Source organism: Brienomyrus brachyistius, chromosome 17 (assembly GCF_023856365.1).
Source record: "Brienomyrus brachyistius isolate T26 chromosome 17, BBRACH_0.4, whole genome shotgun sequence".
Taxonomy (NCBI): domain Eukaryota; kingdom Metazoa; phylum Chordata; class Actinopteri; order Osteoglossiformes; family Mormyridae; genus Brienomyrus; species Brienomyrus brachyistius.
This window is the reverse complement of record NC_064549.1, coordinates 21,967,295-22,092,795: the sequence shown is the minus strand read 5'-3', so window position 1 is coordinate 22,092,795 and position 125,501 is coordinate 21,967,295. Positions and strand designations below refer to the sequence as shown.

At 45.0% G+C, this 125,501-nt stretch overlaps 8 protein-coding genes, 1 long non-coding RNA gene and 5 other non-coding genes across 21 annotated transcripts; 8 read left to right on the top strand and 6 right to left on the bottom strand.

Moving 5' to 3' along the window:
* Positions 1–14,097: 14,097 nt before the first annotated feature.
* On the bottom strand, positions 14,098–24,305 carry LOC125711382 (galactose-3-O-sulfotransferase 2-like). The gene is made up of 4 exons (XM_048980214.1): positions 24,025–24,305; positions 17,788–17,898; positions 17,157–17,577; positions 14,098–15,417 (listed from the first exon to the last, which is right to left on the bottom strand). The coding sequence occupies exons 1-4, from the start codon at positions 24,096–24,098 to the stop codon at positions 14,629–14,631; spliced, it is 1,395 nt and encodes a 464-aa protein (XP_048836171.1). The 5' UTR covers positions 24,099–24,305; the 3' UTR covers positions 14,098–14,628.
* A 6,166-nt stretch (positions 24,306–30,471) lies between these two features.
* On the bottom strand, positions 30,472–45,160 carry LOC125711380 (galactose-3-O-sulfotransferase 2-like). The gene is made up of 4 exons (XM_048980213.1): positions 44,646–45,160; positions 33,402–33,512; positions 32,554–33,190; positions 30,472–32,396 (listed from the first exon to the last, which is right to left on the bottom strand). The coding sequence occupies exons 1-4, from the start codon at positions 44,717–44,719 to the stop codon at positions 31,416–31,418; spliced, it is 1,803 nt and encodes a 600-aa protein (XP_048836170.1). The 5' UTR covers positions 44,720–45,160; the 3' UTR covers positions 30,472–31,415.
* A 24,968-nt stretch (positions 45,161–70,128) lies between these two features.
* LOC125711393 (uncharacterized) lies at positions 70,129–71,538 on the top strand. The gene is made up of 4 exons (XR_007383006.1): positions 70,129–70,174; positions 70,401–70,480; positions 70,953–70,994; positions 71,215–71,538. It is a non-coding gene; the product is annotated as an uncharacterized LOC125711393 (long non-coding RNA).
* Positions 71,539–72,407: 869 nt separating this feature from the next.
* LOC125711390 (single-pass membrane and coiled-coil domain-containing protein 1-like) lies at positions 72,408–73,865 on the top strand. 2 transcript variants are annotated; one of them, XM_048980233.1, is made up of 4 exons: positions 72,408–72,528; positions 72,613–72,643; positions 73,024–73,173; positions 73,278–73,865. In XM_048980233.1, exons 1-4 carry the CDS (start codon positions 72,510–72,512, stop codon positions 73,690–73,692), a joined length of 615 nt encoding a protein of 204 aa, XP_048836190.1. In that variant the 5' UTR covers positions 72,408–72,509; the 3' UTR covers positions 73,693–73,865. The 2 variants fall into 2 exon arrangements, with proteins under 2 accessions (XP_048836190.1, XP_048836191.1); XM_048980234.1 differs by lacking the exon at positions 72,408–72,528 and having other exon boundaries at positions 72,594–72,643.
* A 52-nt stretch (positions 73,866–73,917) lies between these two features.
* Positions 73,918–73,991, top strand: trnai-aau (transfer RNA isoleucine (anticodon AAU)). The gene has a single exon. It is a non-coding gene; the product is annotated as a tRNA-Ile (tRNA).
* A 172-nt stretch (positions 73,992–74,163) lies between these two features.
* Positions 74,164–74,235, bottom strand: trnap-ugg (transfer RNA proline (anticodon UGG)). Its single transcript has one exon. It is a non-coding gene; the product is annotated as a tRNA-Pro (tRNA).
* Positions 74,236–74,445: 210 nt separating this feature from the next.
* Positions 74,446–74,517, top strand: trnaw-cca (transfer RNA tryptophan (anticodon CCA)). The gene has a single exon. It is a non-coding gene; the product is annotated as a tRNA-Trp (tRNA).
* A 485-nt stretch (positions 74,518–75,002) lies between these two features.
* Positions 75,003–75,074, bottom strand: trnap-agg (transfer RNA proline (anticodon AGG)). Its single transcript has one exon. It is a non-coding gene; the product is annotated as a tRNA-Pro (tRNA).
* Positions 75,075–75,290: 216 nt separating this feature from the next.
* trnag-ucc (transfer RNA glycine (anticodon UCC)) lies at positions 75,291–75,362 on the top strand. The gene has a single exon. It is a non-coding gene; the product is annotated as a tRNA-Gly (tRNA).
* A 301-nt stretch (positions 75,363–75,663) lies between these two features.
* On the top strand, positions 75,664–81,536 carry efhd1 (EF-hand domain family, member D1). The gene is made up of 4 exons (XM_048980232.1): positions 75,664–76,093; positions 79,569–79,716; positions 80,265–80,399; positions 80,795–81,536. The coding sequence occupies exons 1-4, from the start codon at positions 75,789–75,791 to the stop codon at positions 80,927–80,929; spliced, it is 723 nt and encodes a 240-aa protein (XP_048836189.1). The 5' UTR covers positions 75,664–75,788; the 3' UTR covers positions 80,930–81,536.
* Positions 81,537–82,044: 508 nt separating this feature from the next.
* Positions 82,045–104,357, top strand: gigyf2 (GRB10 interacting GYF protein 2). 4 transcript variants are annotated; one of them, XM_048980225.1, is made up of 29 exons: positions 82,045–82,175; positions 84,399–84,447; positions 84,788–84,917; positions 85,089–85,184; positions 86,151–86,259; positions 86,543–86,651; positions 86,974–87,014; positions 88,522–88,554; positions 93,548–93,649; positions 94,617–94,828; positions 95,211–95,358; positions 95,450–95,698; positions 95,913–96,070; positions 96,365–96,521; positions 97,078–97,244; positions 97,581–97,675; positions 98,915–99,055; positions 99,211–99,332; positions 99,522–99,622; positions 99,807–99,902; positions 100,058–100,192; positions 100,276–100,632; positions 100,860–100,982; positions 101,099–101,332; positions 102,082–102,269; positions 102,426–102,577; positions 102,986–103,158; positions 103,310–103,457; positions 103,586–104,357. In XM_048980225.1, the coding sequence occupies exons 2-29, from the start codon at positions 84,410–84,412 to the stop codon at positions 103,651–103,653; spliced, it is 3,882 nt and encodes a 1,293-aa protein (XP_048836182.1). In that variant the 5' UTR covers positions 82,045–82,175; positions 84,399–84,409; the 3' UTR covers positions 103,654–104,357. The 4 variants fall into 4 exon arrangements, with proteins under 4 accessions (XP_048836182.1, XP_048836181.1, XP_048836180.1 ...); XM_048980224.1 differs by having other exon boundaries at positions 94,617–94,867; XM_048980223.1 differs by having other exon boundaries at positions 93,548–93,724.
* On the bottom strand, positions 88,499–92,231 carry kcnj13 (potassium inwardly rectifying channel subfamily J member 13). Of its 3 annotated transcripts, none has more exons than XM_048980229.1 (4): positions 92,135–92,231; positions 91,563–91,702; positions 90,143–91,014; positions 88,499–89,368 (listed from the first exon to the last, which is right to left on the bottom strand). In XM_048980229.1, exons 3-4 carry the CDS (start codon positions 90,681–90,683, stop codon positions 88,779–88,781), a joined length of 1,131 nt encoding a protein of 376 aa, XP_048836186.1. In that variant the 5' UTR covers positions 90,684–91,014; positions 91,563–91,702; positions 92,135–92,231; the 3' UTR covers positions 88,499–88,778. The 3 variants fall into 3 exon arrangements, with proteins under 3 accessions (XP_048836186.1, XP_048836188.1, XP_048836187.1); XM_048980231.1 differs by lacking the exon at positions 92,135–92,231 and having other exon boundaries at positions 90,143–90,626; positions 90,897–91,014; positions 91,563–91,694; XM_048980230.1 differs by lacking the exons at positions 91,563–91,702; positions 92,135–92,231 and having other exon boundaries at positions 90,143–91,212.
* Positions 104,358–104,576: 219 nt separating the features above from the next.
* snorc (secondary ossification center associated regulator of chondrocyte maturation) lies at positions 104,577–110,777 on the top strand. The gene is made up of 3 exons (XM_048980235.1): positions 104,577–106,020; positions 109,454–109,624; positions 109,970–110,777. The coding sequence occupies exons 1-3, from the start codon at positions 105,948–105,950 to the stop codon at positions 110,077–110,079; spliced, it is 354 nt and encodes a 117-aa protein (XP_048836192.1). The 5' UTR covers positions 104,577–105,947; the 3' UTR covers positions 110,080–110,777.
* Positions 110,778–111,395: 618 nt separating this feature from the next.
* On the bottom strand, positions 111,396–123,507 carry ngef (neuronal guanine nucleotide exchange factor). 2 transcript variants are annotated; one of them, XM_048980228.1, is made up of 16 exons: positions 123,452–123,507; positions 122,796–123,116; positions 119,980–120,082; positions 118,955–119,284; positions 118,204–118,289; positions 117,255–117,502; positions 116,667–116,827; positions 116,295–116,447; positions 115,155–115,284; positions 114,915–114,989; positions 114,702–114,791; positions 114,117–114,280; positions 113,744–113,902; positions 113,552–113,631; positions 112,287–112,391; positions 111,396–112,164 (listed from the first exon to the last, which is right to left on the bottom strand). In XM_048980228.1, the coding sequence occupies exons 2-16, from the start codon at positions 123,037–123,039 to the stop codon at positions 111,932–111,934; spliced, it is 2,361 nt and encodes a 786-aa protein (XP_048836185.1). In that variant the 5' UTR covers positions 123,040–123,116; positions 123,452–123,507; the 3' UTR covers positions 111,396–111,931. The 2 variants fall into 2 exon arrangements, with proteins under 2 accessions (XP_048836185.1, XP_048836183.1); XM_048980226.1 differs by lacking the exon at positions 123,452–123,507 and adding an exon at positions 123,239–123,339.
* Between the last annotated feature and the right edge of the window lie 1,994 nt (positions 123,508–125,501).

The window sequence follows — 125,501 nt, the reverse complement described above, 5'->3', positions numbered from 1 at the left end:
AGGTCCAGAAAGTAAACATCCAGACCAGGATTTTGTTTCAACCATCTAGTTGAGCATAAAGAGTCACAGTCACAGAGACTCAACTGGCTGGTTGAAAGAAAATCCTGGTCTGGATTTTTACTTTCTGGACTGGAAATATCTGCCTCTGGAAACAGTCTCTGTTACCTGAGAGGCTGTTCTATATATGCTGGGATGATATGATGCAAACCAATGCCCTCTATTATTGTGAATAATTAACCATGTCACTGGCTCACTGGGCATTAGCTGAGACTGCAGAGAGATGCTGTTTGGTAGCTCTGCATTTCCTGCCCCGCTCCGGTAGTTCAGGAGCGACATCGAAATCCCAGCCACCTTGAATCCGTGTCTTTGACCCACTGCAGGCACTTGGCTGAGCAGAGAAATGAGGGTGAGGTGACAGGCGAGGGGTCATGCACACACTGGGGCCAGGACGATGCACAGAGTAGCTTGTAATTACATGTCTGATTTCTGATGAGATCTCATGATGATGATTGCAGATGGGGGGGGGGGGGGTGTCTTTCATTACAGCTGCATTTCATGCAGAAATGCAGAACCAAACAAATCGAATTTAATCAGCCTAAACCACTGAAATGTGACATGCATTCAGACAAGACAGGAAAATAAGAGCATTTTGAAGCAAGAGCTTCAACTATAAATCTTCAGTAAAGAGCCATAGAGTAAATAACCATGAAACCTGAATGTAGGATCACTGTCACATCAGATCACCATGAAACCTGAATGCAGGATCACTGTCACATCAGATCACCATGAAACCTGAATGCAGGATCACTGTCACATCAGATCATCATGAAACCTGAATGTAGGATCACTGTCACATCAGATCACCATGAAACCTGAATGCAGGATCACTGTCAGATCAGATCACCATGAAACCTGAATGCAGGATCACTGTCACATCAGATCACAATGAAACCTGAATGCAGGATCACTGTCACATCAGATCACCATGAAATCTGAATGCAGGATCACTGTCAGATCAGATCACAATGAAACCTGAATGCAGGATCACTGTCAGATCAGATCACCATGAAACCTGAATGCAGGATCACTGTCAGATCAGATCACCATGAAACCAGAATGCAGGATCACTGTCAGATCAGATCACCATGAAACCAGAATGCAGGATCACTGTCACATCAGATCACAATGAAACCAGAATGCAGGATCACTGTCACATCAGATCACAATGAAACCTGAATGCAGGATCACTGTCAGATCAGATCACCATGAAACCTGAATGCAGGATCACTGTCAATTCAGATCACCATGAAACCAGAATGCAGGACCACTGTCACATCAGATCACCATGAAACCTGAATGCAGGATCACTGTCACATCAGATCACCATGAAAACAGAATGCAGGATCACTGTCACATCAGATCACCATGAAACCAGAATGCAGGACCACTGTCACATCAGATCACCATGAAACCTGAATGCAGGATCACTGTCAGATCATATCACCATGAAACCTGAATGCAGGATCACTGTCAGATCAGATCACCATGAAACCAGAATGCAGGACCACTGTCACATCAGATCACCATGAAACCAGAATGCAGTACCACTGTCACATCAGATCACCATGAAACCTGAATGCAGGACCACTGTCACATCAGATCACAATGAAACCTGAATGCAGGATCACTGTCACATCAGATCACAATGAAACCTGAATGCAGGATCACTGTCACATCAGATCACCATGAAACCAGAATGCAGGATCACTGTCACATCAGATCACCATGAATCCAGAATGCAGGATCACTGTCACATCAGATCACCATGAAATCTGAATGCAGGATCACTGTCACATCAGATCACCATGAAATCTGAACGCAGGATCACTGTCACATCAGATCACCATGAAACCTGAATGCAGGATCACTGTCACATCAGATCACCATGAAACCTGAAAGCAGGATCACTGTCACATCAGATCACCATGAAACCTGAATGCAGGATCACTGTCACATCAGATCACCATGAAATCTGAACGCAGGATCACTGTCATATCAGATGATCACAAAACCTGAATCCAGGATCAGTGCCACAGCAGATCACCATGAAACCAGAATGCAGGATCACTGTCGCAGCAGATCACTACAAAACCTGAATGCAGGATCACTGTCAGAGCAGATGATCACAAAACCTGAATGCAGGATCAGTGCTACAACAGTTCACCATGAAACCTGAATGCAGGATCACTGTCACATCAGATCACCATGAAAACAGAATGCAGGATCACTGTCACATCAGATCACCATGAAACCAGAATGCAGGACCACTGTCACATCAGATCACCATGAAACCTGAATGCAGGATCACTGTCAGATCATATCACCATGAAACCTGAATGCAGGATCACTGTCAGATCAGATCACCATGAAACCAGAATGCAGGACCACTGTCACATCAGATCACCATGAAACCAGAATGCAGTACCACTGTCACATCAGATCACCATGAAACCTGAATGCAGGACCACTGTCACATCAGATCACAATGAAACCTGAATGCAGGATCACTGTCACATCAGATCACAATGAAACCTGAATGCAGGATCACTGTCACATCAGATCACCATGAAACCAGAATGCAGGATCACTGTCACATCAGATCACCATGAATCCAGAATGCAGGATCACTGTCACATCAGATCACCATGAAATCTGAATGCAGGATCACTGTCACATCAGATCACCATGAAATCTGAACGCAGGATCACTGTCACATCAGATCACCATGAAACCTGAATGCAGGATCACTGTCACATCAGATCACCATGAAACCTGAAAGCAGGATCACTGTCACATCAGATCACCATGAAACCTGAATGCAGGATCACTGTCACATCAGATCACCATGAAATCTGAACGCAGGATCACTGTCATATCAGATGATCACAAAACCTGAATCCAGGATCAGTGCCACAGCAGATCACCATGAAACCAGAATGCAGGATCACTGTCGCAGCAGATCACTACAAAACCTGAATGCAGGATCACTGTCAGAGCAGATGATCACAAAACCTGAATGCAGGATCAGTGCTACAACAGTTCACCATGAAACCTGAATGCAGGATCACTGTTGCACTTGATCACCTTGAAACCTGAATGTAGGGACAATATATAGAGTCATTAGTCGATAATCACTTTTTCGATTTGACTTGGCTTTCTCCTGTTACCGTCATGTTCTCATTAGCAGATCTGTCAGCATTTTGTGACAATTATAAAGTTAAAAGGGCAATGCCTGCTTAAAATTTCAACTGCAGATGTGGTGGAGAGAACAGGATCATGTCCCTTAGAGAACACAGGAGCGTTTCGCAAGTCCCACGCAATCCGAGTGTATGGTGTCACTGTATCGAGCTTTTTATGGCAAAAATATCATTCTCATGTGTAGCTTAAGGCTGCTTTATTTAGAGGCAGACACCCGTAGCATGAAAACAGAGAATGTATAAATAAAGGCAACACACGCTGCAAGGCATACGCAGTATGACATCTGCATGCATAGGAGAATATGCGGTTGCATGTTTAACAATCACGACTGTCAGTCCGTGTTCTTGGCGCCGTCTGTCTCAGGGAAGGTACGAGCAGTGAGCAGTAGGACGGCTGCGAGGTTCAACCCATGAAGGCAGATTCCGCCACAGTCTATGGGAAACCTCTCTGCAGGCCTCACAAAGAACGCCTCTGTAGAAGCTTCCAGAAATCCTGTACTGCAGTTGATGAATTGCTTTCAGAAGAGATTCTGTTAGCTCCCCATTAACGGCCCTGACACCTGTACTCCTAAGGGCATTTTTCTTCAGTCCTGCCTGTGAAATTCACTGAATTGAGCATGAGGGATCACCGGCAGAAGACGAAAGTGCAGCTCGGATTCCACCCAAGCAGCCCAGTGTAATACAGTAGGCAGAATCAGTGTCGACAGTCCAGGTCAAAAATCGGAGAGAATGCAAACAGGATCCAAATCAGTGGGTAGAAGGAGAAAGCGAGGGATGGTCGAGACCAGGGGAGGTGTGTCGGCGATCAGAAGAGCAAGGCTAATGCTGCCATGGTATAAGGACTGAAGAGGATTGGGGACAGGATCAGGGTCTTGCCCCCACAGGACAGCCATCATCCAGATCCTACCAGACTTCCATTTCTCCTTCAATTTATTTGGTTGTGTGCTGATGGGGCGATTGGCCTCTTTTCCTCCTTCTGCTGGCTTTCTTATCTGTTAGTCACAGATGCTTTGGATTTCCCAAGCTGAGCTGCTGAAGCTTCCTGATGCACATGCCCTGCAGTCCGATGCGGGGTTAATGCCAGAGGCTGCAGTGAAAGGCCAGTGGAGTGACCAAGGTTCAGTGGGTAAGGCCTCTGTGCTGGAAATCGGAAGCTCACCAGTCTGAATCCTGAGGCTGGCAGACTGATGCTGCTGTTGGGCCCTTGAGCAAGATCCTTAACCTCCCGAAAAATGCTCAGCTGACACTGTGCTCAGACCCCAAGCTTCACTTTCACCTGTTTATGTGGCTCATGGGACTTTTAATTACACAAAAATGTTTTGAGGGCAGAACAAAAAAAACTTACGGGTCCTGAGAGATAACCAATCAGATTGTAGAGGAGGTAGGTCCAAAGAAATAGATGAGGTGGAACCAACCAATCAGATGATTTGGTTCTGCCTCCTCTGGTTCCTTGGACCTACCTCCTCTGCAATCTGATTGGTTATGTCTCTGAACTAGGGCTGCTCTGATTAGTTGACATAGTCGATGACGTTGACGTTGAAAGTGCATCAGCAACAATATTTTAAATCGACACATCGTTTTTTGAAATTATTGCAATAAACTTTACTTGTCAAAATAAAATTAAAACTTAAATGAAATGGTCACTTATATTTCCAGGAAGAAAATTTACATTTACATTTACATTTACAGGATTTGGCAGACGCCCTTAGCCAGAGCGACTTACATAAGTGCTTTGAGACTCTGCAATGAATTTCCGATGCTAGCTCAATAAGGACCCAAGCTATGAATACTATCTCTGAGAACTCCATTGAGTAGTGCAGAATTTTTATTTTTATTTTTTATTTTTTTTAAAAGAAAGAAAGAATATAGAAGAAAAATGAATCATTTAGATTAATCGATGAATCGATTAAATAGTCCATAGATTAACTGATAGAAAAATAGTTGTTAGTGGCTGCAGGTTGTGAAGAAGAAAGATGTCTATTAGTTTCCGGGAGCAGAGTCAAGCAGCACAGCTGATCTGTTCTGTTTCTACATGGAAGTAAAACAGATGTATGATTTTCTTCCTTTACAAACAGTGGTGGGTCATTTCAGTCATGTCCTTATAGTTCACATCTGAAAGAAATGGTTTTTAAAATACAGATCCGACGGTCTTTTATCAAAAATGTTTACGTGCATTAAACTGTGGAAATGGCACTGTGAGATCAGACGACTCTGCATGGGGAGTGCTTGATTCTCCGGTAAGCGGGCTCTCTAAAGGAACTAGAAGATTGTCTCCATCTCAGCTCCTTTGCTGTGTTTGTTGTCAGCGTGGAGTTCCACCAGCACCATGTGACATCCTGCACCTTGGCCATCCTTGTGGGGTCAGTGCGTGGCTCCGTGGCTTAGGACACTATGCCCATGATCAGAAAGTCGCTTCTTCACATTCCCCGATCAGTAGACAGATTTCACGGTTGGCACTCTGAGCAAAGCCCTTAGGCTCCACTGCTCTCGGGACTAACTTCCTGCTCTCTCAAAAAATGTGCCTCGCTTTGGGTAAAAACGTCTGCTAAATGAATTAATGTGAAATGTAAAGGATGTGCATTTGCGTGCTGTATCTGTGTGTGTCTCAGAATGGCCTCTGGCAGGCCTGCAGCTGTTTCACAGGCAATAAGCTGCTTCACCGCCGCATTCAGGCATCTGCTTACCTGTCAAGGTGCCCTGTCTCCCTCTGGTCTCCCTCTGGTCTCCCTCTGGTCTCTCTCTGCTCTCTGGTCCAGCTCATCAAATAAACTGCATTTTCCCTACAAGGTCCATAAATGCCCTATTTCAACAGCATAATTAAAAATGTAAATCTAGTCTGGTTCAAACAGTAGGCACCGCTGAATAAAAACATTAGATTGGGTTGTATTTCGCAAACTGGGTCAAAATTCTATACATCAAAAGCAGTGATTAACACAAAGCACCAAAAATAATGAATTCCATCTAATTAGGGCTGTTTATTTTGTAATTTATCCTTGATCTACATAATGCAACAAAGAAAGCAGTCACACATTTTATATGAATAATAATCCTTGTGAAGACAATAAGCCTCCCTTTGAAAAATGATATTAAACAAAGTATTAGATATTAAAGGATTCTCCCCACACACCAGTGCAGCCCTGGATAACCTTCTCTTCAGTGCTTAGAGGGCAAAACCAGCACAGCCTGGCAGAGAGATGTGTAGCGCCTGGGTCATCCCCGGATAGCCAAACACTGCGGAAACATGCGGTTTACATTTTATTTTGACAGCGGGCCTAGGGTAAACAGACAGAGAACATCTCTGTGATGTGAGGAGCGAGAGTGAGCAGCAGCACCAGGGCTGTTTTCCGACACCGTGAGCTCGTTCGTATTCCACACGCATCAGCTCTAAGTTCATCTGTGATTCTCTCATCTGGCAACAGGTTAGAGAGAAACTGGAGTCATTTCTGTTCGCGGTTGAGCTTTGGCCCATTCGGGGTTGGCCAAGGCCCCTCGCGTCATTGTCTATGTTCTTCTGAAGTGAAGATGATAGTCCTCGGAGTAACACTACGGTTGCTGCTGTCCCAGAACATTTCGGAATATTTTTCAGAGACACCCTGCGCGCCAGCCGCGTGCGATTCTTTGAACGGTGAGCGGTGAGGAAATGCTAATTGATTTCTGCCATTGATCTCGTCAGACATCGGAGGCGGAGGAAGATGTGAGGCCGCGTTTGTGGGATTGTGGTCCCCTCCTGGAGCTTAGGGAAGGTTTCTTTACTGGATCAGTGCACTTCTGGAGCCCAGAGCCGTTAAAAAGGGGGGACTCTTGTGGTGCTGTTGGTGAGCTTAGTGCAGAACATCTACTCTGCAGAGGAAGTGGTGAAATTACTAGCAGGCAAATACTCTTAGGATGCCTGTTATTGGCTACTGACCACGATACTACAAAGATACTCAAAGATAATGCTGTTATATTAATACTGTTAAGTTCCATTATCTGGAGGAGACAGGGCTAACTAATAGACACGTTACACTAATTATGGCAGAGTTTAAAACCGATTTTCATTGTGTTTTGAGACATAATAAATGGCATGTATTTGTTTTAACAGAAACCTTATCATTTAATGTGCCCAAACAGAGGATTACTCCTTTCACTGACAGCAAATGCTGTCGAACAGAAGACTGTCTGCTTTTAATCTTTTTTCTGAGAGAATGTAATTAAAATGGAAAGCCACGCTCCTCTCATGTCATCAAGCCTCATAAGGGGAAATTAGGCTCTTTAATGAAGCACTTTGTCAGGCTGAAGAGCTACAAACCAGCCGTCCGGCCAAGATGGAGACACACACACACACACACACACAGAAAACATCGAGTCACATAGACACATATTAAAGTATCCCAGACTGTAACAGGTGCACCTCTAATTATTTCATGAATAATGAGCTTTTTGTGGTGAACGTCCATGTGGGCATAAAGGAGGCCAAGGTTATAGCCCAGTAATTTAAAGCTCTGCCCATTATATCAGTTCCAGTCGAAGGAGTTGTTGTGGATTTCCCATAATGCACCACTTTCCCATTTATGACACTGCAGCTATTCAATAATTAAAGGAATTTACCTTTACTCAGAAGTGTTAAAGTAACGCAATCTGAGGGGCTGTGGAGGGAGGCGGGAACCGTCTGGATCAGGGATGTGTGGTTTGGGATCGCTTTTCCCAGCAGCCATTTTTCCACAGTGGCTAGAATCACAAAAATAAAAGATGAGAGCTGAATTTCTGCCTGCACTTGAAGCGAGAAGAGAGCATCAGAAGGAGATGAGAGATGCTACGAATCCCAGGCCAGCGCCACGCGGCGTGCCCAAGCTCCAACGCATGGTCTGAAGAGCCAGCTGCACAGTCATTAAAGGCCACTGCACTTCTGTAAAAGCACTCCAGGGGGCAATCATGAGGTGAGTGATTATGAGGCGCATGGTCAGGGCTGGAGGGGGCAAAGCAACACGACGAGTTACCTGAGGTCGCACGCGTACAGAGAAATCACCCCAGCAGAAAAACTGGATCCTTTTTGCTAGATGTCACTCAAAGCAATAATCCATCCTGGGGGGTCCTCAGCCCTCAGATCTCCCTGTCACCCCGCTGAGGACCCCTCCCGCTGGTGGGGGCTGGCAAAGCACACCTCGGTTAATCCACAATCCAAAACAAGAGGAGGAGAGTGCTGTCATATCAGCCGCATACAGACCGCACTACCCATCCTGCGTCGAGGGATCCAGACCAGATGTGTGGCTCTTCAAAACAGCTGGACTGGTTTGGACTGAATAAAAACACACAAGGATGCACGAGACTGAACAAATTGCTAAAGCAGACTTTCATTGCTAATTAATTATTTCTTAGATAATAAAATGGGTGTTTTTTGTATTATCTCGCATGAGTGAGTGGGATTTATTGCTTTGCCATGTAAAGCGGCACCTGCTTCGCGTCTCTGCGACTGCAGATGTCACAGTGACGTTCACCACGATTTTACCACTTCTCTGGCAGTGGGAACATGTAACGCTCACTTGAAACACTGGGAAATGACAGCCACTTCATAAAACGTCGGTAATTAAAGGAGCAGAGATGACCGGGTGGCGTGGAGAGCTCATGCTTGCCTTAGCGATGTGCGCGTTCGTTGGGGTTGTAAGGGACATGGACAGAGCGAAGGAGAGAGAGATAAAGTGCACAGATGCTCTCGCTTATGTATGTTGAGGCTGCAGGTGCCAACAGTAGACTGCATGGAAGATTTGAAAAAAAAACAACATTCACGGCATGGTTTGTTTTCCAGTACAGCAGTCAATCTCTAACCTCCATCCAAGGTAATTTGTCTTCAAGTTCGATCGCACTTATAACGAGTCAATGGCCCATGAAATCCGACACCCCCGACTGGATGCCCCCCAGCCAGAGACAATCCTCTGCTTAATGCCCAAAGCTGCCCAGGGATTTCTTCAACAACCTTATTTACCCTTATTTACTTTATAATGCATAACCTTGGATAAAAAGGTTAGGAATTTGCTCCATTTTACGGAATGGCGGATCGCTCTGCCAATATAAATAATGAGCCGTAACATGCACTAAACGTGTTAATGGGCTCACTGGTGCACTAAGCGCAGAGCACACATTTACGGCCAACGTTTTGGCAGACGTCACTGCTGAGACTATAGGGGGACCCGGAATGCCCAGGCAGTCACCGCAGATCGCCCACACTGCTCCGCCAGATGAGAATTTCTGGGGTGCGCTTTGCTGGAGGCTACTGCTGATTAATTAACTGGTAACTGGTAGAGACAGGCTCCAGTTCACATTTCAGGGCCCATCTTCCAATGCTTGTGCCAAATGCAGACATCCCAGCTCTCACGGAAGCTCAGGGAGTCGCCCGCAACTTCACAGCAGCATCCCTGACACTGATGTGCAATGTCCCAGAAAGCTGTCCACATAGAATTAAAAACGATCCAACGCACTCATCTGCCCATTCAACCGATCACCATCCTCCCCGATCGGCAACTTTTGACATGCATAAGGTGGGATCTCTGGTTATTAATATAACGTCGGCTTCGGAAATCACCTAAAGATATTATGTTCATCAAGAGTTAAAGTCTAATTTAGCAGGTGGGAGAACCTTAAGGTTCCGGTTTCCCCCTACAGTCCAAAGACATGCTAAGGATGATTGAAGTTACTAAATTTCCCAAAGGAGTGAATGGTGTGTGAATGTGCCCTGCGATGGGCTGGCCCCCCATCCTGGGTTGTTCCCTGCCTCGTGCCCGTAGCTTCCAGGATAGGCTCCGGACCCCCTGTGACCCAGAAGGATAAGCGGTTTGGAAAATGAATGGATGGATGGAGAGCCTTAAGTTCCGGTTTTGTGATGCAGTGGGGGAAAATATCTAACCTCAAAATAACTCCCAAATTTTCTCAGGCCACGTCTGCAGCACCAACCTTTTCATGTAAAGAAAACAATCTCCATCTACACATCGTTCACAAAAGTATTTCCATACACACAATGAAACAGCAGACACGCTGTGTGCCCTATTTAGCTACATACTGGTCAGCAACAGAGAAGGCACATCTGAAAGCAGCTGCTAGAGCTAAAAATAACTAAAACTGAAAAATAAAAAAATAAAAGGAATAAAAAAAAACTTATTTGTCCAGGTGCTTTTAGTGGCTTTGCCAGTGTCTGTACAGACAATTAAAAGTAATCAGATGATTTATGCAAAAATAAAATCATGCAAATACATGAGATGGGCCATAACTTTCAATGACTGGTGAGGGTGCAGGTCTCTGTTTTCAGTAATCCACACTGCAGCTGGAAAACGCAGTTTTCTGAAATACATGGCTGGGACAACATTTTAAAAAGTCTCAGTTTTTTGGGGGCTGAAATCTCCGGTGTCGTGTGGATGCAATGCTAAAAATGGAGACTAAAGTCCATCCATCCATCTTCTGTAACCACTTATCCTATTCAGGGTTGAGGGGGGGCTGGACCCTATCTCGGATACTATAGACGCAAAGTGGGGAACAACCCAGGATGGGGTACCAATCCATCGCAGGGCACACTCACACACACTGTTCACTGACACATGCACACCTAGGGGCAATTTGGTAACCCCAATTTGCCTCAGCATATTTTTGAACTGTGGGGGAAGCCGAAGTAGCTGAAAGAATCCCCACAATGATTCAGGGAGAACATGTTAAATCCATGCACATAGAACCCTGGCAGAGTCTGGAACCCAAGTCCAAGAAGTGTGAGGCAACAGTGCTAATCACTGCACCACCGTGCTGCCCCGGAGACTAAAGTCTGCATTTAAAATGAAAATGTAGCAGTGGTGGAACTAAAATCACCCCTCACCCCCCAACTGCAATGACGGTTAGGGTCGGCAGACAGACCGGAGGGGGAGGACCCTTGTAGGCCAATCCGGGCAGTCATCATCAGCAGTCGCACCCCTCAACTGCGCTAATCCTGCTTCTGAGCGAGAACTAACGGCATGCTAGCTAAGCTAGGTCTTGCAGTCCTTTTGGGTACTGTTTCTTCATCATAACCGGGGGTCCGCGATGATTCCTAACCACAACGTGCAAAGTTTACTGAAGTGAATATTTATTTTAAATTTGTGACATTAATTTAATTTATTTAGTGAACACATTTGTCCAGAATATTGTAAAGGTGAAGATCAGAGAGCAGGGTTACACAGTAAGGGCCTTGCCCAAGGGCCCAGCAGTGATATGATTACTCTGGACTGGGGGGGGGGGGCATAGACGGGGGGGGGGTGGTATACACTAAACTGCAACTCACCCCTTAATATGCTGCTAATATTATGTATGATTTGTTTAAAAAAATTATTCTTACAGAAAGGCCCTGAAAACAAAAAATGTTTCCAAATATTGTTTGAAATCTTCAATTGAATCGAGCAACTGGCTCCTTGAAATTAATAAGTATCAACTCAATTGGATTTACAATCCTGAGATTAAAACACCACATTACCATAAGTGGCAAAATTTGTTGAGATTACATGCTCACATTACTGGCAAATGCGTTCAGAGTTTACAGTAGCGCTTAGCTGCCAGAAATATTAAACTTTTTTGTTATTCATATTAACCATTTGTTAATATGGGTAATAAATTTAATTAATTTGGGTAAATTGCATGTTTCGCTCATTACCACAGTTGTCTTAGCACTGGACTCTGTTTCTATAACAAAATATTATATTTAATGATAAACCTCTTTAGCGCTGATTCAGTTATTTATTTTACAATGCTCCAGGCGTGCAGTCTGGCTTCAGACATGGACACTTGACTGAGACTGCCCTCCTCACTGTGACAGATACTCTGAAAGCCGCAGGAGCTGCAGGATCAGGATCTAGGTCTAGCAGGATCCTGCTGGACCAAAACCTCTCAGCGTGTCAAATCCTCCTGGCCGCACTTTCTCAACTTAGCATCACGCTGGTTTGACTCACACCTATCAGACAGATGATTCTAAGTGGCTTGGGGTGCACAGGTGTCAAAAACATCAGGTAACAACCAGTGTTCTGCGTATAAGGCTCAGTCCTTGGTCCTCTCCTCTTCTCTCTTTACATAACCTCTCTAGGTCAGATCGCCCAGTCGCACGTCTTCTCCTACCGCTATTACTCCAGTGACATCCAGAGCTGCTTGACCTTCTTTCCAGACCACAGACAACACCACAGTCTCTGCTGGGATCTCTGCAAGCCTGGATGAGGGACCATCAACTCCAACATAAAATCTCCAAGACTGAGCTACTTTTCTTCATTGCCAGACCTACCATCCAACGTCACACCATTGTTCGATTTGAATAATTCACACTGTTTGCATCAAGGTCTTCTAGGGTCCTAGGAGTAAATTTAGAAGACCAGCTATCCTTTGCTGAGTGTGCCCAACAGGCTTGCCCATCCTGAAGTCTGTGTGGATTCCAGTGGCGTAGGGCAGTGATGGGTACACTGTGCTGTAAAAATGGTGCCATCCTTCAGGGTCATAAAAGACCCCTGGCCACCTTCGAAAGAGCAGGGGTGGTACCCCAATATCCTAGCTAGATTGCCCATTGTTGCCCTTTAAAATCTGGCCTCCTAATCATCCCCAGTATCTAACTGATGAATTTTGCTCTGCCCCTTCACCACCTTAACTACTGTATGGTGGAGAATGGCTGCCATTGCATCATACAGGTGGGGGGCTACACAGTGGTGGTGGTGGTTGAGGTGGCCCCCCATTGATTCTGTGAAGCACTGTGGGCGTCCTGAAAAGCGATATATAAATGCAACATTCATTCAATCATTCTTTCACATAACAACGGACTTCACCTGGTAAAACATCAAGAAGATCAGGCATTTTCTGAGTATGCAGCTCAGCTCGTCTTACCTCATGATTAGACTATTGCAGCTCCTTACTAGCAGGTTCTCCAGCTTCTGCCATCAGACCACTGCAGATGATTCAAAATGCGGCAGCATGTCTGATATTTAATCAGCCAAAACATTATCATGTCACTCCCCTCCTAGTCTGTCTTCACTAGTTCCTGATGGTGGGCCGAGCTGACAAACCACGTCTGGTCATCATGCTCCCTCTCCACTTTCAAGAAACACCTGAAGACCCATCTGTTCCCTGAATGTCTCTACTAGTCAAGCCAAGTCAGAAGTCAAAATTAATCTACAAAGCGCTGTAAAATCAAATAAGACCGTAACAATAAAACAAACAAAGAATTCAGCTCTCTTACCGAGTTAAAGGCCAAGGAATAAAAATGCGTCATAAGATGGGATGTGAAAACCTGGAGTCCTGGCTACCACCAACGCAAATGGCATTACATGGTCAAGTCGGGCTGAGACAAAAGCATGCATGCCCCTTTCAAAATCATTACATGATAAAAAGGGCTTAAACTTAGATAAAAGGTCACTCAGTTGAAAAAAGCCAGCTTTGATTACTGAGGTTTTTTTGCTTAAGATTTACAATCACTGTTCATTCTGACCCCCATGTTTTTCACAGTGGGTTTTGGTTCCAGGGAGCACGAGTACAGCCAAGGAGCGCTTCACTTTTTGGTTTGTAACGCAGGTTTCTTCCACTAGGTGGCAGATTTGGTTCGCTTTGCGGAGTGATCAACGAAACGTGCGGACTGTCAATCACACACATGCATTCAGAAGCCATACATACGATAAAAAATGCACAAAAGAGGTTTTTTTAAAAATACATATTTTAATAGAAATTTAATTTCTAGTGACAGTAGCTTTATGATTTATGATGTGTACCAAAAATTCCAAGGTGGAAAAAAACTTCACATTGCATGATGTTGTTATTCACAGTATACTGTATTACCTTGTAATCACGGAGAAGGTATGATGCGATGGTCATGATCTACGCTGAGTTCACTGACTGTGACTGATATGTAAGTGGAGCAGCAATTGTTGCATGATTAAAATAAACTTTTCACTATAAACCAGGCCCTTTCAGATTATCATGACAACTGAAACACAAGACGAGGAAACACTACACCATGAATTTTAACCCATATTTTAAAATAGTGTGCTCTTCTATATACCAGACGGTTAAAAAAATATTGAGACAGTCACTTCTGAAACATCTAAGTGCATCCAACCCAGGGGACAGGGAATCACCGCTATTTAATGTTTTTTTTCTCCAAAGCTATGAGATTAACTTGATTACCAGACTATGGCATGGAGTTTGGCACAGCCAAATGCACACCACCATGGACATCCCTTCAGCCTAGGGTCACTTTTCAAGGCACACTTTGTAGGCCTCTCGTGGGCGGCACTTTGGGGAAGATGTTTTGGAGGATGCTGGGATCCTGTCGCTGCAGACCCCCTTGAGTCAATTTGTCTCTCTGTGTTCACCTTGGGGCTCAGTCTCTTGGAACAACTTTAATGTGAAACCGGCATCACAATGTAAGATTTCCATTTGAAGGAAAACTGGGGAACTGTTTTTCATAAAGGGCTGCTGTGTACTGAAGTTCAGGCATGATCAGGTCCAGGCACTGCTTCCTCATCGGTCCCTCCAGTTCAGACTTGAGGTTATAACCCTGGATAACAGCAGCACCATATTGGAAGGGTGTCATGTCTTGTTCCTTCACATGAGAGGGGTCCACAGCCCCCCCCTCCAGCAGGCAGGTTTTCATGAGCTCCTCTCTTTTCTGCTTTAGCATGGCTACCTCTTGTTTCATCCTTTCTCGTCCTCCCATCATGTCCACCTTCCTCCAGAAGGTGGCGTTGAAGTGAAGGTAGATCTTCCAGTCCAATGAATTCCACACCTTGATCTTGTCTATGGTGTCTGGAGACAGCAGCTTCCTGGAATCATTATTTCTGCTGTTTATCTTGAAGGAGACCACATCCTCTAGTGTCCAACAAAGGTCATTCTTCAGCAGGATCATGGACTCGTCAAAGTAATCCGACAGAAGAATGAGGTTGAAGTTTTTCTCAATCATGCTGATGGCAAGTTGGGCCTGCGTCGTCTCATTGAAGCCAAAGTCAAAGGCAAGGAGGTTCTTCGCATAGTAGCTGCTGGACAGTGATGTGTTATAGAACTTCCATGGATCAGCCAGGAACTCATCTAGGCTGTTGACCGTCTGAAATATTTCAGCTTTGTAGTACATGAAAATGGACTCCATCATTGATACTGGATTTCGCAAGATGGAGAAATAGAATGTGTCCGCTGGCATGACCTTCTTCACCTGTTCAGAAAAAAAAGACATTTAAAAAGACGAAAATAAGAATAATTTATTTTTATGCAGTTTTACAAAGGACATAAATATAGAACACTGGACGGGAGAAATGTGTGCTACAAATAAACGTTGTTTTTGTTATCATTGTTTTTGTTAATGAGGGACATTAAAATAAATTTTCCTTAGAAAACGGTAGCGATGGCAAAAACACTTCATAAATCATTTGCGGTATTTTTAGAGCCCAATAGATGGTGATGTCTTCAAAAAAGGGGTCAAAGCTTCATATCCCCAACGTTCATAAGGCGTTTCGGCCATCTCTAGAAAATAGACCGTTATAGTTATAGTTAGAGCATGTGCAACTGTGCAGTAGCTCGCTTGCATCCAATAAACCAAGTATATTGGAATGGAGATGCAGTCAGTCCTGCTACAATGCGAGTAATGCGCTCCTGAAAAATCTCACCTTTGCTAAAATCACGTACTAAAATATACATATCCAATGAGCAAAATAGGGTTAGGGGAATGAAACTCCATAACTTGGTAAAATTTACATCAAATGAAATAAATTAAACAACAAAACAGTTATACCACTGGCCAATAATGTCATTGAATACATTTTAAAGGAGAAATAATAATAATACATTAATTATTTATATTATAAACATCTCCTATGGGGCTTATGAGTCTCATGAGAATTGCCTAGCAACCATTTCAACTGAATGTGCCAAATTAACTAACTTCTTGATTGTACGGAGTCAGAAATGATGGCCAAAACGATGCTTCGTGAACCATTTCCTGTATTTCCTGACTCCACTAGATGGCACTCTTGGCTTACTTTGGGGCATGGCTTTGAGCCCTTTTCAGAACACAGAGCACCTTCAGGAAAGACAGCAAATGGTTCATGAAGCATCATTATTTAGGGGTAGTGAGCCACAGCCTCCCATGCAGCTGGGCATGCACACAGTTCACATATAATATTACGATATGAGAAGGGGCACTGAAGGCAACATGGTTACAGACTGTCTACCACACGGGTCTCCAACTCCGGTCCTGGAGAGCTACCGTACAGTTGGTTTTCTATCCTACCCGGTTCCTGATGAGTCACACCTGCTCTCAGGTAAATACCAGGAACAGGTGTGGCTCATCAGAAGCCAAGTGGGATAGAAAACCTACTGGATAGTAGCTCTCCAGGACCAGAGTTGGAGACCCCTGGTCTACCAAATGTAAGTGAATAAAAAAAAAAAACAATCTATCTATCTTCACTGAGAAGAACTGGTTGAAAAGAACATCACTATCCTTGACGGGGATCTTGTCATATCGGACCTGGATACTAATATATCAATCATGTTAGAACGGATTTGTGGTGTGATATCACACATTGTAGCAGGACTGACCATAAAGGGGGCTTCATGCTGGCTGAGGAAGCAGAAAAATACAAATCTCCTCACTATTATGAAGATTCCCAGTGGGCTGCGCACTACAGTGCAATACATGCTTGTAACTGCCATAGCAAATACTTGTCTATGTGCTACCATACTGTAAGTACACAATGCATGGTTAGTTTTAGTAAAATACTCATTTTTAGTATAACATCCATACCACACTTCATAAGAGTGTGACTTAAGATCAGCTTTGCTCTACAGCGCCACCCATGGCCTGGCATAAAAGTGCATGGTTGTCGGGCACTATGGCACAAGCCGTGTCACGTTCACGTCTGCAGTAAGAGTGAATCGGCCCTAGGAAGTACTCACCTCGTGTGGCATGAACCTCAGGTGGTTACACATAATGTGATACTCGGGGACAGAACGGAGACCCTGAACGAAATTAGCCGAGAACATTTCGGGGTAGCCCAACTGGTTCTGCTTGTTAGAAGGCAGAGCAAATGTCAGGTTCCTGCTGTCCCCATAGCGATAGAGGATGTTCTGAATGGTGCTGCTGGCGGTCTTGTGCGTCTTCAGAAAGAAGATGTGACTCTTCGGCTGGCAGGAGGCCCACCACTCCATTGCTGGTCTGGTGGCAAGTCGTGTGCTAGCCTCACCATTCACGGTTCCACTCTGTCCCGCGACCAGTGCACCGTCAGACCAATTCAGTGAAAAGGGGAACTTTTTATTAAAGGGGAACTTCATGTTGAAGAAATTCTTATTGAAAAACTCGTTCAGAGTTATGCTGTTCCTAAAAAGAAAAAAAATAATTGGAGAACCATGACTATGACAGTGTAGGAGCTCCGTGGTTAGGTCCATAGCCTCTCACCTCGAAGGTTACAAGTTTATTTCTAACCCCTGGTTGTGTGTGTGGAGTTTGTATACTCTCCAAGTGTGTCTCAAAGTCACAAAGCACAAACGGTGGTCTTCAAATCCCTGAAGCATCGGTACTGCCACTTACCTGGACTGACTGACCACACCCAGGAACTGAAAGGTCACGCAGAAGAGCGTCAGGAACATGAGACCCAACCACACAAAGCGCAGGCGAGTCCACAGCCTTCCCTTCAGCCACCTACAGGGGGCAGAAATGATCCAAAAGGTTTTTCCCTTGTTAAACCCAAATCATGCACCTTGTATGTTGTAACTGTTGTGTCTGTGTGTGTTTGTTTGCAGGTTAATCTAATTTTAAACAATCTAATTTTTACGTGGTGATAGTTACATAAATCAAAAGCAGGAAAAGACTCGATAGTTAAGCAGATATTATAAAGTTACTCTAAGCCATTAATTTGTTTGTGCATGTGTGCATGTACGTAAGCGTAATAACATGTAATCATAGCACTTTATCTTGTGGCTACAAACAGCACAAAGTTTTCAATCTTTACATCTGCTTGTAAAAAACTCCAAAATCATGGAATCTTGTTTGTGTTTGTCATGAGTAATCATTGGTTTTTTGTCTTTAGTGCTTAGGCACTGCTGATTACATTAATGTGAGAGTCTCACACAAAAATGCATCAAGTGAAACTTCACTACACCTCCTATGAAGCTGGTGAGTCCCTGGCAATTAAAGAACACTGACTTTTTGGGTCTGTTCATTGGTCGCTCAAATTAGCAGACCTGTTCGACCCTGTCCACTAAAGGGAGACGTTCTCAGCCTTAATCCACCGTTAGCTTGCATAGCTTGGGCAGCTCTGCCCAAAAACAGACTTTCAGAGCAGCAGAATGTGTAATGCTATCCCAGGCATGGAGAGCATCAGCAAGTTTTTTATCGCAATATGCAGATTTCATGGGTTTTTATAGAACAGGGAGTGAAGTTTGCAGTCCTTTTCTCTGAGAGACCAGTGTGTGAACCCACATGCGTGTACTTATGTGTTCATGCAGTATGTTTGGTGATGTTTGAATGTACAGAGCACAGGTTTGTGTGTGTGTGTGTGTGTGTGTGTGTGTGGATTAGGTTTATATTACATTGTAGGGACCAAACATTCCCCACAATGTAATAAAAACCTATTATTTTGATTTTATGGGGACCGTTGTCAGGTTGTCATTCCAACCTGGTTCTCTTCCTGTCAACCGTAACTTTTCCTTTTATTTGACATTTGCTATGTTGCCAATCTACTGGATTCCACATGTTGAAAGGAACTAGAGAGGCAAGCTTCAAAACAAGTTGTCCCGGCTATTAAATCTAAGCGGTTTGCGTGTGTGTGTGTATTATGTTTACATAACACAATGTGATAAAAACCTGTTATTTTGATGTCGTGGGGACTATTTTTCAGGTCCCCACAAAGATCAGTGAATGCAATCAAAAAACTACAAATGGCAGATTATGGGCTAGAGATTTCATTATAGAAATGAATGGACAGTCCCCACGAAGATATAATTACAAACCTCTGTGTGTGTGTGTGTGTGTGTGTGTGTGTGTGTGTGTGTGTGTGTGTGTGTGTGTGTGTGTGTGTGTGTGTGTGAGCAAGTATATCTATCCTTATAGGGGCACAATGTCCCCACAACGTTATAAATATCCATTTTTTTTTCCCTTATGGGGACCGGTATCTGGTGGTCATAGTTAGCGTTAGCATTTTTCCCATAGAAGTGAATGAGCAGGTTCCATAAGGATAGGTATACCCTACAGGACAGCAAGAGCAAGTGTTTCTGTCAGTAGGTGCTGCTTTCTAGGACTCCACCCACAAGGGGGAGCCAGAGGGAGTGCTCTGATGTCATAATACCGTCACCTCACAGAAGTGACTTTTGATGCGTTTCATGGAGGGTGGTCACACCCTCTACACAGCAGCAATTACACTGAGCATGTGCAGTGCAATTACTAATTCATGCAGCCCCACAACACAGGCACCTGTAAGACTATGCTAGTAAACAAGTGCAAATCACAGTAAGTCAAATTAAGAGCAAAAGGCATAAATGGCTGATTTGAAAGACACCAAACCATTTTTTTTGCCAGAGCAATTGTCCAGGCCTAAGGTATAAACTTAACTGGTTACACTGATAAAATAGATATAATGGATTTGATTCATGCAAATGATTTTATTATTGATCATTAGCTATCTGACTACATGCACCCCCTGTGTACCCCTGCCAAGTGTGAACAAGAGTGAACGCAGCCTGAACCCAAGGAGTTTCATTGAGTTTGTAAAGACTGATCGTGTTCCACTGTTTACACTGCAGCCAGGCCCCCTTTGCCGTCCACCTTACTCAGAGTACTGACATCTGTACCTTATTTTCCTAACTGACTAGGCTGCTTAACTGGTCTAGCTGGCTTTGCACCAACAAGTCTAGGCTTCCAATTTCAATGTATCTTGCACACTGACAATAAAGACATTCATTCACTTATGTATTTTAGTATAAATTTCATTGTTAATCAAAAGTAAGTTAAACAACGTCAAGAAATTGTATATGTATTGTGCATATGAAATTTATGCTTTGCAGATATATTTTCATTTATGTGACACGGTACGTGGGAAGTGTATGAAATAAGATTTTTCCTATATTTTAGATCATTCATCTTAAAGAAGCTACAGCGAAGGCAAAGTCACACTGCTGGTCTCCTCTCTGGAATTAGAAATCATGACAGATGGGTTATTAGCGTAATAGTGCACTAGGTGAGATACAAGAACAGAAGAAAACATTTGTGCAGGGATTCTAGTGGAAATATACATGCTTATTTCTGCAAATAGCAAGTGCTTTTGGAGGTGGTGGGGGGGGGGCAGTCTCCAGGACTTGAGCATTGAGAGCCATCTTATATATGGGGCTTGAGCATTTGTGGATTTTGCTATCCTGTGTGTGGGGTCCTAACGCCAATCCCCGACGGATACGAAAAACAGCTGCTCATGTGAAAATGACGACACTGAATTTATTGTAAAATAATGCAGAAAAATAGATCTTTTGGCTTCTCAACCTTTGCTCCCACTCCTGACTACAGTTCTTGCCTCACGTTTTGCTTTCCTGCTTGCTCTGCATGTGGATCCCCTGTTCCAAAGGTATCTCTTTACAGAGTCTGACTGAAGCAGGTGCAGTTAGGGCTGGTCCCGGCCCAGAATGTTCTGGGATCATCCTGGAATTTTCAAGTTTGAAAAAGTAATTCAAGAATTGACATCAAGAATTTCTAGATGTGAAGTTATTAATGAACTATAAACTGCCTCTAGCTAGTCTTTTAAATAATTTATTACAAACAAAGACAGGTTTTATGGGTATAGATCACACCCTCTACATGTTGACAGCTACCTCAGGTAGGTGCAGGATGATTACTAAATTATGCCATCCTGTTTTACCATTACTTCAACAATTACGTTGGTAAACAAGCTCTAGCCTCAATGAAAATGCATAGAAAAAAAGAAGATGGCAAAATGAACAACAAATTCTGCCCGCAGCGCCTAAACATTTAACCCTAAACTACCCGTTGCAACTAACAGAAGTTGCCTCAAGCTGTAGATCCTCCTGTGTGCAGTTTGACATGAAGAGAGGATTCACTCTCGTGCAGCTCAGAGTCCGCTCCACCTTTTCAGAGGCCCAGTAACCAAGGGGGAGTGGCATGCAGTGTTCTTTCAGGGGATTGAGCCCCATGAGCGTCAAATCCTATAATTGCCCTAGCCAACCCAAGTTAACATATAATAGCAGACAGAGAGTACTGAAACATAAAATATTTAAAATATTACCCAGTTTCCATGTTTTGCTGTGTAAATACTGACTTTTTAATAAAAAAAATTCAGCTCCTATCCAACATTTTATTTGCTTTTATTAAACAAGGGACCACTTTCTTGTACTTTTAGAACAGTCTGCGTCTATCATCTGTAAAAATTCAGCACTTAGATCTGATAGGACCTGTAACGTTGTCGTCTTATCGTCGTGGAAAAGCTTTAGAAATTGTCAGAAATTCTCGAATGACTGTGAAATGCCCAAACATTTAATTTTACCAACTTCACTGGCCTGCACAGAGCCCTGACCTTCCTTCCTTCACAGACAAGTTTGAAGGTATTGTAGCTGTGAAGGTTGGACCAACTCCATATTAAAGCCTATGTATTAAGAATGGGATCTCCTTAGAGTTCATGTGTGTGTAAAGGCAGGTTGTCCCAACTCTTTTGGCAATATTGTGTATTTTTGTGTTTTCTGTTTTTCACAGAATTGAAAATAAACGTTGTGTGGTTATTAAATTCTCTTTGTTGATTTTATCAATTTACACTTCATAGTAAAATAAAGGTAATAAATGTTACCATGCGGGGGGGCATGGAGCCTAGAATCCCGGAGACTGTAGAATCTGCATATAATTGACAATGAGCCAGGCACATAGCCAGGTACCAGGGTCTTGAGGGGGGGGGCGGGCATGGCTGACTCTACTGAAGTGGACTTTTGCCGAACACTCAACAAAATTTATTTGACTGCGAAGATCCTCCTGATCTTTCCACTATACGTCTTAACATGAGCCAAGTGTTCCTGTCCCACCCCAGACTGCATTAGGCCCAATAAGAACTCAAAACATTTTTCCATGATAAAACAGAATAATTCACTTCTGGTCTGCAAACCTGTGATGACTGAAGCTCTTGGTTTCATGTCATGGTGACATTAGACCAGATCGTGTGAACAACAGAGTTCTCTCTAATACTGTGCAGTGTGACTGGGAATCGTCAAAAGCGAAGTTAGCCGCGTGTATGCAGGGGCGAAAGTTAGGGGGGTTCCAAAGCCCCCTGAGTAACTGGGGCCCTAAAAACTATGGAATATAACTGGATTGGTCTGGGTTGGGGACCCAGTACGATGAGCTGTCATAGGACCCCAAATCTCTAACGGCCCCCTGTGGCTGTGGTTCACGAGATTTGGAATCATTTGCAGATCTGCCAGAAACCCTTCAGAGATGGTAGCCGTTTGTCAAAAAGCCATCGATAAGGCAGACAAAACCCTCAGCCCACCCTGTGCTAAAACAGCTCTTCTGCAAACAGAACCTACTTCATGCCTGTGCTTCCTGGACAGGGGCCAGGCTACAGCTCACCTGCACTGGATAAGCAGTTCGAAGTCGGGCTGATGGAAAATGCAATAATACATATATGCAGAGCACACAGGGCGAGATAAGGGGGGATTTGCTGACCTGCTGTGAAGGGAACATTTATTTCCTGTTTATTAATTCAGTAACATTTATTATTTCAAGCTTTGGTTGCAAAAAGCTCATTCAGTCACAAAGTCCCAGCTACAGAAAACCACTCGGTCGCATCTACTGAGTTCAGCTTTCGAAATGTCAAGCACATTTTTAAGACAATAAAAAATGTTGATTATGGATGTGGGTGGTGGAAAGATGCTGGTTCTGTCATTGTCACGTGATCCCATTGTCCCAAACATGCCTACAATCAGTTTAGCCTGTTATGTACTGTGTTTCTTATCCACATAGGCAAGCAGTAACATTACAGATTTGAACCCCCCCCCCCCCCAAATTTGTTTGCTCCCAACCAGACAAGTGACAAGTAGCTTGGTAGTAAAATAATGAGTTTCAACCCGCACCCACCCCACCCCCCGTTTGCAGATGCCTCCTTCAAATTTTTCACCTGTAAAATCTCAAATGCAGATTTCAGAATCACACAACTTTGGTTTTATCCAAAGTGATTTACATTTTAGAAAGCGGGGTCAGCCAGGCCCCAGAACAGTTGAGGTTAAGGGTCTTGCTCAAGGGGCCAACAGTGACGCCACTCTGTTAGCCAGAAGATCTGAATCAGTGTATTTTGTTCAATTTCATCACTGTAGTACCCAAAATCACATTACAATATTATAAAATGTTACATAAGTTCATTATAATTAGCCAATAATGATGCATATAAATTACGTGTTACTGTATTCAAGTAAATGGTTCTTTTATAAATTATGACACTACTGTAAAACACTCAGTTCCAGGGTACAGGTGCTCTATACCTGATTGGTGCAGCATTTACGGGTAACAGACAGATTTCTATACTGTCTGTTTTAATCTAAAATTATTTTAAATGTCTCATGATAATATACATACTTAGCTCGCTTTAGTCATCTAATTGGTGTAATTTGACAAAAAACACGTTTTTTGCTAATTTCATTGTAAATGTATAGGAGCACGTTAAAGAACATGCCTTTAAAAATAGTCCCGGTTAGTTACACATATTTGCTGCTTCTTTGTCCCTAGTGTGTAAATCACAGTAAAAATTTGACTTTACATTAAAAAGTAAAAACACTTCAATATACGTGCCTGATTAAAGGCGGGATTGAGCTCCAGAAGAAGACTCCTTGTACTTTATCCGGTTTTCTTTTAGAAGAGACCATGGTGCCCAGAGGAGTCCGGAAACCGCTCAGAAATGTAGGCTCACGTCGCCTCGGAAGTCAGATCATACTAAGCTGCTCCGCGATCTTCACACCAGGGTCATGCACCATCAGAAGTCTCCTCCCCGCACAAGATTCTCTCCCTTCGTCACCGCTGAAAGGCAGAGATGTGTGCAGGCACAGACACGCAGCGGTGCGTAATACCGTCTCCACATAAAGGAAGCAGGGCTGTTTTCTCATTAAGCGTAAACTGGCACTGCACCTGTTTTTACGTCTTTGTAGAAGCAGTGAAGATGTGACGCAAGGGCAAGTATCACAAGGGAACATATTGAGCAAAGCTATTCTTACTGGATGGAAAGGTATGACAAATAGATCAGCACATTAACTGGCATACAAACTGCTTTTATTCAAAACAAATGAAGGCCAGCCATGAGATAAAATAGGCTTATGATCATTTATCACCAATTTTATTATTCATATTTCTAGTTTAAATTACATCTGTAGGGGTGGGAATTGAGGTGACAGTTGAAACAAAAATCAGTTTAATTAATTCCAAATAAAAACTACTTTAATGTGTCTATTAACATGTGATTTCTCTATATAGACATATAAGTTAAGAGCTTGAGTCCAAATATCCATCCATCCACTTTCTGAAACTGCTTCTCTTGTTTAGGGTCACAGACACCAAATATGTTTTAAATTTAAATGTAAAATCCGAAGTTTTGGTCAGTTTATTATTAATAGACACTACGATGAAAAATTTGGGGTTATTGAGAAATTTCCGTGCTTTTGAAATAGAGCAAGTTTTTTGTCCATTACAATAACATATATTATAATGCTTTCTACACCTTTTTAATGTTGTAAATTACTATCATAGCTAGAAACAGCTTTTATGTAATGAAATATCTACATAGGTGTACAGAGGCAACAGTTAGTCCTGTGTTCCAGTGTGTTTGCTGATGCAAGTGTGTCGTTGTAAAAGGTTAATTGATCATTAGAAAACCATTTTGCAATTATGTTTGCACAGATGAAAATTGCTGCGTTCATTAAAGAAGCAATATAATTGGTCTTCTTTGGTCTATTTGGAGCATCAGCAATTGTGGGTTCAAATACAAGCTCACAATGGTCAGAAACAAGGAACTTTCTCCTGAAACTCATCAGTGTTCTGAGTAATGAAGGCAATACCATGCAAGAAATTGGCAGGAAACTGAAGATGATCCAAATTATGCAAGAACTATTTAGGGAAGAAGCAGTCAGCTGGAATTCTGTGTATAATGGAGCGAGCAGCACATAGTGGTACATAGGAGGTGCCCATCAAACCTATCCAGCTTGTGGGAGATGCTTCAGGAAGCACGAGGTGAAATCTCATCAGATTCCCTTCAACAAACTGACGTTTAGAATGACCAAGGTCTACAAAGCTGTACAGGTAATTGTCGCAAATGGACGAGTCATTGACAAACGCAAAGTTTGAAGAACACAATTATTTTAATTTCAAAAATGATTATTTAGCTATATTTCCTATTTAAACTCATTTCATGTGTGTTTTCATGGAAAACATGGAAATTTCTAAGTGACCTCAAACTTTTGAACAACTTGGGCAAGTCTGGCTCATAATATACGGCTCTAGTAAATTTTCAGATTTTATTTTGTTCCTCTCGAATGAAGCAGTAAATTTGAGTTCTCTCCCCATGCCTGGTGTGTAATGCAACCCGCACCTTAGAAGATCGACCAGTAGTTCTTGGTTTTCCAAAACAGAAATCTTTTCTTCTCTCTGGTGGAGCAGGAGGTATGAGGTACCACAGTCCTTGGTTCTCCTCTTAATTGAATGATATTCCTAGCTGAGCTCTCTTATTTGACCTCAGGTTACAGTGCTGAAAACATCGATGACACCGATCAGAGCAAAAAAGATGCATAATCAGGGGCCACTTACAATCAAACACTGGCCTGGAGCCTCTGCAGGGCTGATTTCCCTGCATACGTCAAAGACGATGTGTGGGAAAGGTTCAAAAAGACTGTCAGTATTATTATGTGTGTGTGTGTATGTGTGTGTGTGTGTGTGTGTGTGTGTGCGTGTGTGTGTGTGTATCTGAATATTTCAGTTGGAGTGATTTAAAATTATTCAAATTCTCTACGGTTGAGGGAGCTGTTTGCACTGACTGAGAACATTGAGAGCCGATTCCCAAACACCAGCAGTTTGTCTGTCTTCAGTGTGGTCTCTCCCTGCCGGATTCTGACAAACTCTGCAGAGTACGAGGATGCTGAGATGAGCCAGTTCCCTAGACGGAAGGAGTCAGACCTGGTGTCTGACTGGGATTCCAACAGGCTGAGAGGGAGAAGTCCTGATCTGAAAGTATTTTACCAGTTATATTAACTGCACCACCACAGTCTATTGGTTTTAAAGAGTAGTTCTATCTTTGTTCTCACTTTGCTGTACTTTAGACCAAATCCCTAGAGGAGGAGCTTCTGTGGATTGTAATCGCCCACACAGCCCCTGTCTGGACTGCGGATATGAAGCGGCTATTTCTGTCATGTCCTGCATGCCCGATGTTCCCGTCCCCACCGTAATGTGGCCCTTAGTTCTTGTTTTGTCTCGTCAACCCCAGTCCAGTCATTAACATCCTGTTGCCTGTACCCTTCCCTGTACTAATCCTTACTGTTTTGACTCCTCACAGTCCTGTCTCTTCCTGCTTTTGTAGTTTTCAATATATCCACTTTTTTGTTTTCCTGATGCCTTCCCTCAAGTCCTTTAGCTTCCATACATGACAATTTCTTGCAGTCAGCATTGTAATATATGGTTGAAAACACTATCACTATTTATACATGTATCCAAATAATTCGAAGTTTTGTTAATGCACCCCAGCCCATAGTGCTGGGTGATATGGCAAAAAATTTTGTGATTTTTTTTCTTGTGAAAACATATTGATAGTTATCGCAATGTAAGTATTACTATTATTTCAGTCACTGCTCCTTTCTTACTTAATGTTCCTATAAAACGTCCCATGAGCAAATTAAGAACATGAAAAAGGTGATGAAATTGAATAGATTGCAAAATGAAATGTAGTTTTAATAAATACCTGTAAATCAGGCGAAAATAAACTTTTTTTTGGGCAGAGTAATAGTAGAACAAGCCTTTAATGTGTTTTGTTTCTTTTGTCTTGAGCTGCCTCACTGTTTGTTCCAGGGAACTGGTTTGACTATGGTTGGGCAATAAGCTCTATAGATAATATTACCTTTTAGTCAGACTTCATTGTGCATTCCCAGCAAGAGGTGTTGTTGTGGGTCTTTTAACGGTCAAAGAACTTGTATTTATTGTGTGGAACTATTGTCAAACATACACTGTGGATTCACTCTCAGTTCAGTTCAAACGTCATGCATTACCCTTTCTTTGCCTATAAGCTTTTTGGGTAACATAAGAGACTCAATCTAACACTGATTTAGATTCAGATGAAAAAGGGGGATTTATTGTTCATGTATCCTCATCTTTTTTTAGTTTGATTAATTCATTGTTTTATTTTTGTGTTAAAAAAAAATCTTGTTTTGGTTAATGTACATGCATTTTGTACAATGGGGATCTTTGTTGGTGCAGCACTGTACACAGCATCTTAGTGTGCTTGTGTTAGTAGGAGGAGTCCTGTATTTCCATCTCTTACAATGTTCACAGTTTTTCGAGCGTGGGTGGGATGTAGGACGGTGTGGAATATCATGTCCGTGTCACTTTCTTAATACAACAAACAACAAACAAATTTATTTTTGCATAGTGCATTATCACAACATTACATCGTCTCAGAGCACTTTACAGCATCCGCACCCAAAGCCCCCAGTGAGTAAACCATAGGCTGGAACACCGTTAAGGTCACTATTGTTACCCAGATCACTATTGCTGCCTTCAGTTTGCTGGTGTATTTCTGCAATATCGAAGCAGCGTACTACAATTGCATAACACTGCCAAACTACGATGTTTTCTTGCTATTCAAGAGAGAAACTATTTCATTCTTTTGTATATAGTAGGCTAGACTACCTTAATGCTGTATTACCTGGGAGTACACACTGCACATTAAACAACCTACAATGTATTCAATACGCAGCAGCTTGCATTGTTACCGGGAGCAACGTACAAACGCTTAATCCCTGCTCTTATTTCCCTGCATTGACTTCCACCTCAGGACTGACTTCAAAGGTCTGCTTGCATATGAGGCACTCAAAGGTCTAGCCCCTGCACACCCAGCAGGTCTGATTCGACTTGGGGGTGCAGACTCATGCCACAGCTGTTGCACACATATTTCTATCCTTCAGCTGCAATATATACAGCTGTTACTGTGCATTTTGTCTTATAAAAAAAACATATTTTCTAGTTGTATTGTTATTTTGGTAAATTCTCATTCTGTAACATTAATCCATATTCTATATCATCTTAGTCCTCTGCAGGGTCACAGGGAGCAGAGGCTATTTTTTAAACTTTGGGTGGAAACTGGTGAACCTGGAGGAAACCCCACATGGAACAAACGTACCCCCACACACATAGACCTGGAGCAGAGACTCCGACCCAGATAGGGTTAGGTTATTCACTGCACTTCGCTGCCCCAATCTGTAACATGTTATCTGTAATAAAACAGGCATGTATCATACAGTATTAATGTTCAAGTAATGATAGAATACAATGAGAGACTGAAGTACCTCCCAATCAGAAAACAGGAAGCTTTCCAAAACCTGGCAGTGAACTGCAGATCCCTGTCAGATACAAAATGTCGAAGATGAGTTGGGCCGCCTCCTTACAGGATGGGAGTTTGGGTGGGGGTACAAAATGGGTTGTCCTAGACAAATGATCGCCGATGGTCAAAACCAGCGTGTTACCGTCAAAATCTAGAAAGCCAGTAACAAAATCCAGGACAAGTTTGAGCCATGGTCTCTTGGGAACTGGGAGATGATCGAGAAGACCTGCTGGTGATCTGTTGCTGCTCTTGTATGGAGAACAAGAGAAGTACCTGACATCTGTGAGGATGGATGACCACCAAAAACACCAACTGATGAAGGTGAAGCAGCTACAGTACCAGGATGACAGGACAGCGTGGATAAACAGATGCTTTTTCTTCCCAATAAAGCTGTATGTATTCTAATGCGTATTCCATTTGAACCGGGAATTTGGAATTTCCAAGTTCCTATTCACAAATTTCAACTGGAATGCTCTCCTGTATGTCGCAGGAACCTCTACAACCCAGACCTCAGAATTTAATATGGCTGCGCCTGTCATAAGCAGAAGTAAAAGCTGTGGTTATGCACTCTTTATTAGCACTTACGTCTTATTTGTGTCTGGTTGAATCGGCTGTGCACCCAGTACTGCTATCTGAGGGCATGTTGCTAGTGTTGCATACCATGTAATACATTGTTATCAACTGGTATTGCTAACAATGACTAACAATGAACCTGCTATTGCAAAATGGCTTTCCAACTTGTTGTACTGGAATATTGTTACCTAGGAAGTAAAATCAATCCCAGCTCTGACCTCTGACCTAAGTGTAACACAACATAAGTCCGCCAGTTACATACATATCTGCATATTAATCAAGACGTTTTGCTGCAAAACTGATATGAACCTATACGTACAATATGTCCCATCATAAATAACCTTGAACAAATGAAAGTAAATATAGACTTGTACTATATACTGCAACTACATTTAAATTCAAGAACTGTAAAACATTCAGGGTAATGCTTTAACACAGTGTTACAAGGAGACATTTAGCTTCTACGCTATTACAATAAATCTAGTGCTAACGCATCCAACATATGATGATGTATCAGGTCTGTGTTTTTTGTGCATCTTGTCTCCACAATATGATACAAACCTATTATTTTGCCCTTCTTTGGACATTTTTCTACTCTTCACAATGCAGTTTTATGAGAATTTGTATTCAAAAAACTAAAAATGCCAGAAATCTCGTATTTTCTTTGGTTACTTATGGTTAAGGTTAGGGCTGGGTAGGGGTTAAGGTCATCATGTTGGGATTAGAGTTCTGCCCATAGAAATAAATGGACTGTCCTCTCAAAGATATGAATACAAACATGTGTTTGTGTGTTTGTGTGTGTGTGTGTGTGTGTGTGTGTGTGTGTGTGTGTGTGCACGCGCATGTTGGTGGGGAAGTGCATATGTAAGATTACGAGCAGGTGTGTGTGTGTGTGTGTGTGTGTGTGTGTGTGCACGCACATGTTGGTGGGGAAGTGCATATGTAAGATTACGAGCAGGTGTGCGTGTGTGTGTGTGTGTGTGTGTGTGTTTGTGTGTACAGGGACATATTGGTGGGGGAGTGCATTTTTTGGTTGCTTCAAGAAAATAAGCACATGGATGCAATATTAAAAAAAGGATTTTGAAAAAAATAAATACTTTAATACAATTTTAATTTCAGGAATTTAAATCAAATCTGAAATGTACCAATGCACACATTAAATTATTACATACTCATGCACCCACAAATAAATTCTTTAGGACTGATGTTTTTATGCATTAACAATAATTCCACATAATTGTCATTCATAAAACAAATTTCCTGGAATAAAAATCTGATTTACCTTTAGGCCGTGAAGTGTGTGCAAAACCTTCCAAAATGTAAAAACAAATGACAGATTGGTATCCTAGAGAAATATCACCTATTTTCAGGTGTTAAGATTCCCAAAAGAAATAATCTTCTGATAAAATGTGCGGCAGTGTATTTATTTACACTGCACAGTGTTCTTATTCACAGTATACAGTAACAGCTTTCAGTCATAGAGAAAGCCCAGATGTCTAGGACATCATCTTAGCCTGAGGTGTGTGTTTTCCCGCCTAATATAACTTATAAGTGGATATACTTTTGCATAATTTAATTAAACATTTCATTAAATTAAACATTTCATTAGGTCCTTTCGTATTGACATAATCATAGATAACACACTCAGGGAAAAAGCTTTTTTGCCTTTTTCCTTGAAACAGTATACTATACTGCTGTGATTCTTCACTGCGCTCTTTTGTCCGCTGTGCAGCCCAGCACCGAACCTCTCCTTCAGTTTTCCAGGCCCGAGCTTCAAGAGTGTGCTTACCAGCAACACAAACTTATAAGAAAGCATTAAAGTGCTCTTCTATGTTACGGGACAGTTTTAAAAAAAGGCAAGAGACAGTCACTTCATAAGGATCAAAGTGCATGCCAACCTGGGGCTCAGAGAATCACAGGCTTTTAATATTTTGTTCTCAAGGGTTGCTGGATTATTTTGATCAGCAGACTATGGCATGGAGTTTGGCACAGCCAAATGCACACCACCATGGACATCCCTTCAGCCTAGGGTCACTTTTCAAGGCACACTTCGTAGGCCTCTCGTGGGCGGCACTTTGGGGAAGACCTTTTGGCGGATGCGGGAATCCTGTCGCTGCAGACCCCTTTGTGCTTGTCGTTTTTCTATGGATACCTTGGGGTCCAGGTTTCTGGAACGACTGATAGTCACCTTGCGTGAGGCTGACTGCTTCTGGGACAAGTGCCGCTTGAAGGAAAGCTGGGGGAACTGTTTTTCATAAAGGGCTGCTGTGTACTGCAGTTCAGGCATGATCAGGTCCAGGCACTGCTTCATGATTGGTCCCTTCAGTTCAGGCTTGAGGTTATAACCCTGGATAACAGCAGCACCATACTGGAAGGGTGACAAATCTTTGTCCTTCACCTGAGAGGGGTCCACAGCCCCCCCCTCCAGCAGGCAGGTTTTCATGAGCTGCTCCCTTTTCTGCTTTAGCATGGCTACCTCTTGTTTCATCCTTTCTCGTCCTCCCATCATGTCTACCTTCCTCCAGAAGGTGGCGTTGAAGTGAAGGTAGATCTTCCAGTCCAGCAAGTTCCACACTTTGATCTTGTCTGTTGTGTCTGGAGACAGCACCTTCCTGGAATCATTATTTCTGCTGTTGAGCTTGAAGGAGACCACATCCTCTAGTGTCCAACAAAGGGCATTCTTCAGCAGGATCATGGACTCGTCAAAATACTCCGATAGAAGAATGAGGTCAAAGTTTTTCTCAATCATACTGATGGCAAGTTTGGCCTGTGTCTCCTCATCTCTGTCAATGCTTCCATCGCTGAAGCCAAAGTCAAAAGCAAGGAGGTTTTTCGCATAATGGTTATTGGGCAGCGATGTGTTGTAGAACTTCCAGGGATTGGCCAGAAACTCCTCTAGGCTTCTGGTCTTGTGAAACGTAGCTATGCTTTTGTAGTATGTGAAAATGGACTCCATCATTGATACTGGATTTCGCAAGATGGAGAAATAGAATGTGTCCGCTGGCATGACCTTCTTCACCTGTTTAGAAAAAAAGACGTTTTAAAAAACAAAAGTCAGAATAATTTATTAGTTTTACAAAGGATATAAATATGAATATTGGGTGTGAGAAATGTGTGCTACAAATAAATGTTGTTATTGTTATCATTGTTATTATTGTTGTATAAAAGGTACTCACCTCATCTGGCATGAACCTCATGTGGTTACACATGATGTTATACTCTTTGACAGTCTTCAACTGGAAGCCCTCGACAAAATGAGCTGCGAAGGTCATGGGATAGAAGAGCTGGCTATGCTTGTGGGCGGGCAGAGCAAACGTCAGGTTCCTGCTGTCCCCATAGCGGTAGAGGATGTTCAGAATGGTGCTGCTGGCGGTCTTGTGGGTTTTCAGAAAGACTATATGGTTCTTCGGCTGACAGGAGGCCACCCCCTGCTTCACTGGTCTTGTGGTTGGTTGTGGGGGCTCTGGGGGAAGGGTCTTGCCTAAGCTCCAGGTATCCTGAGGTGCTGGCATCTTCTTTGTAATGGTCTCTGGAGTTTTCTGCCCTCCAGTCCCCTGAGAGTAACTGTGGGATGACGATTTCTCCCACAGTCGTCTTCCTGTAATTCCCGCCGAACCAGCTGGTTGGGTGTCTGCACTGGGGACCGGAATGGTGGGCTCTGCGATTCCACCCACATCTCTGCGCTGGCTGCGTCCTGATGGCAGCACACTGTCCGAATGCCCTTGAGGTGTGGTGTGTGTTTTCTTAAATTCATGGGTGAACCTCATGCTGAAGAACTTCTTAGTGGCCGACTGCTTCATAACAATGCTGTTTCTAAAAAGAAAAGACAGTTTCATCATAAAAAAATGACTACGGTGGTGTGGGAGCTCAGCTGTCAGATCTGTCACATCGCAACTCCAGGGCTGTGGGTTTATTTCTAACCCCTGGTTGTGTGTGTGGAGTTTGTATACTCTCCAAGTGTGTCTCAGTCACAAAGAGCAAACGGTGGTCTTCAAATCCCTGAAGCATCGGTACTGCCACTTACCTGGACTGCCTGACCACACCCAGGAACTGAATGGCCACACAGAGCAGCGTCAGGAGCATGAGACCCAACCACACAAAGCGCAGGTGAGTCCACAGTCTTCCCTTCAGCCACCTACAGGGGGCAGAAGTGAGTCAAGTGTTCAGTGAGAGTAGATACCTCATGCACTTTATGAGTGTCTCTCACATTCCCACACGGTTTTCCATGCACCCACCCTTATGCTCATACAGTCTGAGTCAATATTTATTACTACTGCACTGTTACTTTATAGTTACTGTTTGGTATTTGGCTGTGCAATATTGTTTACATACTTCCCTCATATTTAATAGTACAATTTGATGGTAAAATATTACACTAAATCATGTTACCAAATTGTCTGCACTTTCGTGAACTGTCCTTTGGAGCATGCAGTCTGTCGTGCCCTTTCCCTCACAACAATAAAATTGAATTGAGTGGGATTAAATTGTACACATGTTTCAAATATTATTTTCTAAATGACCACTAGATGGTGGTACAGCTATATAAATCAAAAGCAAGAAAAGACTAGATTGTTAAGCAGGTATATAACTGAGCCAGGTTGGTGCCCCATCCAGGGTTATTCCCTGCCTTGTGCTCATAGCCTCCTGGATAGGCTCCAGACCCCCCCCCCCCAGGATAGGCTCCAGACCCCCACGACCCAGAAACTGTATGTAAGCATGGTATCTGAGCCATTATCTCTTTTGTACATGATTGTATTTATGTTTGTATGTATGTTGGTACACATATTATCTTGTGGCTACAAATGCCACAAGGTTTTCATTTTTTCACAATTTCATCTGCTGTAAAAAACACCAAAAGTGTAGGATCTTGTTTGCGTTTGTCACGAGTACTCATTAGATTTTTATCTTTAGTGCTTAGGCACTGCTGATTGCATTAATGTGAGAGTCTCACACAAAAATGCATCAAGTGAAACTTCACTACACCTTCTATGAAGCTTGTGAGTCACGAGCAATTAAATAACTCTGACCTTTCAGACCTGTTAGTCAGCTCGCTCCAATTAGCAGTTCGACCCTGTCCACTAAAGGGAGACGTTCTCAGCCTTAATCCACCATTAGCTTGCATAGCTTGGGCAGCTCTGCCCAAAAACAGACTATCAGAGCAGCAGAGTGTGCAATGCTATCCCAGGCACGGAGAGCATCAGCAAGTTTTTAATCGCAATATGCAGGTGTCATGGGTTATTATAGAACAGGGAGTGAAGTTTCAGCTGGTTTTGATATTCTTCTAGAGCAAGGGTGGCCAATCTTATCCGCAAAGGGCCGGTGCGTATGCAGGTTGTTGGGATAACCTGTAGGTCAGCTGTTCAGCCTGAGGACTCTTCAGCCAATCAGTCCTCTAATCAGTAATCCAATTAGGGAGTTGCAGTGAAAACCCGCATACGCATCGGCCCTTTGCGGATAAGACTGACCATCTCTGCTCTAGTGCGATGTTTCCCAATCCAGTCCTCGGGGACCCACAGCCAGTCCATGTTTTTGCTCATTCTGAGCTCCCTACCAAACAGTCCATGGGAATTTTGGCTAAGGTTCACACGTTTGTTTAGATCAAGTTAGGCAGCCGAGTATAAAATTCCCTGGAAAATGACAATCACATAACTTTCCATATTACACTATTTTCCCATGGGACGTGGACTGTCTGTGGACCCCCGAGGACCAGATTGGGAATCACTGCTCTAGAAATTACAGTCCTACTCTGTTAGCCAGAGTAAACAGAGAGCAGTGCAGAATGTGGAGACACCACAGCTCACATGGTGACCACATGACCACAAGTAGCTGCTTCTGAAACAAAACCGCTGACTTGCTGAGTGTGCATACCCATGCCTGTGTGTGTATGTTTGTGTGTGGGGGGATGGGAGTGGTCTAGCTCTTATTCTCGAGTGTCAAACAGCTGTCCCAGGCTAACCCTAGAATGCTCTACAGTGGGGAGTGATTCTCTTAATGGATGCTGCCTTCTGGGTCTCTGTCCACAAGAGGGAACCAGAGGGAGAATGCTGACATAAAAAATGTGACCTTACACACACCCATGCTGAATTGTGACTTCTCTCTAAGGAACTTTCAAGTGTTCTCGGAAGAACCTTTGGCACCCAGATCAGAAGAATTTCTAAACATGAGTATGAATCATGCCAGTTCACCCCTCCCCATCCCCGCCCCACTGTTCCTGCAGCCGTCCACCCTGAATATCCTCAGCTTATTCATCTGGAAGAGCATCATGCAGAGCATCATTAAAGCCCTGCTGTGTTTACAGTTTCAGCAGATCCCAATATTTTTTGAATCTGGTTGGTGATTCTAAGCAAAAGAAAAGATCAAAGGTCATAAACTTCTGTAACATGAACAGGAGTTCAGGAGCAGCTGACCTGAGGTTTAACATCACAGTAAGGGGGGGGGGATTTCATGCTTTACTGCCTCTCATTGGGTCAAATCAGGCGGTGAGGGGTCAGCAGTCCCAAAGCCACATTCCCAATTATGACATAAAGCCTGCATCTTAAAATCTGGGTGTCACCGCATCAAGTTTGCGATGTAACAAAGGAGGGGTGTCATGGTGATGCAGCTCATGGCAGGACACTGTTTTCCCTCAAAAGAACATGCGTGATGTAATCGATGATCTTGCTCACACACAGATAAAGCCCACTGAGAGTGAATCCTAAGGAGCCCATGCCACGCCCCTGCTTAGCGATGATGTAACCAATCGCATTCTTCATGTTTGACCGGCAGAGGCCTCTCTTAAGAGTGAAGGAGAGCTATTGAAGAGGGAGGTTCATTAAAATCTCAGCACGTCGCGATTGGATGGCGCTGGCCTCACACTCACTGAATGTGACCAAGCCTTTTGCAGGCTTGTGGCTTCATCTGGGAGCACTTTAGCTGCTGTCTGAGGGACTGAAGTATGAAGGAACGAGGTCAGTAAGCTTGACGTGCAGCTGCAGTTTACTCGGCCTTGCAGGACACTTTCGTTGAGCAAGAAGACTTCAGTTACACTGAAGGTTCTGCATTTTTTACTGCCGATTATGTACCTTAGCTATCTCACTATAAGGGTCTGTATTTAAATGAGACCATTCTGGAATGTTCTCGTTCATCCAGATGTTACTTGCATCAGTATTGCTTGTGAAATGAAATCAGTGGCAAAACGGTGTTTAGTGGATATTTTTGTTAATTTCAGACAAAGAACAAGTACGATGGGTTTTGATCACACCCTCTTTATAGCGACTATTATATCAGTAAGGTGCGGTGTGATGACTAATTTACGCAGTTCCATGGCACAATAATTCACTAAATTAGGCTGCTAAACACAGTCAAATCGAAATTAAAATGAACAGCAAAAGAGAGAGGGAAACAATGAATGACATCATGTGAAAAGCGTCCACAGCACACAGACATTAATGCAGAAATAATGAGGTCTATAACCATGAAACCTGTTTCAAATGATCAGCATTCAGCCATGGGTCCTATTTCTAATATTAGTGTGGAACACAGTGATTAAGTCTCATAAACAGACATACAGTCATGTAAAATAAAAGCGTTAACACGGATGTAAATGGTCTCTATATTACGCTAACAATGGTCTATAAGGTGTTTTTATAAGGCTACACAATGCCATTCATTTTAAATCACTTCCTGTTCTCTAACAGGCATTACAAGAACATTAACCTAGAAAGTTCTAAACGTGAACGCTGCTGGATACCTTCAGTCTTTGATAATGAGTCCCAAGATCCTTCCTGTGGCATTATCAACCTCCAGTTTAGCAACATTGGTCAGGTCTGACTTTATTTTATAATTTTTTTTAAGTTTAGGCCGAAGTATTTTGGGCCAACACTGATAGAATAAGAATGCCAGATTCGATACATGCAAAATGAAGACGATAAAATCATTGTCTCAATGCTGTTATGTGATCATTCCCCTTTCAAACATGGTCTGGACTGTCACAGAGATGTTTAGTGTGATCTGGCTATGACTCATGTGTACTTACTTTTGGTGACTGATTGGGTGTCTAGGATTTTTACAGGACTGAACTGGCAACCCTTGGTGCTACAGGGCTCAAGCGATTGGCTGTGGCTTTTGGCCTGATAACTATAGATTCATATTTTTTTCACCTTAAGGCCTTTCTCATGGTGCCAGCCGAACACATGCAGCAGCAAGGCGCTCGTTACAACCTGTCTGACATTTCTATGATTCTATGTTTTTGTGTTTAATTAATATCACGCATCAGTTCCAAACCTTCCTTTCACTAGTGATGGGGACAAAACCTATACTGAGTCCAGTTCAAGACCCAGACCTTAAAGGGCAAAGTCTCAATCAAGACCAAGATTTTAGGGGGGCGGAACCAGAAAAAATAAAGTCCATTTTTGAGACCATGGATTTACTAATACTTTCATATCAACTCCGCTGATATGCAAAAGCAAAACTGTACCATTCAAGCATCTTAATCCTTTGATCTCAAATATTAGTATTTTTATATCACAAATAGTGATTGGTTATACTTTATGCTTTTTATAAATGTAAAACAACATATCTGGCACACACTGTAATTAGGGTCCCATAGTGCTTAAGCACACACACACACACCCTGTCCTTACAGCAGATTTCACATCTCGTGTTGGTTCAGGGAGGGACACAGAGTTTTATTTTTCACCATCATATCCAGGAAGAGGAACAACTATATTCAGAATAGAAGAGAAATGAGTATCTTTTCTAAAGGAATTCCCAAAGTAGCATTGCACTTTGGGAAAATAAAACTGAATAAAATTAAATAATACAGCTAATATAATGAAGGTGTCATGCCCTGCTCGTCGGCTCCTCCTGTGTGCCACGCCCCCTAATTACCCACGTGTGATTTCCTGATCGTGCCCAGTCATGTCTTGTTTCCTGCTGCCTTGTTTCATGTATTTAAGTTCCTGATTTGTACTAACCCGTGTCTGTCATTGATGTTGTCAATGTCTGTTTCCCGTCCTGCTCCGGTTTCCCTATAATAAACCCCGTTCATCCCTAATCCTGCCTGCCTGTGTCCTGCTTACTCGCCTGCCCGCACGATCGCCGCTCTGCCCGCGATCACCTGTGACAGAAGGTGAATAATGGTTAATTTAAATGACAGATTAATTTAAATTTGATTAATTGAATTTTATTAACATGTATAACTATTTCAAGAGAGGTAGGAAAAATGAAAAAGTTTATCACTGTGGTAGGTATGGGCAATATGGCAAAATATGTTTATTGCAATCATTTTTTTCATATCAGTCGACACTGATAATTATCATGGTACAGACATCATTCATTAGATCTTCGTGTCAAGAGTACATTTTTGCTTTAAATTCACTCGGGATTCTTCATAAACAGATTCATATTATGAAAAAGACTACAAGATGAATGGACTGGAAACTGAAATGTAATTTTAATGAACAGGCTTAAATCATACACTAATTAACTTTTTGTGGTAGGGTGTAGCATTAATAATTATAGCTGGGTTTTTTTGTTTAGCTGCTACGTTGCTCTTTCTGGGGGCGGGTTTCACAATGTTGTCAGAGTTGTCACCCAGCCCGTGTTGAAGGATAAGATTTCATGTATAGGATTCTGTGTCCTGTTTTCAACCATTGTAGCCTGTATTCTCGATATTCTGCTCGCTGGCAATGCTTCGCCAACGCCGTCTTTTTGCATTGTTTATCCACAATATCACCTTTATAGAAAGATGTTGTGACTGCTGAGCTGTCGATTTTTTTCACCGGTACCAGCAACAACATGACACAATAGTACACGATGTAAAGTTTAATATGACGATAAGTCGATATATCATTTGCATCACCCTGCCCTACACTGTGGTGAAAAAAATTACCATGCATACCGAACCATACACACTCTAGTGCTAGACTAACTCAAAATTGAGTACGAATGCGCTCAATTCAGAGAACAGACCGAGTAAGTGAAAAAGTGGTCTAAAGACCAAGACCGGGCTCGAGTACTACAACAGTGTCTTTCACAAATAAATGTTCTGCTCATTCCTAAATCCCCCATCTCACATTAGGGAAAGTAGTGTTATAGTCAGACAATGGCAGATATTGAAGAGACTAAACCTAAACAAATATCAACTTTGTTTGTAATCCACAGCATGGCTTATTTCAGGGGTCTCCAACTCCGGTCCTGGAGAGCTACCGTCCAGTAGGTTTTCTATCCTACCCGGTTTCTGGTGAGTCACACCTGCTCTCAGGTAAATACCAGGAACAGGTGTGGCTCATCAGAAGCCAGGTGGGATATAAAACCTACTGGATAGTAGCTCTCCAGGACCGGAGTTGAAGACCCCTGGCTTAGTTGGTCATTGTAAAAAATCCTATGCCGTACCATGAGTGTGATATTGTGTTGAAGTGGTTTAAGTCCTACTTGAGTAACCAATACGTTCAAATGTTCAGTGACAGTACCCCATCATCAATGTCACTGGTCAAATTTTGAGTACCACAAGGATCAGTGCTTGGATCTATGTTGCTTTTAGATAACATAATAAGAAAGCATCATTTTTTGGGAACCAGCAAGAACTTATGAATGACTCAGACAGATGCAGGCTTGTTGTTTTTGGGCCCACACTCAAAACGTCAGAAGATCATAGCTAGCTAGTTGGTTAGCAGAACATGCTGCTTCAGCATCACCTAAATGAGGAATGTGTTTATTTGGTGCAGTGACTGTTTGTGGCCAACAGGGGGCCCAAACCTCAGCGAGGGGTGGTAAACACCGCTGCTGAGCACAGAACCACTGAAATGCTGAGAAGTTTCTTTTTAATATGAAGGTTATTTTGTGCAAATATTAAAACTTTCTTAAGCAAAAATCCAGACGAGGTATTCAAAATAGACTGACAGTCAAAATTTTGGCTGAGGTTTACAAGTTTGTTTAGATCAACAGTTATGCAGCAAAGTATTAAATTCTCTGGAAAATGCCAATTACATAACTCTCCATATTACACCATTTTCACGGCTTTCCGTTTCACTGATCCATGAAAGTTAAAATGCTTAAGGAACTCGGATTCTGGGGCCCTGGTACCACAGAAGAAGTGCAGTGATTCACTGTGCGCATACTACAGCAACTGGCACAGAATTTGCCAAGAGTCAGCAGAGAGCAATGACTGGGGCCAATCCCACAAAGTCCTGGAAGAGCCCAAGTGCCTCATGGATTACGGCTTTGGGACGCGACAGGCGGCTGCCTCCAGCTTCAGCCTGCGCTCGTCCTTCAAAGCGCAGCTAACTTTGGCACGCAGCTAAAAAACGTTTCTTGTAGGTTTTATTTTTAGCGTTCGCTGTTTCATTCCAACTCTTGAGCACGCTCAGGTTTCTCTCTGTCTCCTTTTACCTCTTTACCTGCATTCCATTCCAACCTGGTCTTCTTCCTGTCAACCGTAACTTTTCCTTTTATTTCACATTTGGTCACCGTATGTCTTGCTATGCTGCCAATCTACTGGATTCCCCCAAAGATGATGTCACTGCGAGAGGATTGCATAAAGCACCTGGGCAGGCTTATCAAAGTTGTACATGAGACTTTTTCTCCATGTCGTAAGGAACTGGAGAGGCAGGCACCAAAACAAGTTGTCCCTACGGTTAAATCTAAGCGGCGTGCCTGTGTGTGTGTGTGTGTCAGTAAATGTGTGTGCACTATGTGATGGACTAGAACGACATGCACCCTGCTTTGTGCCTCTCGCATCCTCCAGTCTGGCTCTATACTTACCTTGGACCTCAGTAAGCACTCAGTAATATTGATCATGACTTTCTACAGATATGTTGGGTGGTTGTCCTCAGGTCATCTGATTTAAATTCTGGAACCTTTAGCATCTCCTTTGATCAAATTAATGGCTGGTAGTCTCAGTGCAAGTCATTATTCTTTGAAGGCCTTTATTGAAACTGGAACCCCCGAATGAGAATCCACTACCAAATGGGGTACCAACGGCACGAGGACCATCCAGCATCTATACTTAAGATGCCGGTCCCATTATTTGACGTCATTATAACGCGATGAGCCATAAACCAAGGCAGATTTATTCAGCACAAAAAGCAAGAAAAGCCTAAAACAATTTAAATCCATTTCACTTGATTTAACAGAGCTGCTGAAAGAATTATTGGTATTAACATGGAATGCACGCAGTAATTAACACATGCCGCTAACATTCAGATTAAAAATCAGTGGCTAAAATGAGCACTTTGACAATCAGCATAAATTAGTTTATGTTAATTCGTAAAACTTGATCAGTCAATCAGTTTCCATTCGCTGAGCGTAAAAGCGCCGAAGTAATTAAACACTGAAATGCAATTCAGATTAAATCCAACAGCACAAAAGACCTTTTAGGTAATGAGTCTGGCAGCAGAGCTACCACCCACAGACAATAAATACTTAACAGCAGGCTGACAGTACTTAAAAATTAAAATCTGCAAGATAGAAATGGGCAAATGTTTATGAAATTCATTCTCGGTAGGCCTACTTAAAATGCAGGCCGGTTTTTGGTGTTTAGCTGTAGGCCTAGAAATACTTTCTTTCGTAAAGTTTTTAACTCGTATCCAACACTTCTTTTGTTTTATTTTTAAAACGATGGCGATTGCTGTTTCACGCTTTTCAAACACCCACGTTTGTCACCTGCGAAAATTCACCCCTTAGATCCGAAAGGAATTTTTACATTTTAAAATAGCCTGTGATGCAAAAAAAATATTAGAATAGTGGTCCTTCTGTGTCGGCAAAGTTTTTTAAAATGACCAGAAAATACAAAATTACTGTGAATTGGCCAAAGCGAACATAGAATATTACAAGTTTCAATGCATTAATCACAAAGACTATTTTCCTTTTGAGTCCCTGCTTTGATTTATTGCTTCTTACTACAAGGTATTTCTTTTTTTTTCCTTTAAACACAAAATTTATTATAAAATATACATCTGTCAAGACGTGATGCAGTAAAACTACCACAAAAAGTGATGGGAAAAAAGAATAGTTTGGAAAGTGTTCCTGCCTTATTGCCCTGTGGTCTGTCCAACACCTATATATTTGACTAAGAGCTCAGCATCTTCCTAACCCTCCTGATCTTTCCACTATACGTCTTAACATGAGCCAAGCGTTCCTGTCCCACCCCAGACTGCATTAGGCTCAAAAACTCAAAACATTTTTCCATGATAAAACAGAATAATTCACTTCTGGTCTGCAAACCTGTGATGACGGAAGCTCTTGGTTTCATGTCATGGTGACATTAGACCAGATCGTGTGAACAACAGAGTTCTCTCTAATACTGTGCAGTGTGACTGGGAATGGTCAAAAGCGAAGTTAGCCGCGTGTATGCAGGGGCGAAAGTTAGGGGGGTTCCAAAGCCCCCTGAGTAACCGGGGCCCTAAAAACTATGGAATATAACTGGATTGGTCTGGGTTGGGGACCCAGTACGATGAGCTGTCATAGGACCCCAAATCTCTAACGGCCCCCTGTGGCTGTGGTTCACGAGATTTGGAATCATTTGCAGATCTGCCAGAAACCCTTCAGAGATGGTAGCCGTTTGTCAAAAAGCCATCGATAAGGCAGACAAAACCCGCAGCCCACCCTGTGCTAAAACAGCTCTTCTGCAAACAGAACCTACTTCATGCCTGTGCTTCCTGGACAGGGGCCAGGCTACAGCTCACCTGCACTGGATAAGCAGTTCGAAGTCGGGCTGATGGAAAATGCAATAATACATATATGCAGAGCACACAGGGCGAGATAAGGGAGAATTTGCTGACCTGCTGTTAAGGGAACATTTATTTCCTGTTTATTAATTCAGTAACATTTATTATTTCAAGCTTTGGTTGCAAAAAGCTCATTCAGTCACAAAGTCCCAGCTACAGAAAACCACTCGGTCGCATCTACTGAGTTCAGCTTTTGAAATGTCAAGTACATTTTTAAGACAATAAAAAATGTTGATTATGGATGTGGGTGGTGGAAAGATGCTGGTTCTGTCATTGTCACGTGATCCCATTATCCCAAAAGCGCATGCCTACAATGGTTTTTTAAAAGTGGCATGGGAAATATTATTTCTACTACCTTAATATCCATTATGCTAAAATGGATACGTTAATATCCATTATACTAAAACAGGCCTGCGAGTCAACTTCCAGAACAACCTGTAAGGATCAAGGTTAACCTGATAAAGTTCGGGAAAAGCTTAAGAAAACAAATGTAAAAATAAAATCTCACCACGGTGGCTAGAAGTAATATATTATCTACAAAAGATAAAGCGCACCGATAATACGATTTTCTTATGTGCTTTTCTCGTCTTAGCTTCCAATTAAATGAGGATTACTTTGGCAGCGAAGCTGCGTCATAAAAATAATAAGTTATAAATTAAAATTCATAAATCTCTTTTGACATTTAAATGTTTCCACATGTTTGTGAGGAAAGAATGCTACAAATTAAACAAATCGTGAAGCGTGAAATAAAAGCTACAATAGAAAACATCTGCGTGCAGAAATGTTATTTAGTAACCTCGAATTTAACGCATCTTTTTGTTGTATTTATGCGCCTATATTCCACACAGTGTATCAGCCTCTTGCCTCTAAAGTCTCGAACGATAGTAGTAATTAATTTGCTCCTGTTTTGAAAATTCCGCTTGATAATCCTAGTCTTCACAATGACTTGTTGCAGATCTCAGGATCGCGCACTGTGGGAAAGATCCCCTACCCCTCCTAAATGTATCTCATTCAATTTCATTTCATCTACTCTAGTACCCAAAGTCACATTACAATTTTATAAGATATGACATGAGTTTATGTTCATTAGCAAATAATTAATAATAATTAGTTGTTACTGTATTCCAGTAAATGTTTCTTTTAGAAACTAGGACACTCCTGGAAAAAGCACTCAGCTAACGCGCAAAGATACTCTATACCTGATAGGTGCTGGAATACGGTGCACCGAGGTGGGAATATACACGTTACATTGTCCGATTGATATACTGTCTGGCTTTATCTTAAATTACCTGAAGAGTCTCACTCTTCACTCACTTTTGCCATGTAATGGTGTAATTTCACAACAAAACACCTTTATATTTATTGAGATAATTCCCTAATTAAAGACATGCTGTAAATGTATAGCGGGATGATAAAGCACACGTTCTTATAAATGGTCCAGGTTAGTTACACGTTTTCTGATGCCTCTTTGTCCCTGGAGTGTAAATCACAGTTAAAACTTGATTTTACAGTAAAAAGTAAGAAACCACGGATCTGCTAGACATCTTAATTGATTTACTTACGCGTTCCAGGGCATGCTAGCGCTCCAGAAAAAGCACACTTGCTCTTTCACTTTTTTACGTTGCGAAGAGATCATGGTGCCCAGAGGAGTCCGGAAACCGCTCACTAATGTAGGCTGTCTCAAGTCGCCTTGGAAGTCAGATCATACCGACCCGCTCCGCGTTCCGAGACTCTCCACGCCGGACTCGCTCGCGCAGCATCAGCTCTCCCCACCCGGCTCGAAACTCCCTCTGCTGCCGCTGAAGGGCGGAGATGTGCGCAGACACAGATACGCAGCGTGCGTTATTCTATCTCCTTATAAATAGAGGACAAAAGCAGGGCTTTTTTTCTCGCTAAGTTTAAACGTGCAGTGCGGCTGCTGTCATTTCTTCGTACATCTAGAGGCAGCGACGACGTGACGCAAAGCCGAGTTTCCAAAGGTGGCATATCCAGCACATTAACCGGCATAAGTGCACTAAAGCACATTGCAAAAACAAACTGCAGGAAAACAATGATTGAACAAAAAATTCTATCAATACGATCACTTATCGCGAATATTCACTCTTAGTTTAAAACGAAATCCACACGTTTTATTTGCATGTTGCGTTATGGCTCAGTCTAGCACATCCATTTTTACATACGTAAGCTATGTGGAAGGTGACTAATTTAATTTTCAAACCCATTTATACTGGCACTCAGATGCTCAGCACCGAATACGGCTGTTGTCTTCTGGGCAGTTGTTACTCCTAATAAGGAAGACTTGTTTTTGTTCGAAAGATTCAGTATGAGGTCTATGGAGCTTTTGTACAAATGAAAATAATTCCTGGACTACAAAGGTCTCCTTTGTCTCTAGAACATGGATGTAAAACGAGAGGCTTTTGTCGGGACAGGAGACAGACCAGCAGACCAAAGAAATGATAGGGACTTAACAAGGATGGAGGAAGGGAGAACTTGACTAAGTGGCTTTTCCAGACCAGTGGAAAAGGTGTCTTTGGTATGTCTGTCTTCCAGAGACATGATGCAGTTTCAGCACAAACGGACCTTGTTCCCACAGTAACAAACAGCAGCATCACCCAGAACTCTGGATGTGAAATACTGGGTTGTAGACATACCCATATCGATAACTGGTGTTGTTGTGTTGGCACCAGATATGTCCAGACCAGTGGCAGTTTCTTTAAGATGAAAGGTGAAGCAAAGCTTCACAAAAAAAGGCACTTCAGTGAAGCAAAGCATTTTATGCCTCATTAAACTCATAGACTTCAATGTATCGCCTCCTATTAAGCATTTGATTGGAGGTTATGGAATATGTGTCATATTTAAACCCACCCAGTGCCACATGTTTTACTTAGGGTGCATCTGAAATCGTATACTTACCTTATGGGTATTTAATTTTGCCACCATCCAGGAGAACAGTTTGCATGCATTCAGACACACTGCGGTCACCATTTTGTATATTACCCGACCCAGATGTTTACCAATGGCGTAGCTTGACCTGCATGAAAGTATGAACCTATGAATGAAACAAATTCACGTTCAAGTCAACTTACATAATTGGATATTGTTTTGCACAAAGACAGCACATCCGCCAGCATCTTGACAAAGATTTCTGAACAAGTGACATTCTTTGTCTCAGTGGCCTTGTGGGACAGCACAGCAATCATCAGTTGCACATTTCGGAATTTCACAGAATGTACTATGGTTCAATTACTGTCTTATCCATACTGAGTATTCAGGCATACTGCTCACATATTTCAGACATATTTCACCTACTACATTTGCGGTTTTGGACGCACCTCTAATCTTTCTAATGTTGCGTGGTCTTGCACATTCTCAATCCGACAAAGATTGACACACATTTAACCATTCAGAATGGGAGTTCAGCCATCAGGCGAGATAAACTCAATTGTCCGCCGATATTTCTTGTTGGTTTGTGGACAAGTAATTGGTATATCAATAAGTGAAAGAGGCAAGACTTTAAAATACTTCGATTTGGAAATCTGTTCTTGTTTATTGAAGCAAATCCTGTGTATATGCTGTTAAAAAATGGTAATTTTTTGTTCAGTTTTTTTAATGTGCAAAAGGAAATTGTCAGTATAGTCATTCAATTAATTCTTTTGGCAAATATGAGGATAAGAGTTTGTACATGTGCCATATATTATGCGGTTAAGTAAAATGCTGTTACACTTTGCACCAATATAGGATGCAATTTGTCTTATATTTCTGGGCCATGCAATCGATCCCCTCTAGTGAGGATTGATAGTTTGATTAACAAACACAATGACAAACAGAGCAAAACCGTAAAGCTGTGTAGCTTACTCAGATTTTAATGAAATCATTCCATTAATTTTACTTGTATTTCTAAAATGAGTGTATTTCAGAAAAGGGTGCACCTCTTGAAAACTGTTAAAAACACCTTTTTTCTATGGCAGTGCTTACCAGGTTATTAGTTACGTAACTGAATATTTGGGATTCAGGCTGAATATGGCTACATTTGATTGAAATTACCCACCAATGGAAAATGTTTAGTGAAGTGTAATGAGTATTTTAATATTTACTGTAAGTATAGTGGGCAACTGTTGCTGAACAGATGTAGTTTGCCCATATGGTACTGAAGGCAAGACACCACTCGCCTCTTTAATGGGATGGTGAGCAGGAGTAGACCCTCTGCTCGGCCTCTGGCGTGATCTTCCCAGTAGGTCAGGTAGGTCTCCTTGGAATGCCTTCTACAGACAATTCCCAGGGCTGTTTTCCCGACCGGGAATAATAAAGCATTGCCGGTACCGACCATCTTATTAGCACCTCCATGAAAGGTAAAGGTTTTAGAATTGAATTTGAGCATTGGCACTTATGACCACTGTAATGTCATAATAAGTGGTGTGAAATCTCTGAGAGAGATAATTACAGATCATCCCAAAGATCTGCCCCCAAGCCATCGCCAATACACCCTAACTACAGTGCATACAGTCACACCTCTTCAGCATTTAAGAGCTGAATCGATAAAGAGAATCAAACCTCAGCCACAACTGAGCCTTTTACTCTGTTTCTGCTTGCACTATGCCACGCCGTTCCAAATCCGCCCTGGTCCATGACAAAGAGACCACAGTACAATTTTTTGTTTCACTCATTTCTCAATTTATGGGTGTGTGTCTGTGAATTTATATATATAAATATAAACTGCAATAAATAATTAATGTCATTATATAAATATATATATATTTTTTGCAAACTGCAGCCCGGTTATTATCTGTTTCTCATTAATAAAGGGTGTTAGAAGACAACGAAGGGCTTCTTCCTTGCTTTATGGGATTTCAGTCCTACTTCTAGGGGCCTGATACAAACTGTCCCAGCAGTACACTTCACACCTCAACAACAACAACAAATTTATTTTTATATAGCGCATTATCACAACATTACATTGTCTCAAAGCGCTTTACAGCATCCTCACCCAAAGCCATTAAATAAAGAGAATCAAACCTGGGGTTTCAATCCCCAGTGATCCCTGGGCCACAACTGAGCCTTCCACTCTGTTTCTGCTTGCACCATGCCACGCCGTTCCAAATCCGCCCTGGTCCATGACAAAGAGACCACAGTACAATGCTTTGTTTCACTCATTTCACACCTGCACTTAATGTCTCCCATTCCTTTTGATGGTCACTTGATGTCATCCTCCGATTCATGAGAAACTGTCAGATAGCAGTCTCAGCCATTATAAAGATCCTTCCGCCCTCTACCTGGCTGGTTTCTGGTCGTTCCCAGTGTCTCCTGCTTCACCTTATTCTTGTGTACTGCTGTCTTAGAAATGCTTAACCTGGAAGCAACCTGCTACCAGCAGAACCATGATTAAACCAGGATTTAAAAATGAAGACTTGTTTAAAAATGTAGAGTGGTCTCTTAATTTTTTCCATGGCTGTATTGAAATGCTGCAATGGCTTTATATATTTATTCATACCTCTGTGGATTTTAGAGCAATGACCAGTTGCCCCCCACAACAGATAAATACATCAACAGTTTATGGGTCTTTTTCTGTTAGCAGTAACATGTCAGGCAGAAGCGTTTTTCTTGGTAAATTGGGTTGTATGTTGATTTAGGAGAATTATCAAAGGGTTCGAATACAGCTGTTTGCAACACTGATAAACAAACCAATTGATTAAAAGTCTAGAAAAACCAGTCGGGCATAAAAGCACTGATTTGTTGATCATCCACCCAGGATGTTCAAAATCACTTCACCAGCTTTGTTGCTTCAAAAACCACAATCTAAAAGGAGTCCTTTCTTCTGTTCCCTCCTGGGAACTTCCATGGCATGTTGAAGAATGCATGCAGTCCTCTCAACAATGCCTTAGCGATTCAGCTGTGAAAATGTCAAATTTAACATTTAAGAGTGGAGCCTCATTTGGTTTCCGGTGTAAGACATATAAATATTCATAACAATGTGCCATTTACACTGCGGCCTTGAGGTTTTACCACTATCTCACAAACATCTTAAGATCAGAAGAAACCTGGTATGTTCTTGAAAATGAATTGAATTGTTGAGCTTTGTTTTCATTCCAGCAGCTGGGAAGAAACCGTTGCTCATGTCGTCCTTGTACAGAGAGTCATGAGGGCGACACACAAAAGAGTCTCAACTCTAACAACTTGGCGAGGATTATCAGCATTCATGTGTCTCCCAAGGTGGGACTCACTGCGGACACATCATCCCCTCTCTTTTTGTCTTAGTCCAGAGCCAAACATCAGTCTTCCAGACGCACGCAACCTTTACGGAGTAGCAAATCTTCTGTTACCCACCTATGGTAGAGAACATGGTAACAACAGGGATTTTGAAAATGTGAAAACCTTTGCTCAGGAAAGCTCAGCTTTCTGTGTGCAACCAGTACATTTAGCTCTCCTGCTATAAAAATACTACAATATAATACACAGGCATTAGATGGACCTTCACAATTTCCTTCTTTGTTCTCATAATAATAATCGCCAATTTTCTAGGGAGTAACCCATCTTAGGCCTGTAGTATCTCCCTAGCAATAAGACTGGGCCATCAGCATTAGCTAACTTACTTTAATGACGCTTAGGATTAGTATCATCTAGAGGGGTGTCCTATTTGCAGCACGGGTGTCCCTTAGTCACCAGCAATTCCAACAGCAACCAGTTTTTTCCAGGCGTCTTGAACCTGAGCCCGACTCTGCTTAGCATCAGATGTCTGGCAAGCAAATACAACCATGTGCCATGGCTGCCGACCAAGGCTTCCTGTTACTCCGCTTTTAACTATTCACATCCTGCTAATACAAACAGCTAACAGGATGTCGAGTGTCATTCTAAGAGACTAACATCTGCTGGAATTATCCCCCGTGCCCTTGTTCCGGCCAGATGTTGATTGGGCTTTCATGGCTGCATTAATGGTTTTATTGTTAAGGTGTGGAGATGGGGAATGAGGTTGGGGCAATGACATTTGGTTAGTGTTGACTGTTGTGGTCCTGCATTTAGAGGGAAAGTCCTGGACTTCTTTGGAATTTCAGGAAAAGCCTGAGATGCAAACTCAGCTCCAGGAACAGCACAGCGCTGGGGGCAATATAAGATAAACACTCCACACTGGGGGCACCTTACCACATAAGTTCTGCTGGTTATAGAAATCGCAGTTAGCTGTTAGTACAAGACCTTGTAGGTCAGACTTTTGTGTGCAAAACCGATAGTGGAGGTCCCACACCAGGCATGGATGTTTTGGAAGACACCTTCATTCAGTGGTTCATTGTGCCGTCCCACTCACACACTCTTTTAGAAGATACCTTCCATCACGGTACCATGTCTAGGTGGGGTGTCTTCAGCTCAGTGTCCATCATTTGTCCCTTGTCACATCAGATCTATTTATCTTCAGTGTGTGACATCTTATCATATTATGGTACATTACTCTGTCATGAGTCATTGCATAATGTTTTCCGCTACAAAATCCGGGTTTCTGCATAACATCTTATATAAATGCATATGTATTATTTTACTGGCTTTGTTACTGATAACTGCCTAGACACCATGTGATGTTTTCATTTTTCACCATTGTTCATTTTTCTTGAATGAAAGAATATGGATTTTCAACTGCATTTTTGTGCTTTCGTTTAGCTATAAAACAGGTGGGTTTCCAGACTTAAAAAGAACATCCCACTGCTATGGGCTTGGTAGTGTACACATATTGCTCCACTGGTCACTATAGTCATTGATAATGTTATTTCAAACTCAAATGTGAGACCGTTGAAGCGTCACTGAGCCCAATCTGCAAGGGGTCTGCCTGGCCATTTGCTATCGGAGCAACTGAGTGATCCCTCGACAGACTTTCGGCATTTTCAGCTGCCTGCTGATGCCTATAAACCCTACAGGTGATAAAGGGGCTTTGGGCCCCCTTTGCAGGTTCCACACGAGGAGTTTGTCAGTCATGTAGCCTGTGGTGTTATTTTTATTTTAAGTGGAAGGACTACGGGCAACTGTAAGATGATGTAACAAGGCAGCGTCGGGGATTGGGCGTGGAGGATTGGTTAAAAAAAAGAGATGTTAATGATAGCTCTGATGCTAATCAAATAAATATGGTCATTCACTGTGTGGGTCATGACACGGATGCTATTTTGCATGGACTTACTCTGACAGAGGAATAAGCAAATTTCTCGGCACGGAGACACCAGGACAGAGGCAAATGAAGGAACGCAAAAATTAAGCCCCGCCATGTCAGTAGCCAATAAGATAAGCCACAATTTAGCCAATACAGCAAGGAAAAAAGTAGTCAGAGCCATAAATGCTCCCCATTCCATTCCCAAGCCTGAATGCCCTGCTAAGGATGTGAAGTGCCACACATGCGGTATAATGAGTGAGGGTGTTTAAAGAGATCTTCAGTGACACAGAAACACCTACTACTCACAGCGCAGCTAAGCCACTGTTGGGGCCAAGGCGACAACTGCTAGATGTGGTGGGTATAACCAGCCTACTGCTGAAAAAGGGTAGCAGTGAGGTGAGAGAAGATATGTATGTCATACACCATCTCTCCACCACGTTGCTGTGGAGCCCTGCTATTGGTAAACTGGAACTGGCGGCACATGTAGGCAGCATCACCGTGGAAACGCTAAAAATGAGCGTGTGACAGCCATATGCTATAAAACTCAAGCCAGGGGCTGAACCATTCCCACTGAAGACACCCAGATGGATTCCATTGCCGTTAGTGAGCAGGAACTGTCTCAGATCAAAGGCCTTGGGGTGATGAGCAGAGTCGAAGAACCAACAGACTGGTGCTCAGGCATCGTACCGGTGCCACAGAACGCAGGGGATGTACACATAAGTGTTGATGTCATGAAGCTAAATGAGTCAGTGCATCGTGAGGAATCCATTGTGCCTTCAGTGGAAGAAACACTGGGGAGACTGACAACAGGCAGAATATTTAGCAAGCAGGATGCTAATATGAGGTTCAGGCAAATACCGCTGACCAAAAATTCAGCTAAACTCGCAACCTCCACAACACCCTTTGGCCGTTATTTATTCAGACGTCTGCTGTTGGGGATCGCTTCTGCGCCTGAACATTTTCAAAACAGGATAGTGACTAAGGTTACAGAGGGTCACAAGGGTTTCATCTGCCATGTTGATGATGTCTTGGTCCCGGCTGAACACGAGAGGAAGCACGATGCTCAACTACGTGCAGTGTTACAAAAGACCCGGAAGGCATCCATCACCCTGAACATTGACAAGTGCTACCTATCAAAACATGAGGTGACATTTTTGGGTTGTGTGATTTCTGCCTGTCCTGACCCGCAGAAGATAAAGGCCATCGGGTAAACGAAAAGGCCTGACTGAGCTGAGGAGCTTCCATGCAATGGTCAATCAGCTTGGGAAGTTCATCTCACAACTTGCTGGGAAAGGCAGGCCTTTGCAAAACGTCCCGTCCCAGAAGAACTGCTGACTGTGGGGCTGCAAAGAGGCGAGAGCTTTTGACGTGCTGAAATAGGCACTGGTTTTCCTGCAGGTGTTAGCAACGTATGACCCGAACAAAGACTGCAAGGTGTCGGATGCGTCGTCATACAGCTTAGGTGGTTGCTGCTGCAAAAATAGGAGGCAGAGTGGAAGCCAGGACCCTATGTGTGGTGATTTCTCACACGGACGGGGCACAGATATGCACAGGTGGAGAAGGAGGCATTGGGCTTCACCTGGGCCTACTGCATGAGAGGGTCAAGAACTTTCTCATCGGTAGACATTTCCTTCTGGAAACTGATCACAAGCCACTGGTAAGTCTCCTGGGATCACAAGCATCGCCCTCCCTCCACATATACGGCGCGTTCACATGCGGCTAATGCGTTACTCATATTCCATCGCTCATGTGTGGGGAAATGTTTGTCGACGGTGGATACACTGTCATGTGCACCGTTGAAGAGGAGCGTGGCACCTGATGAATACTGATTCTTTGATGAGACAAACATATACGGGGAAATGGTCATGGGAAAGCTGTTAGAGAGTGTCACGAACCTGGATGAGCTTAAACAGGATCTGGAGAGAGACAGTGCGTGTGCATGCTCATATTGCGACAGTGAACCAGCGCTTGGGCTGTACTGGGCAGAACAGACCTGTCTCGTGGTTAAAGATGGGCTTTTGCTGAAGGGAACTCGACATGTCATCCCCTCAGCTATGAGAAATGACATGCTTGTCAAACTGCATGCGGGTCACCAAGGTGCAGCGAAATGCAGGGAGCGTGCGCAACAATCAGCATGGTTGCCGGGCCTGAATCAGCAGCAAAATGAAATGGTCCTAAACTGCCGAATATGCAGGAAAAACAGAATCACAGAGCCACTGATGCCTGCAGAATACCCAGAATGGCCAGGGTAGTAGCTAGGGGCAGACTTGTTCATGCTGAGGAGCAAGACTTATCCGCACCGAGATATGTGAAGATTGCTCAGTTAACTCCCTCATGATCTGCAGATGTTATAGTCCATCAGACACTGATGTTATGTCATCACCGATGACACCGATGACAGATAATGAGCTATAGTTCTGTGGAGCGGCCTTTGCAACATTAGTCCAGTCAAACGGCTTCCGGGAGGCAGCTTTGCACGACACTGCCAGTGCTCCTGGCATTGCATGATCCTGCTCTTCACCATTGGCTGCTGTTGCGCAGAAGGAAAGGGAGAGGAGGATGAGGAACACACCACAGTACAACAGGCTCAGCACAAGAGAGCTCAGCAATCTTTCACCAAAGCAATCAATATGGATGACAAACCAGAGAACACCTGGAGCAGTGCTCGGTAAACACACCACTGCATGTTCTTACCTCGTGCACAGCCCATATGGGACAGTGAGACAAAATCATCATCATTTCATTCTGTTACGCCCAGCTCATACGATCCTCGTGTGTGCCACGCCCCCCTGATTATCCACGTGTGCTTCCCTGATCGTACCCAGCTGTACCTTGTTGTTTAGCTCTGTCTTGTCTATTTGAGTCCATGTCTTGCCTTAGTTCTTTGTCCGTCATTGATGTTAGTTGATGTTGGTGAGTCTTAGTTCTGTTGTTCCGTCCTGCCCTGCCCGTACCTTAATAAATCCCCAATTTTTCCCCCATATTTCGCCTCCGTTCCTGCTTCCTGCCCGCTTGCCTGCCTGTGCGCTCACCCGCTTAACCAGCGAACCTGACACATTCCTGTGCCTGATTGCCAGCATCGCCTGAGTAGAGCATCAGTGGTACTGATGTGCCATCCCCAGACTGTGTGCCACTGCAGGCCGAGTACACTCCTATGGTCTGGGAGTGGTGTGATGAGACCAACTAGGTTGGATTTTACACGGTAGCTTTAAAAGAACTACAAGCAACTGTAAGATGATGTAATAAGGCAGCGCCGGGGAATTGGCGTGGAGGATTCCTTAAAAAAAGAGGCGTGTGTTTTTAGGCTGGGGAAAAGCCGCAATAAATAGTTCACAGATGTCCTCGTGTGTATTACTTTCAATAACACGACATACCCTTCCCAGAACTCTATGGTATTTCATCACACCTTCCTCAAGGTCTTCAGAACATAGATTATTCTGCAGTGCAGGTATCTGTGGGAATCATCCAGATTGAGTAGCGCTTCTCTAGACTAGCTTCTGAGGCTAAGAAAAGTCTTCATGCAGATTTTTAACCAGAAGAGTCACATCAAACTTATTTCCAGTGGTGGATGCAGGTAACCGAAAAGTTTTGATAACCGCTAATCTGCTAACTCCAAAGTTTGATTCAATAACAGTAAACCAATAAACCAATTAAAAAATTTGTTGAAGCTAACAATAACAACTAACTTTTATTATATGAATGTAGCTTTGGTTTGTTTTGTCTCTGAGACCCTTAAAACATACCCAGAATGCTATTATTTTTACCTGTGTAATGCTTTAGTCCAAGCTGGCAGACAAGAGTGATTAGCATCCCATTAGGATTCGGTAGAGTCTCCTGAATAAATCTCATTTAATTTTTGTTTCTGTCATATTTCATTTGTAAGATAAGCGTTTGGAAGAGCCCTATTTCGCTTGGGGACTACAAACATGGCACCGTACTGAAACAAGGAAGGAGGGTCTCTACTCTTTATTAGTCTATAGCTCTGTTATTCAGAACTTGAAATATACAACCGGAAGTTATCCGGCTAAGCAAGAAAACCAGTTTCATAATTCAGGCTCCTATTCTCCACTTAGTTCAGATTGCCCCCGTTTAAATTGACTTTATTTTCATTCACTTACACTTAGCCCCGACCACCTTAAATCCGGCAAGCCATCAATTAATCTTGTCTTGTTTTTACACATAGCCTGCCAACACTCTGCCAGATAAACTGTTGCAGACATGCTCACAACATATACGAACGAATATGTTTTAAACTTTATTAACTTTACCTGTGAAAAAAATGTCAGCGGATTTACAGTTAGTGGTACTAAGTTTTCTAGTCCACTAACAGTTTTCAAAGTTAGCGGAAATGCTAACTGGCTAATGGAAAAGCTAGCTTTCCGAATTAGCGGTTAGCGTATTGGCAGAACCACTGTCCACCACTGCTTATTTCTATGAGTATCTGCTAGCCTAAATGAAACTATTTGGTTTGTACTTCAATGATTTTTGTAGGGGAACTGAATCATAGCAGAACTGCACACAAGAAGGCTTTCTTGAAGAACCCCTTACATCTATTCTACTCTTACAGAACCGTAACAAGTCCAGCAGCCTTACCAGGAAGTACAGAAGGCAGAAGTTTTCAGGGACACATGGATATTCTAAATAGACATGTTATAAAACACTCTAACTGGATGATGCAAATACCAGACAAACAAGGTTTCTGTTGTATTTCGGGGTCCAGGATATGTATCATTCTGTATGTTTCCCTTTTATTTGATTAGCTTTTGTTGGAATTCCTGGAATGCCCCTGGGGGTATAAAATGCTTCTGTTTATTAACTCCAATGGCATGAAATTTAGAGAAAATTATAATAAAAAAAATATTATAGAATCCAGATTATTCAGATATGGGGAACAGGACAGTAGATAAAATAGCACAAGCTATTCACTAGCCTGGCAATATGGATCAAGGCTCTGAATGGGCTTAGGATCAGAGGGTCGCTGGGTCAAGTCCCACAAGAGGCCCTGGTCTCGTATCCATGGCACTCGACGGGAGGCCTTGTTACCTCTCTGGTTTCTTGGTGAAAGAACAGTCTCTGTGTTTTCATTAGGAGAATGAAGTGAAATGTAACCCTACAGCTGCAAGAACAGAGAGTCTGTCAGAGGGACTGTCACCTGCATCCAGGCCCAATGATGCATTTTGGGGCCCTAAATCAAGGTCTATTCTACCCTCCAACTAGTGCTGTTTGCTCCCATCTGCCATAGCTATCACTTGTGCATCCAGTTTGACTGTGAAAGTACAATACAACGAAGGGAAGTCTGGCTTTCGTAGGGAGAGATGTGGTGTTGCTATCTTTAGCAGGGATCTCATTGCTTCGTCATGGAAAATCATAACTGTATCTGTGTTCCACATGTTTGCTGTTCGTAGACATGACCTTTTTTGCATTTTTTTTATATAATGTGGTCACATCTGTGTTTTTATTGGTCAAATTCAAATCACATGTTTGCATTACATACTGTGGAGAGCAGTGGCAGCAGAGAGCTGGGTTCGTACAAACGAAGGCATGGTTATTATTTACAACTCGGACACGGGAAGGGGGACAAGGTCTTCTTAAATAGAAACACAACAAACCAAAAGGCCCAACAGAAGCAGCAGAAGCCCCTGTCACGCTTCTCCTCCAGCTTTCCTCTCACCAGTTTGCCCGACTGACCCCAATCAGAAATCCTGAAAAGGCAATCTGACTAAGTGCGGCCAGCTGGATCTCATTACCTGTAAACACGAGGCCGGCGATCTTGCGGCACACATCACCCCCCCCCACCCCCACCCACCCTATTTCAGCAACCCTGGGCCTCTGTCAGACCTCAGACCTCAACTAGGAGGCTTGTCATTAAAAATGGGATAAACATCACCAAGGAGACCCATATGCTTGACATTTTTGTTTAATCGTGACTATGAGGCCTTTATGATGGCATAGTACAGCCATTAAGTCACAAGCAAGCTGAGCATCATGAGTGGCTCAGTGGGTTAGTGCATGTGATCCAAAGATCATCTGTTCGAATCCCGCGGTTGGTGGATTGGCACATTGACAGTGGGCCCTTGACCTCCTAAAAATTTATTCAGGGGCACCAGATAGATGTCTGACCTTAACGGAGAGCAAGATATGTGAAAACTGAAGCGTTCCTATGTACCTGTACATGTGACAATTAAGATTCATTTGTGGTGGCATTTTATTCGTTAAAAGTATTATATCATGATACCATCTGGAAAGCTGTGGGCCCTACATATTGTATTGTCCAAGCTATCTGTTTGCTTCTTTGAATTGCGCAGAGGTTGTTTACACATTAACCTCAGTTGAGTAAACATGACCATTCAAACATTGTTACATCAACACCTGCTGACTAAGCTACCCAGGTCACGCAATGGACATTTTCAATTGTAGGCATATGCTATAATAAAAGCCAACGATGGAAATACCAGACCTGAGCATCTGGATACTGTGCTTTGTTCTAGCCATAAAGAGGGGGCTTGCCAGAGTTAAAAGAAATGCATTTCTGTCATGTTTATGAGGGTCCAGTGCTGTTCAGCTGCTCTTCAGTCAATACAGTTTATACATCAGGATGCATTGCCACCTATAACTTTACTGCACTGTCTACAGATATTGAGGATTAATGTTTAATGTTTTCTTAGAGGGGGGAGTAGTCTGAATTTAGCAAAAGCTGATGGGTAACTGCTAAAAAAGGGATGATTGGCTAACAGTTTGATATAGTGCAGTGTTTTGACAAGGCGTAACAGATATTGAATTGCTGGGTGACAGAAGTTTTGATATATATCTCAGAACAGGTCTTTGGATTTGGTTAAAAACTGTTACACAGTTTTGGAAAGTAAAAGTCACAGGTTACCATAGGCCTTCAAGGTAACCATAGTCTTGAAGGTTACCATAGGCCTTCAAGGGTACCATAGGCCTTCAAGGTTACCATAGTCTTCAAGGTTACCATAGGCCTTCAAGGTTACCATAGGCCTTTGAGGTTACCATAGTCTTCAAGGTTACCATAGGTCTTCAAGGTTACCATAGGCCTTCGAGCTTACCATAAGCCTTCAAGGTTACCATAGTCTTCAAGGTTACCATAGGCCTTCGAGGTTACCATAGTCTTCAAGGTTATCATAGGCCTTCAAGGTTACCATAGGCCTTCAAGGTTACCATAGTCTTCAAGGTTACCATAGGCCTTCAAGGTTACCATAGGCCTTTGAGGTTACCATAGTCTTCAAGGTTACCATAGTCTTCAAGGTTACCATAGGCCTTCGAGTTTACCATAGGCCTTCAAGGTTACTATAGTCTTCAAGGTTACCATAGGCCTTCGACGTTACCATAGTCTTCAAGGTTACCATAGGCCTTCGAGGTTACCATAGTCTTCAAGGTTACTATAGGCTTTCAAGGTTACCATAGTCTCAAGGTCACCATATGCTTTCAAGGTTACCATAGTCTTCAAAGTTGCCATAGTCTTCAAGGTTACCATAGGCCTTTGAGGTTACCATAGGCCTTCAAGGTTACCATAGGCCTTTGAGGTTACCATAGGCCTTCAAGGTTACCATAGGCCTTCAAGGCTACCATAGTCTTCAAGGCCACATAAAACAGACACACTGCCAAAAAGCCAAACTACATTTAAATTACCTTGAAAAAATAATCGTGTGCAGTGTGTATATTAGCGCTTAGCAGCACAAGTCAGCCTTCGAGTGCTATAACTTTCTCCGGGTGATACGGATCCAGGGTCCAGGTTTGGGGATTCACACCCTTCCTCTGCTCTGAGTGTGTGCACTTTGTCGTGCAGCTTTCCAACGGCTTTCCAAAGACATGCGGTTAGGCTAGTTGGCATCTCTAATTTGCCCGTAGTGTGTGCATGTATGTGCCCTGTGATGGACTGGCACCCCATCCAGGTTGTGCCTCAGCCTTGTACCATATGCCACCTAGAATGAGCTCCAGCCCACCCCCCCCCCCCCCCCCCCCCCAGGAACAGGACTAGGATAAGCAGTTGGGAAATATATAGAATCTTAATCACCCCTGTACCTCGGACATCCAATAGTAATGTATACCTCTGATGTGTTGCTTATATATTGTTTATATGTTGGATGTCTTGTTTTGTCCCGGATCTTTGGTTTCCGCTTCAGTTGATTGGCAGAAGCTTTTCTGGTTTGTCAGGCTGTCGATTTCACACACCCCCACTACCATCCGTTCCCTCTGGCAAAGGCTGCTCTCTCTCTCACACTCCCTCTCTCTCTTCAGTTATACGATGTCAAACACATCTTCCCATCTTCCTGTGTTGTTATGCCTGCACGCTCTGCTTGACCACGACTCCGACACGGCGGACATGTGGGATCTGCATGGATCTGCACGACATCCTGGCGTGTAGGATGGACAGCGTTCACCCTGGGCTCCAGGGAGAAGGTTGCTGTCCTGATTTCATATGAAAACATTTATATGCAAAATGATTCAGAAAATGAACATTTGGGTATGACCCTCATGGCGGGCAAATTGTTTACAGGCGTACCCAGCATATACAAGAAAGCAAAGCCATGTCGAAATGTCTCTCTGTATCTAACAATGTTTGTGTGTGTATCTACAAGTTCAGTCTCTGCTTGTTCCCCTCCCAGCCCATTAGGAAACACTCCGGCGAACCGATGTTCTGACCTATGGTTACACTGCAAAATCACTACATTATTTAAGTGGCTGAATTTGTTGCAAAGTGATTACAAGGATGAAAAAAGCAAACCACATGGACTCATATTCCCATTCAGAGCTATTACTGGGGTTGTCTCTGGGCATCACATTATTACATCGTAACATGTAACTGGGATCTTGCAGAATTGGCCTGGACACAATCTTTAATCCGAGATGTCTTTCTGTCCTGCTAATCAAGAGTAGAATATGAATATCATGCTAGTCACTTCCTATGCACAGCAGGAGTGATGGACGATAATAGTCGATCCTGGATTTCTTGGACAAGAATCTGTCCTGGGTCTCCTGGACAAGTGTCAGTCTTGGCTTTACGGAACAAGGGTTGATCTTGGCTGTCTTTGATTAGGGTCCGTCATGGTTTTCCTGGATAATGGTTGATCCTGGCTCTCTTAGGCTTCACTGATATCAGCTCCGGCTGGTATAGACGATAAACTGAAATTCAGTGATGGCCCATGGGGACTTATTGTGTCCGAAGGGTTTGTAGAGTCTCGATAGCCATTCCAGGAATGCTGATGCTCCAGTGAGGCACGTACCCCCTCCCCACAGACTGTGCTTCAGTCTCTTTTTCCCTTGGCATAAGGCCACTGTGACATGCTGTCAGGAAAGGAGGCATTCGGAATGCCCGCGGGGCACCAGGACCGCTCTCCTGAGGTGGCTCCACTTACGGTTACCCGATCCCTAGCTGGCTTATGTGCAGGTATCTCACCTTGCAACCTGGTCGTGCCCCCCCCCCCCCCCAACCCCCCACCGAGGGATATGTGAGATCACCCATGCAATCTGCACCTGAGACTCCAAAGAGGCATGGTAGCATGCTTTGCTTGGGGTGTGCATATATAAATATTACATGCATATTTCAACAGAAGCTTTTATCCAATGCGATGCACGTTCGAGAATCAGGCTCAGCCAGTCCCTGGAGGTTAAGGGCTATGCTCAAGGGCCCAATGGTGAAATAAGCTTCCAATGACAAAGACAGCATCCTATCCTACAAAAAGGATATCCTGTGTAAAGTGTGATAACATCATGTCACATCCTCAAGTGCCGAGGCAACATGGGAAGTTCTTGTGCTCAACCAGGCTGAAATTTTCGTGAAAATATTGCTGGACAATGGACACGCCACATTCAAATTGGGAAAAGCGTTCTAAATGCTGAGAGGGTTGTTTTATGCATGGGAATTCTTCCAATGTGAAACACGAACGTATCACACATTGCGGCTGGTCAGCTTAGGGCCAGCAGCAGCCTGACCAGTTAACATTCACTGGTCCTGCAAGCCCTAAGTGAAGTGAAGTTGAAAAATGGGACCAGGTTTCCAGTTTAAGATAATGCCCAGATAATGCAAATGGAAGTCAATTTACTTGTGAATGTATGTGTTCAAACTGGACTAGGCGCTCTGCACATGCTCCACACTTTCCGCCGAAAGGCGGAAGAAGCTTAGAGCATAACAGAGGACGTACAGCACGTACGAAATGCACAGCGCTGCAAGGCTGTCCAATTCACCACTCAACTAAAGGGCACTTTTCCACCACACCAGATACTTCAAGAAAGTACCAAAAGTACGGTACTTCAAGGTGTTGGTTTTCCACTGCCGTAAAAAATGGTACCGGTGCCGAATGACATCACAACGCAAATATGGATATTATAGCATAGTGATTTTAGGTTCATTGAAAAAAAAATTGTCATAGGAAAGAAAATTTTGCAATTGTAATGATCATTCCTTTCCAAGATTATTTAGTATATGTTTAAAAATCAGTTTACAGTTTACCTCCGCTGCTTTTGCATGAAGGCTGCGTACATTCTCTGAGACAATCGTTAATCATTTTCATCCTTGCTGTTAAAATCACTCCTAGACAGGTTCATGAGAAATTTATGTTGAACTTTTTTGTTTCATAAATACCCCAATATTTATTACAACAAAGTCACATTGGAATATTCGAAAAATTTCGAGTACCGTGCTGTCATAGTGTATTATACAAAATACTTTATTTCTTGTTATGCGATCCTGATCTTGTATCTGTTCTTCTGACCAAATAGTAATTAAAGCTTGTGCCACTTAATTTGTTCACGCGCCTGTTATTATTAATGTTATCATTGTTTTACGTCTGTGGTATAATGGGTCAACCGGCAAAAAGCCTGACACCATCAAGCTAAGCCATATCGCCACCGATGGTAGCGGAGTCTGACATACTTCGCTCAATAAATCGCGGGCGACGGGCGGCAGCCGGAGGGGCCGCAGGCGGCCGGGAGGCCGGAGCCGGAGAGGCCCGCGGAGGGGCCGAGGAGGCAGGGCGAGGGACCCACGGAGGGGCCAGGGAGGGAGCAGGAGGGAGCACTGGGGAAGGGGACGAGGGAGCTGAAGGGGGCCTGGGCGAAGGCAAGGCGAGGGGGGAGCCGCCACAGGCAGCGACGTCCTCCGACGGGCCGAAGGTGGGGGCCCCGCAGGCGACCGACCAGGCACCGGAGGGGGGAGCGAGGCAGGGCAACGAGGCACCGGAGGGGGACCCACAGGCGACAGCCGATCCGGAGGGCCAGGACCCGCGGGCGCCAACCGAGCCCCAGCGCAGGCGAGGAGCCAAGATGGAGCCTTCCAGGACCACCTCGGGGACTAGGGCGAAAGGAACCGGAGCAGCAGGCGGAGGGGGCGCCTCTGGAGCTGCTGCAGGCGGAGGGGGCGCCTCTGGAGCTGCTGCAGGCGGAGGGGGCGCCTCTGGAGCTGCTGCAAGCGGAGGGGGCGCCTCTGGAGCTGCTGCAGGCGGAGGGGGCGCCTCTGGAGCTGCTGCAGGCGGAGGGGGCGCCTCTGGAGCTGCTGCAGACGGAGGCGGCTGCGGAGGGGGCGCCTGCCCGGGAGCTGCAGGCAGTGGCGGCTGCAGTGGGGGCGCCTGCCCGGGAGCTGCAGGTGGCTGCAGTGGGGGCGCCTGCCCGGGAACTGCAGGTGGCTGCAGTGGGGGCGCCTGCCCAGGAACTGCAGGTTGCTGCAGTGGGGGCGCCTGCCCGGGAGCTTCAGGCAGGGGGAGCTGCGCAGGTGGCTGCGCAGGCGAAGGCGACCGTGCGAGCTGCGCAGGCCGCAGCGGCGGCTGCACGGGCGCTGGGTCCGTGGACGATGGCGGCTGCACGGGAGCGGGATCCGCGGGCAGCGGCGGCCGCACGGGAGCGGGATCCGCGGGCAGCGTGGACGGCTCCGACGGCGTTGCCGGGGCCGGTGCTTTCCGGACAGGAGAGGCTGCCTGGGGAGGCAGCTTAGCAGAGCTGGGGGCCATCCGGGTGATCGGGGAGCTCTCCCGATCCTCCTCTGGGAGGGCCGCCGGGATGAGGGCACATGCCCTCAAGGCGATCGTCGGGGCGATCGTTGGTCCCCTCCTTCTCCTCCTCCGGCTTTTGGCAGCGGCGGGAGGTGGAGCTACGTCCACAAACGCGGACAGCGGAAGGACGGGCCCCCGCTCGCTGGGAGCGACAGAGCGCTCGGTCCGGAGCTGAGCAATTTGACGGAGACCCTCGCGCAGCTCCTCGGCCAAGCGGGCGTCCAGGTCGAGGGCTAGCTCTTCGAGGGTCTCCGTACGCTGGCGGACGAGGCTCCACGTGGGAAGATCCTCCTTGATACCGGGTTGGGATCTCCAAAAAAACACTCGATCTCCGAGGCGGAATTATGTAGGAAGATGTAAGCCGAAGATGTAATAGGAAGATGTAAGCCGCCTTGTTTGGGTCCGTCATTCTGTCACGATCGCTGGTTGACAACGCGGCGATCGTGCGGGCTGGCGTGGAAGGAGCAGGCAGATAAGCAGGTATCAGGGCGAAACTGGGGTTTATTGGGTAGACGGGAACCAGGAACAGGAAACAACAAACGCCTACGAACATCAATGACGGACAAAGGACTCAGGTAAGACACGGACTGAAATACACAGGACTGATTGAAAATAAACGGACACAGCTGGGTACGATCCGGGAAACACACGTGGGTAAGCAGGGGGCGTGGCACACATGAGGAGCCGACGAGCAGGTCATGACACATAGCAACAAACATAGCTATAACCATAACTATACAAATAGCGATAACCATAGCTATAACCGTAGTGATAACCGTAGCTATAAGTGTAGCAACAACCGTAGCTATAACCATAGCGACAACCATAGCTATAACCATAGCTCTACTAAGTTGTGCATGTGAACATAGTGACTGAGCAGGCTGGTTTTTCATTTGCTCTCTTTTTAATTCCATTTTGGCACCGCCCTGGCTCATCCCCCATGTTGCAGGGTCTCCTTGTCAGACCGACACCTTTTTGCGAAATAGTTCTGCATGTGGGCCGTCGTGGAGGGCACGGCATGTAGGGTGGAGGGCTGTGGTGCCCTGGGGGTCTCCGGCATGGATAAAGTCATTCTCACACTCATACAAAACTAACACGGACCTTTCAACGTCTCTGCATGTTTGACTTACACACTCTGTGCCATTTCAGAAGGCAGAGCAGCTTGAAGAATTATTAACATTTTATCAGATGTGTGAGTCAAGCCGCTTGGATTTCAGTCCTTCACGCTTGGGAAGGAATGCATCGCCATCACAGCCGACAGGCGCGGCCGCGGGGAAGGTGTCGCGTGGGAGGAGCAGGTCATCCCGAACCCAGATTACAAGGCAGTCTCACCGCCATTACAAGAGACACATGTTCTGCCACGACAGTCGCTAATTTCCCAGATTAAATAATGGCGGTATTCCGTAAATGAGCCTCTCACTCACAATGGCCCTGTGACTAGTTTCATTAGTGCCTACAGAGCCCTAATTTCAGGGAGAAATGGAAAAAAAGAGGCTCTAATTAATTTCATCTGCACCTCCAGCCCATTAATCTACATAAGAGAGAAAAGGAACCTAACAGCAACCAACAAAGGTAACATTGCCGACAGCATGGAGAAGCATGAAATGGCAGAGGGGGAGACCTGTATTTATGACTTGATGTGGGAATGGTCTTTTTTTTTATACTGATTGCTTTTCAAAAGCATCTTCACTCGACAGTTTTAATGCAACCCATTAGCACAAATTCAATGGTATCCTTTCTTCTCAGGCGTCGTGCGGAGAGGACAGGGAGGTGGGATGGCAGTCACTTGGAGTGCAGATTCCACTTCGATCCGTCGCCACTTCAGGCATCAGCTGGGAAGCTGGGTTTCCAAGACTCACGTGCTGGAAGCTCTCAGAGAATTTCAGAGCCAACGTCGGCTTCCCCTGTGGACCAAACTGCAGGCAGATCTCAGTTGCTGAAATCTCTTTTTTATGTACAGGTATAAAGCGGCAGCCTACTTTGATGTCATCTGCTCCCAGGCAGCGATGGAAGCTCACTGTGTATTAGCCTTGATTTATGGTTTCTAATTATATTTTTTGCATATAGGAAATGAAGCCTGAGATAATTAGCAGCCAGGATGGAGGGCCTTGGGTCACAGATTACTGTAAGCTGGCAAAAGAGACAAGTACTTCAGTGACTCTGAGGCCTCCAGGCCTGGTGCTTGACTCATGCTCATTTATAACGTTTAAAATATCACCAGACAAGAAGCAAACACTGTCGCCCTGCTATGAAACATTCATGCTCTGAGACGGAACTCGCTAAAAGTTTGTGGCACTAGCAGCTTAGACGGTACGTGGAGTTTCCTTCAAAGCAGGTTCTGTAGCTGCATCAGCCGGTCACCTGACAAGTCCTCCTTGAAAGTGTCTGAGCGACACCCCCCCCCCCCCCCAAAAAAAAAAAAATTAAAAATTAATTATTAAATAGAAGATGCTGGCACTGCCTTCCAAATGCCTTCCCCCTCCCCCCCCCAGCCAAAGGAACAACGTGCCAATTGTTGAGCAGGTTTTCCGGACAACACAGACCTTCTGTCTTGGCTCGTCCCCATATCTGCGATTGGAGTTCCACTCATCCCTCGTTACCGGGATTAAAAACAGGTGGCTCGTCTTCCTCCCCAGGAATGTCCTGCCATCCTTCTTCCACCCGGAGACACGTGTGGCGCCGTCGTTCCCCTTCCAGTTCTCTGGGACCCTCTTTTCACATATTTTTTCATTCTTTCTTCCTGTGCAGACAGACTAACAACAAACATCTGAACAAGATTTCACTTTCAGTTGCTTGTAAATCTAATATGGGTCAAGGTTTAAAGTATGATGTAACATCTGTTGGTTAATTTGCTGGACCCACTCTGCCTTTCCTGAGCCCTGCTCTGTTTGGCCAGTAATGAACGATAACAAATAAAGTGAAAAAGACTCTAAAGCAAGCTTGAGGTTATAAATGCAGCCCCCCGGTCGCTCCTGCACACCCCAGACCTGTGCCTTGCTGATTTGCATTGCAATCCTCTCTGCTTTCCACTCCAGAGGCAAAAAACAGCAGCTCTATACAGTGTCTGCACCAACCCCATTGCTGTAGGCCCCTTCTCCAAGAAGCAGGGAGAGCTCTTGCTGTAATCAGACCACCCTGGCGGAGTGAAAGACGGCCTGATTGTTCCGCTGAATGGCAGCCTGAGAGCCCCCCCCCATTCCTCCCCCCCCCCCAGCTCCCTGGTCTGGGTCCGTGTGACAGAGGGTTGCCATTCAGCATGGGATTCCCAGAGGCTTACCAGGGCTGTACTATCGGGCATGATCATGATTACTGGGGAAAGAGACACCCTCAGTCTGCCAAGAACAGGCAGAGGAAAGACATTATTCAGAAAGTAGTTATTCAGATGCACACTTGGTGTTTTACCAGTGTTGGAGAAAGCATCAGGCTTTCCACTCCAACTCTGCACACACTATTAATTACGAGACAACACACTTAAAGTTTTACTTGCGCAAGGGTACCCACACTCTGCAATGCAAACTACAGCAGAATGTGTTACAAAGGGTGGTTCCCCTTGGCACCTTTATTTATAGTCAATGGGGGGCAGGGGTCTTGGAGTGAGAACAAAGAAAGGACTGTAAGAGTAAGAAGAAGTTCTTGTTTTACTCAGGTGGACAACTTTTAAACACGTGCACAGGATATGTGTAAACTAATATAATCTAAAGTATGAAGGTAAAGGAAAACAAAATAATGTATATACATATTTACACTCATTGCTGATTATACAGAAATGATAACAAATGATTACTAACAGTTTCTTCAACCTAACAGTCCCTCCTGTTTATCATGACAGTTTGATCAGAAACATCAGTATTGTACAAATTGCAAAAACACTTTCAGCACAACCATCATTCAGATCACATCATCATCATTATTAAGTGGGCTAGACAAGGTTAGTAAATCCATTCGTTCTTCTGCAGTGTATAGCAGAAAAACAGAATTAAAAGTGTGTTGTATCATAGAACGGAGGCAGGGTATAATACAAATGAAACAACAACAAACAAATAATAATGTAACAAGAATAGGGAGTGAGAACTTTAGCAGTAACTGCCACCAGGACCCAGTGAGAAACCAGTCCAACCATGAAGGACCGGCATGGGGATCCAGGGACATGATTTTCTGAAGGTCTCGCAGACGGTCCAAGGCTGCAGTCATGTTGGGTGAGTGCGCATTATCGGGAATATACGTACAGCAGGTATTATTCAAAAGCACGCACACACCATACCAGTTATAGGGCAAAACGAAATATGCGCGGGGTCCACATAACCAAGCTACTCCTTGCACCCAGTAGGTGCCATTACTAAATCCACTTATGTTTACCGGGGCACCTTCTCCGTGTACTAGTATTTGGGCACAGTTGGTGGTGTTCCCCATGTGGTGGGTGCCGTTCATTTGGTCATAACACATTGAGTGATTAAATGTTTTAGGGTCCATGATCAAGTGGACAGATAAGGGAAAGGATATATTTGACACTTTTATAGCAAAATCGATCCAAAACTGCTGCGCACATATGCCATTATCCAAACCAGCCGTGTATGGATCGGTGTCATCTATTTTTATATAATCATGCTGATAGCCTACACCTGCAAAAGAGGCAGCACACTTTGCTTGTGACTTATTCATACGTTTCCCATATATAGTTAACCCATCGGCATGAGTTGGCATGTGGGTACAGACATAACAATTAGTTTTCTTTCTTTGCTGAATCATAAACATAACGGTACCTGTAGTTTTGTAGGAAAGGATGGGTCTCATTTGTGGAGATAGGTCTCAGGTGGGAGCCATCATGTGTCCATCTAGGTGGACGAAACCTGCCTTGGTGAGTGCAGGAGCAGACCAACAATTCCCATAAAGAGAATTACGCCAAGAGTCACCTTACCGCATCCCCACCCAATCAGAACCATTCTAAATGGAGTGCAGATCAGCTGTTTTCTTCACCGGGTTGAGACGTCAGTATCCTACTGATTGCTGCGCCTTTGGTCACGTTTTGGTCTCATGTTGCCCTGCGCATTATGTTTACAGCGAATTAAGCACGCTCGACAAAATTGCTTTGCATAATCAGAAAAATTTATAGTATAAAAGTATTGTTGAATAATATGTACCATCCCTCCTGTTGAGACATGGGTATTTCCATGGCTCACTAAGGCAGCTGTCTTGTATAAATTTTTTGGTAGGATGGGCTTGTCATTCATATAATAAGTTTTCCCTTGCTGTATTGCTCCTCTCTTAATCCAGCTCTGTATTTCTGTTTTAGGTGCATGAGTCTGTGCATCACATAGTACATCACTGTCTATCAGCAAGACATCTGTAACATTTAAGGCAGGTTGTTTTTGTGCAGCAATTTTTACCGTCATGTCTGCAAAACTATTTCCTTTAGCTATTGTGGAAGCATCAGTTTGGTGTGCCTTACATTTGCATATCGCAAGGCAAGTTGGTAATTGCACAACATCTAACAACCTGAGTATTAAGTTCGTATGAGTTAAAGATGTTCCTTGCCATGTCTTGAATCCTCTATTTTTCCACACTCTTGCATGGTGATGAACAGCTCCAAACACATATTGACTATCAGTGTATATAGTAAGTGGCTTGTTTTTGAAAAGCTCGCATGCCCTAATTACAGCATAGAGTTCAGCCGCTTGTGCTGAACAAGCAGGGGGGAGTGTATTGGCCTCTAACACTTCAGTAGATGTAACTACAGCATATCTGACCTTGTTCTTCCCCATGTCATTTTTTGATGCTGATCCATCTACAAAAACAACCGTTGAATCTGGTATTGGGGTCTGTAAAATTGCTCTGGGTTTAGTTTGTTCTTCTGCTTCTGGCTTTAATGAGTATTGTCTCACCACTGGGCGGTATTCTGATTTCAGGATTACCTTGTAAGGTGGAAATCCTTTCACTAATCCTACGTCAGTTGGGGAGGTAGACCATAATCCTTCTGGGAGATTACTTAAATCTGGCTCATCTACCTCTTGTGTCACTAAGAGATCTTGTCATGTCTGATCTTCTAAGTGTGTGGTGGGAGTGACTTGAACTCTCCACCCTAGTGGGAATCTCGCGAACGTTTTGCCCAGGGGCCCACACAACCCATAATCCATCCCTGACACTTGGTTCCAGACCAACACGGGTGTCCAGCACTGGCTGAATGACATTTTTTGAGGACTGTCACTATCTGTAAGGAGCTTTCAACTCATAGAAATGTAACTATTTTAAGTATTACTGTGATCTGGCTTCTAAACCTGCAGCTTTTAAGACAGCCGGGCTTTTGAAAAAGCGATGTTGCACATCTGCTCTGAAGCTTTTCTTAGCTACCAGCCTCAAAATTAATAAAATCTTCCTGTTCTCCGACATGCCCCTGAGACAATGATGAGTCCTTACGGTGTTACCATGGGCTATTTGTCCAATGAGCTTCAGCTCAAAGTTGCCCAGTTGACAGGATCCCTGGAACAAATCAGTCAAAGATGCACAAAGCACTTTCAAACACTCACAGGAGCATAGAGAGGAGCTGAGGGGGGGGGGGGGTAAAGTCTGGACCTGGCACTTAACCCACGTCGATGTTGGTGTGTGGCTTAGCGTCTTAGGACATGTGTCTGTGAATGTCACTAGTTCACATCCTGTGGGCCTTATGTGAGATCCCGTCTGCCCGTGCTTTCTCAGTTGGGTGTCGCTTTGAATAAGCGACTGCTAAATAAAGAAGATGATGTAATGCTTTGGAGAACCAGGGAAAATAAAAGAAAAGAGCAAAGATGAATCTGTGTGCTCCCCCTAGGCTGTAGCGCTGCCTGTGGAAGTGGATCAGGCCTCTATATGATTAGCACCGCGGTGTGGACCCGCCCCGCAAGGCCGGGCACATTCGGGCAAGGCATCATGGGAAATCTCTCCCTCCTCCTCCTGAACACAGACGATGACTGAAAGACTCGGGATTACATATGAAGTGCGTAAACTCTTGGGTTTTTTTTAGACTAATATCGTTCGTGAGTGTAGTTCAAAGAAACGTGAACCCAGTGATAAAATATTCATGAACATTATGAGGTATAATCAGGACAATAAAGCAGCAAATCGCAGAGTTTCTTCTGTTGCAAGTAGACGAAAAGTAACCACTGAAAGGCACGATCACACATTCCTTTCTGTTTTTCCATCCTTCCCCTCGATCCTGTCAGCCCCCCGACTCAGATCCTGATGTCGATGCTCTGCTCCCAGCATGCATGGCCCACAGTCCCAGGTTCCTGCCAACTTCGTGGTAATGGAGAGCCGTTTTTTCTTTTTCCTGCGGCCACATTCCAGCGGCATGCACCCGCTTTAGTCTTCCGTCTCATTTGGTGCATCTAAGTGGTGGGGGAGGGAAGAAGATGGTGAGACTGGCCCCAGCCTGACACACAGGATTCGTGAGGAGACAGACATGGGGAGGAGTCTCCCAGCAGACGGCGGATGGGCTCACGATTACCTATGATCCGCTGGGCCCTCCGCCATCCCCGGTTCCCACAGAGGCAGCCGGGGCTTGTCAGTAGGCTCATCAGTGAGCTGATCTGTGGGGTCATCAGTTAGCTAATTTTTACGCTCATCTGTGAGCTCATCTGTGGACCCGTAAGTGAGTTCATCATTGAGCTTGTCATGAGCTTGTCAGTGGCTGGAAACTGCAGACAGAATGAGCCCCAACAGATCCTGATTGTCATTTTGCAGCTGTCTATAACAGCCCCTTTTGCTCTCAGCAGCTGTCAGGAGGGGATGAATCTGCACACTGGCTACACAATCTGGTGAGTCACTCATTCTGGACTGATGACCTCCAGCTGCATGCTTGACCACAGCCCGTAAAGAGCGTAGCTTTGGGTTGAGCATGGGGGGAAACCCGGAACATGTTCTATTTTATGGATGTCAACAGGTTGAGGCAGTTTCTGAAGAACAAATTTGGTGCAAATATTCAAACTATATGAATGAGGTCATTTCAAGAAACTAACCCACGCCCTTTAATTCCAGGTGTGGCTGCCTCTGCATGTGCTTTCGGGATACTTGGGACTTCAGAAAATATGGCAAAAGCATTTGGCACATTTGGCAAAAGTAGCAGTTTAACCACAGAATCAAAAAAGTTCTAAATGGTGGTATTTTAGTCTGTAATGTCAGGACAGTTCGCCACAAAAGTTATCACCAAACAGCATAAACAACGCCCTCCAAAAATGAATTTGATCCATGTTGACACAAACCATTGCCAAAGCTTTCACAGTACAGTGGCTAAGTTAAGGTGAAGTTCAACAAATCACAATCCGCCTTTATATGACCACTCGCTTCACACTAGGACGCTAAAACACCACCAGACACTTATTAGATGGAAATTCCTGCCATCTAGTGGTTGATTTCAAAATGACAAAGTTTTGCGCGTGTTTCTCCGAAATGCAGGTATAATATATTTGCCTACCTTGCTCAGAATAAGCGGTTGGAAGATGGATGGATTATTTTCCTAATAAAAACGATTTTCATTCCCATGGATTCTTGTATTTTTTGTTATAATCCAGTTAAGACGGTTTAGGAAAAAATATTGAATGGTTTTGGTAATGAATGGTCACTCAACTTAGCAACACATTAAAATAATCACATGACGTGATAACATGAAACTGTATAAGAATTTGTTCTTGTCTGGTATCTTTTAAAAATAGTACAAGTAAAATACCTTAATTATTTGATAATGTTTAACGGACCATTATATTGAAACAAAGGCATTTAAAGCCCCCAGTTTGGCGCCAGGATATTGGCATTTACCCTGGTGAATAAGAGAGTCGCCACCCTTTAACTCAGACTGATTAGATCTTAGAAACTTTGGATAGGGTGCTGGGAGGTTCTGCTGTAAATGACTTTTGGTCAGCCTGGAAGACATTCTGGCAAATTCTCATGCAACTTGGGAAAGGGGGGGGGGCAACAAGGTCTTCCTCATGGCATTTACAGCAGGGACAAATTATGATTATTTTCTTTTTAATAATATTTTTCTTGTTTCTAGTCTAATAATATGAGACGTACATTAAAGTACACACAATGCTCCTCTCTCTACGTCATAAACCCTGCTGTACCACCTTTGGGTTTTCTGCAAACCAACCTGTCGCTGGAGGGTTCATTTGTAACCCTCTGCAACTCGCCTATTTTTGCTGCTGTCTAAAATAGCCCCCAGTCACGATGCCCGGGCACGGGGTCTCCCAAAGCGCTCGTCTGTGCTCCGTGGGACTGCCCACAGTGGCTTCTTCAGAAACACTCTCCAAACGCCCCATGGAAACGCTGCTCTCTGGATGGCCACAGACGGGCCCTGGATGGCCACAGACGGGCTCTGGATGGCCACAGACGGGCTCTGGATGGCCACAGACGGGCTCTGGATGGCCACAGACGGGCCCTCGCTTAAGAGCCTCTCCGCAACGTTGAGCAGGTAATCTGCTCTCAGAGGTGCTTTTGACAGCTTCACCCCGTGTAGATTTACAGGCCGGCTGCTTGAATACAGAAAAGCTTTTCTCCATCAAAAGAGACATCTGACACCACAAGGGAAAAGCTGATGAAGAGGCCAGTGTTAAGTATTCTATTATACTGGTAAAAAGGATTTATCTGTTAGCAGATGAATTGCAAATACCAGCTTCCTAGAGAATGTTAATACAACAGACGGAGAACTCTTAAAATAAGAAAGTGAGTCATTTGATCCTTGCTTCATATATTACTTTATGTGAACTGCATGTGTCACGCCTTGAAGGTAAGATTTCCACATTCCAGGTTGGTGAAATTTGTTGTGGAGTTTTTTCGCTCTCTGTCTGCCAGAGTGGAGCTGAAGTTTGAGTCAATAAATATTCAGTTTGAGGAGCTGGATGAAGCAGCGGCGAGGATCTCTGACCGGCTGGAGAAGCACAGGAGCACCTTAGACCAGCAAGTCCACCAGCACCAGGTGTGGGTGTCTCTGCTGGAGGACCAGTAGGTTCGCATGACAGGTTGAGGATCCCTAATCTCCTATTTCGAATGAGTGTCATGCTGTAGATATGCAACAGCAGCTTCTCCAATCTTTCCTGCAATGGTAGGTTAACCACCTTGGAGACGAACCTCTTCGTGACCTACGCAATGGACACACTGCGCCGCTGCCACTCAGTGGTCTTGGGGAAGCTTCCAGACCTGGCCCCAAGCCTGCCCACGGTCGCCTCGGTCCTGCACAGGAAAGCCAGGAATCGGCAGGTCCGCCTGGCTTGGGAGTCTTCTCTCCAGGACCTGGGGCTGAGGAGCACCGACATCACAGCCTTGTGCGCCCTTTTTGTTATGCATGGCTGCCAAGCCGAGTATTTTGGGCCAGCCCAGAGGCAGCATTACACAGGGCAGGTGGAGGCGCTCATACAGAGAGTGGTGACTAACCTAGCTCTGAGAGAGGGTTTGCTGAGGGCGGTGCAGGTGGTGGAAGTGGGACACGCTGACACCGTGATGAGCGAAGCTTTTGAGCAATAATATCCAGGCCCCTGATCTCAATAACCGGATGGTGGGAAATGTTCTGGAAACAGAAATAATAGATAAATGATACACACCTGTAACCTTGAATTTTTTTTTGTAATTATATTTTTTAAAAATGTGGCAATAAAACAAAAATTAATATTTAAATGTTGAAATCAATAAAAACAAGACACTACTGTGTTATATGTTTCTGATTTCTTTACTGCGGTGGGATTCTGGAGTGGCCGGTTAGCTCAGTTGGTTAGAGCGTGGTGCTAATAACGCCAAGGTCGCGGGTTCGATCCCCGTACTGGCCAATTACTTTTCTTGACATGTGCGCATGAAACTCTTGCTGAAAATGATAACTGTCACGAAATTGCTAGAACACGCCGGTCAATTGTGACTTAGGGTTGAAGATGTTATTGCTATTCCGAAGGAAAACGGGAAAATGATAGGATTATCTTATTCATAGTCGGGCATGCAAAACACGGGCTCGTCCGGGATTTGAACCCGGGACCTCTCGCACCCAAAGCGAGAATCATACCCCTAGACCAACGAGCCGACATGTAAGCTTCCTGGCTAGTATCTTAAATAGATTATCAAGCCAGTTTATTTTGTAGCGTTTTCTCTGTATATTTTTCAGTGATCCTAATAATTCTAATATACATTTGTGTAGCGCCATACATCGTTTACCATATGCATGGATAATAAAGTGATATTATATGTATAATACTTTCGTTAAGAACGCTTTCGTTGGCGACGGCTGAGTAGGACCTCGTGGCGCAACGGTAGCGCGTCTGACTCCAGATCAGAAGGTTGCGTGTTCGAATCACGTCGGGGTCAATTTTTCGTCCCTAGAAATTACAGTAATTTATCTCTAGTCAGTTAAAGCAAAAACATTTAACTCTAACTGTCTAAATGATTATGGCCCTGTTGCGCTGACCTCCATAGTGCTTTGGGGGGCTGATTAAACATCGTATCTTTTCCACGATCTCTTCGACCATATTTGATAATGTCTCAGTTTGCCTGTCGCCCTAATATATCAATCGACGATGCCATACACAATTGTACTTCACGTACTTCAGCTCCCGTTCCCCTTAATACTGGCGTCCCACCAGACTGTGTTTAGAGCCTACTACTGAACTCCTCGTATATGCATGACTGTTTGGTTAAACACAGCTCAAACAAAAAATGTTTGATATACCTTTTATACCTTGTATAAAATCCTAAAACCATACATCTTCGCTTACCGTATTTTGAAATAGATTCCGCTTCAGTAGTTTTAAAAGTTCATGATTATCTTAATCACAGTCGGGCATGCAAAAGAAGGGCTCGTCCGGGATTTGAACCCGGGACCTCTCGCACCCTAAGCGAGAATCATACCCCTAGACCAACGAGCCACTACTGTAAAGAAGCGTATACTAGCTTTAAAGAACGTAGGACATGAACGAAAAATGTGTGATATGTGATTGTATTCTGATGTCACATAAATATACATTAATTTCACATTATCATTTCTGATTTTCATAAAGCAACCACTCAAATGACATTAAAAATAATATATTACAGATATTTCAGGTATAATCTATTCCCTACACAAAAGTTACAGATCGTAAGCGTTGGTGGTATAGTGGTTAGCATAGCTGCCTTCCAAGCAGTTGACCCGGGTTCGATTCCCGGCCAACGCAAAACTTTTCTTAGAAATAATAAACTACTAACAACCTATTGATTGGCGAAAACCAACACAATTGTACACATTTATGAAATATAATTAAAGGCATCTAAATAAAATATTTACGAATGTGAAAATGTTATTAAAATATGATATATCATATAAAAGAAGAAACCGGCGAGGCGGGAAATTGTCCCTTAAATTAGTGCTTTACTTTTGTTCCGCATATGGTATAATCACGCTGTTTGCGCCGGTTTCTTGCCCCATTCATTAGTAGGGGCGTGTCGACTCTTCGGATGCTACGGATGCTCCAGTGTGCGCCGCCCATGCCTAAACTATGCCCCGACCGGGAGCACTATGCTGTCAGTAGCAGCTGATCGTGATAGGGAAGTACATATATAACTACAGAGACGTAGAAAACCCTAAAATTCACGAATCCGAGATGGCATCCGAAGAATTAGCCAGAAAGCTGCAGCGCAGGTTAGAAGTGGAACAGAGCGCTTCGGCGGACCTGTGCGCCCCCTGCGCTCCCTGCGCCCCGGCCAAACTGAGCCAGGACGAGGGAGAAGAGAAGCAGCCCGTGGTCAATGGGAGCGCAACTACAGAACTGACGCTGAAACTCAGCCGGAGACTGGACATTAACGAGGGCAACACGGAGCCAAAACAAGTCAAGGTGTTTAACCCGTACACTGAATTCAAAGAGTTCTCGAGAAAACAGATCAAGGACATGGAGAAAATGTTCAAACGGTGAGGAACCATTGTTTCTTTCGATGCGAATGTGATTGGGGGGGATTATAAAGCAAGTTTACGTCGGAATTTTGATTAATTTTTACTTTAAATAACAATCGTCAACATTCACGCATTCACTTATCTTATGTAATCCACAAGCACGTTAACCTTAATCTAATTTCACTTTGCTTTTTAAATAATAAAGCGTAAAAATACATAGAATAAATGCAAATGCAGGATACTGAAGTAAATTCACCTGAAGTATTGTTTTGCAATTTGTTGAGCAGTTGGATGCCCCGTTAAATCTTTACACTAAAATCCTTCTCTTGTTTCCATGAGAGATCTACTGATAAAGTACTAAGTGTCATGGAAATAATTTGCCTTGTATGCAGAGGTTTTGTGTGTGCAGCATTTGTGCCAGTCACAATGTTTTCTCTTGGGCAGTCTTAGTTGAACTTCAGTTGTGCTACTTTTCTTGTCATTTCTAGGACAAAGCCCACTTTCTTGAGTCCAGTGTCTCAGTGACATGCTCCCTGTTGGACTCTTCCCCCTCCCTTTGTCACAATGCTACCTTTGTACCTCTTGACAAGCCAGATCTGAGGGCCGAGCCATAATATCTGTCATCTGTCCATTCTGCAGACCATTTGCGTGTCTATCCACTCCTCCTCCCCTCCAAGACACGCGCGCACACACACATACACACACACACGCAAACAAACAAATGGTAGGCCAGTGATGATAGGAGAACTAAAGGTGCCTTGGGACATTTCTTAAGAAGGCCTGGAACCAAAGAAGGGATCAGAGTGTGGAATCGGTTTCCCTGATGGGTTACATGGTGTGTTTGTGTAACTGCCTGGGGGTAAGGCTGCTATTTACAGTGTGTGTTCGAATGATAAGTAGTTCTTATGGCTGTGAGTGATCCCCCTCCCACAAGCACTGTTCGGCTGCCCCAGATCCACGTCCCCATCAGGCTGCCATGGGACGTCCTCTCTTTTGCCTGCATCTTCAGCAGTCTCTCTCCCTCATTGCAGTCACTGGGATCTCCCAGCTGCTGCTGGCTTCACGCTGCCCCCATCCCTGCCACTTAGGTGGTGCTGGTCACAGCAACAGAGTAAACCTTCTAAACGGCGCTTGCCTTTCCTATGAAATCCCTTGAATAATTCATCCTTAACAAAGTACACACTAGTGGCAAAATTGTGGAAGCTTGTAGCATTTTTGACATTATGCTTTAAACATTACTACGCAGTTTTGGCAGTAATGTTTCTAAACAATCAAAGAATGGCATCATGCATTGGACGGCTAAATAAGCAGTGGGAGCAACAGTTGAATAAAAGTTCTGCGATCTCTAAAAATTGGAAACGTTTCCACAATTTTGACCACTATTGTAGATGGTGCAAAATCTCCACACATAAATCACCTTATTTATCCTGGAAAACCTTTTTATGCTGTGAAAATAAAACCATAGTTTGTGTTTGCTATGTAATGAGTGGGCTGTCACAATGAGAGGCTGTGATGGAGCCGCCCTTCTCCGTGACAGGCCTGGCGTGGGTCGTGCGTAGGAACAATGCACATTCTCTGGCCGCCTTCCCCCCCACCCCCCATTCCACGACCTCTGCGCCAGGGCCGGGCTGTGCTGGAATGTACCAGCTGGGGTGAGGGCACAGCCACAGTCACTGGGAAGGCCGCCCCGCCTGACCACGGGGCCACACTGTTTTGGCTTGATGGCTCCTAGCCAGCTCCATCCAGACCACAGATGGGTTAGATCCATCACACATGATTGTTGGTAGGCCTGAAGTTTTCACTCCTGCTTTGTAGACCATTTGTTTACTGTTGAGAGTTATTTAGAGTAAACCACTAATTTCTTTCTACCACTAAAGCCACTGAGATTTACCTGTCTAAAAATAGTCATTCAAGCAACAGATACTGTTGAAATACCATAAATAAGTTTAATCTTCTAAGCCTTCCTCATGGAGTGTGTCACCCAAAACTGTCAACTACGAAAGGAGTGTAATCTACATTCCAGGTTTGTCAGTGATGTGATATATCACATAGTAATGTGTGAATCATAGCCCACAATAAGCTTCCTTTAGACCTATTTACGTTCCTGAAGGAACAAAACAAAAGCCATTCTGCCTATGCAGGTGATGTAGGGACGTTATAGAGGTCCCGTTTCAAGGAAATGGTCAAATTCAGAGTGCGTGGATTAATCTCTTTGTAAAGACTCTGCTTATAAAGCAGATGTGTTCTTTTATCGATCAGTGCTGAAGGATCACCAGCTGTCTGGACAGATACCGGAACAGAGTGTCACAGGGAGTGAATGGGTATGATTTCATGGGGGCCGCAGGTGAGCTGTGGGCAGCCATGTTCTGGGAGTGGATGGGTTTGGGGCTCAGGCTGTCCCACTCACCAGTCTGAAGCTGCTTGGAGTTCATTATTCTGTAACCCCATCCATTCAGAGACTGTGCCCTACTAACAACTTTGTAAAGAGATCCATTAATAACCTCTGGCACACCCTCGCCCCCCACCCATCTTGCCTGCGGTCTCCAACTATCTCACTGGTCACTCCACCTCTGCGTTCAAAAGCTTAAATATCAGGTGGGAGGAGTCCCCCCCCCCATTGCCTGGAAATTGTTAAATTATCTGTACTTGGGAGGGTCCAGGCAGAGCACCAATGCCCCACCCTTTGATATCAACATGAGATGACGCTTCCTTGGCTACTTAGTGGCCCCCTAAAAGAAAATGGGCTGTACTATGTGTTAATTAAATTAATGTCTGCGATTCTATTCCTGGAATATGTGCCTCTTCACTGATAAAAACACCAAAGCTCTGTCAAATCATCGGTGTCTGTGGTATGTCAGTGCCACTGCACTTCACAGGCTTTCAGACACCATGGGCCTCTGTGAGCGTAAACGCCAGATGCGGCCACCTTGCGCCCGCATGGCCTTATCGCATCTGTTTCAGCTGGTAATTCTCCCCTTGTGCTTCTTTCGAATGTAGCAGCCTGTATGGCGAATGGGGCTAGCCGATTTACCCCCCTCTGCAGAGAGCGATCGCCCTTCAAATACACTTGTGGTATAACGCGATAAAGGAGTCGCACAAAGAATGCACTGAGCCACCAGTACCTGGAGTAAGGAGATTACTAGACAAGAAGGGACTGTGGGATTTACTGCCCTAACTTGGTCTGACATTTAAAACAATACTGGCTAATGTGTTAAATCATCTCATGCACACTGGTACATGGATGTCTGCCAGCCATTGGCCAGACCAAAAGCAGGAGGCATTGTGTGCTTGTGCCCAAGGGAAAAGTGTGTGCTCCACAAATGCTGATAAAATCAGGGTTTTCCCCTTTGCTGAAAATACAACAAAAACACCCAAAATCAAACGAAAAGCATTTCTTAGCATAATACCGGCCAACTCCTCTGACTGTACCCCCCATGACTGGGAATTCACCATGTGCTTTCAATGGACTGAAGGCTGGGCTCTCTCTACTAAGGTATGACTCCAGTAAAGATGGCTTTATCGATCTCATGGAGCTAAAGCTGATGATGGAGAAGCTTGGAGCACCGCAGACCCACCTGAGTCTGAAGAACATGATCAAGGAGGTGGACGAGGACTTTGATGACCAGCTCAGCTTCAGAGAGGTAAGGGAGATCGTTGGTGTCCAGTGTAGGGACATGGCTCAGTACAGTGTGTCCTTCGGTTTATCTCCTTAATTACAGCTGTAGACCAAAAATAAATAAACAGGCGTCATTTCATTTGCAGTGAAAATTCTGACGTTACCGTGAAACAAAATGGCAGTATGGTGCTAGCAAGCGGAATACCCCATTGGGGCATGAACTGGGGCTGACAGGTGGCGTCAATCTGAGAATCTATAAGCCCCATAGCAACAGGTGACAACTGTAGCCTGATGGGGGCACAAAGGGGTCCTTGTGCTGGTTCAGCCCAGTCCCAGGCTTCCCCCAGTAATATGGTGGGAGGGGTGAAATTGATATGTGCACAAGTCAGGGGCAGAAAAGCAATACTACTAACAGATATTCATGCTGTCTGGACACAGGACTGGTATGTTTACTAATCATAACTATATATTTAAAAACGAATACATTGAAATATACATTAGAAGATCTATAATCTGCATGGGATGACAGTGAAAGGCAGTATAATTGACCTCTGACCTTGACCCCCCCCCCAGTTCCTGCTTATCTTCCAAAGGGCCGCGGCTGGTGAGCTCCAGGAGGAGAGTGGGCTGCTGGCTTTGGCACGCCTTTCTGAGATCGATGTCTCCACAGAAGGGGTGCTGGGGGCACGTGACTTCTTTGAAGCCAAGGTATGTGCGACTAGCTTGTAAGGACTTCCTGCATCACGCTGCTCCTCTGGGCCACACTTCCATTACGTTTGCATTTGAAAGGTACATTCCCCTCCAGTGCTGAACAGTGTTGATCATATCACAAAAATGCTCTACATCCTTCTGACAAGACAAACGAGGAACAAGTAATTTGATGCTGCTTTCATACAACATACAGCATGCCTTTGAGTGTGTTTCCTGATGTGTGTCCGTTCCATAGTTTTAAAATTATTTATACTTCGAAGCACAGTGTCCTCTAGTGGCCAGATAGAGATATTCAACAGCAATAGCGGATGCTTATATTGTATTGTCCCTCTTACCTTGCAGCATGTCTTCCTGCTGTGATCTCTACCATTCTGTTTTTGTGTCCATAACAGGCACAGGCCCTGGCGGTGGCTAGCAAGTTTGAGGCAGAGATACGGGAGGAGCAGGAGGAAAGGAAACGCCAGGAGATGGAGCGAAAACAACGACGTGCTGCCTTCAGACAGCTGCAGTCTACTTTCTGCCCTTAGAGCCTGACGAACTCCAGAGCCTAAACGTGGACGTCAGATGCATGTGGTATCACTGCTCAGAATGAATGATGGGAACACTACTGGGTTAGACGTCTATCTAGAACTAAAAGGACAAAAGTCTCACACTGGGATTGTTTGGTCTTAGGGCTACGTTTTGAATATTCAGTTATAGATTTTTATATTTTTCAGTTTATTGCAAATACTTTATTGAGTAACTGAATCTAAAATGTTATAAAACTGTTCACTAGTGTTCAGAAAAATAGTAACAGAATCAAAAGTATCGGGAGGGGTACATTCAAGTTTTAAATTTCACTTCTTTTTCTTTTTAATGTTGGTCTTTGGGAGATATTGGCACTCATTTATGACTATATTCTTATTCCAGTGTCCTAGATAGACAAAAATAGGATATATTTGTAATCTGTAAAAGGTTATGCTTGGCTGTCTATGTATTTATATGATTTGTATTTAATATTTGATATATTTGATTTAATTAGTGCTTGCTTACAATGTTTAACTTGAGTATTTAACTTTAATCAGAAGCACATATCCTTTTTAATGTTTGTGTAGCAAAATGAAATTATTAAAATGTATTTTTCCATGTGTAAAACATTAATTCTGTGTTTTTATTTTATGTCGAGGTACTCGCTATAGTTCGTGACATTCAAAATACCTTCATTAGCTATACTACACAGATATCAGGAGTTTGAAGGGCACTGTTCAACGTGTAAAAATCTAAGACCTCAATAAGTAGTACTGGATTCATTGCAATAACAGATGTGCATAATAAAATATTTTCAGACAGTTTAGAGACTGCTGATGAAACTATAGAAGAATTCTAATTAAAATGTAAATATCTTTATTTGAAAAGACCCTTTCACTTTTATATTGATTGAATTCAAAGCATTAATCCCAGGAGGCAACATCTTGAAATGTACTTTGTTTAAACGTTATTGTATTTTAAAAATACAGATGTACAATACATCCCCTTATAGATACATGGTCAAAAAGCTGCTTCGTGCTTTGATTTGTTTGTCCTACCGCACTGTAAGTCGAGGTATTGTTTAAAAATGAACGTGTTACACACGATGGGATTTGGCGACATCTATAGCAGTGGGGTAGAATCACAGGCATCCGGGTACCTGTTAGGTTATATGTGGTCATGTGACCCTTATTCGGCCATCTTGTTGTGGAAACGAAGAGAGACAGAGAGCTCGTATAGAAACCCTGTGCTGTCAGTAAAGCAGAGGTAAGTTAGAAGAGCGAAAATTGCAGCAAAATACAACTTATAGTTCAGTTATATATGTTTCGGGTCGTGGTGACCCCTGCGTCGGCTCGTCCTGGTAGTGCGGCACCGATATAGATGTCCGCATGGCGCCTTGGCCGAGGGGCTTGGAGGTCTAGTTTGGGACTGGTGCCGTTTAGAGGCCGATGGGAGCCGCGGTGGATAGCTAGGAAATCCTGATGCGGCAACAGGCTTCACAGGCCGCAGCGACTAGCTTCCAAGCCAAGAATGGAACGGGTGGATTAATTCATGAGAGTTATACATGAGTATAACTGAGAATATTTATCGGTTCACTTTGACGTCCTTTTCTTTTGCAGTTCTTCATGGGTGGCATATGACATTTGTTGCGGGGCTCTGCTCCCTTATTTCGTAGTGTCAGGTGAAACTGCAGTAAGGAGCAAAAGTTGTGACAGCTCTCGCGACGCCTCGAGCTACCTAGCGAGCCACACCGATTTAGCTATACTTAGCTAGTTAGCCAAAGAGCCATGGGGTCTAGATGACAGATAATTATTTACGTTCTATGACTAATTAAGAGGTACGTTGTGTAGTTAGTTAGTTTTGCTCGCACAGGGTGTAGCACGACTATGCGGGCTCCAGTGGCCCTGGGTTAGCCTGTCGGCTCGTGAATGCTATCCGCCGTGATTCGAAGTGGCACGCCAGCTATCCGCGAGAGACTGAGTTTGACGGCTGGCGCGAGGGCTTAGTCCGACCCTGCGGTCGATTGACGGTGGAAGTAAATACTAGGGAATTTGTGGTTAAGTCAGGGGTTTAGGGTTAGTTTTAGGCGAGCTGGAGTTTTAGGGCTAGTGTTAGCTGAGCTAGCGTTAGGGGGGTTAGCCGAGCTAGCATTAGAGGGTCAGGGTTAGCCGAACTAGCAGCACGAAAGCCGACAGCCCGAGCTAACGCCGCTCGTCCAAGGAGATTCGGGGCCGCGTTCTATTAGTGCTGTGGGCTGATTCTTTGGGGCACTTTTACGTTGGGATTTAGTTTGGGAAATTAATGTCAATCAGCTAACAGTTTTTGAAAAAGTTCCCATATGGGTAAGCTCGTCGGCTAACTAACGCTAGCTACTTAGCTGTGTCATTTGATTGGGCGTTCAGAACTTCATACGTGGTGAAAAGTTTTCAGCGCGCTGTTCGTACAAGCTGTAAGTTAAAGGGAATTCTTTTGAAAGTCTGCTTGGATCATATAATGTCAGTTAGGTCATGTTATGGGGCGCATGTGATTTTCTTTGCACCCTATTTAATAGCGGACTGGATGACGATAGTAAAATGTTAATCGGCATAGTCGTAAGGCTGCGGTTACTGGAAGATGCTGTGTAGTCCTTCAGATATACGAAATCGTTATTATAGTTTAATAATGTCCCAAAGTGTAAAAGATGCTTGTTGTACCAAGTCGTGTTCAAGTCATGTTGGTTATGCCACCATTAACGTTAATTAAGCGAATTAACTAAAAATGCTTAGACAAATACCTAGTGTCCAGTTAAGAATAAGGACTGAAATTAATACTCGGTGTGCATAATTAAAATGCACGTGAGACATGTGAGTGATCATGCTAGCTTTCTCAAGATCCGGTTGGAGAGGTGGCTTTTCTCTATGTGATTGTGATGTTTGACACCAAACCTGTTCCTGTTCTGACAGCAAAGGGGATTCCTCTTGTTAATTTTCTTTTTGGGGTAGGTAATGGGGGTGGACCACAGACCAAAATACACTTCCTAATTGGGAAAGTAGATCCTGATTGCCTAAAATAGACAGACTGAAATCATATCCACTCTATGGAGGGATAGGATTTAACCACTGTTTTGGAACCTTCTGACAGGGAGTTAGTTCCTATACAAATGTTGTCTTAGATCATGGCATAAACAAAGAATTTTATTTAGGACAGACAGTATGGCTTTAGGGCATGTTTTACACCCATAAAAATACCAGGTCAATTCTATAATTATTCAGTTCATTACCTGACTATTGAGAAGCCAGGATTATGAAGTCTTGCAAAATGGGTTAATGTTATATTGCAATGTTATGTATTTTGTTACCAACCGCCATTACACTTAAGTATGTCAGTTCCACGTTCTGTGTGACGGTACCTTCATTGTTATTAAGTGAAATGTAGTGATCTTTAAATGCATTATAAAAAGTTATAGGTTTTGTTACTCTTCATGAAGTTTAATACTTCTTTTTTCTGTAGAACTTTATAAAATGGCGGAAACCCAGACACTCAACTTTGGACCTGAATGGTGAGTGTGGTAACATGCTACGTTTTCCCGAATATGTTTCTTGTATTTTTGTGCTGTACTGTGGCTACTCTGTTCAGTCAGGTAAGGTGTGGTATTTTCATTCCTTTCCGCCTAGTATGAGTGATACCAAAACTTCCGGTAGCTAATGCTGATCCAGCAGCTCTTTCACATATGTTAGTCTTGTAGGCTTTGTTTACATTATCAGATTTATTTACTGCTTTCACCAATAACTGAAGCTTGCATAGCTGTCCTATCAGTTGTTGGGGATGAAAGTTGGGGGAACACCGGGTGTGTAAAACTTACCCTGCCATTTGTCTCTCTCCTTTCTTTTCCTGTTCAGGCTTCGTGCTCTGTCCGGTGGAGGAAGTGTCACCTCTCCTCCACTCTCACCAGCATTGCCAAAGTATAAACTTGCAGATTACCGCTATGGAAGGGAAGAGATGCTTGCACTTTATGTAAAAGATAATAAGGTAAGCTTATGATCCGGTGAGTGAGTAGCACTGGTTGTCAAAATTGTTACAGATCTTGTGACCATTAGATGCCACTTTCAGATTCTGTGTTTGCAGTTGCAAAATCATAGTTCATAGTATACATTGTATGTGCCGAAAATGAGTGACACCTCTCCTCTCCCATGCTAACAGATTCCTGTAGACTTACAAGATAAAGAATTTCTGCCTATTTTACAAGAGGAGCCCCTGCCGCCACTGGCACTGGTACCTTTTACAGAAGAAGAACAGGTGATGATAGCTTATCCTGTCACTGCTGTGCTCCCTGCAAAAATTATTCAGAATGTCTCTCATCAGGCGTAACATGCTATAAATAATCTGCTAGCATGGCAATAGCATTCAGTAGGTTTGACTATAATAGTTGTGTATGTTAATGTTAGAGGATTTTGGCTAATAGGGCTACAGCAACTAATATATAACAAATGTTAGTGTTAGGTTGTATTTTTGTGGGTTACATGTAATGACATCACCAACGAATGGTTGGTGTGCTAAGCCTAGTTCATACTTCACTTTTCCTTGTGCCAATACGGTCCCCACACTCTTGTGTCCATACTACATTTATCTGTGGATGCAGACGATCAGGGTCGGCGAATGTGTACAGCAGTGATATTACACCAGACCAGCAGAGGGCAGATATATTTTAACAAATGGAAGTAGTGTAGTGAAATGGGTAAATCATTATTGAACACTTTTAAAGTTAGTACTAGGCTTGTGCAGTATTACAGTAATAATGCACGATACCATAGTATTTTGAAATCTAAAACAAAACAAATTGCCTCCATGATCAGCAAATTTTATCAGCGAAATTCCAAAATGGCAGAGTAACATTGCCCTAGAAAAAGCTGTATACCATGGTATTAAGTACAATCATTAGCAAGCTAAATATGACAGAGACAGTAGATCTTCACTTCTATGTCAATTTATTACTTTAAATTGAGATTCTCTACAGCAGGGGTCTCCAACTCCGGTCCTGGAGAGCTACCGTACAGTTGGTTTCCTATCCTACTCGGTTTCTGATGAGTCACACCTGCTCTCAGGTAAATACCAGGAACAGGTGTGGCTCATCAGAAGCCAAGAGGGACAGAAAACCTACTGGACAGTAGCTCTCCAGGACCGGAGTTGGAGACCCCTGCTCTACACTGTGTAAACATTTTATTGCAACCATTTTATTAATTTGTTTAATGTTTGCATCTGCAGAGAAACTTCTCAACATCTGTAAATAGTGCTGCTGTGCTGCGACTAACAGGGAGAGGAGGAGGAACAGTGGCAGGGGCTCCACGAGGTCGAAGTTCCTCGAGAGGCAGAGGTAAGTCTGTGGCATGCCCGCCTTCAGGTTGACAGTTCAATTAGCTTCCAGCAGAGTGTTTCCTGAAGTCCTTTAGAAGAGACTTGAGTGCCAGAACTGCAAATTTCAGTTTTATGTAGAGATGCTGAAAATGCAGTGCACCGCTACTCGCGTATTAATTAGCTTGGCAAGTTCCACATGGTGGTGCTGTCCCTTCGATTACCATTAAATAAAGGAATTTGGTAGCATTATGAGCTGGCTGCTACGCTCACTGTAAATGTGAACACTGTCTGATGTCTCGCAGGTCGGGGCCGCGGTGATGGAGGCTTTTACCAAAGAAGCTTTGATGATGTGGAAGGAGGGTTTGGTCGAGGTGCGCGAGAGATGCATCGTTCTCAGAGCTGGGAAGAGAGGTACCAATCTGGGGTCTGATGAAGAGCTTTTTATGTGATGCTTCCTATTCTTTGAATATGGACGCCGAATAAAAGCTTTGACTTTAATACAGTTAACACAAATGCGTACCACTTGTTCCGAGGATCTAAATTATTTTAGGGGTATCTAATTTGTGGTAAACGCATGCAAAAGCCATTTCTCTGCTACATGCTAATTTACTAAATGAATTACTCTCTGTTTAACAAATGGTCTGCATAATTCTGAATTTCCGTGGCATGAGACCTTTGGATGACATGTTAGTTTTGTAGAAACCATCAAAGCTTTATTTTTCTCCTCGTTAAGGGGGGACAGGAGGTTTGAAAAGCCAGGTCGAAAAGAAACAGGTTGGTGTAAATTTATATCTGTTTTCTACTCTACTGTGTGTCTCGGTGCACAGTTGTCAGATATGTAGTTGGAATACTTTTGTTTCATTGTGACGAAATAGTCTGTTTTGTTGCAGTCTAATGCTGGTCAAATAATTTGATCAGTTGTGTCTAGGGATGGCATGATACCGCTTTATTATGTTTAACAATACCGGTATTTTATATTTGGATATCTGATACAGATATAAGTCCCATACAGTCTCTCTTTTCAAACAATAAAACTGAAAATAATGTTTTGGAAAAAATCAGGATGCATTTTGCATATCTTAAATATAAAATGCATAATTCTGTAACTGAAATGGATACAGTGGAAATTTATCATGGTTGTAGTGGTCAACCGCTTGTATGGAACAAAAAGCTTGGGACAGAATCATTCCTGTACAAATACTGTTTAAATAATCCACTTACAGTAATCAACAGTACAGTAAATTACAGTAGTTCTCTTGCAGTATTCATTTTGGGTCTTTTTATACACAACAATATATAGAAAAATTTAAAATTAAAACTACAGTAACTTTACCACTTTTCTGCAGCATTGTTTAATCAGGTCAGTGGCATTAGACTGTAGTGCTACGACCTCGCGAAACCCTTGCATTGCACAGGTTACATTTTCGCACACAACAGAAGCTCTTATCACACGATGCACGCTGCTCCTGCATGAGAACGCGATGCATCTGCTTGCGGCATGTTGCAAGTTTGGTCAAGCATTTCCGTGATTTTTAATGGATCGGATAAAATTCTTTACTCTTTCCCGATATCCGATGCAGTAATTAGGCCAGAATTGGATCGATACCAATTTTGAATATTGGATTGGCGCATCGCTAATTGTGGCCATTGTTGGTATGACTGGTTGTGCGGAGTCTGTTATGCTGAGCAGGGTTCGGGTGCCTCACTCAGGTCTGAACAATGAGACAATGGAGCATTATGAAGTGAACAGTGAAATTACTCTCCAGTTAAAAAAAAATATTTAATGTACAATATACATTTCTGCGGGAAATGTTTTAGTTACAGTTAGATACAGTTTTACAGGCGGTTTCGGACATTCTCAGTTCTTGGTTGCCCAGTTACCTACTGCTTTGAATTGACAGGCTTGCAGAGCATCTCTTGTATATCTTTCAGAATATTCTGTAATTGCTTTCAAGCTTACTTTTTACAAACATAATATAGTACATGAGTGTTCAGTATAGCTTCCATATAGTACATACAAAATGCATGGTATGAGAAGGTTTAATACTAACCTAATATAGTGGTTATTGCTTAATTTCAACAATTTGACTTGGAAATTACATCACCTTTGACTGCATCTTAACTGCAGAGCAGTTAATGATGACAATCATTTCGGCACACCTTTGCATAATGATTTTCACATTTAATGATTTTCAGCATTCATATCATTGAACTCATTATGTGCTTTGACCAACTTTCGATTGTTGAATGTTTGTGTTTCATGTTGCTGTGGACCAATCAGAGGTTTCCCCGGCTCATTTTCAACTGAATCATAGTAAGTGTGCATTTTGTTTTGCCAGCTGTTAGAATTTTTTATGCATATCTATTTTATTTTTTGGAAGTGATTGTTGATCTACTCCAAGCCTCTCAAAGTACCCAGTTTGATGTTCTCTTGGGATGCAAGGGCAGGCTTTTGAAGAGAGAGTCATCTTCTCTTCCATTGCCTCTACTAGGATATATGCTGAATCCAGCTGAACAGGAACTGTAGTTTTATTCTTGCTACTCCACCCTTTCACTCCCGTCGCCATTGATCTGGACTACATACTCCTTATCTGCTTCCGCTTTGGTATTGGTGGTGTCAGGCAGGACCTTGGCAAAGTTGCTCATGTCCATTGTGTATTGACCTAGAGAATCCAGCCTCAGCACTGTGGCAAAGTGATGGTCAAATTCTATCTCTCCTTTCAAGTAAGAAGTCCTCTTCTGGCAGCTCTCACCAGTGTCCTCTTGGGCAGCTGACAGAAAGACAACCAGCTCAAAGTGTGTGGCACTCCCCTCCTGCAGTGCCTGGTACACCGGGCTCTGCCGGTTCAGCTGATGATAGAATGTTAGAGGGAAGATGAAGAATGGGCAGGGGTTTGCACCAAGATTGTCCAGCTGGAACTCCACTCTGGATTGGTATAGCGCTTGGTCTCCATGGTCCTGGTAGAGCACAGCATTAATGTGTACATCCACCAGAGGGCGCTGCAGCATATTGGTAGCACGGAACATTAGGCAGGTTTCTCCCTGGTGCTGCCCCACGACGGCACAGGGGCTGAACTGAATTGCTCCTGCCCGCTTCTTCGGTCTGGCGATCTTAGCCACAAAGGCCCCTGTGAAATGTGCAGAAATCAAATGATCCATCTAGATCGGCAAATGCAAGACATGCAGTTCAGTATCTAGGGTGTAAAGCTACGATACTGAGGCTCCCATCTTCACTGGTTGTGTGTTCTCTCTCAGACAGCTTAACTCTACAAAAGACAGGGTGCTTTGTTCCTGGTTATAAGCACCTGTGGCCTTTTGTATAAGAGAGAGGTAAGGAGCGTGTGATGGTAAGGCGTACAAACCACACGACAAACCACCTAAAGGATAAGAGCCTGAGTGCAGCTGTGCAAGACCTCAGCACCACACTACTCCAGATGGAGTTTTTTCCCAGTGGCTGGAGTGCCAGTTCTACCCACCAACCCCCAAATTTTTCCTGTATATTGGAGGACCTGCTTGTAGGGCTGGATGTAGATTAACGTCGTACCCAGGACGAAGCAATTTCAGGTTAAAGGCCTTGCTCAAGGGCCCAACAGAGTAGGATCACTCCTGGCATTTATCGGATTCAAATCAGCAACCTTCTGATTGCTGGCACAGATCTCTAGCCTCAGAGCCACCACTTTGCCCCTTTTGCATAATTAGACTGTAAATTGGGATTGTAAGTTTATATTATCACTATCACTTCTTGAGTTTTTCAGTTCCTGATCTACAAGCAAGCAGGCTTTTCTCTGCCCAGGTGTCAAATCACTCAGTTCATCAAATCGTCTTCGGTCTTTATGGAAGTCATTTAAAAGACTTCACAGTGGTTTCATGACAGTCTTTATGGTGGAACTTGTGCTTCTTACCTGTAATGAAAGCCTCCAGCATGAGCCCCAATAGCATCTGCACGGCCAGGAGGGCAATGGCACTGGGACAGTCCCCACTGGGGAACATGGTGCCGTAACCGATGGTTAGCTGCGTCTCCAGCGAGAAGGAGAAGGCTGCTGTAAAGCTGGTGATGTACTTGACACACACTATGTGGTCAGGGGGTGGGGCATCGTGGTCCACTATCAGGTCCCCGTTGAGGTGGGCGAGGAGGTACCACAAGCAGGCGAAGAGTAGCCAGTGGGCCAAGAAGGAGGCGCAGAATGCCAGAATTACCCACCGCCACCGCAGCGCCACCACTGTTCCCCATACGTCCTGCAGGTAGAGGAGCCAAGTGGCAGGCGAGCCGGGGGCTGGGGGAGTGTGCAGAGTGCAGTGCCCATCCTTAGTCACTAGGCGCTGCCGTCTCTGTGTGGCTACAGGAGACAGGATCTTGACCTCCACATCGTTCTCTTTGGCAGCCATCTGAGGAGCAGTACAAATGACTAGAAGTGAGTGACTGAATGAGTGCTTAGAACACATAATCCTACACTAGGGAGCATTTTGCCTGCACAGCGGTGAGCAAGGCAGGAATGTCCCCTCACTCTGCTGGAATGGAAAACTGAAAGTTAGCACTCCAAATAAAGCCTCTTAAAGACCCGAGTGAAAATCCCGTGTTATTGTTCCTGCTGCCTGCTAAAATCACACTCCATATGCAAATTATGAAAGCATCAAAAGACTGGAAGATATCCTCACCTGGAAAATGATTAGATGATGACCTTCTAATAAGGAGTGCCTTGTGAACAGAGATGTTCAAGCTGACCTTTTCGCTTTGACGTTGAAACACGTGATTTATTTGAAGAGGCTCGCAGCTCTGTTCACCAAGTACAAATCAGCCATTAGTAAGCGAAAGTAGCCTATGAAACCAGGTTCAATACTTCCACGTGTATGGCATGAACCTCTTATGGGCTCTATCACCCCATTCAGTCATTGAAAGGATAATGAACCTTGATTAGTCATTGTGATTGTTGATAGATTTGTTAGCTTGATTATTTAATCTCCTTCCTAAAGAACTGTCAACCTGTCAGAAACATACAGTTTTAAAACTAAAAGGTGGATGTTATCAGGAATACGATTAGGTTCAACAGGGGACCTTTGAACTTCGGATGAAAGAGACACATTGTTTCAGGCAAGTGAGTAGAATACTAAATTGATTTAATTGATGCAGCTGAGTACAGTAAATTGATTGAATTTGGGAAGTAATTTGTTTAGCAAAGTTTTCTGAGTTTTATCTCTGATTAAGGTTAGGTACTTCTGTAATTGCTCTCTCTTTCTACTGTCTGCTGCCTGGTCTGATAGTTGCCTGTAAACATAAATAACAAATAGTGAAATAAGGAAATGGCAGTATGTCTTCAGTCTTACCTTCAGTTAGGGAATCTGGTCCTCTAACCCCGTTTGGTTCAGCAATATGGCAGAGTCCTCTGCTGTTTGGCTGCCGGTGTGAACAGTGTTCTTTAAGTGACCTTAGATCTAGGCACTGCGACCCTGCGGGTGTGAATGACCTTTTTTAAAAAAACAAACAAAAACAAATGAGATTATAGAGCCAACAGAAAGTCTTTAATTACTCTGACTGTAGTTGAACACAAAAATGCAGTTTCTTTGTGTTTCTTTTCATTGCACACTCTGGGATAAAAATTTGTTTCTCCAGCAATAGATTAGTTGCGAGAGACTAGGTGAATCTGAACTAAAATGCTTTTATCAGTCATGAGAGCAGTTTGTTCCATTTGTTCAAGATTGTTTTTCTGGTTTAGAGGAAAATCATTGCTGTCTGCTCCTTCGATCCACATTGAGTTAGAGCCAAACTTATAACTTAACATTAAAGCAACCTCTTCTTCTGACTTGTTTTAAAGCTTGTGTGACTAGTTTTAAAAGCTTAGACTTACGTAGCTTTATTTATCTTCAGAAATTACTTTATCACTCCATTTTCTACTTACATTCAACTGAGAAACTGAAGGATCAATTCCATGGCACCGTAACTTGATGCTGAGCACGAACGCTTTAGTTAGCGAAGGGTGGTCTGAAGCACTGATTTCGCTCTGAATTGGGCTAATGACTTTGAATTGTCTTAAATACCTTATGTTTCATCACATGAGAGGCATGTGCTGCTTCTTGCTTGAAGCGTTCACGGGTCAGACATGGGATGCTATTCGTGTAAGAGGGGAGCGCTCCTGGGTACCGTCAGAAGGGCTGCGTGTCTTCAACAATGCTAGCACTATGTGCCTTCAGCCCAGGAGGCCTCTTTTAAGCATTTAGCCAAATGCTTTCTTACCTTCTGAGTTTTTCTGGAGATAAGTTTGTGTGTGTCTTTAGATTAGCACTTCAAGAGATAAAACTATTTTTAAAACCTAAACCTTGTTACCCATGTTAATATTTCAGATTGGATTCAGCCAGCACAAGCTTTATTCTGATGCATACTTTTACTTTATGAAGCCGTATCTTGAATGTTTGAAAGCAATGCCAGTGAAACTTAACTGTCTCAACAAATTTACACATTAGTATAAAAACTAGCTATAGTATATAGTTAATTTGTTAAATTATTGCTCAGTGGAGTTTAGCATAGTTTCACCAAAATTTCTTTGGTGAGTTGCATTTTGCTATCTATTTTTATTGCCTTACTACTACTTTACTGCAACTCTTCTTGTAAAGCCTATGACTTTTTAATGAAGTTTTACAAAATTCTTAAGCTACCAAAGCCTTGTGAAACAATGGTTACTCACCAAATGTTGTGGTTTTAGGATGGGGATTACCCTCAACGGCGATGCTCTGTCAGAAGTGATGGGTGGGTGGGTAGTTACGTCCAGTGAAGGGAGGGGGGCGGAGGAAATGAATAAAAATCCAGGGATGGTAGAAACAGCCCGTAAATCCCAAGGGTGTCTCGGAGAAGTGACAGTCCAGCAGCTCTGTCTGTTTGAGCCCACCGCGCTCTCCTTCCGATCTGCAGCCCCTGGCCGAAGCTAATTCGATTGGTCACATTACTCTGCATGTGGCCAATTACTGCTCCCGGAAGGAGTTGGGAGGGGGGGTGTGGGGTGTACCTTGTCAGAGTCCACCGAGAGAACCAGTTGTTGCTTGGAAACCTGGGTTTCTCAACTTGTGGGCAGTGAGGACAAAGTGAGTTACTCATGTTTACCTGATGGGAAAAGAGCTTTCGAATGGAGTAGGGTGATTAGTAGGCTGACTTTTCTTTGCAGGGCCTCTCTGTTTGGCCAACTTTATTGTAACTGAGCAAAAAATGTTTGCTGATAAATGGTGTGTTGGGGAAAATAAGGTGAGGACATCTGAGACGGTGCTGTTTTGGCTAAGGTTGGCACACTTATAGCCCCCCACCCCTATGTTCCATCTCGCAGTAAGGTCCAACTACGAGGATGGTGGGACAGGCACAAACCGGAAGCACGACTTCACACGTTCCGAGAGTGAGAACTGGCGCACGTCCCGAGAGGAGCAGAACGGTGAGGAGGATGAGGGGGGCTGGCGGCTAGCAGGCCCACGGCGAGATCCTGACCGGTGGCGCCCTCACAGCCCAGGTGTGCCGCCTGTGCCCCACCACCCCCCCAAATGCAATCGTTGTGTCTTCCATTATATGCTTCTCTGTCACCTTTGTTTCCTACTTTCACTGTGGCTGCAAGCGTAGACCAGAGTGAGACTTATTTGTATATATGGCTGTGGTATGTAGACCCCCCCCCAGAAGTAGACTGTAAAATGTGCTTACTGTCCCACATGAGTCACATACAAGGACAAATCCCTGTTTAGGAAGCTTATGTTTAGAGTTTATTACCTCTGACATGCCTTGCCAGCCAAAATCCTACTTTGCATCTATAGATTTGGGTGTTTAGTATGAACATCTTACCATCCCTTTTCTAATCACCACTACCTCCATGTTTATCTATGTAATCGTTGGCCCTGCTAAGTGAAAAGCTGTAATGCCCTAAGAACATTTGCCATCTTTATTTTCCATTGGCAAGATTAGTCTCCTGCAAGCCTCTGATTACCGTAGTAACCTGTAATCTTTTTGGCACAAGCTGGTATTCGTAGCAAGTAGAGACGGGTTTAAAAAACTCTGGTAGCATTAGTCTTTTAAGAATGACTGCCCTCTACTGATTTATTAAGCCAAGAGGATTTTAAAGCTGTTTTGCTGATCATGCAGTATGAAAGCAAACATGTCGCCACTCTCTCGCCAGACACACAGAGTCCTGATTTCACCTGGTTTATATTCCACTAAATTTAAAGTTTGCTTAGCAGACCAGCGGTGTAAACAGGCTAAATGTGTTTGTGCTGCAAATGGGTTTTTATTCCTGCTTTAGTAACAGCACAGGCTGTTACCCTTTGGATTGCGGTGAAAGACGGCAGGTGAAGTCGCTGGGAGGCTGTGCTTCTCTCTCTGCTGATTGGCCATCAGCTGTCGTCCTTCCTGTGCAGATGGGCTCCGGTCATCGGGATGGCGGGAACATCCAGACCAGCGCAGGCGCTTCCCGTTTGACTCCCGGGACGAGGACCGAGGGTATCGAAGGACACGTCTCGGCAGTGGTAGTCAGGACGACGAGCGGGACAGCCTTCCTGAGTGGTGCTTGGATGACGCTGATGAAGAGATGGGCACCTTTGATTCTTCGGGGGCCTTTCTCTCTCTCAAGGTGAGGGGCACTGAGCTCTCCAGCCTCCCATCACGCAAGGTAAGTGAGAATTATGCTTTTTAACTGTGACAAGGAGGGGGTTCCTCAAGCATGCTTGTCAGGCTTTGCTTTATAACTGCAGTTTGTAGGGTAATGCCTCAGGTTAATTTGCCTTGCATCTTGTGGCATATTTGTATTAATTGTGTGAATTAGATATCAATGTATTGTTTGTATGCAGCATTTATTAACTGCATTTTTAATGGTCTTTTGTGTGAGGTGTTCTTGAGTGAATTTTATCATATGGAGGTTGTCAGGCATGTCGGTCACTGTGAAGAGCCGGCTGAATGCCTGTGGTCTAATGAGAGTCCCTATCTCCCTACTGTCTCCCACACGCCCTTCACAGAAGGCTCCCAAAGAGCCCATTCCAGAGGAGGCAGAGCTGGACTTCAGGCCATCAGAAGAGTGCGAAGAGCGGGGACGGTTAGAGAAAGAGGAGAGCGAGCCGGAAGAGGCCAAAGAGCTGGACAGAGCAGGCTGTGATGAGGATGGGGGTAAGCTTGCCCTGGCTAGTTTAGGCTCACACTCTTCCCGAGCTCTCTGCTAGTTGCCAGAGTGCCTCACATCCTCTCTGTCCATCTGCAGATTCGGGAAGGCCCCAGGACGAGGCAGCACCCTCGCAGTCTCCACCTGCCTCGTCACAGGCCGAGCTCCCAGCTGACCTGCCCTCACCTCCCAGCCGGCCCGAGAGGACGGATTCCCCCCCTGAAAGAAATGAGAGAGCCGCCATTCCGAACGTGCAGCCAGAACCCATCAAAGTGGCTTGCCCACCCGGGGCAACCAGCAGCCTGGCGGAAGCCACCGCGCTCCACCATGCCCCCCCTGTGCTTCCAGGCAAGTGCTTCAGGGGGCACTGTTCTTTCAGTGAGTCGTGGTCACATGACAGCAGTCAGGGTCACCCTTTTGCGAGAGACGTGTGCACAGACTTTATGGTTTGTCTTAAGGCTGTAGCATCTGTTGTTCTTCCTTGGTTAGCATGTTCTCCATACCTTTGGATAATTGTAACCTAATTTTTATTAATTAATTCTAAATCTTCTTCCCTTTCCAGAAATCACAGCCCCACTCCCCATAACACAGCAGAAGTCCCCAGAGATGCCTTTAACGCTCCCAGCCCCACTACCTTTCCCAGAAGCCTCTGCTCCAGTAGCAGGACCCATAAATCAAATGGACACTGACGATGATGAGGGTCTGAAGCACTTTGAGCAGGTGGGCAGTCAAGTCTCATTTTACCTGACATTTTGAGCAACATGGGAGAATTTCCTCAAGGCCGATATGTTTTCCAGTCAGTTTAGTTGGTGGCTTGTTATTTTTGCAATGCTTTGACAGAAACTGTCAAACTCATCCTTTTTTTCTGTGGTTATTTGGCGTTCAAAAATGTTGCACTTTTTTTTAACACTTGATTTTCCTTCCTTACCTCAAGCTTTATTAGATCATGTGGAATTGTCACTTCACACTGTCGTCATCCATCTGCCATTATGATTTCATTACCGTTCACTGCAGGAGGCTGAGAAGATGGTAGCATATCTCCAGGACAATGCTGTGGACGACGACCGGTTGGCAGCTAAGATGGTGGAAAGGACAAAGCCCACGGCCCTCCCGTTGACACACGAAGGGGCACTCAAATGGTTCTACAAGGACCCACAGGGAGAGATACAAGGTAGGAGGGAGATTCCTCTCGGGGCATTACCGTTTGTTGGTGGAGGGTCCACTTTAGAAGGTCTGCTTGTTCATACTGTGACTATTTGCTTAGGTTTCTCAGTTTTGTGCAAGTTATCCTTAAATGCTTCTTTGCTAATTATAGTTAGCAAAGTTGTGACCATTTCGCCATTCGCCATTTCGTGTGCTGTTGGAGAACTATTCCTGAAACTGCATAGGACTTTTTTTGAATGTCAAATTTACACACCTTTAGTCAACATTACATACTTTCCAAAACTGCCTTGCGTTTATCACAGAGGACTAACAAATTTTGAATTAGTCCCTCTTAATATATTAAAGTTGCCTCTTTTTCTTTGAAAGTTCTTTGAAAGCAGCAAATGCTCTGCTGTCTGATCTGCAGTGCCTTGACTGCACACACACTCTGTCCTTGTGCATCATATGCTTGCATGGCATCTCTGTTTCCCGCCATGGCTTCCTCTGAATAGCTACTGCGATCACTGTATGGTTTCAGTGATAAACTGCTGCTGGACTGCAACCCTGCGCTTTTCTTCTCCTAGGGCCTTTCTCAAACCAGGAGATGATGGAGTGGTTTCAGGCCGGCTATTTCACCATGTCCTTGCTGGTGAAAAGGGGCTGTGATGAACTCTTCCATCCCCTGGGTGAGATAATGAAGATGTGGGGGCGGGTCCCCTTTACACCAGGCCCCTCACCGCCTCCACTCCTGGTAAGGGTCACATCCAGAACCGACCACATCACACTAGATCAGTGGTTCTCAAACTCGGTCCTCGGAACCCACTGCCCTGCTTGTTTTCCAGCTATCCCTGCCCCACACACAAGTCCCAACTGTCTTTCAGCTTCTGATTACCTGAAATCAGGTGCGTTCAGTCAATCAGCAGTGTGTAGGGCAAGGATAGCTGGAAAACTAGTAGGGCAGTAGGTCCCGAGGACCGACTTTGAGAACCACTGCACTAGATACACATGGCACATTCCATGGATTCTGGAAGAAAGAATTAAATCGTAATTTGCGGTGCAAGTTTCAAATATCTGTGACTTCCGCAAGGGTGACGTGGACCAGGAGAGGCTGAAGAGGCAACGTGAGCTGACGGCGCTCAACCTGTACCAGCTGCAACAGCTGCAGTACCAGTACCTTCTCAGGTAGGGGCCAGGCGAGAGTGTGGGGCTGTGATACCAGGAGCATTTTGGGTAGTGGTGCCTGGTAGAGTGCAGTACGGCAGGGTTACAGATTACAGATTGTATTACAGATACCTGGGGGTACACATTGACAGTAAGCCAGCTTTACCTACTAAGGAGCCTCAGGTCTTTCAATGTTTGTAGGAAAATGCTGACTATGTCCTATCACTCTGTGGTGGAGATCGTAGTGTTTTTTGCAGCTGTGTGCTGGGGCAATGGGGTGAGGGCAGCTGATGCCAACAGGCTGAACAAGCTGATTAAAAAGGCTGGTTCTGTCCTGGGGGTCAGACTGGAGAAGCTGGCGAAGGTGTCTGAGAGGAGAATGCTGAAAAAGCTTCTCAGTATCATGGACAACCCCTCCCACCCCATGCACGCAGACATGATGGGTCATCAGAGCTCCCACAGCAAAAGACTAACTGCCTGCAAATGCAGAACCGAACGCCACAGGAAATCCTTTCTACCGGTGGCAATAAGACTGTATAACTCTTCCTCATTCTGTAGATGATCTTTTTCAGAACTGTCATTAATCCTCATTCAGATTGTGCAATATTACTCATCTGTTTGGTATTGAATGTTTGTTTTATCCATCATCACATGCTGCTATCTTAATTATTCAAGGCACAAACACTAAGTCACTTTTCATTACCACGTGCACTAATAATCTTTTATTTTATTATATTTGTTATAGCTTACTTATAGTTATTTATTTTATTTTTTTTACTTTGTAAAGAGTATGAGTATTTATATAGTTATAATACAAAGTATTACTTATAGTTATTTGCACTATTACTTCTATTACCATTACTTCTGTTCCCTTTAAACTCTTTACCTTACTTTTATTCCTCTTGTTGCACTGAGCATGTATATGACAAAAGAATTTCTCTCGGGATAAATAGTTTTTTCTTATCTTATCTTATCTTATCTTATCTTATCTTACATAGGTTCAGAGGTAGAGATTTCAAGTACAAATCCCGAACGAGATTTTGTTTCAACCAACCAGTTCAATACTCTGTGACTGTGACACTCTATCCTCATCTGGTTGGTTGAAACAACATATTGTTCTGGATTTGTACTCTCTGGACCTGAAATCTCTACCTCTGCATAGGATACACTCTATAGTCTTTGTGTTGCATCTCTGCCACTTTGTTTCCCTGTAGCACCTTTTCCTGGTAGCCCTGATATGCAACACGTCTTCCCCCACAGGCAGCAATACGCCCAGGCTCTGGCCCAGCAGCAGAAAGCCGCTGCCCTCGGTTCCCCACAGCAGCAGCAGCAGCAACAGCAGCAGCAGCCGGCACCGCAGATCAGCCACTTGCTCCCACCATACCAGGCTGTGAAGATGAGGTGGGTGATAGTGGAGAATGCAGGGTGCATCAGCCAAGGGAATACAGGTGGCTCTGTATTGTAGGGATAGACACAGAGAGGTGTGTTGGGAAACACTTAATTTTATCCCTTGTTTTCAGCCCTTCATATTTCTTTTGCTCCTTCTCTCCTTGTAGGACATCAGAACCTCCTGTGACTCGTTCCATGTCTGTTCCTGACTCTGCTTCTGTGTGGGAGTTACAAAACCAGACATCACAACCCTCCGGGGCAGCTAACGTCCAACATGTATCTCACAGTGGTAGGTGTCGCGTCCAGCACTGCTGCACCAGCTCTCAGACGGCACAGAGCTGGCTCTGCTCCTGAGCGTAGCGGGGCTTCTAGAGATTGCTGGGCTGTAGGTCTGAGCAGCACTCTGAGCTCCAGGGCTGCTTATGCAGAGTGCAGAATCCTAGGGAGTAGCTGCATTGGTGTGTCTGTCTTTGTTCAGCCTGGGAAAGCGGCAGCGTGTGGGACCTGCCCATTGAACCTATGGCTGCAGCACCAACAATTGAGCAGATGCAGCAGCTGGAAAAAGTAAAGGCTGCCAAGGTAGGCCCTTCTTTCCATGTCTGAGAGCAGCGATGTCACGCAACACCGAGCGGCATGTCTCCGCCACATTCCATTCAATACCAGAACCTGAAAGGCCCGTCGTCAGACTACATTCCAGCAAACTGCAAATTTTGCCTGTTAAGAGTGTAACAAATTTGCATATGTATCTGTTCCGGCCTCCCAGATGGAGCAGGACAGACGGGAGGCGGAACTCCAGGCAAAGAGGGAAGAGGAAGAGCGGAAGCGCAGGGAGGAAGAGGAGCTGGCGAGACGTTCCAAGGTTAGGAGATCCCTAGAGATTTCCCAGGCCTGTCTAAGGCTAGCTGGGAATTTAGGCCTATTCCATTCATTTCATTTAAACGATATTAAGCTCCTGTTTGGAGGTAGCCATGATTTGAGGATTCGGCGTTGGCAATCCTTTACATGTGTAAACAGGAGGAGGCGCTAAGACGGCAACGGGAGCAAGAGGCAGCACTTCGCAGGCAGAAGGAGGAGGAGGAGAGGCAGGCGCAAGAGAGGAGAAGGGAAGAGGAGGAGAGAAGGCAAACGGAAGAAATGCTCCGCAAGCAGGTGGGCCTGCCGGGGATGGGAGGAAAATGTCTAGCCGTCCAGGCAATTAGCATGAAAGTTACCCCCTCTTTATCCGGTGTCAGGAGGAGGAGTTGCGGAACCAGGAGGAGCTCCGCAGGCGGGAGGAGGAGAAGCGTTTGGCTGAAGAGGCAGCAGTGCGGCAGCGGCTACAGGAGGAGCAGAAGAGGAAGGAGCAGGAACAGCGAAAGAAGGAGCAGGAGCTCCAGAGGCAGCAGGAGCTCCAGAGACAGCAGGAACTCCAACGACAGCAGGAACTTCAGAAGCAGCAGGAGCTCCAACGACAGCAGGAACTTCAGAAGCAGCAGGAGCTCCAACGACAGCAGGAGTTGCAAAGACAGCAGGAGCTGCAGAGGCAAAGACAGCAGCAGCAGGAGGCACTACGTCGACTCCAGCAGCAGCAGCAGCTGGCACAGATGAAGGTAGAGGCCAGTGGCCCTGGGAGGGTTTGGGAGGCATAGTAATTGGTGCCTGAAGGGGTGTCAGCAAGGCAGTGGAGAGCTGAGGCCAAGAGGAAATTGGTACACCTACCCCGACAAACCATGCGTGCTGCACTCCTGTTAGACGTCCATCACTCCCAATTTAATGTGCCATTTACTCGGCTGTCTGCAGTCCCACGACCGTTCGTCCTCCTCTCTAACCTCTGCAGCTCCCATCGTCCTCAAAGTGGGGCCAGCAGTCCAGCTCCCTGCCGTCCCAGACACAGACCGCCTTATCCCTTGCGGAGATCCAGAAGGTGGAGGAGGAGAGGGAGCGCCAGGCCCGAGAAGAGGTTGGTTCACCCAGCAACTGGCACAAGCTGATGGCGTTTGCAGCTTTTTGGGTGGTAAACCATAGTTGGCACCAGGGTGGACTGACGAGGAATTCATTACATTCCGCACGCCACAGAAGCGACTACAGCAGCAGCAGCTAATGAAAGTCCTCCAGCTGCAGCAGCAGCAGCAACAGCAGCAGCAGCAGCAGCAGGCCAAGCTCTCGGGCTGGGGTAGCATGGCGAAGCAGCCACCAGCCGCCAAGTCCCTGCTGGAGATCCAGCAGGAGGAGGCCCAGCAGATGAAGCAGCAGCAGAAGAAGGAGCAGCAGATGGGCGGCAGCCAGCAGAGCCGGGCTCAGACGCGAGCGGTGGGTCCACACCCACTTTTGTTTGTTTTGTTGCAGCTCAGATTTTTTACTGGTCTAGACATGGGTAAAACTGAACATTCGTATTGGTACTCATGTTTTTTCCATCCACAACTCAATCTGGCATTTTAGCTCTCAGGTGTAATTTCTGGAAGCTGAAAAATGCACATCTGTGCAAGATCCCCACTCCCCCGCCATTCTCTTAACGCTTATTTTGCCCAATTAAGACTGAAGGGAGAAGGTGGCTGTTGTCTACTAACTGCTAACTGAAGCAGCAACTCCCAACCCCCCCCCCCCCCCCCCCTTGTTACTTCCCAAAAAGCCGTCACCGTTCCTGTAATCCCTCTTTTTTTCCCCATAGTTTCCAGTCTGTGAGCATGTTGGTCGTCGTGTCTTAATTTTGTGCTTCGTCTGGTGATTTTCCCAGAATACACCTTCCATAATATTATGATCGTACTCCAAGCCAGCTGGATGGTTCTGCTATCTCGCTTACTACGGTCTGGTTCTAGGGTGATCAGTCACTTTGGAGATTTTGTCCATCTCCCAGTTTGTTACAACTTTGCCCCCCCCCCCCCCCCCCCCCCCCCCCCCAAAGGATGACATGTATCCCATCCACTCTCCACAACTTGACTTCTTTTAGGACTGAGAAATTGGGTATATTTTTATTGACATTTCAGGTGTGTGTCTGCACTTTTATTTACTCAGACTGAGTCTCCTTGTTCTCAACGTTCCTCACCTTTGCCCATTTGCAGAACAATATGAGTAACTCAGTGTGGGGGTCCATCAGTAGCAGCTCCCCCCAGTGGAGCAGCTCGGAACTGGGCAGCAGCATCTGGGGCAGTCCTGATACTAAGAACTCCAACCTGGGCTTTTGGGATGAAGGCATGAAGGAGGCCACAGTGCCCTCAAAGCGAAACAACAAGAACAATGCCAACTTTGGGTAGGGCACCTTCCCTGGCTGCCGCGTTCACCTTGCCGTCCCCTGGATAGTGCAGCCAAGTGATAGCGCTTATCAGTTGATAGCTTTGCTGGAGCGTGACCCACGAATCTAATGCAGACTGGCCAAGGTCAGCAGTGTTTGTCTGCCTGTGCACAGGAACTCGCTGAGTGGCCGGGGAAATAAGAAGGTAGAGGAAGAGGAGCAGAAGTTGCTGAAGCTCTTCCAGGGGGTCACCAACAGCCAGGATGGCTTCACGCAATGGTGTGAGCAGACCCTGCATGCCCTCAACACCGCCAACAACCTGGACGGTGAGTGAGCCCTTCTCTGCTCCTCACCCCTTGGTGTTCATTTGCAACGGTCACTCTAGCTTAATCAGCATGCCACTGGCTAGCCTAATAAGCCAGACAGGGCACAGGACATGCTGGAGTTAGCGCCAACAATGTGGCACCTATTAATGATAATAATAATAATCAGTCATTATGTTGTCATCTCTACATTCTTCAGTGAAATATGTTCTGTAAAGGTGAGGCAGAACAGGTCAAGTGATGTTAGCAACGGTGCTAATTTTATGTGGGTGCCTGTTTTTTGAGTTCCTGTTTGCCTGTGGATTCTCATTGCTTAGCATTGCAGTGCTGCATTGGGGAAGCCTGATTGCGGGATGCAACTATAGATGACTAAGCAGACCCCGATTCATTCTCCACCTGTCTCTCTTGCAGTTCCTACGTTTGCCTCTTTCCTGAAGGAGGTGGATTCCCCCTATGAGGTCCACGACTATGTAAGAGCCTATCTGGGAGATACACCCGAGGCGAAGGACTTTGCCAAGCACTTTCTGGAGCGTCGTGCCAAACAGAAACCCTTGCAGCAGCAGCAGCTGCCACAGCCACAGCAGGTGAGCTGAAGATCCTCCGGAGGCTGAATGAACGACCCCCTACTTTCGCTGCATCAGCTAGTGAAGTCAGATCAAACTGCAGAAATTGTGGTGGTGGTGTAATGTCAGGTTTTACAAAACCTGCAGGTGATGCTTCTTTTTTCTTTAAAAGGAATCTGTCTGGGGAGTTAACCAGACTGGATTACAGTCTATCTTCCAGTCGAATCATGCGAGTATGCAGCAGTCCAGCTTTGAGACCGTTCAGTCTGGGAAGAAGAAGAAGAAACAGAAGATGGTACGAGCGGACCCCAGCCTCTTAGGTGAGCGTCCGGAGACCCTGCGGCTTTGGGCCTGGCCTGGCAAGCCAGTTAGATTTTGATGTGTCGTTTATTGAATGCGTGAAACTGAGGGTTGCTGCTGTTCTGAATTCGCTCTCTTGCCTCCCCAGGTTTTTCTGTGAATGCGGCATCTGAGCGGCTGAATATGGGGGAGATTGAGACAGTGGAGGACTTTTGAAAAGCCTTCGGACTTCTGCCGACTCTGAACATTTCCATTCTCAGCAAATACAGTTTTACCCTATCAGCAAAAAAAAACAAAAAAAGGAAAATAGCTACAGCCCCCTTTTTAAGTTGAATTTCAAATGGGAACTACCTCCCCCCTCCAGCCCCCCCTCTCTCCCAATTTTGAAAAGGAGGGAACTGTCACCACTTGTATTTCACTAAGTGGCTCAGCAGTTAGTTCAGGCTAAAAGCTTCATCTCTTGATTTCAGTTTGCGGGGAGGGGTGGCGAGAAGTTCAGGAGTCATGAGAACTGAACGCCTTTGCCACCAGAGCCCGATCTCGTGCTCCCTCTGACTTTCTGAACCCACAGACCCACAAGTGGATGTCCCCCCCTCCCCCCCGCAAAAAAAAATCACTCACTACTGGTGCTTATATCTGCAAACTGACGTAACCAGAGGGTGAAATTCCGCTGTCACGTTTGGAGGACGAGCAGACAATGGGAAAATGCATAATCTCTTGTATTTATTTAAAGCTTTTCCATTTTCCTTTTTTTATTTTCTTCCCTTATCTGCCAGTTGTTCGTGGGACAAGAAATATGACTCTGGAGGATGTCCTGTTTTAAGGGCGTGTTCAAACAGTTCTAAGTAGTTACCAATTTCTTGTAAAATACTAGCCTGTTAAAAAATAAACTTTAAATTCTGCAACTGTATTATAAAATATTGGAGTGATGGGTTGTCCTCTTCATTCCCCTTTTTGTGGCAATGGGGTTGGCCAATTGTTTTGTTCATTTTTTTCTCAAATATTCATTTTCCAAGGTGGAATAAACTTTTCTTTTGGAATCTGGTGTCCCCACCCCCCAGCTAACGCCCAGTACTCCCTACCCATGTGTCATGTACAATAAAATTCCACGTTCTGCGCCCGGCATTGACCTGGCACTTTTAAAAATGTACTTGAATATATGTATACTGCATTAAGGTTTGCTCACTTGAAACATGCTGTTTAATCAGCCCTCCGTGCAAGAAGAAATGCAAGCTTCCATGTCTCGCATCCCCCAAAAACACTTTGTGCTAAGTATGTTTTGCACTGACATTCAGAACTCATCTTTCAGTACTTAACCTGTAGATCTGCACTGTGCATCACCCTGGTTGGGTGGCAGCTGTATCACTTTTCCAGCTGACATTCCAGCAGAGATGGAGATTTCAGGTTGAGAGAGTACAAATCCGGACCAAGATATTGTTTCAACCAACCAGTTGAGTATAAAGAGTCACAGTCACAGGGTACTCAATTGGTTAGTTGAAACAAAATTTTGGTCTGGATTTGTACTCTCTGGACCTGAAGTCTTCACCTCTGTATTCCAGAAGGGTTTTCTCATAGCAAGCCATGGTTGCATATGAATGGCAAGCCGACACTGCTAATGGGGAGAGTTGGAATGCTGCTGGTGGTCGTCTAAATGGAATGACCCTCCTGCAGCTGATGTTGCCCCTAAAGATCCCTGCAGCATTATTGTGGTCGGCAGCCACGCAACTAGGAAGCATTTCACTGCCATCTGGGATGCTTGCTGTCATTGCTTGTACCACGACGGGGGAAATTGCGCTTTAAAATTTGCTGTCTCTCAGGTCCATGAGCATGCCTGCCGTGTGTTCCTGGTGGTGATGTTAAGAGCAGGAACATGTGTGGAGCTCATGTTTTGATTTGCAGATTTTAGATGAATTGTAGGTGGTAACATACCTGGATTCTCATACTCCTCAGTTACATCTACTGCATTCTCAGATCTCTGCAGCATGTAAGAAACTGCAAGGTGGAAGATGATGATGTCCTTTAGCTGTCCTTAAGCATATATCCTTAAACATATTTCTAAGTAGCAACCAGCTGCTTGTCTGTGTAATATACATGTACTGTGCTTGACATTCCAGATAATTCCGTTATTTCCACTTGTGTAGTAAGAGGAAGAAGATGGGGCATAGTTGGGGGTGGGTATCTGTCCAGCGTCCTAAACCGAGCTGGTGTACGTCCCTGCCAAAGTCACTGAGCGTTTTCCCCTCTCGGCTTCCACTCCGCCAGGTAGGGACGTGGTGAGAAGTTTGGCTGGATGGTCTGACCGGCCCAGGAATGAACGTAAGCACCACTGCGTGCGTTTCTGGGTGCGAGGTGCTGAGCTGACAAGGTCCTTATTGTACAGAGGTGCCCCCACTGCCCTCCCTTCCCCCCACCTTTTTTTCGGTTTCCTTTGAGGGCATGTCGTTGGGCAGCCGCCTTTAAGCCATGCCTCAGGAGCAGCAGAGCACCCTCACAGAAGTCGCACAGGAAGCATGGCTGCAGGCTGCATCTCCACACTCCTCTGGCTGACCGTCCTGAGCCTTTGCCTGGCCGCTGCCTACTCAGGTATGGATCCGTAGTGCTCTCGCCTGACTTGCCGATGTGTGTTCGTGTGTGTGCATGCGTGCTCTGTGCATCCCTGCCAGAGAACTAACCTAAGGTTACCCTCTATATTAGAACAGAAAGAAAGGTTTTGTGAACATCTCCATGTTGTTGAAGTGACCATCTTTTACGGGAATATTAGTAAGGAATTAAGGAATAAAGTTTTTTATCAAAATTGGCTCTGTGTACAGTAAACACTGAGATTTGTGTTTTTGTATTTGCTGGGCTTCCCCTGAGGTGTTCAGTTGGTCTGTATTGCCTTGTTTTTTGTTGCACTCTGAGTTTGATGCCAAGTGTTTGAAGCATCAGTCCCACCATTGGCTCATTCGTATTTTAGTTTAATGAATGACTGGACTTGAAAGGCTGAGTGGCTTGAAGCAGGCTTGAGTCCTTTTCCATAGTTTCAAGTGACTCTTCACATCCATCACACCGTTTTGCAAAGGCTTGGCTGGGGAGATGGACTGGACAAAGCTGGGGCTTTGTACCTTGAGAAATGACGGCACAGACTGGGCAGGACAACATACTATATATTTTCACAGCACTTTCTCTGAGCATCTCAGTTCAAGGAATGCTACAGACTTAACAGGGGCATTTGCAGGACCCTGTTGGTGACCTTAAAGGCTGGTTTTGCAAGCCTCGTTGGGACCATACTGGGTGGACATATTCAGTAAATGGGAAAGCTGCTTACCCAGTAACTTTATATTGGGTGGTGGAATAAAGAATGCATTTGTGATCCAGGCACCGAATCCTATGGACCGAATGAGTCACAGAAGCTGACTTTAGTCCTGCCTGTTCATTCTCCTGGGTAAATATTACACCCACTCTGCCTAGGAGAATCTATCAGCCATGAAGTAACAACACTACTTAGTAAGCAGACAGAATTATCTCTGAAATATCTCGAACTTTCTCACAGGAAAGAGATGTTCTTATACGGGTGTGATTCTCAGAGTGATGTCAGTGGCTTAGATGTGTGACCCCTTCCAACCCCACATCTGGACTGTGATGCAACGCAAATATTCACGGCAGTAAAGCCCTGTAGACCCTGGAACAGCTAGGGTTTTATTTTTGGGAATGGATTCTACTGTGTTTATCATGATAAATCCAAAATGGGGGGGGGTTGACCTTTCCCTCAGTATTTCTTCCACATTAGAACATATTGTCGAGGTTCTGTTCATTCTCCACCCCAACAAATAATACAGAAGATATTCAGTGATATGCTATCAGCAACATATCGCAGGTATATCTCATGACTGATGCCAAGGGCCAAAGTGCTATGACATGAGATGAATAGGGTTTCAGTTCAGTGTAGTCATATGTTTTCTGACAAGATTCCCAACAGGATGGAAACAGCTTATACTGATTACAAGCAGAAGCTTTGTGGACAGACTGAATCTGCTGGCTGGGCAGCTCTTCGAGCTACTACTTTCAAGTCCTGCTTGCGTATCGAAAGCCAAGCAGTGTTGTTTGGACAAGTGAGACTAGGACACTGGGTGTCTGGTCTGGGGAAAGGATACTGCTTCTCTTGTGGGGGGGGCTCTGTCTAATTGCTAGATATATGCCATTGACAACCATCTTCCTTGGTGAACTGAGATCATGTTGGTTGACCCTCTTACCAGAATGGGTGCCTGAGAAACTTTATTCACTGTCTGCAGAGGTAGAGATTTCAGGTCCAGAGAGTACAAATCCAGACCCAGATTTTGTTTAAACCAACCAGATGAGTACTCTAACTGACTCTCTATACTCACCTGGTTGGTTGAAACAAAATCTTGGTCTGGATTTGTACTCTCTGGACCTGAAATCTCCACCTCGGTTCCACAGCATAGTTTTCTGTTCTTGCCATAAAATGATAAAAACAAGGATATCTGGATTTCTGGCAGAGTATTAACAGTATGGTCACCAGCAGTATTCCTTCTGGGGAACTACATTGAACATGCAAACTGACTGATGCGTTGTGTTTCATTCAGGAGTGCAGTGTCGCGCTCAGCCACCCTGTTTCTCCCTGAATCCTCACTGTACGAGAAGCTCAACAGCCAGACATTTCACAGGCTCTGCCTACCGCCAAGGAACACTGCGTTCTCGACGTGTCGATTGTCTCTCGTCATCAACGAGACCATGTGAAACTGGCGGGATGAACTTAAGCCTCCAGATCATGGGGAGCTTTAGCCTGGAGAGCTTCTGCTGTGCCATAGGCATGGTTCTCGAGATGTTCCACGTTGCGGCAGAAGTGCTAAATCGAGTGGGAGGTAGAAGCCACTTTCAGACGCTGCCTGGAAAGATGAATATAGACACAAACCGTTTCTCGGTGCCAGCGAGATGGGGGGGCACTTTTCCCTTATTTGCGTGTCTCTCTTCTACGTTTCCCCTTTTCCCTCCTTTTTAAATATTTTTTACACAAGGAGTACTTTTTCCACAGCTTTCTGGTAAATAAGTTTGTTTAACATCCTGCACCATCGTGGAGTATTCGCCCACTCCCCTTTTTTTAGGAACTCTCTATGCCCAGGCCGCACAAGCAGCTTTTGTGCCCGGCCGAAAAGACCCCATTGATGGGAGGGCTGGCACCCTCCCAGGACGCTTTACCTGTAGCATGTTCCAGCGCCGACAGGGCGGAGCAGCTCTCCGGCCAGTAATCTGACAGCGAATCACTGCACTCTAAAAATACTGCCACCTGACAGTGAGGCGGGCAGGCTAAATGCAGGAAGAAGTCTCCTTTTCATGAAGCCTGTGATCCAAAAATCGAAGGGCCCCCCTATCGCCCTGGCAGACAGAGAGAGAGATGTTTGTCCATCCTGATGTTAGTGAAGTAGGAGTTACACTGGGACTTTGAGAACAGGAAAAGGAATTCCAGGTGTAATCCCATCAAAGGTCGTCAAGGACACTGCCTAGATACAATAAGCACTTCAAATGGCTAGTCTTCCAAACCCAGGGTCTGTGTGTGTGTGTGTGTGTGTGTGTGTGTGTGTGTGTGTGTGTGTGTGTGTGTGTGTGTGTGTGTGTGTGTGTGTGTGTGGGACGGGGGGGGGGGATAGGCTGCCACATGGGTGTGAAACATTGGACAGTGTTAGGCTGCCCGGGCCTGTGGAATGTGAGCAGGAGATGCGAGAGGTCTGGGGCAGAGGTGACCTGAAATCAGCACAAATGCCCCATATTCCCAAATGCCCCATTATCAACACAAAGAATCACTTTCACCAGAAGCCCTTTGACTGTGGATGTGGGTTTTGAAGAAGGCAGTGGCAGAACATCAAAAGCTTGATGGAGCATATCTGGGCATTGCTTGTATCAGTGTTGCAGACCTTCTCTGCTGGCCTTAGGCTGGCTTTCTGAAAAATCTCAATGCCTTTTTCTCATGGTTATTACTCAAGACAAAATTTTTTTAAATCTGCGCATCGTGTTTCTGCAGAGACCGGGGCTGATGCTGCCCCCACGGTACCACATGATGAGCCCGAGATGTCATCCGGCGGTGGGGTGTATGACATCACTACCAAGGGTCCCTTCCATAAACACCCGGAAACCACCTTCACGTTCGACTATGAGGACACCACCCATACCCAGGATGGACATGGAGAAGCAGGTGGAACATGAAGAAATTTTCCTATTTTCCTCAGAAGATGGAGGTTTCATGTGTTGATGTTGATGTAGTGGTGCTGTAAGCGAAATGGCTACAATGAGCCTCTGAATCAGACTTCTATTGTCATTGCATAATTGCACAAACTTAGCTCACTCCTAATATCAGCATTAGTAAACAACAACAAAGACACATACCAAAGGCCAGCTATAGAAACAGCACATATACATACAGTGAACTCCAGAAGCATGGCAGCATGGTGCTGTAGGCATGATGTATGTGTGTTTGTGTGTGTGTGTGTGTGTGTGTGTGTGTGTGTGTGTGTGTGTGTATGTGTGTGTTCCTCTCTAGGTGTCCTCAGCCCTGGTGCCATCACTGCCATCGTCATCGCTGTGATCCTGGGAGCCTCTGTGCTCATCGCCCTCATCGTCATCACGCTGAAGAAGTTTACCGCTGCCTAGAACTGCCATGGCCGCCTACCCCCCGCCGTAACGCCGACCGGGGTCCATTAGGCCCCACCTCCGCTCTACCATATGACTGGGGAAGGGTGACATGAGAGTACCAGGTGGTGTACTCTGGGGTGGAGATCCACAGCGCCACCTAATGTCCTTGCAATGTCATGTACTTGCCATGTGTATATTGAGAAACTCTTTTCCATCCCATCTGAGCAGCATTTTTGGATACCTTAAAATATATTATTACTATTTGTTTATGTTTGCAGCTTTGCTGTCCTCCGGTTTTACTTTCACTTCTTCGAAGAGAAATATTAAGAGTGTTGCCCACCTTTACATAGTATGGGGGTGTTTTGAGGCAACATAATTTACCCCAAGCACCTTGTTCTCACTGTAACAAAAAGCTAATGCTAACCAAATTGATACCCTCATAACCCTGAGAGAGAGACATTATGCTATGCGGGGAGTGTATTCATAGTAAAACCCTCCCAACGCGTCATGGCGTGGATGATACTGTTGTACATAATGGGAGTCAGTTTGAGCCAACCACAATTACTGTGATTTTACTTCAGTTTAGGGGGATTTTTGACATGAAACTATAGATTTTTATGCTTGGCTGATACTGTTGATCCAGTAGGTAAAATGTAAGCTGATTTCTGTAGTCAATCTAGTGCTGTATAGATCTGTAAATAAATACTTTATGTTAATACGGTAGTTTTTTTTTTTAGTGTAGGTGTTTGAGTACACAGTGCGGTTCTATGGGCAGGGAGTCATGTGTGCGGTTCTGTGGGCAGGGAGTCATGTGTGCGGTTCTGTGGGCAGGGAGTCATGTGTGCGGTTCTCGCGGGGAACAGAAATATGTGAAAGGAAGGCATTGATTCTGCAGCAAGGGCACCCATGACCAAAGTGGATACAATTTAAAATGAAATGTAATGATTTCAGGAGTCACATGATAAGCAGCTGTATACCCCCCCCACACCTCCCACAATGACCTCTGCAACACATTTGACTTTTAATGGTTTTCCGTAGAGTAGAAAAAAGCCAGACAAGGTATTGTCTTGTGTGTGTTTCTGAATTAATATTTTTTATTAACAATAAATTAAATCTTACAAAATATGACAATTTCCTCATCTCCACACACGAAGCAAATTTACACATACATGCACATATGTGTGCTGTGCACATACATACACACACATATGGGGAGGCCGACCTGCCCACACTCTTTTCTCTCAAGCAACTGCAGAGTTCTGGCAGATTCCATGCAAATTCTTAGAGCACAAGATGTCAGACTGGTTCTGCAGGAAGTTCCTGGTTGCAAGCTGCCCCCCCCCATATCTCCGAATTATTGTACATGTTGCTTGTGCAGTGATTTTGCAATATTTTCTTTCTTCATTCAGTTATCTTAAACAGATCGAACAACAATAACAGCAAGTGAAACACTGTCAGCTGATTTCATGGCTCTATATTGTCGTATTTGCTTAATTCAAGCTTCGTTTGTAAAGATTACAGCATGTTGTGATGCAGCGGTAAATCCAGGAAGATGGACATGCTGTTGGCTCTTCACCCAGAGGAAAAACACCTCTGCAATCCTCCCTCCTCATCCTCACACAGAAAGGTTCACGGTGAGGTGCATTCTGAGTGCTGGTCCCAGAAGACTACTCCACTCCAAGGATTGAAGAAAGCATGTAATGTATTCTAATGCTAACGTTGAGGTGTGCAGACGGAATGGTCAGCAGCAGAAAGGTGGTTCTTTTCAGGGAAGGTCACGGCGTTTTTGACCCCTAGATGCCCTCAAGGGTTAACAAACAGGTTAACACAAAATAACAGGGAAGTGGGAGGGATGTTTCATAGCGACTCTCTAGTCCTGTATTGATTGGTGGGGTCGTAGCCAATCGGGGCTGACAATTTTCTGCGGACCCCTGGCCCGGGAACCGGCCAGCGAACGGCCAGCGGCGCCCCCCTTGGCCAGCTGTATCCTCTGGCACTCACGCAGGTTCTGCGCCCGCAGCTCCTGGTTCTTGATCTCCTCCACCACCCGGATGGGGAACCAACCCTTTTCACCATCGTGAAGCCTCTCACCCAATATCCAACCTTGGAGGGAACAAGGTCGTTAATTTAGGTTTTAAATTCTACAGGCTTACACACATGTATGAAGGTGTAGAATCAAACTACAATGAGGCTGCATTCATTCCAGGAAGGTGAATTCCACTCACCGTCGTCAGTCCTCTCCAGGATGTTGAGAACGTCAGCCATCTCGATGGAAAGTTCATCGGGTTCTTGTGATGAATAGGACTGTATGCACTGCACTTGGGGTGAGTCTGAGAAACAGCCCATGGTTATCGTCATTATCATGGTACACATCTCCCCGCCGGGCAGAAAGAGAGCCTGCTGCTCACATTTACATTTTTAGCATTCTGTTTACTTAACAGATGCTTTAATCTAATGTGACATACAATTGAGGAGGCAGTCAATGTGTCCCTGGAGCAATCTGGGGTTAAGGGACCTGCTTAAGGGCCCAACGGTGAAATCGTGCTGTCAGCCTTGTAATTTAACCCGTCGACCATCCGCTCACAGGCCCGGCATCCTAACCAGCCGAGCTACATACCGCACCCCTAATCCCACAACTCTGGTGGGGCTTGAGCAGAAACTAAACTTGCTACCTACTTACCCACAAGAAGGGTATTATCCTACAGCACAGCCAGCTGGACCTAGAGCTCAAAGAGGCTGTTTTTAATGATGGCAGCACAGCTACGGGTGTTGGAAACAGTAAAAGGAGTGATACAGCAGTGAGATCACAGTCCCACAGTCAACAGCTGCAGCAGAAGGTGGGATGGAGGACAGGGGGTCCGTATCGGGGGGGGGAGGTGGTGTATGTAAATGGAATTGCCATCCTCTGATTGGCAGATGCATGGCAGAGCCAAAACCACAAAAAAGCCTGATTTCCCCTGTGTCCCCGTCCACTAATTTTCCCCGCAGGCAACGCAGGCCACTGTAATCCCCCGAGGAATGCGATGCCGCTCTGGAGTCGCCGCTAATTGCTGTGCAGAGAAACGGGACACTACAGCACTCTGCACGCTAGTCCGACACGCCGGCGGGTGTCTGAACTGGGGGGACGGGGTGCGCGCTCTCCGCCCTCATCTGACACGCTGAAGGTGGGGGGCGAACCTTGGAGACAGGTTATGCGGCGTGCTCACAAATCCAATATGTTTATACATCTGCCCCCCTTTCAGCTGCTAATGCTCCAGTGCATCACAAATCCACATTAGTGACGTAGACACGTGTCCAGTACTAGCGGAAGCCTATGGGACACCAGCTTGCTAAATCAGAGCCCCCTCTGGTGGCCACCTGTGTTGACTCATGGGTTATGCTGTTGGCACTGATGAGGGAGCTACATAACTGGCACCATCCTCCTCTGCGGATGGATCATTAACATACTGAACCTAACACCTAACATACTCAACGTTGTAGCGAGACTCACCTGGTTGGTGGGCGCTGGTAGAGAGGAAACGCGTGCGCCGGTTGGGAGTGAGGGCGCAGATCCAGCGCAGCTTTTCACTCCTGCAGGGGGGCAGCAGTGCATTCGCCGCACCGAAGCAAAGGAGATTATCAAACGATAGAGAAAAGCATGACAAACCTGCAGCACAGTGTAGATTCGGGGTTAGAAACTCACACGCTGGAGGTCTTGAGCAAGTAGGTGACCTGGCGGTCTTCCTGGTTCTCCAGAAGGTTGAGGGTGAAGACGTTGGCCAGCATCTGGCCCTGGTCCTCCATGTCCTCCGTCCTCAGCATGGCCCGAGTACAGGAGTCCAGAACCTGATACTTTTCCCCACTAACCCAAAAAATGTCCAAATGGACCAGATTCATTTAGTTTCATTTCTATTCACAATTTTTTAATTCAAAAACAATTTTATGCTGAACTAATTATTAAAATAAACAGGAATCAATGTCCTTGCAATTGGCTTTAGCTACAGTATCGCTACTACTTCAAAGTTCACCGTAACCTGTATCTATCCTGCCACACCTGATGGTGGCGATAGACTCACTTTGAGCTTTTCTTGGTGACGAGCAGCAAATTGTTGAAGAGGAAGAGGTAGAGGGGTTGGTACAGCTTGCGGCTGCGCATGGTCCTGGTGTTCTTGGGTCCGTTCATCTGCTGGAGCTCGCCCTTCTTCAGCAGCCAGCGGGAGTGTGAGATCACTGGCACCGACTGGGGGGACACAGCACAGGGGGGGGGTCAGCTTAATGGGAATGGGCCCAAATGACAGTCATCTGATGCCTTTTTTTTAGTACTTATGTAAGATGATACCCAGGGTTTTTTTTTCACATAGCAGCAAGGTACATGAAGTGCACAGATACCAACACAATAACAAAGTGCAAAGTGCAGAGAAAGCACACACTGGGCAAACAATATCATTCAGGTAATAAATCAATAGTCCTACGCTGAAAACTCCAGAAGTATTCGGTATGCATCATGCTACCTGCCGCCATGGCGCATCCAGGACCAGTTACCATGATGCATTTTCGCAGGATCCTGCTTGGCTGTAAGCCCCTGAGAAGCAGATGTGTCATACGTGGCCCGTCCCAGTCCTCCTCCTGGCCACCTCAGCCAGCTTTATCGGCAACGCTACCTTGCATTTGAACTCCAGCATCTTCTCGATGCTGATGAGCTCCTCCGTCCTGCTCATCTTCCTCACGCCCTCATTGCACTCCTTCACTATCTGTAAGAGGCACGGGCACGTGATGCAGACACCAGCTCATCTCCCCTAGCATTTGGGCATCTAAGGAAAGGTTTATATCCCCCCTCCCCCCCCCCCAGAATCTCCAGAGCTGCTAAGACGCACCCTCTCCAACTCTTCATGGGCCTTGACAGCGTTGGCCTCTCTATCTGAATTCTCCTCGGCTTTTTTCAGGATGTTCTGTGTCAAGAAAGAAGGCAATCAGGAAATATGATTTGTTGAGTGGGATCTCTTCTGCCCATTATCTTGCTCTTGGTACCAATCAGCAGCGGTTTTCATTCGGGACGTTTGGAGGCGCAACAGTAGGCTTCCTCTACAGCTCATTTATCGGCTGTCCCAACTAACCTGAACCAGCAGCTTGAGTCGCGTGATCCTCTGAAAGGGGAGGATGAGGAAGGAAGTGAAGGACAGGCCGCGGACTTTGGGCTGGTTCTCCAGCTTGGCCATTGTCTCCCGAAAAGGTGCGTTTCCCTGTCTGGGACAAAGTACACAGCTGCTTGACCAAGTGCACCATAGATCTCGTTTATTCCCATCAAAGGTCTGAAGAGGAAATCAGCTTTCTGTTCCAATGCAAGTGCAATTCATGAATCTGACCAATAGTGGGCACTTTCCTGAGGCTATATACTGATATCTAATACCTGATCCTTTTATCTGACAAGTTAATGTGTTATCAGTTTATACAACCAGGCGAGTTAACGCCACATGTTCTAATTCCTTGTCTATAACCTGCTGTGCAGCGATAGATTAAAGCAACAAGGGCAGGTATCACGTTGGAAGCCGTCCAAAAGCTATGGTGAAAGTAAAAGTAGCTGTCTGTAACCCTCCATACGGCCGCAGGCACACACTTGAGCGGAGACCATGAAAAGGTCACTCAAGCATCAAAATGTGAGCCTTGTACTCGCTCTACGGCATTGCTACACCCACTCCACGGTGTAAAGCTGCGCTCCAACGCGGACGTGCGCTCACGTTACTCCTCCGCTGCCGCAGATAAGAAAGCACCGAGCGACTGCTCCCCATCCGCTCTCGTTTCCCTAACTCCATCGCCATGGAAACCGTGTTTTTAATAGATTTTCGCTTAATCATTCCAAGAGTGTGGGAACGGCAGCATGCACTATGCTAGGCATGAGGCAGTGAGAATGGGGTCCGCGTTAAGAGCCACACCCATCCGAGGATGGAGTGCACAGAAAAACACGACACAAAGCCGTGAGTCAGCTGGCGCTCAGCCAGCGTCAGAACATTACAAAGTGTTTTGGAAGTATTGTGTTAGCATTATGTGTTAGCAGTGTTTCGTCAGTGACCGCTGCTACGTTTAGCTTTCTTTAAACGTCAAAAAAGAAATGTCTGCTTTGACTTCTAATCCAGGTTCTAGAAAGGCTGACCCGACCGTAACAGCAGACTCGCTGATGTACGAGACATCTTCTCTCTTTCTTTCTTTCCTACTTGCTGTCTTGCAGCACTACCACGCTAAACCCCCGCTGTACCCACAATATCCGTCGGTAGTGTTTCTCCTGGTAGCCCTGGTTGATCACGTAGTTGATGAAGACGTGGAAGTGCTGCACGGCGTGCTCGTAAACGATGTCGCACACGTCCGAGATCTGGATGGACTGCTCCACTCGGTTTTCCAGGTCCATCAGAAACCTGCGCAGCAAAGTCCACGTCAGCGGGGGACAGGTGGCCTCAAACAAGCGAGTAAACAAACATGACAAGAAAGCTCACCAGTCTGTCTCAAACACAAATACAAATTCATCACCCAGTAAGTAGTTCAGGCATCAGAGAAGAAATGAGGTGGAAATGGGAGATAAATACCACACAACTTATGAACGACACAAATACTTAGAATCCTGTGTTAGGAGTTACCTCTCGCTGGCCTTCATGACCTCCTCGATGTTGGAGAAGAGGAAATGCGTGTCCGTTTGGCTGAGAGTGTTGACCAGCACCGGGTTCTTAAGGAAGTGGGTCTCTAGTAGCTCAAGGCTCTTATAATATGATGCCTCTGAGGTCACCAGCTCAAACATGGCCTTCAGGAGAAAGTGACACAGGACAGGCCACATCATGTGTGAGGAAGAGGGGTGTTTCTGGCAGTTTTCAGACGTGACATCCTTTCCCAATGCAGCCCATGCTCCTTTGGGAAAACACCCCAGTACCTTCTCCATCCCTGAAGCTACCACACCACAATCTCACCTGTGGGACCAGGTGGGCCATCTGTTGATAAACCCACCCTGCTAAGGATACCATAGTTTTATTTTCTCTGGGGTTCCACTCAAAATGTAATTTCAGGCCCCCCTCACCCCCCTGGTGTAGTGACTGCTTATGGCCAGTGGGGGCTCTCCAAATTTTGGGGGCCCCATGCATAAACACTGCTGCTGATCCTTAGCTCCACTCACCCCCCCCCCCCCCCCCAAGCTACATGCTCCACCCCCATCAGCCAGACTCGTCCCCCCTCACCTCCTGCATAATGATCTCTTTCTGTGGCAGGGTTGATAGGAGGCCACTCTGCCGGACCACGTCCAGGTTCTGCCACAGGCTGAGGGACTGCGAATCATTCCTCAGCTGAAGCTGCAAGGTGGGTGGGGCCACACCCACAGATACAGCTCCGCCCCCTGCCCCGCCTCCCAGCTGTAGGGTATCCAGCTGCCTCCGCTGCTCGATCTCCTGCTGCTCTGATGTGTCCCTATATTCCTGGTACAGGAATGCTGTGGGGCAGAGAGAGGAGGTCTGTACTGGGGGAAGCATTCAGCCCATGCTCAGCACTGACGGAGACCGCAGCTTCAGCACCGCAGCAGGCAGGGGGGCAGGGTAACGCAGCACATCAAACAAGAAGTTATGAAATTGCGAATTTCGCCATCTGGCCGACTTCCACGCGATTCTCAGAAGCACTGACATTTGGAGCTGTCACGGTATTGTACTTTGTTTTTTTTTTTTGCAAATTAAGTGACTGCGATGATTTCATAACCGAATAAACTTGTTCCTTGGCGTGGGGTTCTGGTGTAAGTGCTCCCCGGACGCACAGCACTGCTGTGTGGGAATGTCTTCTTTAAATGCGAAATGCAATAGAGAGACTGAGAACCTGTTACATAATGACCTTAAATGCTATTTGTGCACGTACGGAGGTGGGCATGAAGCGCTGGCAGTTGCGTAATGCTAGCCCATGCGTCTCCCAAACACGTCTGATGTACACAACCCCCCCCCCCCCCCCCCCAAGCCTAAAGTTCCTAACGGGAGGCAGAAAAGAGTTTCTGAACAACAGGGGGCAGCAAACCAAAATAGCTTTTTGTGAGGATGATTAATCAGAATTGTGCAGTCTCTTGTGCATTTGTGTCAGCGCAGGAGCTGCATGCCCTGGACTGGCTGGTCGCATGGGAGGGAGGGGGGTGAGGAATGCGAGTGGACTCACGGATGTTTTTGATGATCTTGATGCTGTGGCAGATGGGAGACCTGGGGCCGTCCCACTTGTCCGGGGGCTTGTCATTTTTCACCAGTCTGTGATGATGGGGGGGGGGGGGGGAGAGACTCGTGTTATGGTGGACTGATGCTCGGCTGGGCTCCAACGTCACTGCGAAATCCTGTGGGCATTCACCTTCATGTTTTCCCTTCAAATTCCTCACTGGACATTCTTCCGCAATGCAAACGCGTCGCCCCGCCTCGAGCATGAATGTCCACCCCCAAGTGCGCAGTGATCACTTCAAGTTCTTATTAATTAACAAGCATCCACTTCTTCTACAGAGCCCTGTGTGTGTGAAGTCCTGGACCCCGAGAGCCCCACCTCACTCGGACAGACCCTCTATCAGCACATACCTACACTCGCCCCACCTGTCGTGATAAATTCCTTACATTTATCAAGCCCTCTTTGTCATTTTTTCCCAGGAAAATGTGAACGTGTCCTTCATCGAAACAGCATTGAAGAACAAGATTTATAATCCATTTCAGCCCACAGACGGAAAATGGCTGCACCGGCTCCCACGTCTGACCGCACATCAGAAAGCAGAATCGTTTCTTAAATTCTCCTTACAGGAGATGGCAGAAAGAACATGCCATTTGTCATGTGTCAGATCGATCAAAAGTGTGAACCAGGAATGTCACACACACACAGGCTGAAGGTGACCTGCATGCACTCCCCGCTGCCACGGCGACCCTCTCGCTCTTACCTCAGTTTTACCGTGTCCAGGTCCGCCGCCCCCCCAGGCTCCAGGCCACCAGGACAGGTGCCATCACCCAGCTCCCGCACCAAGCAGTCAGCCATCGGCGCCACGAGACTCTCCATAATGCCGTCACTCCGCGGACTCCTGGAGACGTGCGATCCCGCAGCACAGTCAGTGCGCTGTCCGTTGCGGGGGGGCAGGTCCGGCCCTCGTAGCCCCCTTCTCAGCACCGCCTCTGCGGGGGATGCCGCCGCCGCTCCACTCTCCAACACACGTGGGCTTCTGGGCTCCTGGTTGCTCGGCAACACAGTCGGATATTCAGAGGCTGAGGTAGGACTAAACGACAGAGAGAAAGACAGCAGGATGAGGGGGATTCGCGGGGTGACAACAGCGGCCCCTGGAGGCAGGGATTTGGGCTGAACAAGCTATTTAAAACTCAAGACCTACTTCACTAATGGTCTATAAATACTTTAAATAGAAACCGTTTTGTCCTAAATTCAGCTGATGTTTCAGCCCAGATTCTGCCCCTTAATTGGTCATGATAGATAATAATTGGCGATTCACCTTAGTGAGGAGAGAGAACTGTGGGTCAGTGCTGTCTGAGGCTCACAAAATCTCCAGGATCTCACCGTGTGTGTGTGTGTGTGTAGATTATGTTTATATTATCTTTGATCCCCCACAATGTAATTAAAACCTGTTATACTGGCGTTGTGGGGACCATTTTTCAGGTCCCCACAAAGATCTGTGAATGCAGTCAAAAAACTAAAATTGACAAATTCATATTCATATAAAAATATGAAAAAAAGCCTCATATTTTGTTTGCTTACCTATGGTTAAGGTTACGGCTGGGTGGGGGTTAAGGTTGTCATGTTGGGATTACAATTTTCCCCATAGAAATGAATGGAGAGTCCCCACAAAGATATAATTATAAACCTGTGTGTGTGTGTGTGTGTGTGTGTGTGTGTGTGTGTGTGCGTGCGCGTGCGTGCGTGCGTGCACACATGTCTCGAGGAGCCCCCAGTCGACCTCACCGTTGTGCCGTCCTGTGGCCGTCAAGCATTCCGGGGTTCGATTGGTTACCGGTCCGACTTTTTTTGGCCACATCGGAAGTCGGTTTCATTGAGCCAGCCAGATCTGTCAGAGACACGGCAAAGGGAGGGGCGCTGATACAGAGACCCAGGACCCCCCCACATGCACCCGCCAACCCCAGAGCCAAGCTGCAGCCGCATGACGGCTTGAAAACCTTGTTGGGAAGAATAATCTGGGCCACAGGCCTCCAGTACAGCCTGGAACGCTAACTCTCCCCACGCAGTTACCCATGGAAGATGTGACGTCAGACCAGCCGGCGCAGCCAGCCTCTCCCAGGCGCCTGGCGCATACCGCCACACCCCCTAGAGGGGCATCACCGGTGGCACCCTGAGTGTGGAGAAGACAGGGAAGTATTCCGATCCTGCAGCAGGCTCATCCGCACACATCATAATGCCCCCTCCCCCAGAACGGTGCCCGGGGGGGGAGCCTACAGAGCCCTCCCCCCCAGCACTGTCTTTCGCTGCAGTGCCACTGGCGACATGCCACACCAGGTGCATAACGGCACTATCACACAAAGCTCTTTTTCTGCACTATAAGACATCTGATCCACCAAATAACACTGCAGTGTCTTCAGATACGCGACATTTCTGCGTCCCACATCTGGGTCATACAGTCACATTAACAAACAATAAAATGGAAGTGGCGTCAAAAGTCAGCACAAAGTCCAATCTTATTTTACGATGTGTGCAAACACATAAAACACTGCCTCACTGACAATCCAGTGAGTTAAACTATACCAGTAACTCAACTAGCTATGCTATACCAGCAATGTAGCCAGCTAAACTGTAACAGCAAAGCAGCTACCTAAACTATAACAACAATGTGACTAGCTGGACTATGCCAGCCATACTAGCCGGGAGACTAAAAGGCGAGCAGAGGTTGTGTTCCCCTGACTGGATTAACTCCTTCTAAATAGTTAATGAGTGAAAAGTTAATTACTGTATCCTATGTAAAAAATCCCATCAGAGATGTGCAATCAAACTATCATATTTTCTTTTCTTCTAAGTATCAGCAGCTCCCAAAATCAGGCCACACACCTTCATTCTATAATCAGAAACATATGCCAGGATTTTTAATGTGCCTTATTAATGCATTTGATTTATATCATAATGATACATATTTATACATCGTTTTACAATGTATTATAAGGTACGTCTGGGAGCAGCGAGATAAACGAATCAGTGCGGCCCTGTCCAGCCATGTCTAAGCTCTTATATGGGAGCAGCGGCACTTGGGGAAGGTCTCAAGATCCCTTCTGGCAAGAATTCAGCACAGAAATGTAACTGGCCGTCCAGCGTGGAAGCGTGGTGTAATATTAGAAGGTGAAATAAATTTCCTCAGGTTGACAGAAAACTTTGATAAGATAAAGTTTATCAAGGGGGGAGGAATGTTTCGTGATATTAATCCACTTCCTTACACATCGTTTTCATGTTTTCCTGTGATCTGTAAACACCCAGCTGCCGAGTGGAACTGCCAGACAGGCCCTTTGATGGCACGGGCTCTCATGCTAGCAACAAACCATGTTCCTGTTTGACTGGGAGCGCCTGCCATTGTTAGCCAGAACTGGTCCAGCCTCATGGAATGTTAACCCTCATGTGGATCACATGCTTCAGTTTCTGCTTGGACACGCTGAGCAGAGGGAGGCCAGCTGGCCATTGTGTTCTCAGCAGGGAGGACGGCCCGGCCGCTCCGCATTGTCATATCAATGAACACGTGGCGTCTTTCATGTCCCTCGGCACAATGACGCCGATTCATTCAGAAACGAGAGTCGCCTCTCCAAACATGTAGACGTCTACACACAGCACTCAGGCCCTAGCATGGACCTGGTCTTCCAGCCTCTGGAAGAAGCACAGGTGGACGGTTCAGGGTCAGAAAGTACGAAAGTACTTTGTTTCAACCAACCGGTTGAATACTGTGTGAATGTGGTATTTATGTTCCACTGGTTGGTTGAAACAAAATCTTGGTTGGGATTCGGACTTTCGGACCCCAAACTTAACACTTCTGGGGAAAAGCACCCACACAAAACAGCTCTGCTCATCTTTACCTGTGCATTGGTTCTCGCTTTTCACTTTCAAAATTGCTTTCAAACTTTTATTATATTCAAAGCTGCAAAATCCTTAAATTGCACATGAAAAACAGCCCTAACAGCAGAGAAGCTGCAGGAATCATGGGTCTGAAAGAAATGGGACAAGCGGCGGCGTAACGGAATGTGCATGAAAATGTCTCACAGGAAGTGCAGGGACCAGAGCGTCCAGTTTCTCGGGTTCCCGAGCCACTGGCCACCATTCCAGTTCTGCTACCTGTGACACACAGACAAACCCTGCAGATCGAGGCTTCCTCTTTTGCAGCTGATTAAGAGAAAGGGTGTTCTCCTAGCAGCACAACACAGCTCACACTGTGTCTGCATTAACGCACCTCCACGGTGTCTATTTACATATATATAGTGTACAGTTTAAATATATATAAACACCCGTATCACCTGTATAATATTCAGACCCTCTCTCCATATTCCATGCCTGCCCTTTTTCGCAGGATTATTAAATATCTTGCTATACTCAGAAGTAGCGCTAAGCACAGCTATTTACAGGAGGATCCAAGCTGTAGCTCACTGCTGCGGCTCTCATGAACTACGTGAACCTCAGATCCTTACAGGAACCAGACAAAGCACTGAAGCTTCCCACCTGCAGTTCACTGAGATGACAGACAGACAGACAGACAGACAGGGACTAGCTGGCGGGGGCATGGGAGGCGTTCTCACTTTCAGTTGGCTGCTCGGAAGAGACGGTCTCCTGGGAAAGCCTCTTCTTCCTCATGGAACTGTAGAACCTAGAGTTTCTGCGAATGGGCATGAGTCTTCTACCGGATCCCTCCTCCGCAGAACCGGGGTCCTCGTCCCCATCGTCCTCTTCCTGGCACAACTGCTTGGCACCCGAGTCCCGCTTGTCAGGGGGATCCTGTGCCTTCTGCCCCCATCGGCCTCTGAAGAAGGCCGCCATCACCATGGTAACGCACTCTAGAACCCACTCAGCAGGAAGTGGCTCCCATCACTCCAGACCCCGAGTGTAACAGCACGGATTCCCTGCAGGAGACAAAGCCGCAGCCCCTCAGATGAGCTGTCCATGTCCCCCTCCCCAGCCCCGCTGAGGCTCAGCTCACCAGCCCCTCCCCTCTACCCCCTGTTTGATATGACCCCCCCCACACCTGCACAGGTCCCAGAGCTGGAACAGCAGCATAAAACTCACGAAGACGGTGTGTACTCTGTGCGGCGCAGGCAGGGCGCCTGTGTCCACGTCGTGTGGCCCCGCCCAGCTCTGCTCCATGCGTCAGGGCATTCCAGAGGGCAGACCAGCCCGGCTCCCCCCCCCCACCACAAGCCCTTCCCATAACCAAGCAAAAACAAGAAAAGCCACTCACCTCGCCAGCAAATTCTTCCCCTTCCTTCAGGTCCTTGTTAATACCCTTCTGCCCTGCCCCCCCCCCCCCCCGGCTTAGGGGGGGGGGGTTCCTGCAGTGTGTGTGTCACGTGCGGAAGGGGGTCATGCCTCTTATCAGCCAATGGCCAAAGTCCGCCCTCTGTGGCCCACTGTGCCTAATTACAGCCACAGTTAGGGACCCACCACTCTTATCGAGAAAAGTTTACGATCAACCTCTGTCTGGTGCTGCCACCCACACACCCAAAGACATAGCCTCCGCACCCTGGAAGGTGCGGCCTCAGGAAGGGGTGGATGGGTGTAAGCGGTCTGGGCGTCAGTGCAGTCAGTGGTGCTTCTATGCCTCACCCACCCCCCTAAACACATAAGTTACTTGGGTCTGAAATAACTGTATGTGGGATAAACTGCCTGGGAGCTGGCAAAACGAAACTCTTAACTCTTAAGGAAAGTAGTAAGCAGCTGGAAGAGAAGTGTCCTCCACCTCTCCCAGCTGAAATGGTCTGGAACCGCCACTGCGTCAGCCATCTGTTGAACTGATGACAAATCATGACTCACAGCAAAGGGTCAGACTTTGTTTTGTCCAGCATATCGGGTGACACGATATTCCAGTGATCTGAATGACAAGAGTCCTTTGTGATTTAAAGAATAACTCAGCCACATTTGAAACTTTAAATAGTCTTTGTGTTTTATAAATATACGCTTATACATCACAGTGGTATTTCCTAATTGCACGGTCGTCAGCAGTGCATTCCTGCAGTGAATACCTGAAACACTTTTTTTGGACACATTGTCATTTTGTTGGGGCACTGCCATTCAGAACCAAAACCAGCTTAAGAAGCACGTAAGGGGAAATGCTGGTGTGTTCCGCTTTTGGACGGCTTTGGAAGTTTTGGTCACACAAGGTAGGATGCGCGGTGTCTCTGAGCGATAACAAGAGACTGGGGTGGGTCCGGCGATGGAATGTGACTCACTTGGTTCAACTGCCCTGATACCTGTGGTACTAATTCCCTGCTCTGGGAACTCACTGGGTATTCAAAGAACAATCCAAACTGGCTAAAGACACATATTGAGACAATAATTGCACATGCAACATAAATTCCATCCAATGTCACTGATATTTATTATATTCCTGTCACTCTCTAAGAATACCTCTGCACAAGGGATAAAAATATTGCAACTGCTGTATTATATATAAAGTTTACCCCCCATTACTGGTTCCCGGTCACACTTCACTTGAGAGTGCATAAATATTGTAGTACATGCTTACTTAATGCATTCATTAACCAGTAACTAAGTGCTAGTTACAAATTGATCCCATACTTGTTCATCATCAATTAATCATGACAGTTCATATATTCCATTCAGGCATTATATTAGTTAACAGTTAACTAATTACTTAATAATGGTAAGACTCCACTTGAGGCAAAAATGAACTCATTTACTACCCAAGAACAAATCATGAACTAATATAGGTTTCCCCATTGAATACTTGAACTGTCATGATTGAACAAGCATGGAATCAGTACATAAACATCTATTTATTGGATAATTACCGCATTAAGTAAGCATGCACTATTACACGTTCCATGCCCTCTTAAGTAACATGCTACCCGGTTCCAAGAGCATGATTATTGTTAGGTTGAAGAAACTGTTATTAATCATTTTGTTATCACTCCTGTATGATCAGCAATGAATGTAAATATGTATATATATTATTTTGTTTTCCCCTAGCCTCATACTTTAGATTATATTAATAATAGCATTCCCACCTTAGCAAAACCAGAACTTTCTCTCACCTCCCTATTCTGCATGACTCTTGCGCCTCCCACTGACTATAAATAAAGGAGTCAAGGGGAACCACCCTTTGTAACACATTCTGCTGTAGTTTGCATTGCAGAGAGTGTGGGTACCCTTGCAAGTAAAACTGTAACCTGTGTGTGTCTCATAAATGTGGAGTTGGGGTGGAAACGCCGGGCGCTTTCCCCAACATAGAATTTGGTCCTTCGAGCCGGATCCGAGGAACCCCGAAGACG

Coding starts and splice junctions, on each gene's coding strand:
- gigyf2 (XM_048980222.1), top strand. CDS start 84,410: ATGGCGGAAACCCAGACACTCAACTTTGGACCTGAATG. Junction 100,983..101,098: donor AGCGCCAGGCCCGAGAAGAG/GTTGGTTCACCC, acceptor CGCACGCCACAG/AAGCGACTACAGCAGCAGCA. Junction 102,578..102,985: donor CACCGCCAACAACCTGGACG/GTGAGTGAGCCC, acceptor TCTCTCTTGCAG/TTCCTACGTTTGCCTCTTTC.
- snorc (XM_048980235.1), top strand. CDS start 105,948: ATGGCTGCAGGCTGCATCTCCACACTCCTCTGGCTGACCGTCCTGAGC. Junction 106,021..109,453: donor CCTGGCCGCTGCCTACTCAG/GTATGGATCCGT, acceptor GTGTTTCTGCAG/AGACCGGGGCTGATGCTGCC. Junction 109,625..109,969: donor GGATGGACATGGAGAAGCAG/GTGGAACATGAA, acceptor GTTCCTCTCTAG/GTGTCCTCAGCCCTGGTGCC.
- LOC125711382 (XM_048980214.1), bottom strand. CDS start 24,098: ATGGTCTCTTCTAAAAGAAAACCGGATAAAGTACAAGGAGTCTTCTTC. Junction 17,899..24,024: donor TCAATCCCGCCTTTAATCAG/GCACGTATATTG, acceptor TGCCCCCTGTAG/GTGGCTGAAGGGAAGGCTGT. Junction 17,578..17,787: donor GGTGTGGTCAGTCAGTCCAG/GTAAGTGGCAGT, acceptor TTTTCTTTTTAG/GAACAGCATAACTCTGAACG.
- efhd1 (XM_048980232.1), top strand. CDS start 75,789: ATGGCATCCGAAGAATTAGCCAGAAAGCTGCAGCGCAGGTTAGAAGTG. Junction 76,094..79,568: donor ATGGAGAAAATGTTCAAACG/GTGAGGAACCAT, acceptor CTCTCTACTAAG/GTATGACTCCAGTAAAGATG. Junction 80,400..80,794: donor GTGACTTCTTTGAAGCCAAG/GTATGTGCGACT, acceptor TGTCCATAACAG/GCACAGGCCCTGGCGGTGGC.
- kcnj13 (XM_048980229.1), bottom strand. CDS start 90,683: ATGTGTTCTAAGCACTCATTCAGTCACTCACTTCTAGTCATTTGTACT. Junction 89,369..90,142: donor GCTGGAGGCTTTCATTACAG/GTAAGAAGCACA, acceptor CACATTTCACAG/GGGCCTTTGTGGCTAAGATC.
- ngef (XM_048980228.1), bottom strand. CDS start 123,039: ATGGTGATGGCGGCCTTCTTCAGAGGCCGATGGGGGCAGAAGGCACAG. Junction 120,083..122,795: donor TTCCGAGCAGCCAACTGAAA/GTGAGAACGCCT, acceptor TGTCTCTGACAG/ATCTGGCTGGCTCAATGAAA. Junction 119,285..119,979: donor GGCCACAGGACGGCACAACG/GTGAGGTCGACT, acceptor TCTGTCGTTTAG/TCCTACCTCAGCCTCTGAAT.
- LOC125711380 (XM_048980213.1), bottom strand. CDS start 44,719: ATGATCTCTTCGCAACGTAAAAAAGTGAAAGAGCAAGTGTGCTTTTTC. Junction 33,513..44,645: donor GCTAGCATGCCCTGGAACGC/GTAAGTAAATCA, acceptor TGCCCCCTGTAG/GTGGCTGAAGGGAAGACTGT. Junction 33,191..33,401: donor GGTGTGGTCAGGCAGTCCAG/GTAAGTGGCAGT, acceptor TTTTCTTTTTAG/AAACAGCATTGTTATGAAGC.
- LOC125711390 (XM_048980233.1), top strand. Junction 72,644..73,023: donor CTCTCCGCAACGTTGAGCAG/GTAATCTGCTCT, acceptor TCTGTCTGCCAG/AGTGGAGCTGAAGTTTGAGT. Junction 73,174..73,277: donor GTGTCTCTGCTGGAGGACCA/GTAGGTTCGCAT, acceptor CTGCAATGGTAG/GTTAACCACCTTGGAGACGA.